The sequence below is a fragment of the Diabrotica undecimpunctata genome, chromosome 7, assembly GCF_040954645.1.
Source record: "Diabrotica undecimpunctata isolate CICGRU chromosome 7, icDiaUnde3, whole genome shotgun sequence".
Lineage (NCBI taxonomy): Eukaryota > Metazoa > Arthropoda > Insecta > Coleoptera > Chrysomelidae > Diabrotica > Diabrotica undecimpunctata.
The window spans coordinates 46,779,384-46,918,835 of NC_092809.1; the positions used below are offsets into that span (position 1 = coordinate 46,779,384).

At 33.3% G+C, this 139,452-nt stretch overlaps 3 protein-coding genes and 1 long non-coding RNA gene across 5 annotated transcripts in view; 2 read left to right on the forward strand and 2 right to left on the reverse strand.

The window, feature by feature from the left end:
• LOC140446706 (UMP-CMP kinase 2, mitochondrial-like) overlaps positions 1-10,176 on the forward strand; it is an 18,450-nt gene extending 8,274 nt beyond the window's left edge. The window contains exons 4-6 of the mRNA XM_072539304.1: positions 2,243-2,441; positions 8,624-8,914; positions 10,023-10,176. Coding sequence (XP_072395405.1) covers positions 2,243-2,441; positions 8,624-8,914; positions 10,023-10,143 — 611 coding nt within the window. The 3' untranslated portion in view covers positions 10,144-10,176. The remainder of the gene's footprint in view (positions 1-2,242; positions 2,442-8,623; positions 8,915-10,022) is intronic.
• A 10,790-nt stretch (positions 10,177-20,966) lies between these two features.
• Positions 20,967-66,494, reverse strand: LOC140446710 (D-2-hydroxyglutarate dehydrogenase, mitochondrial-like). The gene is made up of 8 exons (XM_072539307.1): positions 66,334-66,494; positions 55,938-56,085; positions 49,181-49,378; positions 47,162-47,355; positions 43,936-44,104; positions 38,156-38,442; positions 33,515-33,683; positions 20,967-21,247 (listed from the first exon to the last, which is right to left on the reverse strand). The coding sequence occupies exons 1-8, from the start codon at positions 66,415-66,417 to the stop codon at positions 20,994-20,996; spliced, it is 1,503 nt and encodes a 500-aa protein (XP_072395408.1). The 5' UTR covers positions 66,418-66,494; the 3' UTR covers positions 20,967-20,993.
• On the forward strand, positions 34,086-34,867 carry LOC140446709 (uncharacterized). Its single transcript, XR_011951484.1, has 3 exons — positions 34,086-34,215; positions 34,351-34,469; positions 34,648-34,867. It is a non-coding gene; the product is annotated as an uncharacterized lncRNA (long non-coding RNA).
• A 9,977-nt stretch (positions 66,495-76,471) lies between the features above and the next one.
• LOC140446711 (D-2-hydroxyglutarate dehydrogenase, mitochondrial-like) lies at positions 76,472-117,940 on the reverse strand. Of its 2 annotated transcripts, XM_072539309.1 has the most exons (8): positions 117,766-117,940; positions 108,393-108,540; positions 107,110-107,307; positions 101,661-101,854; positions 101,365-101,533; positions 95,469-95,755; positions 94,643-94,808; positions 76,472-76,745 (listed from the first exon to the last, which is right to left on the reverse strand). In XM_072539309.1, the coding sequence occupies exons 1-8, from the start codon at positions 117,868-117,870 to the stop codon at positions 76,486-76,488; spliced, it is 1,527 nt and encodes a 508-aa protein (XP_072395410.1). In that variant the 5' UTR covers positions 117,871-117,940; the 3' UTR covers positions 76,472-76,485. The 2 variants fall into 2 exon arrangements, with proteins under 2 accessions (XP_072395410.1, XP_072395409.1); XM_072539308.1 differs by lacking the exons at positions 108,393-108,540; positions 117,766-117,940 and adding an exon at positions 108,161-108,298.
• Positions 117,941-139,452: the final 21,512 nt, after the last annotated feature.

Sequence of the window (139,452 nt, forward strand, 5' to 3'; positions counted from 1 at the left end):
GTTTATGCTCAAAAGGCTATTTCTTAGAAGAGATCTTAGGCATAGAAACAAGAAAAAAACGTAAAGATTCCAGTTCCACCAAATGTATGGACGAAGCCGATAAGGATTTGATACGTCGAAAAGTCTATACCATGTACGAAGAGCAACGCATACCTACATTAAGAGCTCTGAAGCAACGGCGCAATGTTGACGAAACCCAAATAAGCTGTAGCTTCACCAGCTTATAGAAAATTTTGAAAAGCATGGGCTTTCGATATCGTTTAATTGACAAAAGACAAGTAATTATGGAATCTCATAGATTACAAAAATGGCGTTATGAGTATATAACTTCGAAAAGAAAATTCCGTTCTGAAAATCGTCCGATAATTTACCTCGACGATACATGGTTTGACGCACATTCAACGCGACCTAAAGTATTTGCCGATTCCTCCGGTAAATGAAAGACAAAAGCTCGGTTAAATAAAGGGAAAATAATAACTGGATCCAAATTTCTGCTGGATCAGAAAATGGTTGGGTTCCAAATGCCCTGTGGCTTTCTGCAAAGGATATTAAAGACTTCTGCGTCGAATACCATGAAGATACAACGGCAGAACTTTTTGAAGAATAGTTCAAAAATAATCTTATGCCAAACATTTCTCAGAATAGCGTGATAGTAATGGACAATGCAAGCTATCACAGTGCCAATGCCAACTAAGTAAGGCTCCAAACTCGAATAATACTAAATTGGAAATTCAAAATTACATGGAGACGAATGATATGTATTTTGAAGAATGTTACACCAAACAAGAGCTTTTAGAAGTTTTAAAGGCATTTTCTATAAAAAAAAAGTATAATTTTGTGATACATTGGCAGAGGAAATGGGACATATAGTGCTGAGGCTTCCACCCTATTATTGTATGTTTAATCCCATAGAACATATGTGGCACAAATTGAAGTCTAACGTGAGGTCACAAAATATTTCTCCAACGTTAAGTAGTATTGTTGTAGAGTTAATAAGAAAATGTTACAATGATATTCTTTCAAGTAGTTGGAGAAATTCAGTCCGACAAGTAATAAGTAAAGAAAATTCATAATTATGTTCATGTAGATCATAATATAATTGAACCGATCATAATTAATTTAGATGAGAATAGCGATAGCGAAACCGTGTGGAGTGATACTGTCATCAAATCTACAAATGTTACGATTTAAAAAAACGGTTCTTTTCAGAACCACAAATTATTATTAATGTTTGTTTTTCTATAGTCTTAGCAATTAAAATAGATTTAATTTAAAACATTAATTTCCGGTATATAAGGCAAAGCAATATATTTTACATCCGTTTTTTGTTTTTGTCGTCGTAATTATTGTAAATTTTGTGGATCCTTTGCTTTATTATAGGAGTGCCATCTAGTCAGTGTTAATTTTCAAAAGACCAACTCTGTCTACCTCGTTTGCTTATCGCTCCGGACCGGTCTTAACAATGGGCCAAGTCGGATAAATTTAATAATATTTATGACCGCACTAATTGAAGTCAACCGTTTTCTGCTAAACAAACTTTACTTCCATATATCGGCAGTGGAATAAAGTCACGTTTGATGCAGAATATAGCCAAACTAGAAGGCTTAAAATTTTGGTAATTGAGTTAATAAAAGAATAAATGGTATTCAGAGCCTCGACGTCAGGTTTACACTCATATATTCAGTCTGCAGTTGCCAAATACGGCATATCCAAATATCTAGTAGCTTTAAGTAACGCTGTAGACAAAATGACGTAAAATTCGCCTTCTTGTAGCAAAATATAACCATATGCACTCATTATCACAACAGTCGCAGCCGCTGCAATTTCCATGTAGGACATGTTGATGTTGGCTCTAGAGGGAACAGACTGATATCGCTGCAATACTCAACCCAATATGTGGATGCCTCACCAAACCTGGGAACATAGTTGACCCAACGTTGGCTCCAACTTTGGATCCCATGTGTGGAGCTGGCCTTACACGATCAAAACTTGGTTTGGTTTTGTTGTTTATCTACTAAACTTATCCTCTAACTTATTTTTTCTGGCAAAATTATATATGTAAGTTTCAGGGTAGTATTTAATAAATTGATACCTCTGCAGTTTTCTGGATGTTCTTGATCGCGTTGTCCATCTTTACCTACAGCTTTTCTATTCTTCAGTTTTTCAAGTATTTTTTGAGCTTTGTGCGTGTTTATATTAATTTTTCGGTTTATGGATATTTTTTAGTGTAAGTGTGTTTTAGGAAAATCAACTCTTGTGAGTGGTTTATCGAAGAAGATCAATGGTGTACAATCTCATTCACCTTCAAGCACAGTAGAAACGTTAAAAGATAAATTTGTTAATAATCCACTACTAGACAATATATACCATCGTTTTGCTCACTATATAACTGCAATGGAGGTTTATATATTGCTGAAGGATTCACCGGTGGTCTTGGATAGGTGAGGTTTACTATTTGACTTTAAAAGATTTAATATTATTTTTCTAGTGCAGTTGATCCACCTTAAAATATAATATATACAGAGTCACCACTAACGGGACGGAAGATTACAGCGAAATGGTAAAAGATTTAAAAAAGTTTTCACATTAATAGTTTGTAAGTTGATAAAAGCTTCTTCTCTTCTAAATGTGCCTATCTTCTTGAGATATTATTTTGAAATGTACAGGATGTCTCAATAAATTGTGACGTAACAAAGTTATATTTTTTTCTTATGGGACACTCTGTATTTTATTGCATTTCTAATTGTTCGCAAAAAATAAGGTATAGTTTCATAAGAGTTCCGTATACCTAAGTGCAGAGTGTTCTGAGTTATGAGTTATGAGTATGATACGGATGATAGTGGTTTGTCTTGAGTATTCTACATACACTCGTTTGACTGATTTCTAATTCTCCAGAAATTTTTCTAGTAGTATACTAGTAGTATTACTAGTGTAATTAGTTCCCACTTTTTTCCATTGCGTATACCCATCAAAATAGGCATTAAGGAAGATTTTTTGAAATAATATTGGAAAATTTTGTAAGCGAAGGCAGAAATAATAGAGGCAAACAACTGTTAACTTTCCTTTTGGAAAACAATCTCTATCAAATGAACAGCTTTTTTAAAAAAGAAAAACCACAGAAGGTTGACATGGAGAAACCTCTGATGGAAATACAAGGAACGAAATCGACTATTTCTTAACAAACAAAAAATAATTATTTAAAAACGTAAATGTGTTAAACCAGTTTAGTACAAGCAGTGATCATAAGAGCGAAAATAACGATATCGTTCGAAAAAGAAAGACCGAAAAATGATAAATAAGAAACAACCAAAGAAATGGACAAACCATCTAATATTCAGGAGTTCGAAAAATATATTAATAATTCATTAAAAGACACAACAGCAACAGGCATCAATATATTTTTTTTAACATCCAATACTGGTTCTTCTATTTTATATGACATCATTAGAAAGAAAAACTATTTGGAGTTGGATTTATTGGAAGATTTGGAGATCACCAAAGAAACAAATGGAACTCTCATTGTCTTAATACTCAAATTAATTTAAATTGTACTAAGTTTAAACCTATTTTTAAAACTTTATTGCAGGTTCACCTCGTAGTGGACCCAGCTCGGCTGTTTAGACTTCCTGCACTGAGTATACCCATTAAGAATTTATTAATTTCACACTTTGATCAACATTACTATTGTATTCTTCAACAATTTACAAAACTAGCTTGCTTAGGTTCAATTGATCTATAGTTGGCGTTAATTACACTCTCCATACCTCTGAGTAATTTAGATATACCAATACCAATTCCACAGTTGTATATTTCAACATCTCCCACTGTTGGTCAGTTGTTCTTTAGTAACGCTTTTACATATTAGTTTTATAGTTCTCCCATTGCCTGGGGGTTTAACTAAACTACTTGAATTATACCACATTTATACACTGCTTTCAATTTTGTTAAAATTTTTAGTATTTCAATTTCAGTCAGATTTCTTCTTTTTACAGTATTGATAGTGCCTGGTAGACCATTTTATTGTAGTCAACCACCCACTGTCAAATAGATTATTCAGTCTATTTCTTTCATTCACACTTTATGTCCACTTCATTTGCTTTCAAACTAACAACCCTATTATTATGTAAGTGTAAGATCTGGATTATGCAATCTAGTTTAATTAAAATATTCTATAAGTCATATTTCATAAGCTGATTTTCTATAGTAGTGTTAGTAGGATCTTTGGTCAATGCCAGCTTACTTAGACAGAAGCAGATCACATTTCCATGATTGTGACTGCCCATCAAAGACAACAAAGAACAAACAAACTGGACCTGGAAAAACTAAAGATTCAGAAATGTAAAGAGAAGTACGAAGAAGAAGTCGCAAATAATTTAAGAACGCTACAACTGCACTCCGTAGAGGGCAAATGGGATAGTATCAAAACAGCAGTAATAACAGCGGCAGCGTCCACCCTGTAAAACAAAAATAACGAGAAGGGGAGCATGGTTCGGTGACGAGTGTAGACAAGCAGTAAAGAAAAGAAATAAAGCACAAAAAATGTATACAATCAAGAAGAACACGAGAAAGACGAACATCATTTGAAGTCGCAAGATGGAAAGCAGACAAGATATGTAGAAATAAAAAAAGTGCCCATGAAAATGGACAAATAGAAAAAATGGAAGAAAATTTCAAAAACAACGAAATTAGAGGGGCTTACGAATACCTAAAAAAGTTAAAAAGTGGGTATAAACCTCAAACAAGTCTATGTAAGGATGAACGTGGACAAATTATCAGTGACCAACAAAAAGTCACAGAAACCTGGAAGCATTATTTTCAGACCCTACTTGGTACACAAGTAGACATGGAAGATGAAATGGGTACGAACTACGTAGAAGAGAATAAAGTAGAGAATGAAGTAGAAGCTCCAACCATAGAGGAAGTTCTCGAAGCTATTAAGGCCCAGAAAAACAATAAAGCCCCGGGAGTTGATGAAATACCAGCAGAATTGTATAAGGTGAGTGGCGACCACCTAGCAAGTCACATCCACGCGCTCATCAAAGACATATGGCAAGAAGAGAAAATACCCGACGACTGGAAGAAAAGTATAGTATGCCCGATCTATAAAAAGGAGACAAACTCCAGTCAAAAACTACCGTGAAATTTCTTTACTATGTACAGCATATAAAGTCCTCACGTATATTATAAAATGTTGATGTTAAAGAAATTAACTTCCAGTTTCAACAGATGTTATCAGGTGATCTGGTATCTTTTAAATCAATTGACAGTATTGTTAATGAAGACAAAGCCGTATATTATCCAAAAGAATTTTTAAATTATCTGGATATACCGGGGATGCCATCACGGATCTCATACTATTTACTTCTTCTTCTTCTTTTTATGTAGACATGACGCTCTGTTTTTTAATGTGCTTCCAGTAAGTTGTCATAACCGTCTTGCCGTCTTTACTATTCTATTTGTTATCATTCGTCTTATATGACCGTTCCATTCTACTCTTCTATTTTTTACCCAGTTCTTGATGTTCTCTACCTTGGATCTACGTCGTATATCTGTACTTCTAGCTCTGTCCCATAGTGTCTTACCATCAATTTTTCTCTCTGCTTTGTGTGATAAGTGTTTTTATTTCTGCTATTTCTAACATCCTTTGTGTCCTCTCTGTGTCAGGTCGTGTTTCTGCCGCGTATGTCATTATTGGTCTGATGACTGTTTTGTAAATTCTGCCTTTCATTTCTTTACCAATATTTTTATTTCTAAATATTGTTTAGATATTTAAACTCCATCACTTGTTCTATTATCTGACCTTCCAGTTCCAATTTACATCTTAGTAAATTTGCTGTTGTAACCATGCTTTTTGTCTTTTTTGGGGAAATTAACATGCTAAATTTTCTTGCGGTTATATTAAATTGGTCCAACATACGTTGTAAGTCGTCTTCACTGTGAGAGTTTTTCTCTCATTTGATATCATTTTTTAGTTCCTACTTTTTTATTATTTCATCCATAATCTGTCTTATCCCATTGCCAGCTTAAATAGGGTCGGTTAGTTCTTCTTCCACTTTTACTTTTATTGTGTTGTTTTGGTAGATATTTTCGATCGTTTTGATTATTCCTAGAGGTATCTCTCTTGCGTACAATAAGTGTATCTTCTTCTTCTCCAGATGCAATTTCACTAATGGATGTTAGCGATCACATTTTCCATTAATTCTCTATTTCTTGCAATATGTATCAGAGATTGTATGTCGTTCAATTTTATCCTCGATTATAAGTTGGAGGAACTGGTATTTTTCATTTCGCATGATGTGACCTAGATACGCCGTTTTCCTTTTCTTGATGGTTTCGAAAAGTTGGCGTTCTTGGTTTATTCTTTTAAGGACATCTATATTTGTGATTTTCGCTGTACATGGTATTTATATTTATATAAGTGTATAAAGACCTTTAATTTGTCTTCTTCTTCTTCTTTTGGCATCATAACCCTGGATGGGTCTTTGCCTGTCTGGCTATGTCCTTCCATTCAGATCTCTCTTGTGCCCTTCTTCTCCATTGTCTTATGTTCATTGTTTTCAGGTCGTCTTCCACGTCATCCAACCATCTCGTTCTAGGCCTTCCTTTTTTTCGCCTTTCTATGGGCTTCCATTGTAACATTTTCTTTGCTGTTTTTGCATCGTTTTGTCTCTGCACATGTCCCAGCCATGACAGTCTTTGACTTTTCACAAATCTTACAATGTCATAACCTTCATTTAACTCATTAACCTCGTTGTTTCTCCTGATTCTCCATGTGCCATCTTCCTCTTGTACCGGGCCATATATTTTCCTCAGTATTTTTCTCTCGAATGTCCTGAGTTGGGCTTCATCTTTTTTCGTCATTACCCAAGTTTCACATCCATAGGTTACTACGGGTCTAATCAGTGTTCTGTAGATAGTCATTTTGGTTCTTTTGTCTAATAATTTCGATGTCATCAATCTTTTATTAGCATAGTATGTACGATTCCCGCTGAAAATACGTGCATTAATTTCGCTACTTACGGAGTTCTTCTGATTGATTTCTGTGCCGAGATATGTAAAGGCATCCACTCGTTCGATAGTATAGTTGTCTATTGTGATATTATTTTTATTGTCAGTTATTCTTTTGACTGTCATATACTTCGTTTTTGCTTCGTTTATTTTGAGACCTCTTTTTCTTGCTTCAGGATCAATTTGTTTGAACACTTCCATTAGTCGTGGCTTATTCCTACTAATGATGGCTACATCGTCTGCATATGCAGTAATTTGTACTGATTTGGTGTTTATATGGCCGGTTATATTGGTTTTTCTGATGACTGCCTCAAGAACTAGGTTGAATAGCATGGTTGATAGGGCATCTCCCTGTCTTACTCCCATGTTGATGTTAAACAGGGGAGTCAGTTCTCCATCTACTTTGACTGCGGCTTTTGAACCCTGCAACGTCATTTTTATGAGGCTGATGTATTTCTTAGGTATACCTAGATTACAAAGGTCTTTAACTTGACACGGTTAAATGTCTTCTTGAGGTCCACGAAACAGATATGCCGGTTGGTTGTATTATAATGATTTCTCTTGCACTTTCATTCCGACCTAAAACCTTGTAGTTTTTCTGCTAGTGTTATAATTTCATTCAGTTTATTTGTTATCACTTTGGTTGTTAATTTTAGTCTTGTTTAATAAATTAATTCCTCTGTAATTTTCCGAGTCCGATTTGTCGCCCTTTTTGATAAGAGGTATTAGGATGCTTGATCTCAATTCTTGAGTGATTGTGTTTTGTTCTATTATTTTTTGGACTAGTTTTAATAGTTGTTTGGTCAGATCTGGTCTTCCGTACTTTAGGAGTTCGTTCGGTATTCTGTCCTCTCCTGGTAATTTTCTATTTTTTAATTTCCTTAATGCTTCCTTTACCTCTTCCTCCTCAATATTTATTTCTTCGTTTGTTGTCACCTCTGGTGTTGGTGGTCCATTATCGTCACCTTTAGCAAATAGGGATCGAAAGTAGTCTACCCATGTTTCCTTCTGAATGTGTCTCATTTTTATTAGTTCGTTCATCTCTTTTCTACGTCCTCTGATCATTCTGCATATTTCTTTTTGTGTTCCGTAGAAGTCGTGTTTCATCTGTTTTGAGAAGTTTTGCCAGTGTTCCCTTTTTATTTGTCTAACTAAAGTATTCGTTTCATTTCTGATTCGTTTATAGTGGTTGTATGCCTGTTGTGTTTGTTGTGTTCTGTATTGTAAAAAGGCTTTCTTCTTGTCTTCACATTTTGTGTTGTGATGTAACATGTGATATGTTAGTATTTGTTACTTTCCTCTCTTCAAATGATTCTGTTGCCGCGTTAATTATGTTACTTTTGAGTTTCTCTTAACTTTCCTCGTGATCTAATATTTCGTTCCCAGCGATCTTCTCTGATATTCTTTTTCTGTATAAGTATTCCGTGGATTCCGTATTTAGTCTTTCGACTTTGATTTTTGTTTGTGTTGACGCAGCTCTCTTGGGTGTGAAGTATTTCAGGAAAGATATTTACTTAACTGTGTTAAATAAATTAAACATAATATTAGTCGTATAATAACCAAGTCACAGCAAAGCGTGGCCGGGTAAGCTAGTTAATATATAATTATGTTTCAGATATTGGCATTCATCAGCAACTTATTCCATAGCTCGTGCTGTCTATAACACAAACGGCAAATATATACTGCCTCCAAAAGGTGATAAAGTGTACAATTGGCCTGACGATTTACTTAAACCCGATGTAGTGCTTTATCTTGAGGTTGATGAAGACGTTCGGGAAAAAAGGTTATACAAAAGAGGTAAACAAAATGACGACACAGCTTTAAATGCTGAGGAAAGAGAGAAAATCGAGAAGAAATTCGGAAAAAACGAGAAATTGTTACAGAGATGTCCAGAATATAGAAATAAGTAAGTATTCTTACATTCTGCTCCCCTTTGCATCTAATCTACTCTGCTCCATTATAAACTACATCTAATCGCTGCATTTTTCCTTCTCTTTTTCTGCCACTGTAGTTTTCTTTCTCTTTCATCACCCTAGAAATCATACCATTTCATACTCTCCTTAACAATATACACATACGTCAACCTCGTCATTGCCAATCAGTTTGATATATTAGTTAAAATAACTATGCCCCGAAAGCACCTGAATCAGATAATAGTATTTATTTTAGATATTGGGTTCAGTGCTATGTTAAAAACTTGCTCAACGTGCACGGTAATATTGGGGATACGCTGTAAATTCAACCTCAACTAACACACACTCACATTGAACTCAACTTATAACCTCTCTACATTGAACTTTAACTCCCAGTTTTCGTGAGCCTATAAACAAACCTCCTATTTTTTGTGTCGGGCCAGATCTAGTTTCTTTTAATTCAATCACACTGTAATCTGCTCAATTACTTTATTCTACTTTCCTTTAAATTTCTAATCCATTCTGGCCATAGCCATAACTGCCAGATCGTCGGCGTAGCCAAAAAGCGAAACATCTGGCAGTATCTACAGTCTCAACATCTCGTGTAGTACGTTCCACAAGAGATGCCCAGAAACTTCATCTCGCAATTAACTCCTCAGCCTTCTCCATTAGCATTATAATTGCCTCTACCTGGTGATCCGCAGTTTCTTAACTTGACACTCCAACAACATTCTTGATAGATATTCTTATCTGATCATCTATACCAGTCCACACCTTCTCCATAGTTTTAAGTTTGAAAGGCAAAATTATTTCGGTTTTTGTGTTAAATAAAACAATAGGCTAAAAAAGCGGTTGTGTAACATTTGTCTGCCTTTTAAAATATTGGTAAAAATGGCACATCTCAGAAAGATGACTCAGTAAAATATGAACTTTCTACTACTACGACATCTATCTATAAGATAATTGCCAAAATTAGACGCCAGAAATCTAATAAAATCAAAATCTATTAAATTTTATTTGGCCACTTTTTCTATCCTCCTCATCAACTACATATAAAATTATTTCGGTTTTTTTGTTAAATAATCTGTGTTTTTCTTTTAGCATGATACTGGCATATAAAAACATGGCCAATCCTGAAGTGACAATGCTTAATGCTAATTTATCGATAGACGAAGTATTAAATGAAGCGTACCAAAAAGTTGCCCCTCTATTGAAACAATAGATTTTTTTAATAAAGCAATTTTTGACTACAGAACGCTTTGTTTTACTAAACTGAAATGAGTCCTTTGGTTTTTCTACTCCTCTGGAAGCAGTGTTGTATATGTCGATGGTACCGCAGCCAGTTGGCTACGAGACTTCGGCAGATCTGCCCTATATAAGTTTCCATCAAGATCCGATTGATCTTATTGTGCTGAATATATGTCCATGGGACTCTGATTGGGATTATTGAAACCTGTTTGGGACTGAGAAAAATACGCGAATGGAGTTACCCATTTTTAAGTGGGCCATTACCTTTTGTCTAGTGCTTATTTTACCCTGGTGAGTTGAGACAAAGTCTGTCGAAATATTGTCGGGCATACGAGAGCCTGTGTGCCCATACCATAGAATAATAAAACAATCAGAATGCCCACTCTGCTTATCAAGATAAGTACGCGCATCTCGTTCGCGCAGACGGAATCAGCCATGTTTTAAACGGAACCAGTGTTGTTCAGTGAAATTTTACCTGGTGTGCATTAAGAAGTTCAGTGGTAGCGTGTGTTAGGGTATTCACTGTTTACCCGAATATACAACTTTAATAAAGGTGGAAAATTTTGACAAGGCTGTATAACAAATTTTTTTAAACATCTGTATAAAATTATTAACATTATTTTGCAATATAATTTATTCGAAATTTGCTTGAAAACTAAATTCTAAAGAAGATATGAAAATTCAAAATTATTGTTTTGCATCCTTTCTTTCTTTGCCATATATATCCAAGGTTCATAGGCTTAAAAAAAAACAATAGAGAGATTCATCATCTAAATCTTTATAGTTTTTTGAATCATTGTCATAACCGCAAATATATTTTATTGCAATATTTCATTTGATCAGTATCCATTACAGTAAATTCATTCGATGCTCTGCAAGTATGTGCTGGTGTGGACTCAAATACTTCACTTCGTTTAGAAAAATCTGAAATTTTTAATAATATGGCATCTACAATACCTTCACAGTTTTCAGTAACAGAATTTAACAAATTTAAACATAATATGGGGAAATACTAGGATTAAGTGAGATAAAAAGAAAAGATGAAGCCTGTATGAAGTTGGAATCCGGGAACGTACTATACTATAAAGGAACTGAAGAAGAATCATTAGCTGGTGCCGGTTTTCTTATTTCTAATCATCATGTCCATAAGATTAGACAATATATTGAAATTTCAGAAAGGATCGCGGCTCTAATAATGGACATAAATAAAAATATAAGTTTAAAGATCATACAAATTTACGCCCCTACATCATCACATACGGATGAAGAACTGGAGATATTCTACGAATCATTGACACAAACAGTGAACAAATACAAAAGTACCTACACAATCATTATAGGCGCCTTCAATGCCAAATTAGGGAGAAAACTAGAAGAATCAGAAAATAAAATCGGCAACTTTGGATATGGAACACGAAACGAAAGAGGAGAAACATTGATGAACTATATGGAAACGAACGGTCTATATGCGATGAATACCTTTTTCAATAAAAAACCACAGAGAAAATGGACGTGGATCGCACCCAATGGTTCAACAAAAAATGAGATTGATTACATCCTATCCAAAGAAAAGAACATAGTACAAGACGTTACAGTCATAAACATGGTTTCCGTAGGAAATGATCACAGAATTGTTAGAGCTAAAATCAAAATTAACGCCACAACAGACAGACAAAAATTTAAACCATCTAAAAAAGAGATAGATACAAAACTTCTTAAAGAACGCAAAGAGCAATACATAAACCAGCTAAAAGAAGTGACATATCACAGCTAAAGGGTTTGCAACTAGACGAATTAAACGATAAAATAACAACAGAACTACTAGAAGCAGTCCTGAAGATTGCTAATAAACAAAAGCGAAAACAACAAAAAATTAGCACTAAATCACAAGATATGCTAAAAAAACGACGACAACTCCTGAATGACAACAAAAGAAATACAGTGGAGTTTACCGAACTCAACAAAACCATCAGAAAACAGATAAAGGAAGATTTAAAGAAATACCAAGAAGATCGCATTAAGAAAATCATAGAGAAGAACAAAAGATTAAAAACAATGAAGACAAATATAGGAAAAAGAAAACTAATCATGCTTAAAGCTGAGAACAATGAAGAAAGAGATCTAGGAGAAATAGTAAAAATCACAGAAACATATTACACAGACCTATACAGTTCTAAAAATGACCCACCACTATCATCTAAACAGAATCTCTCAAAGAAAATACAAAATGTTGGCTAAGAGATATTACCAGAAATAACTGAAGATGAAATCGAAAAATCCATAAACGACATGAAAAGAAATAAAGCGGCCGGTGAGGACAAAATACTGGCGGAACTGCTAAAAAAAGGAGGAGACACGATAAAAAAAATGCTAAAAATACTATTCAACAAATGTCTGTTTGAAGGTAAAATACCTAAACAATGGAGAAATGCCAACACAATCTTAATACATAAGAAAGGAGACTGAACAGACCTAAACAACTACCGTCCTATTTCCCTTTTGTCACAACTATATAAAACCTTCACAGGAATAATAAATAACCGACTAACCTATAAACTTGATAACTACCAACCAGTGGAACAGGCCGGATTCAGGAAAAGATACAGCACAATCGGCCATCTACATGCGCTTAAAATCTTAATTGAGAAAACCAATTAATACAACCTTCCGCTGTACTTAGCATTCGTAGATTATGAAAAGGCTTTCGACAGAATTGAACACTGGTCGGTGGAAGAAGCTCTGGTCAATAGTAGCATAGATTCAAGATACCGACAATTGATACATGATATTTACCAAAACGCAACCATGACCGTAATTCTGGACGACAAATTAATAACGGATAATATAAAAGTTAAACGAGGAGTCCGACAAGGCGATATAATTTCACCTAAACTGTTTACCTTGACCCTCGAAGATATAATAAAATCAACAGATTGGGAAAACAGAGGAATATGTATTAACAGAAAGTACCTAAATCACCTTAGATATGCGGATGATATACTCCTGATCTCCTCGGAACGACAAGAACTAGAATTAATGCTGAATGAACTTCATGAAAAATCACTGCAAAAAGGTCTAAAAATTAACTTCAACAAAACAAAAGTAATGACAAACACGGAAGACCAAGAGGCAATAAAAATACAAACAGAAAAAATAGAACAGGTAAATGAGTATATCTATCTAGGACAAGCAATCAGAGCTAACAGAGAAAATCAAACAGCCGAAATATCGAGACGAGTAAGAATGGGATGGGCAGCGTTCGGCAAACTTTCTTACGTTCTAAAAAATCAAACAATCCCTCTATACTTACGAAGCAAGGTATATAACTCCTGTATAATACTGGTGCTCACCTACGGAGCACAGACATGGACATTTACACAGGCCAATTTGGATAGGATAAGGAAGGCACAAAGAGCGATGGAGAGACAAATGTTGGGTATATCACTTAAAGATAGAAAACGTAACCAGTGGATCAGATCCAGAACAAATACAGTAGACGCGATAGAACAAGCAGCAAAACTGAAATGGAAATGGGCTGGACGCAATGAACGTCTCCAAGACGGACGATGGAACAATGCCATCGGAAAGTGGCGTCCATACAATGAAAAGAGATCAAGAGGCAGACCACAGATGAGGTGGAAAGATGACATCAGGAAACAAGGAGGTCCCACATGGCAGAGAACAGCTCAAGATAGGGAAAGATGGAGAGAACTGGGTGAGACCTACATCCAACAATGGAAGGAAAGAGAATAGGTTCAAAAAAAAACATAATAATTACTTAAATCTCATTTGAAATTAAATGATAGTTGGGTTGATACAATTATCGTGTTGTCTCATTTTTCCACAAAAAACCAAACCATCTTGATTCAATCTTGTAGAAAGAAGATACTGAAATCCAGAAGCTTTTAGTACATCCCACAATTTCATTACGCGATGAATTGTTATTCTCCAACGCTTAAAAAACTTTAACGGGTTTGTAACATTAATGTGTGTCTGAAAAACTTTAAGGGTTTTAAGAGAAGTGTCACAGTCTCTAGATGGTCAAAATCTGAAAGTAGTTTGCTTATACTTTTTAAGTGAAATATTTGAACGAACTTCTTTTCTCATTATTACCACTTGATCTTCTAGTTCACAAACTTGAAGCTTTAAGCGGTAGTTCTCATTTCTCAGATGTTTGATATTATTTCGAAGACGCTAGTTTCTTGGAAATCGGTGAGACAGTATTGGTGAAGTTTGCGTAATCTGTGTTGGGGATCAGGAATTAAGATATGTTGGAGTGGCTGCAGCTGCGGAAAATTGTAATCTGAAAAATGGAAGTATAGACTTTTAACATCCAAAGCTAACAAATTATTCTTTGAAAGCCAGTCATTTTACTTTTTTGCCATAACTTTTATTCAATACTGTATTTTAACTTAGCAAATGGAAAAAATCAACAGAATATAAAACAAGCTGGTTGCGAAGCATTTGGTGTAATAAAAGTGTCAAAATACATATACAACAATACTTTCTTTGTTTGGTCTGAGTGTGTTAATGCAAAGATGTTTGGATGTAAACCAAGACCTCTACGTAGATTTCATAGATTTTGAGAAGGCCTTCGATAAAGTCAGACACCAAAAGCTGTATGAAATCCTCAGAAGCAAAAACATCGACAGTCGCGACATTAACATCATATCCAGGTTGTACTGGGGACAAACAGCAAAAATCAAAGTTGATAATGAATTAACCAAAGAAATTGAGATTCGTCGAGGTGTGCGTCAGGGTTGTGTGCTTTCTCCACTATTATTCAATATATATAGCGAAACAATAGGTCAGGAAGCGCTCCTAGAGCAAAACATTGGTATGAACATTAACGGAGAGTTAATTAACAATATACGATACGCTGATGACACGCTAATAGTAACAGATAACCTAGCAAATTTACAGTTTTTTATGGAAAACATAAACACCCATACCAAAAAGTATGGTCTAAAACTATATCAAATCTCTATATCAAAAAGACTAAATTCATGATTGTAACAAAGAAGCTATACACCGATGTAAATTTAACCATAAATAATCAGCCAGTTGAAAGAGTTACATCCTACAAATATTTAGGGGTTTGCTTCACTGATACTAATGACCAGACAAGAGAAATCAAGAGGCGAATAGAGATAGCGAGACAATCGTTTGTCAAAATGAAAAAGTTCCTATGCAGCCGGGACATAAATATAAACTTAAGAACGAGAATGTTAAGGTGCTATGTTTTCTCCGTTCTGCTGTACGGCATGGAAGCCTGGACACTGAAAAAGATAAACATCAAAAACATTGAGGCATTCGAGATGTGGTGTTACAGGAGAATGTGGAAAATACCATGGACAGAAAGAGTAACAAATCAAGATGTTCTGCTGAAGATGGGGAAGGAATGCGAAGTCATAAAAACCATACAAACGAAAAAACTGGAATATCTGGGCCACATAATGAGAGGAGAAAAGTACTTTGTGCTTAGACTCATAATCCAAGGAAAAATCTCGGGAAAGAGAAATGTGGGATGTAGGAGGATTTCCTGGTTGCGAAATTTAAGGGAGTGGTATGGGTGCAGTTCAATACAGTTGTTCAGAGCTGCAGCCAACAAAGTAAAGATTGCTGTGATGGTAGCCAACCTCCGATAGGAGACGGTACTGCAAGAAGAAGAACATATACAAATCAATAAAATTGTACCCATAAGAAAAGTATAAAGGGAAAAAAACATACCTTACACATAAAATCCACCAGCATGATACGCTGGGTGAATTGAGCATTGACTGAACATTCCTGATATCGATACCGATTCCGGAGAAAAGAAAGTAGACCTTAAGTTAAGTTAGCTCCCTTGCTAAGGAAAACAGTTCAGACTCAGATAACCGAAGATATTGTCTCAGAAATCGAACGGATCCCTATCCAATAAATAGAACAAGAGTATGAAAAACACTACAAATATCTCACGAATATTCTATTTGAATATTACGTTACGAAAATGAATATAGGAAAATGGATATAGTTACGATAATGGTAGCAGCTCTAAATAATGATTTAGTCGATTTTCCGTACACTGGTCTTAGATTTTTCAGCCATGATGTTCTTTTTTTACCAGAACCACGTTTATCTTAGATCTTTCCCTGAATGATCAGATCCAAAAGTTTATATGTTTCAGGATATCTCATGTGACCGAAGTATTCCAGCTGGCTCTGGTTTATCTTTTTCAGTAGAAATTAGATATATTTCAAAATTCTGATAAAACTTTCTGAAATTTTCTGATAAATCTCTTTCGCATTTTATTGATTATGGTAATTTTTCCTCCATGTTTTTTCACTAATTTTTTACTGACTATGCTATGTAATAATATCCACTTTATGTTTAATAACAATTTTATTAACTTTCTAATTTTACAGCGACGTGGTATTCCACTCTTCTATAAATGTTCTAACCTAACAACTGTCATTTTTCAGGTCAAGTCACATTAAGTTCTCTTCATTTTAAAATTAGTGACTGTTACTACAGAAGATATCTTCAAGTGGTCTCTTTTGTTTTAATTTAACATTCTATTTTTTTATCTTGTCTAAACTCTCCTTCTACAATGGTTATCAACTTCTCCTTGTATATGTTTTTTAAAATATTCTACCCATCTTTGAAATTGTCTGATAATCTGAATGAAGTGTCTGATAATTTTGTATAACAGAATCTTTTTGTTTTCTACTTTTTCAGCTCTACCTGTCAAATGTTCTACATGAAATCGTTTATCGTTTTGAACACTCATTTTTATTTCTTTGTCTTTCACTTTTATACCTTTTCCAGACTTTTCTGCTTTTCTCTATTGTTTGTTGTCATTAATGTTAGTTGTATCTTCTTGTTTCATGAAATTATCATGATTGTTGTATTTGCCAGTCACGGTTGATCTTTTTTCTTTTTACGTCTTTTATTTGCTCAGCTGTATTTGTAATTTCTGCCTTTAGCGGATTCCTTATTTTTTCTAAGCTATACTGTATCAATTACAATGAAATGCCTATTTCATTTTTCAAGGTAATTCTGCTTCCTCCTGCTTTTCTTAATCGGAAATGTTTTGTGATTTGCCCTTTTTTCTTTCTTTGTTTTTTTTTTAGGGGAGAGTGGTACACAATGACACATTTTTTAGGAAATGTGCTCTAACATCGGAATGCTATCTTCGAAAAAATCTCCATTTAGAGTTTTGTTATCTGGGTACATTTGTGTATCAAATTTGATAGTTATTATAAGCAAAATATAAATAGTAACTTAGAAATTTTCATAAATATGAAATACTGAATTTGTTTCAATGTGTACCACCGGTGGTACAGTTTGAAACATAAGGTAGTACACAATGAAACGTATTAAAAACAACTATTAAATACAAAAAAATGTTTAATATTTCTTCAAGTTACCGTACAATAAAATTGTTAAACTCCAAACCAAATCTATAATAGCAAGATAGTCGTTTGTTTTTTGTATATATGGGTGCTGGCAATAACATAACAAAATCAGATTTCAAACCCATATGAATGTCAGGAACATCTGGAAAGTAAAATGAATTGGAAACTTTCGTGCTTCTTCTCAAATATGAAATTTTAAATTCATAAGAGTTCACAATTTCCAAAATTTTGGCGACATAATGGATGTTCTTCTTAAATTTCACTAACACGAAAAAGTCTTTTAAAATTTCAGTATTTTCAGCAATTGCGTAAGATTCTATGTCATCATTTTGTTCCTGCATTATAGGAGAACTTAATTCATCATCTGAAGAGTCGGCCAACTTTAAACTTCCGGAGTCTGTTTCTGAATCACTTTCACCTGACTTGGTCTTTTTTCTGAGAGAGTCTTTTTTACAGGCTTTTGTGCTTAAAGCTTTACTGATATTTCGTTTCACTTTATTAACTGCTCCTGTTGTCGGAGTTTTCTTACCTTCCGTTTTATAAGAAAGGTCTTTCATTTCTGGTGTACTAGTTAAAATGACACTTTTCCTTGATTTCCGTCTACGATATGAATTTTTTCTGGGTGCGGCCTTAGGAAAACCCCGTATGTCGAATGGGGTAATAAAATAACTTTTTGATGTCGAAGGTATTTCAAGAGTTGAGTTCGGTTCAGTTTCTTGGGTTGTATTAGATGAAGTTGAAGCTGTATTAACTGAAGATGAAGATACAAATGCATTTTCTTCGTGATTGGTAGAATCTCTTAGTACAACCATAGCTTTTTGTCCGTCATACTTTTCAAAATCATTAATCGGTCTGTCAGTAACTGACGATAATAGAAAATCAGTTTCACTAAAAATATGTCTATTAAAAGGGTAGATACCTGTACATTTGAAGCCGTTCATAACATTTTCAGGTGTCATTGATTTTGAGTGGGCAATACCAGCACATTCTGCTATTTGGTACAGTGTCATAGGAACGCCGGGGTGGTTAAGAAGCCATGAATCAATCGCACTATTGTAATAGTTTTTGAAGGAAAAATAAACTGATTTGTCCAAAGGCTGTATCTTATTGCTTGTATGTGGGGGCAAGGTTAAAACTATTATGCCATTAGCTTTTGCTTTTTCTGCTATTTCCAGAGACATATGGGATTCGTGATTGTCATATATTAATAAACACGGGTTTTCTTTTCTAGCACCAGTATGCTTAATAAAATGATCTAGTACTTGTGTGAATAGTTCGGCGGTCATCCATCCACTTGGATTAGCTAGTCCTAATGTTCCTGGTGGAGCACCATTTAGCATAATCGTATTAAACTTTTTACGAGGAAAAACAATGACCGGAGGTAGAAATGTTTCATTTGCTCGAATTATTGCACAAGTAGTAGCGAGTAATCCTCTTTCGGCGCTTGTGCACTGGTTCAGCTATTTAACACCTTTTTGTGCCACAACTTTATGTGGTCGTTGGACAGTCGTAGTAGCAGTTTCGTCTAAATTGTAGATGCTAATATCTTCAACAATTAATGGATATTTTACGTATATTTGCTCCAAATTTACGAAAAACCGGTCAACATTGGGTTTTGTAAATGAAGTAAGCCTTGACAGTGAACATCCTTCTGGCTTTCTGAGGCTTAATGATGAATTTCTTTTTATAAATGCCCTTAACCAATCTTTGCTTGCACATTTGTTGGCCTTCCAAGAGTCTGGCATAGTGATATTGTTTTTAGCAGCCATGTCATACGCCAATTCTCTAACTTTTAGATTATTCAACCCAAAAGCCATTTTGCTACAGTTCTTAATATAATCACACATCGACGTCTCATGCTCTGTGTTAAATACTAATCTAACAGCATAATTTGGCTCCATTTTTGCATTTGGATCATTTTTTCTTTTAGAACGTATCGCCCTAATGTGCTAAAATTTACGCCAAACATATCTGCCGCAACGCGAAGTGCAGTTCCATTTTTTTAACCTCTGTGACTGCTGCCGCCATTTGTTCACTTGTAAATTTGGCTCTGGATCTTTCTTTCTTCCTCCTTACCATGGTACACCTGCAATAAAATGCCATTGTTATAGAATGATTCAGTATGGTACACAATGAAACATGTGTCATTGTGTACCACCACTATATGTTTCAATGTGTACTACCACAGGTTTAAAGTTTCAGTTGGATGTAAACAGAAAACCCGGCAATTATTGGCAACGATATTTATAGGTTAAAAGGCATTCATCACAAGTATTGTAACGACATATATACGAAAATGAAAACTATTTATTTATAGGCAACATACCTTTTTATAAACGCTTCAGTTTTTAAATCTCAGGCACACAAAACAATAAAACACGTCGTATAATGTTTACTACTCCGACTATTTCACTCATCTTAAAATTTTCACATAATCTGACCAATCACAAACCAAAGACAGCTTGTGTTATCGCGAAAACACCAACTGTCTTTCAATTCTGATTGGTCTATCAGCTTCGTATTTTCAACGACGTAACCATGGATACCGATCTCAAAGCAAAGTTTGACGTTTGCCAAAAAAATTATTGTAGCTGTATACGTCAAAATGGGTCGTTTCGGTGGTACTTCAAACGAAGTTATAAACCAAAACATTGAAGAAAATATACCGAGTAACACAAGAAAATCTAAATCTTATATATGGAGACAATTTATGATGTTCTGTGTGGATCGCAACTACAAATTAGATGCAGAAAATAACAACGAAAGACTAACTAAATTCCTTCCTCTCATTCTACTGAATTTTTGACCTATCACTTTGTTCATGAGATAGTCTAATAAAATACCACTCGTGATTTAATTTAGCTTATAAGTCTGTCTTTTATTTCTAAACTCAACTGAGTTTCTTAAAGAAAACACCACGAGTCCGTAGGACGAGTGGTGTTTTCAAGCAACTCAGTTTCGTTTAGAAGTAAATCGACAGACTTATCGCGAAAATTGAATCACTAGTGGTATTACTATTGAATATCAAAGCGAACTACTGTCGGCAGACGCAATGCATTATGGAGTATCCGTTGAAGCGCTAGTAGCAATGTGGCGGCAAATTTGATTTAGTTAATAACAGTGCTTCATTGTGTACTATGTGTCAATGTGTACTACTCTCCCCTATTACCCGTTTAATTTGCTCCTAAACTAATCTTCAGTATGGTTCTTAAAATGTCATGGTCCTAGTTTACATCCGGTAATTTACATAATGTCCGGTTACTAGGTAATTAATGTCATTTATCAACATCATGATGTCCCTTTCATATTCTCTTTTCAGATTGACTACTGCTTGGACTTGTTTATAAAATAGTTCTTCTGCTTCATCTTTATGCCCAATATACAATTAAAAAAAAACAAATGGAAATACAATATATTTAAAAAATTACACTATCACTTTATATGGATTCAGTATTTTGTTTGGATCTAGTAAACTTTTCAAATCTTTCATTAGATTCAATGTGTTAACAGTTTTAAGTCTATCCATATATTTCTGTTTTATAACACCTATACCGTGTTCGGCACTAATACTCCCTCCATAACTCAATATCTTGTCAAAAACAAAAGGATCAATGCGCTTCTTTATTTCGTCGGTTAGATCATCTTTCAACTGAATTTGAAGATGTATGTTTCCGTCACCTGAAAAAAAAAACATTTATTATTCTAGTAATACAAACCTTAAAGAAATATAGGATGAAGTGGGGTATTTATGGACCTGCATTACGTTGCATTGAAAACTTGTACTGGCATCAAACGGCACAGTTAAAAATAGACAATTCTATATCCAAACCCATACATATAAGAAGGGGCGTTCGACAGGGATGTGTACTTTCCCCTCTTTTATTTAACATTTATTCGGAAGCCATATTTCAAGAGTCTTTGGAGGATGCAAAGATGGGAATCAAAGTGAATGGAGTATTGATCAACAACATACGATATGCTGATGATGGTGTCTTAATTTGTGACAACATAGTCGATCTTCAACAACTTGTTACTATAATCGGAGAATACAGTAAGCGAATGGGATTAGAGATTAATACCAAAAAAACCAAATTTATGATCATCTCCAGAAACTTGGATGCACTTGAAAACTCCACCATAACACTGAATACTAAGTCCATTGAAAGAGTGAGTAAATTTAAATACCTGGGATCGTGGCTTTTTGAAGACTGGGCATCGGACAGGGAAGTAAAATGTCGCATTGAGCAAGCTCGACAAGCTTTCGTAAAATTCAAGAAGGTACTGACTTGTTCAGAGTTCGATCTTCAACTGAGACTAAGGTTTACTAAGTGCTACGTGTGGTCAGTGCTGCTATATGACGTAGAGGGCTGGACACTCAAAACGAGGGATATAAACAGATTAGAAGCTTTCGAAATGTGGCTCTATCGCCGTATCCTAAAAATACCATGGACAGCGAAAATCACAAATATAGATGTCCTTAAAAGAATAAACCAAGAACGCCAACTTTTCGAAATCATCAAGAAAAGGAAAACGGCGTATCTAGGTCACATCATGCGAAATGAAAAATACCAGTTCCTCCAACTTATAATCGAGGGTAAAATTGAAGGCAAGAGAGGAATGGGACGCAAGAAAATGTCCTGGCTCCGAAACATAAGGCAATGGACAGGGATTAACGACATACAATATCTGATACATATTGCAAGAAATAGAGAATTAATGGAAAAAGTGATCGCTAACATCCATTAGTGGATTTGCATCCGAAGAAGTTTACTGTTTCACATGTAGGGTTCCAAAATTACTCTTACCTCAAATTAGTGTAACTGTGGACCTTAACCGGAAAACGTGTTGTGCTTGGAAACTGCACTGCACAGGTGTTATAATGAGCGGTTAAACTGTGTTAAAAAACAAAACAAGACTAGAAATGCAGAAACAAAAAAAATTATTATCATGAAACAGAACACACAGATAAACAATATTTTTGAATTTCCTCAAATCTACACAAAAAGTATTTTGCTTTTGGGGCATCTGCTTATCACGACTCTATTGTATTTTTCTGTAATATAAAGCCAATGAAATGAGCTTGTTTGTTCGTACAACGATGAATCATCACTTTTGTCCTGTAGAATTCTTTCGTTCATCGCTTTTTTAATGCCATCGTTAGTCCTTAAACTAATAGAAAAAGACTCGATTCACATTTTAGTTGAACTTTTCAATAGCATTTATACATCAGGAAAAATACCACAAGAATGGCTTTTATCCACCTTTGTTATTATACCAAAAAAGATAAATGCCAAACAATGTAGTGATTACCGTACAATCAGTCTGATGAGCCATGTACTGAAAATATTCCTGAAAATTATACACTCTAGAGTAGACAGAAAACTGGAAATGGACATCAATAATACCCAGTTTGGATTCCGAAATGGACTTGGAACAAGAGAGGCGTTGTTTGCACTGAACGTTATGTCTCAAAGATGTCTTGACATAAATCAAGATGTATTCATGTGTTTCATGGATTACAACAAGCCTTTGATAAAGTGCGGCATGATCACCTAATCAGACTCCTGACAGAAAAGAATTTAGATAAACGAGACATCCGACTAATAGCAAATATGTACTACAATCAGAAAGCAGTAGTGAGAGTAGAGAATAATACCACTGAAGAAATTGTTTAATCTCTATTCCGAAGACGTAATGAATAGAACACTCTCTGAGCAATCCGTAGGTATTAAAATAAATGGTGTTAGATTAAACAATCTGAGATTTGCCGACGACACCGTTCTGATCGCAGAAACACTTGAAGAGCTACAGACATTGGTGAATAAGATAGCAGACTGCAGCGAAGAATATGGACTATCTTTGAACATAAAGAAAACTAAATTTATGGTAATATCGAAATCAACACAAAATGTCCAAAATTTATATTTACACAATGAAATTATCGATCGAGTTAGCAAATACAAATATTTAGGCACTTTTATAAATGAAGACAACGATAGCTCAGCAGAAATCAAAATAAGAATAGAAAAAGCCAGATCCATATTCACTAAAATGAAGAAGAGTGTTCTGCGGAAGAGATTTGAGCCTTGAAATGAAACTTCGCCTGATGAGATGTTACGTACTTTCTGTGCTGTTCTACGGAATGGAGTCATGGACGTTGAAAAAGATTGATACCAAAAAATTAGAGGCATTTGAACTGTGGATGTATCGCAGAATCCTGAGAATATCATGGACCGAGAGAGTCACAAATGTCGAGGTCTTGAGAATAATGAATAAAGAAAAGGAAGTCATATTTACGATAAAAAAACGAAAACTGCAATACTTGGGAGACATTACAAGAGGCGAAAGATATGAACTGCTTCGAATAAATATGCAAGGGAAAATAGCAGGAAAAAGGTCCATAGGAAGAAGACGAAACTCCTGGCTAAAGAATCTACGGGAATGGTATAGATGTAGCAACAACGAATTGTTTCGGTCAGCAGTTTCGAAAATACGTATAGCCCTGATGATCGCCAACCTTCGGAACGAAGATGGCACTTGAAGAAGAAGAAGTCTTTTTGTAATATTTTTTCGACATTTTTGTATTGCAATAAATAATAATAAGGTAACGCACCCAGTTATTGGCACTTTAAGGAAATGTGCCAGGAAAAATATTTCCGAGTTCCACAAGAAAAAAAAACACAATTTCGGGAACTTTTATTCTGGGTTTTGTGATGTCCTACCTTTCTTATTACGAATAAGAATAAACGAAATTAATTTAAATTAAAAAAAAACAGAGAAAGTAATAGATACCTATTGGCACGTTGTCTACAGTTATTGGCATTCACATGGCTGTAGTCATTGGCACCTACCTGCAGTAATTGTCACACGTCTTGCTGCAGTTAATGGCATCACTTTCATAGTAATCGAATGAAACAATAAGAGCTCAAATCAGTTTAAATAAATGTTTACATTTATTAAGTAAAAAAACTGTAACTTAACTGAAATATTTTGAAATAAAAACCTTAACTGAATGAACAAAATTTCATAAAACTTAAAATAAAAATCATTATCATATGAACAAAAAAGGTAAGTAACTACGCATTTCTTTGGCACACTTTGCAAAAATAATGAGGCATTTGTAATGGTACATTTTTATACAGTTCTGGCACTTAATTCCAAAATTTGCTACTGTTGCATGTTTCGTACATATAAAACACAATCCCTATTATGAATGTTATTATCCTTAGGAAGGCACATTGGGATTGTGCTCATTCCCTCGTTGCTTAGATTACTTGAACTTGGAGAACTTCGCTGGGTGGATATAATGGATTTTTTGGTCATCGGAGATGTTTTCCGTCAAAAATGCTGTTAAGTTGCTGACGTGTTTTGGTTTTTCTGGCCTCTTTGTTACTTTGGTCATTTTGTTCATTTCATGCTTTTTCCTATTTTCTTCTTTCTTCGTCTCTTTCTGTAGCTAAGTTTCTTCGTTTTCTTCATAAATTTTTTTTTCATCCATTAAATGTTATTGCGTATGGTATTTTTTCCGTTGTACGCCGAGACTTTCGCTCAGGTGTCAGTTGCAATAGCAAAGTGTCGCGAAAATCCGTGATCAACAGCTTCCACGATAGAAACACAATTGTTTGGCGTGTTACATTGAATATAGCACTCTCTTTCTTAACTTTTTTTGCCTCCTACATACGGTAGTTCTTGATCAATATTTTCTTGATTTACTATGTTTTGATGAAATTCTAAGTTTTCTAGAATCGTACTAAGTTGGTTGTCTTCGGAATTTGGTTACGTTATAGTTTGGCTTATAATTTCAGATTACTCTTGGATAAGTACACTATCTCCGAAAACTATTTCCATAACTTCAATACTTCCTTGGGTGAAATACGGTACAGGCAGATTACACTTTTCAAAACGCCCCTCTTCATTTTGATGTGACTCACACTCTTCACTATCAAACAGCACAGTAATAAGGGAATCATCTGCACTAGAACTGCATGATTCAGCAGCTTCACCTTTTGTAAATCTTAAAAATATTGTTACACGCAACTGAAAATCTTTACTTTCATGACCTTTCCCCCAGTTTTCCCGGTAGTGTCTAAGTTGGTTTAATTTTTCTTGTCCAACAATGGAAATAAAGTCATCATATGTCATGTCGCAACTGTCCTTTTCATTCCCATTTACAACAGCTATATCTGGTCCTGTTGTCTTCTTTCCAATACATTTTAAAAAGTCAATGGAATCGACATTCCAGGGATACAATCCGCAAGCTTTAAAACCGTTACAAATTGAAGAACTCTTAAGTGACCTTAAGGAATCTTCTAATATTGGTGCAAAATAAGTTTTGGTCAAGCCAATGAAGGGATTATTTCTTCGCCATTTCAGAACTGAACGTTTCCAGGCATTTTTCAGAGGTTTAAAGCAGCTAACATCTGCTGGTTGAAGGATTCTGGTAGCATTTGAATATAATGCCACGAGTATTATTTGAAGCCTCGTACAAAGGGTACTTAGTTTATAGCTCATATGAGTTTTGTGACCATCCACAAAAAGAATGACGAGAAACTGTATTTCGTTTTTGCAAAGATGGAGATGGAGTATATTTGAAATATAGTCTACAAATAATTCAGATTTCATCCAGCCATTGTCGCTTGTTCCTATTCCTCACGCATCAGGAACATTTTTACCGACAGCAGCAGGAAGCCTCTTATAGGAGTAAATGATCATCGGAGGCGTTACTGAGCCAGCAGCTAAGAAGGTGAACATCACAGTAATATTGGTCTTTGCTGTTCCTTGATCCATCTGGTAAACATTTTTAGCACCGCGAGAAGCAACAACTTTATCCTCCTTAGGACAAAAGAGGAAACAAGTTTCGTCCCCATTGAACACTCTTTTTGGATCTTGGTGTTGGAAAACCAGTTTTTTATGTCCTCAAAAACGCAGCTGCTTGCTTTAGTTACTGCTTCTGCAGTTCTCAGGGTCAAGTTTGGATGGCGCTTAAAGAAGGCTTCATACCACTGTCTTTCAGGTTGATTGTCCTTGAATGGAGTCTTACGTGGATCGGTGTCCAAGAAAGTTTTCACTGAAGACTGAATATCGTCCCTTCTTCTGGGGAAACAATTTCCTGTGACAGTCAGTAATCCACCCCTCCAACACATCTTCCTCATATTTTGTTAAGCACGTTGCAGGCCCGTGGCCAATTTTTTTGAATTTGTCACTCTATGTTGAAGGGTTTGTCTGGGAATTCTGGAGGATTTCCTCGGTATATCCTTTCTGATATTTAGTATCGCTTTTGACTTTTCGCATTGTAAACAATCTGAAAAAAAAACAGTGGAATGTTCACTTTACAAAAAAAAAATATTTTTTCATATCTAAAAAAGTCAATTAATATTGCTCATGCCTATAACTACATCTTACCAGTAATTCCGGAGTTTCAGTTATTGGCATAAGTGTCAATAATAGCTCACGGTACTTCCCCAAGACCTAGTAACCGGCACTTTTTTATTTTTAACCACTTAAAGATTACGCAAAAATAAACGCAAAATTTCAATAAAATAGCATTCTTAAAAGTGGCATTACTGAACACTTATAATGGACAGCGGCTAATAAAGGCAAATCACAAACCTACTGCATTCTTAAGAAAATTGTTAAGAAACTTACCTTGTACGACGGTGTCAACAATCGCAAGCCAACGTCTGCAGTCATATGGAAATACAAAACCAATACCTACATTCCCACAAACAAGAATGCGCCATCTATCAAATAGCGTACTGATTAGTATTTACGGATGCCACCTTTTCTTATAAAACAGCAAAATATTCGAGGTGACAATAACTGGGCCCGTGCCGACTACTAGGGCACTTACCCTATTGATAAACAAACCAATTTAGAAACACTTGGAAGTATAGTGCATCTGTATACCATCTTACCACCCATAGTTGCTCCGATTACGTCTAATGTCAGGGTAGACCTGTTCTCAATAAGAAAACTATGATTTTTATATTTCGGTTACTGAGCGCTAGGTGATGTCTCAAATTCACTTACAGAAATGTATATTGGAAATTAGCGTGCTTTTGTACTGAACCAAGTTTTTGAAATTTTACTTAACTATGATAAAATTTATGCTCATTTATGTATTTTTGAGAATTTAACCTTTAGTGATAAAAAGATTCAATTATTTCAGAAATAGACATCTTTTACAAGCAATAATTAGTTATGTTGAAAGTGATTGGCCCTCTGATACCTAAAGGTAAAGTTCCTTTTAATTTGCAATTTTATTTTTCTATTCAAGATGAACTTTTTGTAGTTAATGGTTTACTTTTTAAGAATTCTTGTGTGGTAGTTCCAAAATGCTTGAGGAAATCAGTGTTATAGTTGATTCATCTTAACCACATGGGCATTGAAAAATCAAATAATATGGCTAGACATGTTTTATTTTAGTCTTTATGGGCAAAAAATAGAAGATCTTGTAAGAAATTGTGAAACATGTTTAAAATTTAAAAAAAACTAATAGTTCTGAACCTTTATTACTAAGTGATGTTCGAGATGGTCATTGGAAAGTAGCTGGAACTGATATTTTCTATTTTAAAGGTAAACCTTACTTGTTACTTATTGATTATTACAGTAAATTTATTGAAACCCAGGAACTTAATCAGGAAGATACTCATCATGTGATAGCAGCTCTAAAATCACAAGATGCTCGTTATGTCATACCAAATATTTTATATTGTGACACAGGTACCCAATATAGAAATTATAAATTTACAGAATTTGCTAAAAAATGGCAATTTGATTGTAAAATGTCAAGTCCATATTATCACCAATCAAATGGTATGTCCGAAAGATATGTTCAAACATTTAAAAAACTGCTTAAAAAATGTGAACATAGTAGTAGAGACCCTTATGAAGCTATAATAGAGTATCGTAATACTCCAATTGATAGTATTTGTAACAAAACACCTTCAGAATTATTGTATGGGAGAAACATAAATAATTTTTACCAACCAAAGATATTTTCAATGGACTTCTGGAGAAAGCATGTCCAAATAAAATTATAAGTAAGTCTCCTGATATGCAATCACATTTAAATGATAGTCAGTTGAAATACAAACATAATCATGATTTGAGACATAAACAATTTTCAAAAGATTATGAAAAAGGCGAGATTGTATAAGTTAAACATGAAAAACAAGATATGACACCGGCAAGGGTGGAAAGTACAGGTGATATACCTAGGTCATATTTGGTTAAACTCCAACAGGAAATGTGGTTAAAGAAACAGATTTAATTTATATAAATCACAAACAAATGCTAAATTTCAAATTGATTAAATATGATTCAGTTAGTCAGGAAAATTATACTAATGAAGCTTTGATGGATTTTTTCTGTGGATCAGAGGAAGTTATTGTTAGGGATAAGTTTAATGAAAATATAAAGTCAAATCCTGTTTCTATGTTAACCAAACCAACAAAAAGATTTTCATTATTTCTTCTATTAGCAGAATGGCGATAATACTTGCACGCTGTGCATTGTTTTCTATAAGCTGGACATATATTTGGTATATGAAATTTCCACATTTATTACAACATGATTGCTGTTGATTATGCTGTATGTCTTCATGTGGTTTGTTTTCAAATTTAGTACTGCTAGGTCTTTCATTATACTTTTTTACTATTCACAGCTTGTATCATGGCCTCTGGTTCGTTACGGAATTATTTGGCTTGCATTTCTGTTAATTCTGTAACTTGACATATTTCTTGACAAATATTTAGCGTCAGCTTACGTTCTCTTAGTAGTTTTTCCCGCAATTTCGAGTTTTGCACTCCACAAACAATTCTAATAATACTATCTTTTAAAGTACTAAAATTGCAATATGTTGCTAGCTTTTTTAAATCTGTAACAAACCGAACAATAGTTTTATCTTGTTTTTGAACTCTGTAGCTAAATATGTGTCTCAGAACAATTTAATTTGACTTCTTCTTCTTCTTCAGATGCAAATCCATTAATGGATGTTAGCGATCACATTTTCCATTAATTCTCTATTTCTTGCAATATGTATCAGAGATTGTATGTCGTTAATCCCTGTCCATTGCCTTATGTTTCGGAGCCAGGACATTTTCTTGCGTCCCATTCCTCTCTTGCCTTCAATTTTACCCTCGATTATAAGTTGGAGGAACTGGTATTTTTCATTTCGCATGATGGGACCTAGATACGCCGTTTTCCTTTTCTTGATGGTTTCGAAAAGTTGGCGTTCTTGGTTTATTCTTTTAAGGACATCTATATTTGTGATTTTCGCTGTCCATGGTATTTTTAGGATACGACGATAGAGCCACATTTCGAAAGCTTCTAATCTGTTTATATCCCTCGTTTTGAGTGTCCAGCCCTCTACGCCATATAGCGGCACTGGCCACACGTAGCACTTAGTAAACCTTAGTCTCAGTTGAAGATCGAACTCTGAACAAGTCAGTACCTTCTTGAATTTTACGAAAGCTTGTCGAGCTTGCTCAATGCGACATTTTACTTCCCTGTCCGATGCCCAGTCTTCAAAAAGCCACGATCCCAGGTATTTAAATTTACTCACTCTTTCAATGGACTTAGTATTCAGTGTTATGGTGGAGTTTTCAAGTGATTCCAAGTTTCTGGAGATGATCATAAATTTGGTTTTATTTGGTATTAATCTCTTATCCCATTTGCTTACTGTATTCTCCGATTATAGTGACAAGTTGTTGAAGATCGACTATGTTGTCACAAATTAAGACACCATCATCAGCATATCGTATGTTATGCATATGGCTTCCGAATAAATGTTAAATAAAAGAGGGGAAAGCACATATCCCTGTCGGACGCCCCTTCTTATATGTATGGGTTTGGATATAGAATTGTCTATTTTTAACTGTGCCGTTTAATGCCAGTTCAAGTTTTCAATGCATCTTATGTCTTTTTGGTCTATATCAACTTTCTTGAGGATCTGCATTAACTTGTGGTGTTGGACACGATCAAACGCTTTTTGGTAATCTAAAAAGCATAGGAACACATCCTTCTTCCGATCGTAACAATTTTGGACCAGCACCTGTTTTGCTACTATTGCTTCTCGTATTCCTAAACCTTGCCTAAACCCGAACTGGGAGTCACTGATGTCCCATTCACATTTTTTGTATAATCTTTGATGTAGTATTTTTAAGAATATCTTTAAAGTGTGACTCATCAGGCTAATGAGTCTGTGATCCTCACATCTTTTTGCATTGATTTTCTTAAGCAGGGGAATAAAGGTAGAGCGTAACCACTGTTGAGGATAGCAGCCAGTTTCATAAATTAAGTTAAATATTTTGTGTAGTGCTGAAATTCCCCTTTCATCCAGTAATTTGAGTATTTCTGACGGGATTTCATCTGGTCCAGGTGCCTTATTGTTTTTTGAATTTAATATTGCCTTTTCTATCTCCTCTTTGGTGATTGAGGGGCCAGTCAGCTGGTCGTCTGTATAAACTTCACTCATGGGTCTTTCGTCATGGAAGAGCTCTTGAATATATTTTTCCGATATATTAATTTTCTCCTTTTCACCCAGCACTATCTGGTTATCCTGATTAACTATGGTAGTTGGTCTTCGTTTTCTGTATATTCCAGCAGTCTCCTTAAGCTTTTTATGTAAATTACGGTCGTCGTGCTGTCGTTGTAAATGTTCTAGATCGATACGTTGTTGCTTAAGCCATTCATTTTTTGCTATGCTTATTTTTACTTTTATTTGCCTGTTAATGTTTTCATACATATTGCTGCCATCTTGGTTATTCTTGTGTCTTCGTCGTTCTTCCATTAATTTGACTGGGGTATAAAATACTGTTCAAACAAATCAAGCAATTTAGTATATTTGTTTTATCATCTACTTCTACACAAGGTATTGTAAATCTCCAAAACATCTGGCCCTATTGTATATAACAATATAGCAACCTTACTTTCAGCTGACATTTTATAATTTTCTTTTATACTTGAAGCTAGTATATATATATATATATATATATATATATATATATATATATATATATATATATATATATATATATATATATATATATATATATATATATATATATATATATATATATATTATACAGGGATGAGTGCCTTAAGAACCGGCAAAATAACGCAAAAGATAGAAAACATAATACGTTGTGAAATAAAAAGAGATGAAAGTAGTAGAGGTGAGAAATTATCGACATAAACCTATAATTTACTTTACACTACATTAGATCTATCGAAAGTTTCCCACCTTCAGACGTTAGCTTATGAGCTGGTTGACTTCCGTCATAGTAATACGTATCACGTAATGTAAGTAAAAACAGTTTAAGTGTATTTTTTTATCCAAAATTAAAGTATTGATCAATAATAATAATAAACTGTGATTTGAGACGTCGCATACACTCTTTTTGATACAGAATTATGATAGTTTGTTATTCTGTATTCGTCAACACAGAATTAATTATCAAATTAATACTAATTAAACTGTTTACTTACATTTGCTTTATTGCCTTCAATCAGTTTTTACTTCATGCGAAATTTAAAAAATGTTAATGTTCGACGTCATACTTGTAATAATATTATGACTGAAGTCAACTAATAGCTCATAAGCTAACGTCTAAAGGTGGGAAACTATCGATAGTCGTAATGGAATGTAATGTAATGTAAATTAGAGGTTTCTGTCGATAATTTCCCACCTCTACTACTTTCATCTCTTTTTATTTCACAACGTATTATGTTTTCTATCTTTTGCGTTATTTTGCCGGTTCTTAAGGCACTCATCACTGTATATTTACCTGCGACATTCAGTAAGCTATAATGTTACCTAAAGTCAAAATTAAATTTAACTGATAATACATTGTTGGAAGTGCATCTCATGATCTTTCTTATTCTTTACACATCAATTTTAATGTTTTTCACTTAAGTTTTTTACAACAATTTTTTATATACATGTATTATTATCACATGTTTTTTTGCTGTTGAAAGTTTGTTAATTTGTAAACTGTACCTAGTTTCAATTAATTGTTTATACAACTTTATCTCTGAATGTTCCATTATCGGAAGCTTTTTTACAAATTTAATATCATTGACTGCTACATGTCTTTTTGAGGTAACACACATGTTTTAACTTCTCTATGGATGTTTGGTTTTTTTATATTGTTCTTTTTAGATGAACTGATGATGCTTTCTAAGCAGAAAGCGAAACGCCTTCAATAAATAGATGAAGTAGCCACCTTCTTTGTCTTTTATTTCTTCACTTTGACCGAAAAACCCACCACTCTTCGAGTGTATCTTAGTTTATTTTGGATTGACGGTCGTACTCCTTTTCATATATATATATATATATATATATATATATATATATATATATATATATATATATATATATATGAAATATATATATATATATATATATATGAAATATATATATATATATATATATATATATATATATTAAAATTTTGTTTCCATCTAATAAAATTTTCTCTCAGGTTATCGTTTAAGCTCAAAACTTATGGGGATTTCAGATTGCTGGCCATTTTTTTTCTCACAAAATATTTATTTCTTTCTTCAAATTTCTTTATTTTCGCAGCGCCGTGTGAAGTTGTTGTTTTAAACTTAATGGATGTAAATAAAATATTTATTCGCCTCATAATCCCCATTCCATTACAATAATGATCTTCTCACTCCTCAACTCTCAGTTGTCACTCATGACACCTAGTAATACTGAAGCTCAGATTTTTAGTTGTTAATTAAATTTCTGTTTTGATAGTTAAAACACTGGTCTCTAGATAGTGACAAAATAATTTGTCACTATCTAGAGACCAGTCATGTACCTACTTTAAACTTTATATCATACCCCATTTCCCCGTATTTAAGTGTGTATTTACTGTATACAAAAAATGTAGGGTTAGTTTACATATGCAAGATAATTATAGTAATATACTTTACCCAGATGACCGAATCCAAATACTCGTTCACTTAAGTCCTTCGTGAATTCAGTGACATCATTAACTATAGAATAATAATTTGAGAGAGGCAGTGAAACGTCATAATACATCATTTTTGTTGAGCAAATCTTAAATCCATTTGGAATATTTTCCCGTATTGACCACAGAGCCTAAAGAATAATAGAAATATTTTATTCAAATTAAATATAAGATAAAATTATTATAGTCGACTCAGTGAGCTTCGGAATATTTGACAGAGTCATTGCTAGACACATTTTTTTTTACAACTAAGAACTTAACGTTAAGTAAAATTGTTTGTCTTTAAATGTCAGAGATACAGTTGAATCCATGGTTCTTTAGCCGTGCGTCATCAATAACTGGCGAGATAAAACAAACTTTTTATCTGGCGTCATGAAACTAAAGACAAACCAGCTACCGCCTGTTATTAAGTAAAGACACATATTATTTTTATGAACGCTCTAGACCCAGTACATTGAAAAGAGATAGGTACAAACAAGACGCTTGGGGGCGTTTTCATATTTTAAATACAATGTGAATGTGTGACGTTTCTGGTTTGTTTACGTGTGGCTGTCAGTTTGTTGGATTTTTTGCTGTTTTTTGTCCTGATTTTGCATTTAGAAGTTATTTATATTACACAAACAGTTGTTTTCACAACTAATTTTATATTGGAGAAATTTTATGGTAAGTCTATTTTATTTTGCCATTAATTTACATACAAAGTTAACCTCATTCACACAGTTAAGGAATGGTTTTGTTTAAGTTTTCCCAAAAGTGAAAGAAATGACAAAAAGAAAATATGTTATTGAATTTTTTTAGATTATGCCTGGAAAACCTCTTATCTAACAAGCACAAGAACTCGTTTTAAATTTAATCGAGTACTTTAAATTAGAAAAAGGAATGGGGGACCATTGGAACCTTTGTCATCTGTTCAAGAGGTAAAAAAAGCATAATTTTCAAATGATCATTATTATAAAGCTTTAATGATAAGCATAAATATATATTATTAATATTTTTTATTTGACAATTTTATTACACGACACAATATTTTTAATTAGGAACTTTATATTTTTGGTTTCTTTAATTTCATAACTTAAGTTAATCACTTTGTTTTAGAGGTTAACAGCTGCACTTAAATTGGCGAGAAGAAAAACAGTATACAATATACGAAAAAGAAAAGAAAAAATCATGTTTTATCTTCTCTGGGAAAAAGCATACCTTGTTTAAAAACGAAAACTACTGATTTACCTGAGGGCAATAAAATGGCAATTCGAAATACAATATATAATATGTACCAGGATAGTCACTAAACCAACTTTCTGTTAAGAATTACGAGTAGGACGTAACATGTTATAGTAATATATTAAAATAAATAACTTTTTAGAGAAACATGTAACACGTGAATCCTTGGTCAATGAGCTGCATGCTAAAGAAATTATTGTTTCTACAAGTGTACATATCCACGAGAAGTATGTTTGGACGAAACGTGGATTTTTTCTAGGGGAAATAAACTGATGTCATGGCAGAATGACAATAGTAAAAGTGTACGTAAACCAGTAGGTTATGATGGAAAAATATTTATTGTGGTTCGTGACGGTTCAGCAAAGGTTTTATTTCAGACGCTAGTTTGTTTGAATAAAAATCCACAAGGAAACCAAGTTCCTGTAGCTTACTGTATACTATATATGACAAAAAATTTATTTAAAAATTCTTTTATAAAAGGTATATATTAAAACACCCAATCGGGCTATATCACAAAACGTTTTCGGAATCTATATTCCATCATCAGTGTGTCTAGGTGTACATGTTTTGAGCCACTAAATATTTGGATAAAAACCCGTTAAATGTTATTAATTTAAATTTAGGTTACATTATTTGATCTTATATTTTAAGATGTTAAAGTTATCAGTGGAATTGATAACATGGTAACGTAAGACTCTACATAAGGTTGCTGGTCCTGAGACAAAGTGTCTACGAGGACTTGTTGATAGCAACTGTTGCTATTGCTCAATAACATTTAACGGTTTTAACCCAAATATTTAGTGGCTCAAAACATGTACACCTAGACACACTGATGATAGAATATACAAGGTGATCCAGAATTATGTACATTAATTTCTAGAGCTCATAGTACGTCTAAAAATAAGGGTACTTCTTTATGTACACTTTTTTATAAAACTGAATAATAAGGGAGATACAACCCTTTAAAGGGGTGAATTGAAATTCTTATTTTTTTAAATATCTTCCAAACGGTTTTGAATACGGAGTTCATATTTTGGGAGTGATTATAAGGCATCAGGATAATTAATTTCATGTCACCACCTACCACATCCTATATTAATACAGGGTAGTTTTGGAGGGTAAGTTGGGGTTATTGCGTCACATGTTTGTTAATTGTTACATATTTTAAAAAAATATTTTAAAAATTGTTTCCTTAGACTTTTCTACGCAAAAAAGGTGCTCGTGTAATATTTCGATAGATATCACCGTTTTCGATTTATTTAAACTTGAAGGTATACGTGTATTTTATTGTAATCGTTACATTTCTTAATATTCATCAAGTATTCTTTGGAATTGACACTTGTGTTAGCAATAATATTACAAATTAATGGAAAACTTAATTAATACTTAACATTTAATTAATGGCGAAAATAATATTTCACAACAACTGTTCAAAATGTCCTCCATTTTGTTGAATACATAATCTAATTCTTTTATTTAGCGAACGCATTAATCCATTTAATGTTACTGGATCGTTTTGTAAATCGGTAAATACTTGTTTAATTTTGTCTCTTAACTCATTTACTGTATTAATTGGAGTGTTATACACTTTTGATTTCAAATAACTCCATACTGTAAAGTCCATTGGATTAAGATCACAACTACGAGCAGGTATGAATGCCAATGAATCGGTGCATCCGCACCCCGGCCTATCCACCTATCAGGGAAATGTTCATGTAACCACCTTCTACAAATTCTTGTGTAATGTGGTGTAGCACCATCATGCATGAAAAACATGTTTCTTCGTATTTGTAATGGAATATCTTCCAAAATATCATGTAAAATATTGTCTAGAAAATTGTAATACATGTTACCATTTAAATTTCCGGGAAAGATGTGGTATCCTATGAAACTATTTCCTAAAGTAGCTGCCCAAACCTTTATCTTGAACGTGTGTTGGAAGTGAGTTTCCATTGTAGCCCTTGGATTTTCTTCAACACAGAAGTGCATATTTCTAGAATTGAACATACCTTGTCTTGTAAATGTGGCCTGGTCTGTAAACAGAATGTTGCTTACAAAATTTGGTGCAGTTTGTCGATAGTGGTAAGGATGTAATTGCTCTTCATGCAGGACTCTTAAAACACTTTGATGGGAAATATTCGTTCTTAATCCTAACCTGCGTGTACTTATTGTGGGGTCATTTATTACAGCATCCAATATTTGCTGTTCAACGCGAACATTTCTTGCTTCACTACGACGACCAGCATCTGTATTCCTTCTTTGAAGACAACCGATTTCTCTCAGTCGTCGTTCAGTACTTACAAAAGTCCTGGCATTGGGAATATTTCTGTTCGGATACTTTTCTCTGAAGCGTCTTACAGCGGCAGCAGCATTTCCCGAACATTCCCCTAATACTAAAAGTATGTCTGTCATCTCAGAATTTGAATAGTGTGCCATATTGCGGGCAAACAAATTTAAAAATATAGCAAAAGAGACGTGTTAAACAAATTTCACTGTAAAAGTGTAGATAAAATAATTTAATTGTTATTAAACGTCATTGACAATTCATAGACTACTTGAGATTAAAGTGTTGTTGTTAACACAAGTGTCAATTCCAAAGCATACTTGATGAATATTAAGAAATGTAACGATTACAATAAAATACATGTATACCTTCGAGTTTAAATAAATCGAAAACGGTGATATCTATCGAAATATTACAAGATCACCTTTTTTGCGTAGAAAAGTCTAAGGAAACAATTTTTAAAATATTTTTTTAAAATATGTAAAAATTAAAAAACATGTGACGCAATAACCCCCACTTACCCTCCAAAACTACCCTGTATTAATATAGGATGTGGTAGGTGGTGACATGAAATTAATTATCCTAATGTCTTATAATCACTCCCAAAATATGAACTCCGTATTCAAAACCGTTTGGAAGATATTTGAAAAAATAAGAATTTCAATTCACCCCTTTAAAGGGTTGTATCTCCCTTATTATTCAGTTTTATAAAAAAGTGTACATAAAGAAGTACCCTTATTTTTGGACGTACTATGAGCTCTAGAAATTAATGTACATAATTCTGGACCACCTTTAGATTCCGAAAACGTTTTGTGATATAGCCCGATTGGGTGTTTTAATTATATACCTTTTATAAAGGATTTTAAATAAATTTTTTGTTATAATAAAGTTTAAATAACATTAAAAATGGCTTCTATAGACTCGGGAAATATCCGTTCAGTGGATCATCCTCCCGTGGAGTTAACTTCGTATATTTATTGTAAGGTTAAATTCATTGTTGTAATTTCTTTTATTTTATAATGGGGACATCCCGTAAATAAATAAAATAAATTATATATTGCGTTTAGAAGATTAAAAATATAAATACAAAAATTTTACCTCAATTTTTCCAGGTTCGCTAGCAACGGTGCCGTTCAATACTAAAGCTTTGTTTAGAGCTGCTTCAAAAAATTTATTGAGTTTTTCTTCATCGTGTTGTTCATTGCTGCCCGATGTTTCGATAAGTAAGTAAAATGGATAATCACCGATTGGAGAGTTTTGACCGACGACTTCATTGATAAAATCCATCGTAGGAGTATCGATAACTTCTACAGCCGATATAATTTCTCCGAGTTCTGCCTTAAGAAATTTAAAAGTTTTCAGGACTTTATCAAAGTTTTGTAAACCTATAAAAAATATTTCTAGATAAAATATTATATATATATATATATATATATATATATATATATATATATATATATATATATATACATACAGTGAACGGCTAAATTATGGAATATTATCATTATTTCGAGAACCGTCGAGTTTTGAGGGAAATCCCGAAACAGGTCGATTTTTGTTATAAAATACCCATCTTATAACATACATGGAGTAGGGATGATGTCACCGGTGTAGGTGTAGTGACATAATTGTTAATTTTTTTAAATAGAAATCGGTATATTGCGACACCTCTTTTAAACGAGAATTTAATTCTCTATTTAACGACATTACATTTTTAACTAAAATATTTTTTAAGGGTACGAAAACAATTTTTTTTTAATTTAAATTCAACTAAATTACAACTAATGATAATGTACTTTAAAGTAACTAAGTTATGCATAATAATTTTTTTAAATTAAATGTTCGAAATGTTCATCAAGTACATTGCGGATGACTTCTGGAGTAATTAGACTCATTTCATGCCTAATTCTATCTTTCAAGTCCTGTAAGTTTTGGGGTCTATTGACATAAACTTTTGATTTTATGTAACCCCACAGGAAAAAGTCTAGAGGTGTTAGATCTGGCGACCTTGCTGGGAAAAGCACCTCCTAGGAAAGCAATGATTTAAAAATTGACGTACTTCACGTGCGTAGTGCGAAGGGGCTCCATCTTGTTGAAACCAGATATTTGCACTAGGTAAATTTGGATTATTGGCATTTGGATACATGTTAGCAAGGACAGGTATAAGTTGATTTCTCAAAAAAGTTAAATAACGTTCTCCTGTTAGATTTTCTTCAAAGAAAAAGGGCCAATGATTCTGTCATTAATGATCCCTGCCCATACATTTACTTTCTGAGGATATTGCGTGTGTGACTCAGTCATCCAATGTGGATTTTCTTGACTCCGATATCTGCAGTTTTGACGATTCACGGTACCATGTATAAAAAATGTGGCTTCATCGGAATGGATTTGATTGATGAAATGTGGATTGCGGATACATAAATCGTGCATAATTTCAGAAAATTGAAGCCGGCGATCGGGATCGTCGTCGTTTAATTCCTGATGTAGTTGAATTTGATAGGGATGGTATTTTTCTTTTTTTAAAATACGTAATACCGATTGTTGGGCAACTCTAGCATATTCACCCATTTGTGTTGAACTACTGTGAGGATGGTCATGTACATTTAATAAAATATTAAGTTTCACATTGTCTTCAGTTTTAGGACGCCTAGCGTTTGGAATATGTTTAACGTGTCCAGTTTCTCCAAATTTTCGGACTATTTTACTTACTGTTGATTGGCTGATGGGTCTGTCTGGATATTTTGCGTTGAATGAATTGCATACCTCGTTCTGTGTTCTTTTTTTATCTCCGCATTAGCTAAGAATTAATATTCCTATGCGTTGTGTTTCATTTAGGTGAGCCATAATTTAGTATTCAAAAGTAAAAATTATAATTGACAACTGATGACAAGTCACAAAACCAAAACATTTACGTCAATCAATATTACAGTAACTATGCCACTATCACTTGCTTGAATTAACATTTGACAAAAAGTTTTAGTGTTTATGAGATAACTTTTTGTGTCCATTATTATTTTTACTTATTTTTGCTTTTTTAAGTATTTACTTCATAAAGTCATGGCATGAACCGATGGATGGCATTTCGAACATTTAATTTAAAATAATTGTTATGCATAATTTGGTTACTTTAAAGTACATTATGAATTAAATCATTAGTTGTAATTTAGTTGAATTTAAATTAAAAAAAAAATTTTTGTACCCTTAAAAAAATATTTTAGTTAAAAATGTAATGTCGTTAGATAGAGGATTAAATTCTCCTTCAAATGAGGTGTCGCATTATACCAATTTCTATTAAAAAAAAAAAAATTAACGGTTATGTCACTACACCCACACCGGTGACATCATTCCTACTCCATGTACGTTATAAGATAGGTATTTTATACTGTTTTGTATAACTGTTTTGGATGGGTTGGAGTCAATAAAAGGGCTATTGGTTAACTATTTTTTTAATCTCGAGCTTTCAACTGTGTTTACATTTACAAATATTATCAAGAGCTAAAAAAGACAAAATATCTTACAAGGTTGAACTAAAAAGAAAAAACAATTTTTGTTAACTTACCAAATAAAAATTAGTTTAGTAAGTAAAAATTACTGCTAATACATCTTCAAAATAATTAATATAAAAATGCTTTAATCCAATAAATGTTTCTCTGAAAATTGTTATAATTTTGAAAAAATTTTTTTTATAATACAAGAATAATTGAATTTATAAATAAGTTAAAATAGCAACCAATTACAAATAAGCCTCAATGTCATAAACGCCAACATAAAATTTTTATTTTTGACAATTATATTGCCAAAAGTAAAATTTCGTTTAAACATTCTTTTTTGTTTAGTAACAAAAAAGAAGAAAATTTATTCACCGTTGACAGATGTCTGAAAAAATGTAACATATATATATATATATATATATATATATATATATATATATATATATATATATATATATATATATATATATATATATATATATATATATATATATGTATAAATATATATGCAGGGTGAGTTTTTAGTGCGACATCGGTCAATTCCATTGTGGTACAAGATATCAAAAAACCTTATTTGGAAAAAATGTAGGCAATTATAATCTCCATACTTGGAAAATATGTTTAATTCTACAGGGTGATTAATAACTACGTGGTATAGCAAACATATAATTTTTTAAATGGGACACCCTATGTATTTTTTGATATTTATATTCCTCTCAGAAATCTTGTTGTTATAGTATTTGCATTACTATATAAACAGTTAGTCCTTCTGTGCCTATGCACCTCTCAAGAAATTTATTATTTAGATGATTGTGAATAGAAGCAATGTGGTGAACTGGAGCACCGTCGTGTAAAAAACACATTCGTTGTCAAATATTAAGCGAAACATTTTGCAGTAGTATTCAGTTCTCGATGGAGGTGGAAACTGATGTATCCTTACCATTTCTCGACGTTATCATAAAGAAAAACCAATCTAAAGGTTTTCATCACTCTGTTTATCGAAAACCCACCCATACCAATCGTTACTTGCATGCCAACTCTCATCTTCTCTCTTCATAAATTAATTCAGATATTAATACGCTTGCCTCCAGAATAATACGCCTTTGCGATAATGCAAGTAGACCCGCTGAACTCTCTAGTTTAAAACAAGCCCTCATCCAAAACGGTTAAGGCGAAAAACACATCAATAGGAGTATCCACAGATATCACTCTCCCACTCAATCTCAACCCAAAGGCTCAGACCCTCATCATACAGAAGCTTTTCTTCCTTACATCAAAATTGTCACTGACAAAATCGACAAAGTTCTAAAATCAAGAGGAATAAAGACAATATTTACCCCCCAACAAAAACTTTCATTTCTTGTCTGATCAATCAAAGACAACATTCCATCATGAAATTCCTTGTGCAGACTACCCTGATCCAAACAAATCGTAGAATCCAAAATAGGATTTATGAACATTCCATTTCTGTTCGCAATTCCAACTCAATTTCAGCTCTAGGTCAACACCATCTTTATACAGGTCACACAATTGATTTTGAAAACTCCAGAACCATAGCCCCCATCCGCTTCTATAAACCAATAATTATCCAAGAAGCTATAGAAATTGAAAAAGGCCAAAAAAGGCAAAATTGTCTCAACAAAAGAGATGACGGCATACGGTTACCTTCGACTTGGAGACCTCTTATACAGAAACTACCGTCCACTCCGCCCGTCAATTAAATCCTACTACGCCAACCTCCACCTAAGCCACGCCACCATCGGGTATAAATGACCCGTCTTCTATTCCCAGCACCAGTAATGCTTTGATTAGTGATTAGTGTATTTAGGGGTGATTCGATACTACTAAATACTCATATAATATCGATACCTTCATTCGATACTGAGTACTCGGTATCGATGAAACCGTATTCGATACCGAGTACTATAAATAAATATATATATAATAATTATAGTATCGAATGAAAATACTAGTATCGAAACACTATACAAACTGGTTTGTATATTGTTTTGTTAATAAAATTATTTTTCTTCTTTTTATCCTTTATATACTGTTACTATGATCATTATGTATAATTAAAATAAAGTTGATTCTAATGGACTGCCGGAGTGATGACGTAGATTTTATTGACATCTGTCAGTTTCACTTTCCAAACAAACCTTGTGTAGTGTGGATAATTTTTATTTTTCGTTGTTTTTTCATTTTTTTTACAGAATCTTTCCGCTTTTTGCAATATCTAAGTATTCTAATAGTTACTACAACAAGTTTACAAGGTTGTGTAAATAATAAAGCATGTTGTTTTATAAAAATGGCAATAAAATGCATGTATCAATAAAGTGAGGTTAGAATTTCTTTAATTTAAACTTTTAAACTATATTTCATAGAAATAGAACACTGAATTATGATGGTATTATCGTAAAAAACACTATACTTAAAAGGAAAAGCTGCAGAGGAAGCAAAATGTTAACTTTATAGAAATTAAAAAGTCTTGAGATTGGGCATTTCAACTTTTGTTTGGAAAGTAATAATAACAATATGGCCGCCGTGGCGTCACTCCGGCTGTCCATTCCACAAATTTCATTGTTTATTTTTCCGTCATCTGTCACTCTGTCCTGTTACCTGTACTTGTGAGTGCTGTTACGTCATACAAGTGGTATTCTGTGGTTATATTACGTCACGTCACATATGAGTAACGAGCACTTATAAGTATCGATACCAGAACCCGGTATCGAATGAGGTATCGATGCCTTGATTCGATACCGACCTAAGTACTTGGTATCGAATGCCGAGTGGTATCGATTCATCCCTAAGTGTAGTAGTGTCTGGGGGCTCGGGAGACTGGGACCTTGGAAGCCTTGAAGAAGACATCGAAGAGGATGTCAAAAGCTCGGCGCAATAATAATCGACGCGGTTCAACCCAGAAGACTGTTGAGTTTAATAATAATTCCTGTAATAGTATTAATCTTAGCTCTAGGTTTAATTGTACTAACCTCGAAAACCTTTCAGAACATATTAAATATTATTGTCGACAATTAACAATTTTTGGTGTACCACCTTGTACACACTTTGCTGTTAATTTTTGCTCACCCTTTATTTTTCTAGTATTTACCTCAACTCACAGTTCTTTAAAAAATTTATATTAAGTTGGATAGGTGCCTTATCATCAACAGTGAATATTACATTTTTTTTTTACTTTTTCGATTAAGTTTGTTTTTTTGTTTCGTAAAATTTATTTTACTATTATTCTACTCATAAACTTATTAATATTATTGTTATGGGTACTTGTTATTCATTACCACTTTAATCATTCTAGAGTATCTATAAAGGTCAAAGATCTATGTTATATTGAGTTAAATAAAAATTGTTCTTTATGGTAACAATACTTACCTAAAAATGCAACGTTTTTAAATTTTGGCCGCGGAGGACAGTGCAAAGAAACTTTGGTAACGAATCCCAGTGTTCCTTCAGAACCTATAAAAAGGTGCTTGAGATGGTATCCAGTGTTGTCCTTCTTTAGAGTACTCATGCAATCAACTACTTCGCCATTTGCTTTTACCTGCAAATTTAACTTGTCTTTATATAAGGCAAAATATCAGATTCTTCATAAGTTTTTTATTTACAATAATTAGAGAAAATTGAATAGATACTAAAATGACAATCAAGATGCACTAGAAATAAACAAACTAAGACACTTAAATGTTACGAAGAACACTCCCGAATCATGATTTACAATGTATAAACTTTGTAAATCATGATTTGAGATTTATACAATGTATATACATTGTAAATCATTATTTGAGAGTGTTCCTTGTAACATTTAACGTGTTTTGGTTTGTTTATTTCTAGTGCATCTTGATTGTGATTTTAGTATAGGAAATGAAACTCCATCAATGACAATAATATCTCAAGAGTTTTGTATTATTGTGGAGGCGCCCCACGTATCTCCCAGGAATCGAGACAAAGGACTTTTAAATAATTCCCTTATTAAAACTGCAATATCGTAGAACGCGTATCATAATATGTATTCATATAATATTTATATTTATACAGTGTGTCAATTTTAAAACTTACAATGGGCTATATCTCACGAATAAAAGCTGATATCAAAAAATGCTTGAAACCGTTTCTAGGATAGTAACGGAGAACTAAAATGAAATAAAAGAGAACTCACCCCCATCTGCCCGCTAGCCCCACCCACCACAACCAAAAAAGTTTAAATTGCAAACCCCTACTTGTGACACATCATTGAAAAGACTATAAAAAATTCTATCCAATGGTATAAATAATAATTATACAGGGTGAAGCAATAATTGTGAAACTTTGTATTAAATGGAAAATTTAATGAGGTTTTTGTCGATTCTCTTGATGACCCTGTATAATTATTGTTTAATAATTATATAATTATATATAAATAATATCAGCCGGCTTACTATGACTTTTGTATTTGTAATGCTATTTCCCGGACTATTATTTTTAATGATGTGCACTTCTCCCGAAGTGCCCGTCGGAATTGTTTTTTTGTTAAATAAAAACTTAATAAGACGTTTTTCAAAACAAGTTGAAAACATCTGTTTTTGGGTTCTGTCAGATTCAATAATTTTTGGTTTATTTAAGAATTTTAAATGTCATTAGTTTTCATCATTTGTACGATCGGTACTGTCACATTCAGCTGTAGTTGTCACGATGGTTTACAGTATACCTGAACGCGTGGAAATCATTTCCATACTTGCCACCAAGAACCAGTGTTATTTACGAACAGTTCAAATATTTCATGAAAGGCTTTCGGATAAAAATGTAAATCACGTGTACGTCTGCAATTTAGTTGAAAAGTTTAGAGAAACGGGTTCAGTGCAAAATAAAAAAAGGTACGCCCCAAGATTACTGAATGGAGCATCCCAAATTGAGGTCTTTGGAAATTTTGCAATAGAGCCTACTGCATCAACATGTCAAATATCTGCAACGTCAGGACTTTCACTTGAGTCGGTTAGAAAGGTTTGAAATTACATAAGTTTCACCCGTACAAAACACAAATTCTTCAAGAACTAGGCGATGATTATCCACACCGACGAATTGAGTTTTGTGAACTCATGACTGAAAGAATTCGCGTTGAACCGAGAATCTTAAAAAATATTTGTTTCACTGATGAATGTACTTTTATGTTGAATGGTAATGTAAATAAACAAAACTTTTGGTACTGGAGTTATGCGAACCTGCATCGATTCAGAGAAGGTTACACTCAATGTCCTGGTAATTTAAGTGGCGACATTTATCTCGATATGCTGGAAAATACTATGTAACCATTAAGTACTTGTTCTCTCTCTGCTCTCTCTCTCTCTCTCTCTCTCTCTCTCTCTCTCTCTCTCTCCCTCTCTCTCTCTCTCTCTCTCTCTCTCTCTCTCTCTCTCTCTCTCTCTCTCTCTCTCTCTCTCTCTCTGTCATAGGAGATGGACCGAGAATGCCCACTGTAATTCGTTCAAAAGGCTCTCCGGAAAGATATTGTGCCATTTTACCACAACTTCTTGTTCTAGGGCCTTTTCTACCGTTACATAAATCACATTTTTTACACCAATCTTCTACATCTCGGCGACAATTGATCCTCGAACAGCCCAGTACGCCCTTATAGTTTCACTATATTTGGTTATTTCCTGCCAAATAAGTTTTACCCCATTTTTAAGCCATTCTCGTATGACTTTTAAATCATTATCTTTCTTTTGGCTGAATGGTTTTCAGGTAACAAATGGACTGAAGCAAGGTTGTTGTTTATCTCCCATACTATTCAATATAATATAAATCGACGAAGCACTCAGGCACTGGAAAAAGAAGTGTAAAGGGATGGGGCTGTCTATTGGGGATGAAACGTTATACACGTTGCACTATGCAGATTACCAGGTAGTTATTGCCCAAGGCAAGGAATACCTGGAGTATATGGCTAGAAAACTAATGGAAGAGTACAAAAAATGGGGCCTCGAAGTAAATTTATAAAAAACGCAATATCTTTGCATAGGAGGAGAAAATACTGCAGATGACTTCGACTTAGAAGACGGGAAAATTAAGAAATGCGATCAATGTATATATTTGGGGGTAAAACTAACAAAGACAGGAAGAACGGAATAAGCCATAAAAGACAGAATAACCAAAGGGAAACGAGTTTTAGGTGCATGGAATTCAGTACTATGGTAGAAAAATATAAGACCGGAAACGAAAAAAAAAATATAATACCATATTGAAACCAGTAATCGTCTATGGCTCAGAAGTATGGCAGTTATCACAAAAACTTAAAGGTAACCTACTGGCAGTTGAAATTGATTTTTGGAGGAGAGCAGCGGGAAAGTCTAGATTAGAAAATATGAGAAATGAGGACATAAGGAATCAAATGAATGTACAAAGATCAATTATAGAAGACATCGATCTGATCCAACGAATATGGATTCCCAGCTCTACCAACGAGGAGGTTTGTACTAGGATAATTGTGTTGCTGATAATTGTGTTGAGTTCGTACCTTTACAACAATATAAATTTCCTTTTTTTTGCTGCCTTAATTTATTAACCAGCTAATTTTATATTACCTACCTAAACATACTTTATAACATTTTTATATAAATCTTATACTTACGACTTCCAGTCCTAATACATTTCCATGTAAATTTCCAAACCTCACCATCCTTAGACCGCCAGCATTGGTTGAAACGTTTCCACCAATTTGACAAGAACCCTTAGCGCCTATATCTAACGGCACAATTAAATTTTTTTCGGCTACATATTTGTCAATATTTTCGAGAATACATCCCGCTTGGCAGATTATTACACCTGGAACACAAAACTAGTAAGATATCAGAAATACCAAAGATGAGAATTTAGTTCAACACAGATACAAAACGGATTTGATATGTATACGTATATTACAGATATTATACGGCTGTCGCCGCTTCCTCGTCAGTATTTTTCATTTTCTGTTATATCTTCTTTCTTAGAAAAAGAAAACCTATGAACAAAAAAACAAAAACAGAGAATATAAAGAAAATATAAACAACAAACTAGAAAACAAACTCAAACATGAAAACATAAATGAGGAGTGCAGAAACATCATAAAATAAGCAGCTGAAGAAGTACTAGGCATGAAAGGTAAACAAAGAAGAACAAGAACAAACGACTGCTTTGACGAAGAATGTCAGATTATAATGGAAAAAGAAAAAACAGAGCATATTTACTGGTGCAACAGGGCATAGAACCCGACAAGCAGAGGAGGAATATAAACAGCTACGTAAAGAATAAAAGAAAATCCACCGAAGAAAAAAGAAAAAAAATATGAACAAAGAACTTGAAGAACCACAAGAACTAAGAAATATGAAAAACATCGAGTTAGATTCTAACTCGATGATGAAAAATTATAATTTTCCATATATCTGTTACATTTTTTCAGACATCTATCAATGGTGAATAAATCTTCTTCTTTTTTGTTACTAAACAAAAAAGAATTTTTTAAACAAAATTTTATTTTTGGCAATATAATTGTCAAAAATAAAAATTTTAAGTTGGCATTTATGACATTGAGGCCTATTTGTAATTCGTCGCTACTTTAAACTATTTATAAATTCAATTATTTTCAAAATTAATTTAAAATTTCAGGGAAGAATTTATTAGATAAGGGCATTTTAGTATTAATTCTTTTTGAAATGTATTTGCAGCAATTTTATTAACCAAACTAATTTTATTTGGTGAGTTAAAAAATTTTTTTCTTTCTAGTTCAACTTTGTAAGATATTTTGTCTTTTTTAGCAGCTCTTGATAAGAATTGTAAACACAATTGAAAGCTCGAGATAATAAATAGTTAAACAATAGCCCCTTTTATTGACTCCAACCCATCCAAAACATTTATATATAGATATATATATATATATATATATATATATATATATATATATATATATATATATATATATATATTATATAAGTATATGTATATATATATAAATATATATATATATATATATACGTATATATATATATATATATATATATATATATATATATATATATATATATATATATATTGTTTATTTCTTGTTTGAATCCAAGACCGAAAAATTCCTTACTTTTCTTATGAACAAACAATAAACATGCCATAAAAGCGATGTAACGGTTACAAAATATTAGATAAATAATTAAAATGATAAATTTTGGCAAGTTACGTGCTAATAATTAGTTATTATTGAAATTTACATGTCTATTTGCTTTGTTAAATACTTTGTCACTAACTTTATTGTCATGCACAGGTGTTCATATTGTAACGAAATAGCCCATCTCCGATGCGGGGTATGTGTCACAATTCTGAGAAGGATGAATCTCGAATATACAATCGATGGCATTTTCAATAGCGCCTGCCTTCGAGGCGCTTCCAACGGGAAGTCTAGAGATGGACTACTCCAGATGATTATAGAATAATACTTTTGGTATATATGTATATGAACGCTGTTATGAGTTGAGTTTAGTTGATAAGATATTTTCGTGCTGTAAACTTATAAATAAATATATTTATATAAATTAAGAACCGCTCGTTTTATTTAAATACGCTACAATATCTCGCATAAAAATCTAGTAGGTAATAATAATTTCAATTCCGTTTTGGTACTTACCCGAATTTTCATCCAAACTAATAATCTCATTCATCAGCTCAGTGGATACAACAACTTCATCAAAAACGGGATTGGATCCTCCCGCCATACCAGTATTACCTGCATGTGGGCAAATCGCTATTCTATTTTTATTACAATATGATAAAATTTTGGACACTTCTTCTGTCGTTTTCGGTTTAAGAACCACATTACTTGTACCTAGTAAATATCCGGCCGATACATAGTTTCCGTATTTTAAATAAAACAAAAATTAATACAGAAAAAATGATAACACAAAAACTAAAGGACAGAAGAATGGAAAAAATTAAAAAGAGAGCAAGAAGGATGGAAAAAAAATAGTTAGAAAAGGAAAAGAACCAATGTAATACTTAACAAAGATCTACAGAGTGGACCAAAAGTCTGAAAACGCTTAATTATCTCTTAAATACATGGTCCGAATTGTACAAAAACCGGGATACGCATATTCTGCAATATGGAGATTTCACATGTGGTGCTTGAGATATTGCCAAATTTACAATTTTTCAGATATATATATATATATATATATATATATATATATATATATATATATATATATATATATATATATATATATATATATATATATGATACGAGTTCAACCATATGTAACACTTGGTATCATATTTGTCACGAAGATCTTAAATAAATAAAACTTCTCAGTGCCAAATAGTTTTGAAATAATTCAGTAAATATAGAATGCTGTAATTTTGACATTACGTCATAAAAACCTCAAAAACTTCAAACCATCCTCGAAAACGCGACGTTTAGGTAGAATTTTTTCCACTCAGAACTTTCGTAAATTTCAAAATGTATGTTAGACTTCTGCGTGGCACTTTCCTTATGTGGACTTGGACTATAACTTCAGTGATTTTTTAGATAGGCTTGTCTGTTTTTTCAATAAGGCATTTCCTTTAATTACAATTAAATTAAAACATCACAAACTCTGGACCAATGTCTGGATATGTCACTGAATATATCACCAAGTACAGAGAAACTAAATCTAAAAGTTATCAATACAGCTAAAAAAATGTACAATCAAGATCTATGATCAAGATCGTCTATGAAGCTCTAAAAATGTTCCAAAAAAAAACTAGGTCCATAATAAACGATCTTCGAAATAAAACTAAAACAACTTAAACATTCTTTCTTTCAAACCCTGAAAATCTAAATGAATACTTCGGTAATGTGAGTAAAAATATAACATCAACTATTTTGCTACAACAAGATCCCATTTCCTACCTACCGACCTACCAAGCGAATTTAAAAAAGGTCTCGAATTCATTCTTTATAAGACCAGTTGATAAATCTGAACTGATCCAAACAATTAATAGTATCAAAACTAAATCTTCCTGTAGTACTGATAGCCTATCTATAAAATTTTCCTTAAATCTTCCAAAAAATGTGTTGGAAGTCCTGGTCTCACTAATTAATGATTCCTTTTAAAAAAGCTATATTTCCAGTGTCTAAACACAGTCATTATTATTCCTCTTCATAAGGGTGGTTGGGAAATACAAAACAACTAGTTTGAGCAAATAATACTGACTCTTAGTCACAAAAGCATTGTATGCGGAGTATCACAAGGTTCAGTATTGAGCCCTTTACCTTTTCTTATCTTTATAAATGGCATCACTAACTTAAAAATCGATGGAAACATTTTTCTTTTTGCTGATGATACCAGTATCACTTGGAGGAACTCTAATATTGCAACTCTTCATGCAACTATAACTTCTGAACTACTTAGAATAAAAACCTGGTCCGACTCTAATTAACTCTCTTTTAACGTCGATAAGGCAGTAGCATTATCCTAGGAGGAGGAGTTCTTCAACCCTTGCTTCTTATAAACAGCCAGATCAATATCATTGATTCTGTAAAATTCCTTGGTATTTTTATAGACAGAAACCTTAAATGTCCCTTTGTATCGATTTGTTAAGTAAGAATCTAGCCTCCGCCTGCTATGCGATAAGATCTGTTTCGAAGGAAATCAATTTAGCACCTTCCAAAACAACATGTTTTACTTTGTTCGAGTCTCATCTTCGATATGGTCTTTCTTTTGGGGTTCTAGTACAGCTGCTCAATGTGATGTTATTTTTAAATTACAAAAAAGAGCAATACGGTATCTTTTTGGCCTCAGTATTGCAGTAACTACTTCAAACATCACGGGATTTTAACGCCTCCCTCTTTATATATTTTAGAAACTTTTTTCTTAATTCGTAAACACTTACATGTTTTTCCAGCCAGACCTAATCATGACTACTCGACCAGAAATTCAACCTTTGATGTATATTTACCGATCCCGTCCACTGAGTTAGTAAAAAAATCTATAAAATATTCGAAAAAAAATCAACTTAAATCTGCAACATCTTTCCTTAAGTTCGGTAAAATGACAAAAGCTTATCTATCTGAAAGACCATATTATTCAGTAAAAGAGTTTTTTAACTAATAACTAAGAAATTGCAATACCTTTATGTAAAAGTAGGTAACTAAAGTATTTTTAAATATATTTGGGTATCCCATGCAGCAACTTAAACTTATGAGCTCCTAAGTTTTTATTTAAATTTTGCAATGGTTTCTTTATTCTAATTTTTTATTTTGTGCTATCGATGATTTTTGTAATTTTGTAAGCTTTGTCCATAAAACTGTACAATTTTCGATGATAATAAAGCATATTTCTATTCTATTCTTCTATCCTATTCTATTCTATTTTATTCTATTATATTCTAATAACTAAAGATGACAGTTGTTTTATGTGGTTTTAAAATCTCTACAGTAAAGATGGTTTTTAAGAAAAAGAGCGAATTACTATTATTAAAAAACTTGTTCAACTATAGTTTCCCAAACCATTCACATATCCATAAGGAGACGGTACAAAAAAATTTAAACCGTTTTGAGGAAACTAATTGTATCACAATAAAACTAGATTTAATGCAGGGTTCCGTTGAAGATACACATACATCCTCGCGCATTTAATTCTTTAGTCTTGCGTGTATTACAAAAGAATTCATTTAAACCCTACAAATAATAGTTAATAATAACAATAGCGAATAATTTCATTCCGTTTATAACAACATCCTAGTGATTTTTTCATCAAACATGTAATTTAAAATGAATTTAACTATATTAGTGGCTTCAAACGTAAATCTGGTGAGTATTAAACCACATTTTTGTTATAACCTTATTCAAAATTTTAATTTTCACATTTGCTTTAATTAAAGTGGTAATACTTATTCCATGAAAGCAATGATGATGGAATAGTCATTCCGAAAACGTGTAATATAGGGTTTTTCATTTACAGAGGATTTTTTGTGATTCATATTGTACAGCCATCTACAGGAATTCATTTACCTTGTGGAAACATCAATACAACACAAATCAATAAAACATAGGTGTATCACTGTTTTTTTAGAATTCGGACCATCCAATAAGAGAAAATTAGGCGTTTCCAAACTTTTGGTCCAATTTGTATACGTTATTTAGAAAAACTACAATTACACAATTTGTAAGAAAGTTTTGATAATGATATTATATTATTCGCCTGGAAATAAAAGGCATTATTCTTAACACAGTTAAAAATATTTTAATAAAGACTTAAAGGTAAGAAATAAAGAAGAAGTAAAAGAAGAAATGGAAATTAAGGGAATGAAAGAAAAAAAGGTAAAGAATGAATGAAACATGTCAAATATAACGATCTTTTAGAGAGCACTAATAAAACTAGGATTATAGAAGCTATTAGGAAAGATTTTATAATGCTATTACAAGGTTTCCATATCTAATATTATCTTCAATAGCCAAATACATTGCGGTAGCCCAGATAAAATAGACTTTTGTATAGGTCTTAAATATGTCACTACAAATGATTTGTCAAAAGTCCCCATCGATCCTGCTTGTGTGCTGTTTTAATCTGACGTGAAAATGAAAATTTTCGTTTTTTGCATGTAGCTTGGAAAAATTGATAAGAGAAAGAGTATAAATATATGCGTCTAAAGAAGTCGATAACAATGGCCGACTACTATTTCTGGAATATCAGTGGTGAATGAAAACAATTCTTTTGGCAAATATATATGTACAATAATTATTAATACTCCAGTCGTCAGAGACGAAAATGCCACTGAACCTCTAAAAATTATACGAAGAAGCTGAATTTTGCAGAGAATATTAATTTTGGGACCCCTAAAAAAAATTTCAAAAAGTTTACCACTTTTATCTCCGGGCTTCCCCCTAAAACCCCTCCTGGCAGGGGGGTAAAAACGCAAAAAAATCGATTTACCAAGAATCTGTACATCGTATAAAAAAATATTTCAAATAAAAAATGTAGCTGAGATAATTTTAAACAAAAATGCCTATAAGCATTTTTTGTGTAGAATAAACCGTTCTCTTAGAAACAACGCTTGAAGCGACCGTCGATATTTTGCATGTCAGTTACGCCCGCGAAATCAATGTTCAATAAAATTTGTATCAGCTCGACGTTAAAAATTCGATATCTTTTGATTCAAGTAACCTGTCGACAAAAATCAAGATGTGTTTTAAAGGTAAAGAGTTCAGCTTTCGTATTTTTTTTATTTTGCCGCAAATAAACTCAGATTATATACAGGTGTTAAATAAATAAATGTGGCGAGATCTTTGTCATTTTTTATGATGCTCACGAGATCAATACAATCTATCCCTTTCATTGACTAGCCACTATGAAGTTTCGATTAATAGAGCCTAATCTTTAAAACCTATAGCACGAAATTTTAGTTTTGAGCCTAGGCAACAAATGTGAGGCATTTGAAATATGCTTAAAAAACGGTGGATTTAAACTTTCAAACAACAACCGGTCTAAAACATTTAAACATTTTTTTTTTCAATTGCACTGGTGTTTTTCAAAAGAACTAAACCTATGCAATAAACTATAATACACCCAATAACTATTATACACCCAAAACCGTCTTCTTAAATGCATTTCACGTGACGTGTTTGTTACCTTAACTCAAAATTGAAATTTCGTGTCATCGAGTTTATTTGCGGCAAAATACAAAAACTGCATACGAAAGCTGAACTCTTTGCCTTTTATTGAAACTTGATTTTGCGCGCGTAACTGACATGCAAAATCGACGGCCGCTTCAAGCGTTGTTTCTAAGAGAACGGTTCATTCTACACAAAAAATGCTTATAAACATAAAAAATTAAACATATATTAAAACATTTTTTCTACGGTGGGCAGATTCTTGATAAATCGATTTTTTTGTGTTTTTACCCCTTCGCGAGGGGGGTTTTAGGGGGAAGCCCGGGGGTAAAAGTGGTAAACTTTTTTGTAATTTTTTGGCGTCCCAAAATTAATATTCTCTGCAAAATTTAGCTTGTTCGTATGTTTTTTAGGGGTCAACTCTCTGACGACTGGACTATAATTTTTCTTGTTATTTACATTTGAATCTAAGATGTAATGATGTGTTACATTGTAAAATTAAAAAATTAGTATTTTTATAACATGAAAACATATACAACATATATATTTTACAGGTACGTAGTTGCGCATAGCACGCCACTGACGCGACTAAATGAAAAATATTAAAAAGTTAACGAATTTATTGATTCACCAAAAAGAATACGTTAAATTATTGACTTAACACATAATGTCGCCTGTTTAACATTCAAATATCTGGGATAACTATGTTCACATTAATCACCTGTCAAATTCACATCGGACATTGTAGTCGATAATGTGACGTCAGTTCCGTCCGTGATCAGCTACATGTAAAAATATCAACATATTTCATCCTCAGTATATTATATGGATGATCCAAACCGAACTACCCTAAAACACTTCGTCTTTGTTCTCAAAAGTAGCACGCTAGTCAAACTTCATCTTTGGCTTCTCAACTAAAAGTTGACTATTAATAAATACACATATTTTATTATATTTTTTTCCCTTTGTCTATGCTATGCCGATACCTACTAACTTTATTTTGCTATTAACTTTTGGCATTTTTTTTTTCGTGTGGCATTTAGATTAGCTTCCTCCGTGGATGTGTTTATTGTTGCTCTGGAATCCTAAGAGTCTTCTAACATTATTGCCACAAATTGGTCGCATTGCTCCTGTAGTTTGAAGTTAATATGCTCCTTTTTAACCTGCACCGTACTGAAGACGACCAATAGTCATAAATACGTATATACGGTTGCCTTCCATCTTATACAGATATTTTATTATATATTTTTTCCTTTGTTGCGAGGTATACCGATACCTAATAACCCAAGAAATACTGATTTTATAATATATTTTAAATATTTACATATGCGCATATTTGGTCTATTTTCTGTTGCATATATTTTGGTCCCTACTTATGATGCATACCTATTGGCCACATCTGAGTGCATATTCGTATATTCTAGGTTTGATTTTGCGATAACTCGAGAACGGGGCTTCATAGGATAAAAAAAGTAAAGATACCTTTTGTACAGAATTTTGCGATCTGCGAACTTTTTAATCGAATTTTCCTGTATCTCCTTCTGTTTAAGATATATATATGTATATATATATATATATATATATATATATATATATATATATATATATATATATATATATATATATATATATGGATACCTTGGATAAAATCCCACGGACAAGCGGGACCTATGGATACTTTTGAGGTAGCTTTTGTAATGACGTATTTAAGACCTGTAGAAAAATTCATCTGATTGGGAATTAATGCAAATTTGGCATAGTTTTTCATCTATTTTATTTAGATTAACAATTTTACCTCTGACTTGGAAAAACCAGTCCACGTTATATTTGTGCAAGTCTTCGGAACTGGTAAGTACCCTATTAACTCCAAGCACGTTTTGAAAATGTTTTATATCTTCATCTCTAAGGTAATTGTAGTTGCCTCTAGTAACTTTAAAAGTGTTCTGAAAACAAGAAATCATGGTGAGTGGTATAAAACTCGAGATAGTTTATTGTATAACAAATATATAACTGCAAAAATGTGTATAACAATTCTTATAAGCGTGTTATTTATGAAGGTTATCAATACGAATATAATAAACTTCCGCACTAGTAGGGGAGCAAATGCCGATTCTGATCACTATCTGGTCAAAAGTAGGAAAAAGACCAGATTTTCAAACATCAAAAAGGAAAGAGGTTCTAATCATGAACGATATAGTGTAGAAGGACTCAAAAATACGAACAAAAATAGAGAATATAGACAAATGTAAACATCAAACTAGAAAACAGATGAAAACATGAACATATAAATGAGGAGTGGGAAGGGTGCAAAAACATCATAAAAGAAGCACCTGAAGAAGTACTAGACATGGAAGGTAAATAAAGAAGAACAAAAATGAACGACTAGTTTGACGAACAATTTCAGATTATAACAGAAAAAAAAATAACAGAACATATTTACTAATGCAATAGGGGCACAGAGCTCAATAAGCAGAGGAGGAATATAAACAGTTACGTAAAGAAAAAAAGAAAATCCACCGAAGAAAAAAGAGAGAAAATATGAACAAAAACCTTCAAGAGCTAAAAGAACTAAGTAAGCCAACAGAGCTAAGAAACTTTTACCAGCAACTAACTAAAAACAGAAAAAAATGTGTATAGATAAAGTGGGTAATATATTGTAATAACAGCAAGAAATACTAAGAAGATAAGATACTAAGAAGATAGGGAGGTGACGCATTACTACAAACAATACATGAGCCAATAAGAAGAAAGATATGATTGAATAAGCAGTTACCAGCGGAGTGGAGTAGCAATATTATTGTACCATTACATAAAAAAGAAGACTACTGGAATGTGGAAACTACTGTGGAGTCACTCTGTTGAACGCAGCATACAAAATAATGTCCAAACCAGATATTTTTTCTACGGAAGATCCTGTAAAAACATATCTCTTTATAGACTTCGAAAGCGCATTACAATATAAATCGAGAATTCCTAATACAAATAATGAAAAAATTTAATATACCAACAGAACTAAGTATTGATAAAAGAAACTTTAAGAGTTAAAACAAAAATCCTTGATACAAAACGAATTATTCATAACAATAGATGTGACAAAGGATCTGCGTCAGAGAGACGCCTATCATGCATCTTATTCAATATCATGATCGAAAAAATAATAAGAGACGCAACAGGTCAATGCTCGATAAATAATATGTTATAAAAGTGTTGACAGAATCGCAAGGCCAAGAGGAGAAATGATAAAGGCATTCAACCAAATAGAACGAGGTGCACAAAATAGTGACCTTAAGATCAATCAGGACAAAACAAAATATATCCATGCAAGCAAAAACGCAGAAATAAGGCAGCTACAGAATCTAACAATGGGAGAATACAATATTAAGGAGGAAGTGAAGAAGCAAATATGTAAATATAATATAATAGGCGAATATAAATACTACCATCGCTTAATTAGGCAACTAAGATCAAATAACGTCGCAAGAAAAACAAAATGCCAAATCCACAAAACCTTAATAAGACCAATACTCACATATGTTTCAGAAACCTGGACACTCTCTAAACGTGAGGAAAGATTATTAGACACCTTTAAAAAAATCTTGCGACACATATACAAAGGCAAAAAAAAAATTGGCGAAGAAGATACAATTTCGAATTATATCAGGATCCGAATATTGTAACATTCATTAAAATAGGATAGCTGTGTTAGATGGGACATGTAGAAAGAATGGAAGAAGGAGAAATACCAAACAAAATAGGCAAACAAGTGCTAGTAGGAAAAAACAACAAAAAGAAGAAGACCGAAGCTGAGATAAATAGAAGGAATAGAAAATGATTGAACAACCTTAAAAATAAAAAAAATGGAGAAAAAAAGCTCGAAACAGATTAAAATGGAGAAGAATCATGGAACAGACCAAGACCCCAAATGGGTTGTCGAGCAAGTGATGATGATGACTTTATCGTTTGGGGTGTATATGAACTGGTTCCCGCTCTCAGGTAATAAGCACTCTACGGATAAAGATGTTTGCGCGAATTGGTTACCGATGAACTTCTCGGAAATTTAGGTCATTAGGCATGGATTTTATTGGAGTGGCCAGTTAGAAACTAGATTTTCCCATAATTCTTTAAATTCGTATATCCCTGCGCCGCAAGCTTATTTCAAATTAGTTTGCTGATAGTTTTGCGTCTTGCTTGTACTTGATCATATCGTCCAAAGAGATGCAATCTACAGAAATGTTATGCGATCGGTGTAAACCCATGTTAGTGGTGAACAGTTTTGAATATAATTTCCACAAGTTATTGTCGAGAGATTGAAGCGATGGCAGTGTGCACGCCGTGGATGTAAGTCGTATGTGAAAATAAAACCTCCCCCACCGTACCAGACCTCGACTTTGGTGGTGAGCACAACCATGAGAGCATCAGACTGGAAACGCTAATGCAAATGGCCGTGCCAAATAAAGTCCATGAAACTTCTTCACAAAGAAGTGAACAATTTTAATAAGGATAAGAAACTGCATTCCGACGCCAATTTCGTGGTATTTTCTTGAGAGACAAATTTAATTTTGTGCAGTTTAAATACTATTTATGTGGGCGGAACCTTGAAATACTACACGAAGTATTTTTTTCAACTGTTTACTGTCCACTGGTTCATGAACGAAAACTACGTACCTCTTCTATATGGTTGCTTCCCAACAAGGAACCCGTTTCCTACGTAAGTGTGTTCCAATTCTTGAAAGAGGAGTGTACGAGTAGAAGCATAATCTTTGACCCGGCCGTTCTATGTGGATTTTAAAATACCAATTCACCAAGCAGTTCGCCAAGTTTTTCCAAATTCTGATATGCACGATACTGTTTTAACCTTGGATAGACTTGGTAAGTTTATTAAACGATTCTTAGTCTATATGAATTTAACTTTAATTATATGAAATAGGTGGCAACGAAATGAAATGAAATAGTGGGTAAGATTCAGAAACTGCGCTTGGCAACGGAATATTCGAAAGAATCATTTCTTGTTACTTAAAATACATGTTTGGTCTCTCTTTGTGTTTGGCTGAAGACGCCAAATTTCCATCTACCGTGTGGGCTGAGAATCAGTAAGTCGTTACAAATATCGATAAATAAAGTTGCCATCCGAACATTTTAAAACGTATAACTTCTTTTGAGTTTGTAAAAAAATGAGGGCATCAACCTGTATAGTCTGTAAGTTGCAGTTTCTTTAGGGCAGACCGGGGCAAGTTGACTAAAGAGGTTAGTTGACCAATTGTCTTTAGTTTCTCTAATGTGTAACAGATGTCGCCTGTACACATAATATCTGAACTGCCCACTTTTGCATCTCCATTTTACAATATCGCCGTTATGGTCGCTTGTGTTTTGTGTCGTTGAGAACAAGACATCTAGAATCATCCTTGGTAAGTAATTACTTTGGCTCTCAACATTTTCGTATTATTATCTATAAAATAGTTTGTCACAAATTTCACTAAATATTTTTAAGAAGTAACATACATTGACTATAATTTGGCGTAATTTAATCGTATCTACATTAACGCTTGTCTATCCTACGGCCCTCGGAATGACAGGGTGACCCATGGAGCTTGTCGACCAAACCCTATCATGTACTTAAATTTCTGAATTTGTGAACTAAGTTGGCATTTTACAACGGATTAATAAATTGACAGTAATATCGAAGCATTTGGAAAGTATTAGAAACTGTTATATTGCATGTGTCTCTCCAAATGTAAATCTATCTAAGGCGTTAATGGTCTTTATTTTTATTACAGCAGAACTATGAAAACCTACAAGAGGAAAAGTGATAAGGGCAAAACAGTACCCGATACCAATCAACGGGCAGTTGCGACAGTTTTAAATGAGGGCAGAAGTGTCAATAGTGTCGCCAAAAGACTTATCAATACCACAAAAACACTTCAGCGTTATGTAGTTAAAGCCAGATCACATGGTGGGAATGTAAAGCTAGAATTGTTTAAGTTATTTCAATGTGCAAAATATTTTTTCTAAGGAACAAGTGACACTTCTAGCTAATTACCCGAAACAAGCTTCGTATATTTATTACGGTTTAACCTCGAAGCAGCTCAGAAAATTCGTCTTCCAATATGCCAGTGCAAACCATCTAAGAGTTTCAGATAGCTGAACAATCAATAAAATGGCAAGTCCAGATTTGTATATATCTTATATCAAGAGGAATAGAATACTATCCTTGAGGACACCACAAGCCACCAGTTTGTGAGAAGTCACTTCATTCAACAAATCAAATGTATACATGTTTTTCAACAATTTGAAAACGGTATATAAGAGTCTGAATTTGCAAGCATTGGATATTTGGAACGTACACGAGACGGGTATCACAACTATTTAAAAGCCGGATAGAATAGTGGTACGATAGCGACGTGGCTTCTAGCAAATAGGCAAACTCACGCCCGCTGAAAGAAGAACTCTTGTAACTCTCACTGTTGCAGTTTCAGCAAGTAGTAATTCTGTTCCTCCGTTCTTCATTTTTCCGAGGGTAAAGTACAGCGACCATTTTATTGGAGTTGCAACTGTCGGAAGCCTAGGAGATGCAAATCCATCAGGATGGATGAAAAAACATTTTGTGAAATTTGTCAAGCAATTTGTGTTTCACATAAGATGTTCTAAAGAGCGCCCTATACTTTTGCTGCTCGACAGCCATGAATCCCATCTTTCTATCGACGCGTTAAATATTTGTAAAAACGGAGCAATAGTTTTATCTTTCACGGCAACAGATAGGAGTGTTTACAAACCCCAAAAAAATACTGCAATTCACCTGGATGGTGATCAATCTAGGTAAGACATTCTCCATTTTCCATGTTTCTGGCATTGTAAAATTGAGCTCTAGCTGCTACGCCAACCAATATAATGGCTGGGTTCAGTAAAACAGAGATATGTCCTCTGAATGAGCATATCTTCACAGAAAATGACTTCTTGTCATCATATGTGACAGACATGCCTACACCAGAAAATGAAGAAGGAATTGCTACCGAAAAGAACAGAAATATTTCAACAGTGGATCAAGTTAAAATCATGGAGAATCCACCGAAAATTCTAAAACATTTCCCAGATGTCAACGACAATTTGTCTGCAAACATAGTCGCGTCGACAAAAATAGAACCAACAAATCCGATATGAAGAAGTAAGGCCATTTTCAAAAGCATTTCTTCGACAAAATCCGAGAAAAGAAGAGACAAATTACTATTTTAACCGATACTTCGATAAAAGACGCTCTTGTGGAAGAAAGACATAATGCGAAAAAAAAAAAAGAAAAGTCCACATAAAATAAAAACATGCAACCAAAAGAAAGATCAAAATTCAATCAAAAACACGAAAATTAGAGACGGTCGAAGATTTCTTTTCCGGGAATAAAGCCCGATTCCATCTACGCCTGCAGCTCATCATGACCCTACATCCTCGGAATATGAGTAGAGTAGAGTAGAGTAGAGTATTTATTTAACTACATAACAATACAAATATTGTTTGTAGCAAGTCAAAAAGAACATACATAGTATTAAAAAAAAAAAAACGAATATAAAACGTAACTTAAATAATATATACAAACAAGAACATATAATGAACAGAAAAACATTTATGGCAAAGTTACGGTAAGCAGTTCATTCGATGTTCTGCAATGAGTCATATATTCTTCTGAGCAGTAAAAACAATGTTTTAGTAGATATTTTTTTATAACTTTATCGAAACTATTACAGCTTAGCTGTTTTATACTTTTTGGTAAAATATTGTAATAATTATAATTAAGACTATTTTTTTCTGAAAGACTTAATCTACAGCGATTTGTTCGTAGGTAGTGACAGTTTCGCGTATTGTGAACATGGACATCAGACTGCTTTATTAAATGAGCACGTTTTCTGTGAATTTCAGTTAAAACTTGAAATATCAACAGAGTAGGTAGCGGCATAATTTTGAATTTTATAAAGAAAGGTCGGCAGTGTTCTAGATAACTAACCCCTGCTAACATTCTGATAGCTTTCTTTTGCATTCTAAAAATTTGAAGTGCATTTGTTGAATTGCCCCATATAATTACACCATAGTTTAGATGAGAGTGAAATAAGGAAAAATATGTCATTTTTAATGTTTCAAAGTTGACAACCCTTGCTAGTTGGCGAATAACAAATAATGAACTTGATAGTTTTTTCTTAAGTTGTGAAATATGAGCCGACCAGTTAAGTCGATTATCTATGGTTATTCCCAATAGTTTAACAGTCTCTTTGTTTACTAGATCATTGTGTAAATTACTTGCAGATATAACCAAATTTTGCGTTTTATCAGAGTTAAGTTTTAGTTTGTTTGCAGCAAACCATGAGCTAGATTTAGTAGAAACTTCCTCATGAGACATTTTTAAATCATCATTATTTTTTCCTGATATAACGTATGTCGTATCATCTGCGAATTGTATGGTTTTGTACGGAGATATGAATTTAGGCAGATCGTTGACATAAATAATAAACAAAAGAGGTCCTAAGACCGAACCTTGTGGGACTCCATGTTTTACTGATAGAAAATCGGAGAGATGACCTTTTGACACTACCGCCTGGTGTCTGCCACATAGATAAGAAGTTATAAGCTTAAGAGGGATACCTCTGATTCCATAGTAATTTAATTTGTGAAGCAAAATGTCGTGTGAAACGCAATCAAAAGCCTTCGACAAGTCGCAAAGAGAAATTGCTATGCGATTGCCGCGTTCAAGCCCCTCAATCACCTCGCTCACAACATTAAATACCGCGTTCGTAGTAGAACGAGCACTTCTGAATCCATATTGTGAGTTGCTAAAGTAATTATTTGACTCAAAATAGGAATAAAATTGTTGTTTGATAACTTTTTCAATCACTTTCCCAAAGGTAGAAACAATGCTTATGGGTCTGTAATTGTCAGTTTTTGAGGAATCACCTTTTTTGTAGATTGGTAGTACTTTTGAGTATTTTAGTATTTCTGGAAATACTCCAGTTGATAGAATTAAATTAATAAGATGAGTGAAAGGTGTTAAAATTATTTGGTAAGTTTCTTTTAAAATTTTGCTATTAATTTCGTGAACGTCCCTACAATTAGAATTACTAAGAGACTTTATTATTTGAGAGACCTCTTCTTCCAGAACGGGACGAAAAAAAAAGGACTTGCTCGGAGAAGGATAATTTCTGTAATTGACGAGGACATCGACGTTAATACTGGGAAGAGATGTAATTATATTCTCTGCAATTGTAGTAAAAAATTGATTCATTTCGTCTGGAGGTAGATCAGGTTGTACCGAACTGGATCTTGTGTAGTTTCTTTCAAAATTTACTATTTTCCAGCAGTCTCTAGGTTTATTATTGGAATTAGTAATAAAATTACAGTAAGCTGACTTTTTAGCAATTTTCAATTGCCGATTATATTCAACTTTTTGTTTTTTATATACTTTGAACAAATCGGGATCCTTAGTGGCATCTGCAATGTGTTTAACAAGAGAAAGATTGGATCTGTAGACCTTAATTCATTATTAAACCATTGCACAGGTGTTTTTTCAGCCATTTGTCGTACTTTTTTTAGTGGAAAATGTTTTAATATTAAATTGTTATAAGTTTCGGTAAGAAAGACTGTTAAAAAATCAGGATCATTATTAATATCATAGAAAAAGTCCATATTTGTACTAGCTAGCGCACGTTTAAGCTTCTGTAAACCAGAAGAAGTAATAAACCGCTGAAATGTTTGATAAGTGTCAACAACTTTATGCTCAGAGTCAATAAATAAAAACTGAGCTCGATGGTCAGAAAAACAAGGTTCAAATACGCCCACTCTGTAGATAGTTTCAGAAAATTTGTCATAATGTTGTCGATGCAACTACTGGACTGGGATGTGATTCTAGTATAATCGTTTATAGTTGTTTTTAAACCAAAAGATGTTAATAGATTTTGAATATCAAAAAAAGGTTCTGATTCAAGTTTAAAATTTATATTAAAATCACCAAGTATGATAAGTTTGTCTGCTTTACTAAGCAAGGATGTTATGACATTTTCAAAATTCACCAAAAATAAGTCAAAGTCACCCTTACCCGATCTGTATACAGTTAAAATATTGGTTTTTATTGAAGGTACATAAATTGCACAAAACTCAGAACTTTGCTCTACATTATATTCATTTAGATTAAGAGAGGAATACATAAGATTTTCTTTTACATAAATTGCAACTCCGCCTTGTTTCTTTTTTACCCTACAAAAGAAATTAGCTAATGAAAAGCCGGATATGTTAATTAATTTTAAATTTTCTTCACTTTGCCAGTGCTCGGAAAAACATATGACGTCATATAATTTTTGATCCGCAAGAAAAGCATTTATCATATCGACTTTATTTGAAATACACTGCAAATTAACATGAAACATGCTTATCGTACCTTTTTGAATTAGTTTATTTTGATAAAATTTTGTAGAAGCTTCTAGGTTTCTTCCTCCATCTTCTTTGTGTGCTGAAAATTTCTGTTGAAGTTAAATCTCCTAACGGCAGCTCCTTTGGGCCAAATATTAGGACTGTAGACTTCGTCAATTTTATCGAAAGGGAAAGATACCTTATATGTGGAGTATTTGTCAGTTCTATGCCATTCAACGCAGTTAAAAGTAATATTGGGTACCGTCTCACCCAGAAATTTTAGAAGATCATCGGCTTTCATATCAACACCAATGCGGGACACATGTACATGACCTTGTCTAGGAATGGTGTTTACAGTAGACGTTTCATTGCTTCCAATAATCGGTTTGTATTTATTTTCTTTTTTCGGTTGGGTATTCCAAGATGAGTGTCCTGTTTTTAGATTGTTTTTATTTTCTTTTTGTTTATCACTCATGTATGAATGAGGTAGACTTGTGTTTTTGTTTAATGACATTTTAATGGGTTCTTGACTGGTAGAACCTGAGTTGGTCGGGCCTGCTTTATTTACAGTTTTTTCACTAGATGACGTTGGAACGGGCATGGCTGAATTTTTATTACATTTATCTTTTAATAAAGAAATTAAATCTTGTTGCTCTTCCGTACGTTTTTCTAGATGGAATGATAGTTTACTTACTGCTGCAAGTTCACTTTTTATATTAGTAAGTTCCTTGTTGGTCTTTATACACTGTTCACACACAATAACGTCTAGGTTATGTTCGATATTGAATGCTTTTAATACCTTTTTGCACTGTTTGTGTTAATTTATTAACATAATCTGATAACTGTGGATTAGAACCGGAAAGTGGCAACTTTAAATTCACTAATATGTCAATTAATTCCTGCTTTTTTAGCTTATTTAGTTCCGCTGTTAAAACTGCGACTTGATTATCGGACGCCATCTTGAATCATCAATCCAAGGGTTCAACCAATCACCATGAGGGTGAAACTGAGTGCTTAGTATGTGAAGAACCGTATGGAAATAGCACTAGAGGTGATGACTGGGTGCAATGCACCCATTGCAGCAGATTGGCTCACATCAAATGCACGAACAAAAGTAATATCACTTTTTTCATATACATCAATTGTGATTCAGATGGTGATTTGTGAGTGTCGTTTTAAATTGGTAGATTTTCTTGGTAGTTTTTTCTCTACATTTGTTTTTGGATTGTGTCACTATTATTACCCTTATAATATCACTAAGAAAATATTGAGTCAACTAAACCCAGGCCGTTAGTCAACTAGTAAACACTCACCCGATGCTAGTTGACTTGCTTTGCAAGGCAGTCAAAATTTGCTTAAAACTTTTTTCTAAGGAAAATTCGAATAAATTGAAAATGTATGTACAATACCTAAATGAGTATAGAACCAGCTGACATACTTGAATTTAACGGTATGCAAAAAATTAAACAGTAAAAATTATTTATTGAAAAAATAAGTCAACAAACCCTGGTCTCCTAAACAAATAAATTGTTTACGATTACATTTCTAATTTCTAGTGTATATTTATACCTGTTTTACCAAAATCCAAGTACTAGAAGAAGATTTAAATTTCTGAGAATTTTGTAATGAATAGGAGCCGGTTCATGTATGGGGTTGGGAGGCAATTTGCGTATGATTAAAGTGGATTTATAGAGCTCGGGAGCCAGTTAAGGTGCGCCGAAGGTTTGACGTTAGTTTATCTTTATTGTCGTTTATAATCGTAGGTAATGGTCGCTATATATGTCATTACAAAATTTTAAATAATTTTTACTTACTTTTGTCAATTCGGGTAAATTTTGAGAGTATTTTCTTAAACCTGGTTTAGGAAGAAATATTACACGTTTTAAAAAGACTGACATTTTCACCTTAAGATCTACAAATAATGAATACAAATAATATAATATATTCTTAACAATGCTACAAGACTGAAATGTTTTGATATCATTGATAAGGATAATTATTAACCATATTTTTACAAAGGTCAAATACGGGGGGACAATGATATTTCACGAACTATAAATAGATATAATAGATAATTTTAAATTTATGTTTTTTTATTTAAACACAAAAAAACATCAACCGCGCAGGTTTACTAGTGGATATAACAAACACATGAAATATTACATTCAATATAAGAAATGAAAATAATATTCAAAAATTCAAAAATAAATTAAAAGCATGCTTGATCCAATTATGCGTTTACAACCTAAATGATTATTTTGACTTAATAAAAGACTACAGGGAATATTACAGGCGCTTAAAGAATGCAGGCTAGATTATAGATATACTAAATTATTATACAAAATATACCTGCAGGCAACAACCACTGTCAGATTACATACTAACAGTAATCGCATAAAAATAGAACGGGGGGTTAGACAAGGAGACCCAATGTCACCTAAACTTTTTAATACGGTGCTAGAACATGCTTTTAAGAATTTGGATTGGATGACAAAGGGAATAAAAATAGTTGGAGAATATCTAAACTACTTACGTTTCGCCGATGATATACTTATAATAGCTGAAGATCTAGGTATGGCAAGAGAGATGGTACAGGAACTCGTTGTGGCTACAGAAAGTGTAGGTTTAAATATAAATATCTCGAAAACAAAAATCATGACCAATTTGGTACCCAACCAGAACATCAGTATTGGTGGAAAAGAAATAGAACTCGTAGATAGATATAAATACCTGGGACATGAAATTATGATTGGCAGGGATAACCAGACTCATGAACTGAAGAGAAGAATCGGCCTTGGGTGGGCAGCATTTGGAAAACTGAGAGAAACTTTTAAAAGTGAGCTGCCCACATGCCTAAAGAGAAAGGTATTTGATCAGTGCGTCCTCCCAGTCTTGACGTACGGAGCAGAAACACTTACCTTAACAAAAGCAGCAGCTACCAAACTGAGAGTCACGCAGAGAAGAATGGAGCGGTCCATGTTAGGAATAACTCTGCGAGACAGAATAACCAACGAAGACATCAGGAGAAGAACCGGAGTGACTGACATCATCGAGAAGATAGCCAGACTAAAATGGAGATGGGCAGGACACATAGCCAGAATGACAGATGGGCGATGGACAAAGAGGTTATTGGAATGGAGGCCAAGGGAAGACAAGAGAAGCGTCGGTCGACCACCTACAAGATGGACTGACGATTTAAGAAGACTCGATAAAAACTGGATGAGAGCGGCGCAAGATAGACGGGGTTGGAAACATGAGGAAGAGGCCTATGTTCAGCAGTGGACTCTTGAGGCTAGATGATGATGACAGGGAATGAGGACCGACGGGTTCAGAGACGCTCTATATTGCATTTCTTTTTTTTTATATTAATCTATGTTTTATTGATTTTGTTTTATGTAATTGTCCTATATAACTTGTTGAGTGACTGACATCATCGAGAAGATAGCCAGACTAAAATGGAGATGGGCAGGACACATAGCCAGAATGACAGATGGGCGATGGACAAAGAGGTTATTGGAATGGAGGCCAAGGGAAGACAAGAGAAGCGTCGGTCGACCACCTACAAGATGGACTGACGATTTAAGAAGACTCGATAAAAACTGGATGAGAGCGGCGCAAGATAGACGGGGTTGGAAACATGAGGAAGAGGCCTATGTTCAGCAGTGGACTCTTGAGGCTAGATGATGATGACAGGGAATGAGGACCGACGGGTTCAGAGACGCTCTATATTGCATTTCTTTTTTTTTATATTAATCTATGTTTTATTGATTTTGTTTTATGTAATTGTCCTATATAACTTGTTGATCATGCTTTATGTACTATATGACTTGTTCTATATCACAATGTGATCTGATGGGATTAATAAAGAATATTCTATTCTATTCTATTCTATTCATTAAACAGAATTATTGTATAACTTGTTGTCTATTAAATTGGTTAACACTGTTAAAAATTTACGGATTTAAAGAATGATGGAAAAATCCAATTTTTAACTGGCTATCCAGCCCAATAAAATTTTATTGGGCATCGCATACCTACCTAAATTTCCAAGAATTTCATCGGGAGCCAATTCACGCAAAAACCTTTTATCGATGGATATCTTATTACCTACAAGCGGGAGCCAATTCATGTGCACCCCTGAAAATAATACTATCGCAGTGATAAACCGCAGAATTTGCACGGCCAATAGATGCTATTTTAGGCACAATCTCCTCCTTAAATCCACAATTATATCGAGAAATACAAAAATAAAACTCTACAAAACAATAATACGCCCAGTCCTAATATATTGTAACGTGTTTCAATAAAACGAGTGGTTGTAATTTATATAGATATATTTATTTATAAGTTTAGATCATGATAATATCTAATCAACTGAAGCGCTGCTTATACATACAAGTTATTATGTAGTAGTGTAATCTGCAATAGTCCATTCCTGTGGACTATTCTCGGTTTGATGAGCGACTTGATCGTGTCAGCCGGTCGATAAATCAGGAGCATTCTGGAACACACAGATCATCATCTCGAGATGCAACCGTTACATGGGGTACGTCGAAATAAGCATGGTTCAGAGACCTCGACTCTAACAAAAAAGAATGAAAACATGTTATAATATTTCGAAAGAAAAGTACTAAGGCGAATCTATAGAGCAGTGAATGACAATGGAATGTGGAGAAGTCGATACAACTTCGAACTTTATATAATATACCAGGAACCTCATATAGTAAAATATATTAAGATAGGACGTCTGAGGTGGATAGGACATGTAATGCGGATGGAACAAAATGAAATTGATAGACCCATTGGTCAAAGAAGAGGAAGATCCAGAACAAGGTTCCTTGATAACATCGATGAAGATATGAGAAATATGGGAATACGTACTTGGCGGAGAAAGGCGATGGATAGAGACGACTGGAGAGGAATTCATGAGGGGCTAGGCCCTACGCAGGGTTGTAAAGCCAGAATGTGTGTAGGAGTCGATATCATATATTTTCTTTACAGTAGTAGGCAGTATCTTGACCATTGACAATTTTAGAGGTGTCGGTAAAGATTGGCTAATAGTTGGGATAGTGGTCTAGAATTACCATGAACAGATGTTTAGTTGTTGTAAAATTTGTAGTTGATCTTTGTAAGTGTTAAGGAAATAATTAAATAGTTAATAGGTGGCATGTCCGTGGAGGAAAGTTTACAATTATATTTAGCGATACATTGAGTTGATTCCCATCGGAAGTCTTGAGCTTTATTTTATGAGGGGTGTAGGGTTTTTAGTCTTTTTGTTAGGAGGAAGACCAGGGTTGCAGATGTGGAAGAATACAGGATACTATAGGCATTATATAGCCCAAACAAATCGTAGAATCTAAAATACGTTTGAACATTCCATTTCTGATTTTAATTTAAGCTCCAGATCAACAACATCTTCATCGAGGTCACAAAATTGATTTTGAAAACTCCAGAACCATAGCCCATATCCGCTTCTATAATCCAAGAATTATCCGAGAAGCCATAGAGATTGAAAAAAGGCCAAATTGTCTCAATAAAAGAGATGTCGGCATCCGGTTACCTTCGACATGGAAACCTCTCATAAAGAAAATATCGTTTGCTCTATCTTCTAATCAAAATTCCGCCATCAGAAATTGCCGCCAACCCGCACCCAAACCATGTCAATATCGACGGTATAAATAACCTGTCCTCTGTCCACAGTTGCGGTAGTGCAGTGATTAGTGCAATTATAAAAAAACGTATTCATATCTAATATCATCATCATCAATGGCGCTACAACTCTTCGTGAGTCTTTGCCGCGTTTACTATTGCCTTCCATGTTTGTCCGTCCTGTTCCAGTAATTCCCATTGTCGCCCTCCCATTTTCTCTAGATCTTCTTTGACTGCATCTTTCCACCTTGTACTAGGCGGCCCTACAGACCTTCTTTCCTCTGGCCTTTCCCAGAACATCATATCTAATATAGATTTTCAAAAGCATTTGACATAGTTCAACCTGGTAAGCTCATACATGCATTAAAACACATACACCTAGATACCAAGGATATTAATTTAATAAAAAATCTACTAAAATCAAACAGCGGTCATGCGGGTGGAAAATAATGAAACAAATCAAGTAGAAATTCAAAAAGGAGTCAGACAGAGATGTGTGCTGTCACCACAATTATTTAATGTGTACTCCCAACTAATATTTTAGGAGTCACTATAGGAAAGAATTGAAGATGTAAGGAATGGATCGAGCATCATTAATAACATAAAATTTGCAGACGATACCAGAATTATGACAGAAAATATAGACGACTTACAAATTCTTATAGAAATCATTAACAGATAAATCAAAAAGATAGGACTAGCAACGAATATAGATAAAACCAAATACATAGTGATCTTGAAAACCCCTGTTGACAACATACATCTGACATTGGAGATTAAACCGTTAGAGAGGTTCGACAAGTATAAATACCTCGGAGCAATTATAAACTTAAAGAGGAGATAAAGGTCAAAATTGAAATACCTCGAAATGGACTTATAAAATAAAAGTCAATGTTTACAAATAAGAAATTGAGTATGGTTATTAGATTGAGATGGTCGAATGTTATGTATGGTCGAAACTGCTTTATGGGGTAGAAGCTTGGACTCTGAAAGCCCAATCTGTAAAAAAATTGAAGGCATTCGAAATGTGGCTATATAGGCGTATTCTTAAAATTCCTTGGACTGTAAAAATCTCAAAGGAAGAAGTCTTTTCTTTTGCTGATGAGCGGCCAAACTATCTCCTCAGGACTTTCTGTATATGCATATTTCAAAGGCAACTATTCTTTTTTCTGTTTCATAGTCAATTGTCCAACTTTCACAGCCAAAGAGCAAAACAGAGAAAACATGTTTTGTTGGAAACCATTTTTTATACGATTTACAAATTCTTGGTAAATCGATTTTTTTGCGTTTTTACCCCCCTGCCAGGAGAGGTTTTAGGGGGAAGCCCGGGGATAAAAGTGGTAAACTTTTTTTTACTTGTAAATACTACCACCAATTATTTGTAATGACTTACCTGTCTATGTGTGCTCATGGTGTACTCTGGTTCTCTTACGGGGGCAAGATGAAAATTTTTTAATCTAAATAAATTTTAGAAATAAAAAATGTTGTTTATTTCAAAAATGCATTGATTTCTTTGTATGGTTTCTCCTTAATTCGAGACCCAAATTCCTGCGCTCCAATGTCAACCTAATATTACCACGTCAGGACTATTTTAATCTTCCTCTTTTATGTCTTCCTGGGGGATTCCATCTAAATACTATACTGGGTCATCTTTGACCTGGGTTTCTTTGATTCGTCGGAAATATCCAAACCACTTAAAACGTCCTTTCTATTGTATCAGTTAACGTGTATGTGGCATTTAATCTATCTCTAATGGCTTCATTGGTAATTCTGTCGCGCAATGACATTATATTTAACTTTTTCTTTGGTTTAACATTTAAAGTCCACATTTTACTTCCATCCTTACGACAGAGTCCACAAGTGGTATTTTAATCCTAATCTTTGTTTTTTCTGTTATACATTGGTCCCATCATACTGAATTAAGACTTCCAAATACTTTCTTTCCCTTTTCTATTCGGTGTATAATTTCCTCTTAAATAAAATAAAAAAGATTCTAACAGCGCAACCCGTAGGAATGAGAAGACGGGGTAGACCAAAGCTAAGGTGGATGGACGGGGTAACACAAGATGCCGAGAAGATCGGAGTCGGCAACTGGAAAATGCAAGCGAGGGACAGAATAGAATGGCGTAGAAAGCTTGAGAAGGTCGAGGCCCTCTAAGGGCTGTAGCACCAAGATGATGATGATGATGATGTATAATTCCTCTTATACTAGCTCGGCTGTTGTCAAAAATGCTCGTAGATATTTAAACGACTTTAAATACCTCGAAGTCGAAATACCACAGGTAAAATCGTGTTGTCTTGTAAATATTCCTACTTTCTATCAATAGCTTTCATAATATGAGATTTCCAATCTTGAATCGGAATAACGTTGGTTCTCTGGTCTGTGCGTTTGGTTTTCATCTTTCTTAATGATCTCCACACTTTAGTGATCTCCTATTCTGATTTTAATATTAATGCAGTGCTATTCCCACATTAAATGTTTATCTTCTCTGACCTTCTGTTATCTTCTTTCTAATACTTTATATTCATTCCATGTTGCTTCTGTTTTAGGTTTAACCACTCTTTTTAGGTCTTTTCTATTTTTCGTTCTTTTTTCTTATAATTTATTTTATTTCCCTGATCATTCATTATGGATTGCTTTTTTACCCTTTTTTTCATACCAATTGCTTTTTTAATAGCTTGATGTGTATAGCTTCTGTTATTGTTTTGTGCTCTTCTTCGATATCCGTACTAAATGTTCTCTTATATACAGTGTGTCCGTAAAGTATGGAATAAATTCGATATTTCCTAAATGAAAAGTATTTTTAAAAAAATCTAAAACACGTCGATTTTTAAATGTAATGTTCTAATTTTACAATAAAATTTTATTATACAAGGTGATACACATTACAGTAATGACGTCATCGTCTCTTTTTTTAAATATAACACCCTGAATTTATTACATTTTTAGATCGATAAAAATGAGTTGATTTCAAAAAAGTATAATACTCGTGTCTAATGGATATATTTTGAAAGATATGCGCTTAGAAAATAAATTATTTATTATCAATTGCAAAAAAGTAGCCTACTTCTAATTATTTTTAAGTAATTACCTATTTCTGTAATAATCTTCTGTGATTATTTTTAGTAACGTTCAATAACAATTAAGTCGTACAATAATTGTAATAATTCGTGAATGTTCTGTATTATTGCTTAGAATTAATTTTAAGTAGAAATTAGTTTGAGTGTAAAGCAAAGAATTGAAATACTCATGATGATTGGGTATGGAGACAAATCGCGAACTCAGATGGAAGTGTGTAATTTATTTAATGATAAATATCCAGAAATACTCATCACGCAGTCAACAGTAAGTAAGATTGAAAAGAAATATCGAGAAACTGGTACGGTTGAAAATGCAGGCAAACCAGGTGTAACCAGGCAAACCCTCTGTAAATTATGTTACAACATTAGATGTTCTACTTGCTTTTGAAGAAGATGCGCACACTTCTGTTCGTAAGGTTAGTAGTGATCTCGATGTTTGCAAAACAACGGTACACAAAGTCCGTAAAAGTAAGTAAAGTAAGTAAAATGCACAGTTGTACAGGAATTAAACGAGGATGATCCAGATAAAAGAATACAATTTTGGGAAATAATGATGGATAACAGCCACCAAAACCCTCTCTTGGTTCAAAATATTATTTTTTCTGATGAGGCTATATTCAAATTAAATGGCGAGGTCAACCGTCAGAATTGTAGATACTGGGCAAAAGAAAACTCCAACTGGATGCGGGAACATCATACACAATACCCGCAAAAGGTAAACGTATGGACTGGCATTGTAAGAAATAAAATCATTGGACCCTACTATTTCGAAGGTAATTTAAACGGGCCAGCATTTCCCAGTACAATTAATCTTGGAGGTTTTGATAAAAGTTTATGGTTTCAACAGGATGGTGCGCCTCCGCATTATGCTTTAGATGTTCGAAGGTACCTAAACGAAATTTTTCCGAACAGGTGGATTGGAAGACGTGGACATATTGAATGGCCAGCGAGGTCGCCAGACCTCAATCCATTGGATTATTTTATGTGGGGTCATTTAAAGAATGTTGTTTATAAAACGAAACCTGCAAATATTGGAAACTTAAAAACAAGAATTCGTAAACATAAACAAGGTTCTACAAGAATGTGTACAACGTTTGGGTTACTTTCAAATACAACAAGGGCTACAATTCGAACATTTACGATTAATTCATGTATTAATTACTGGATTACTTTTAAGTTATTTATTATAATTTATTTATAATTTATTAATATTATAAATCAATAAAAATTAATTTTCTAAACGCATATCTTTCAAATTATATCCGTTAGACACCCAATATTATACTTTTTTGGAATCAGCTCATTTTTATCCATCTAAAAATGTCCTAAAATACAGGGTGTTACATTTAAAAAAAGAGCCGATAACGTCATCACTGTAATGTGTATATCACCTTGTATAATAAAAGTTTATTGTAAAATTTAGAATATTAAATTTAAAAATCGACGTGTTTTAGATTTTTTTAAAAAGCTTTTCATTTAGAAAATATCGAATTTATTCCATACTTTACGGACACACTGTATACATATATATATATATATATATATATATATATATATATATATATATATATATATATATATATATATTATATATATATATATATATATATATATTTCAATAGCAGTATCTCTAATGGCACTGACCATCTTCCTCCAAATTATGTTAGGAATTCTGTTCGTACATTTTTTCCTTGAATATACCTTATACGTAACATTTAAAATTTCTTTATCAACCAAATTTCACTGAAATTATTCTATGACTAATTCTTACAACTTCTACTGCGTTATCTTTCATTTTCGTATCAGCTAGTATACTTAGTATCTGAATGTTACTTTAACCTGCATACCACAAATTGTATTCATCATCTAGTTATTTCGCTTTTTGTCCTTTCCAACTAGTCTCTTGAATACAAGAAATTTTTAATCTCTTTCTTTTAAGCACATGTAATAACTCCACACGTTTGCCTGTAAAACTTCCATGATTCCAAGAACTTGCCCTAATTTTTTTTAACCTGTAATGATGTTCCCACTGATATAATCCTTACTGGGAAATCCGATTGGAGAAAGATCTTTTTATTTTTATAGCCTGAAAAGATTTTGGACATTTAATGCCTGAATGCCTTTTCTATGAGCATGATGTTCTGCACTATTTGGCCAAAACCCAACCAATGAAACCAAAGTGTACCCGCTTGCATTTTTCAGTATGGATCAGGATCCCTGCTGTAAAGGCTACATTATAAGCCAATATATTGTTGCCCATATCTCTCCACTAGGAAGCACCTAATTTACTCAGGATACATGACTCAAGGTAAGAAGATATGTAAAAAAATACAAGATGGATGCGATACAGGAATATTGGACAACATACAAACTTAAATCTTCTTCTAAAAAATGCAGAGGGCACTGTCATTTTCTATTCCACTGTTTTATAAATATAAGGTTATTGATAGGATTTTATTTCAGGACTTTTTCGCAACTCTAGTTCTCACCCTACAAAATTGTTCCATAAGCCTTATTGAGCTATCAACAATATAAAATTTTTGTTTCAGGCTACTCTTGTTGGAGTAGTAAAACTATTGTTCATCGCTATACTTTGTCTAATGATCTTCTTCACACCTTCTACTCAAAGCTTGTCTGAACATCAATGCCAGTGCGACGATGAAAAACCGTCTGCAGATTGCACAGACGGCGAATTGAATGTTGTACCAATAACACTAAACGTATAAATCAAATCCTCATTTTGAGAAACTATAATATTAGTTTGATCGAATTCTTATTCCAATGTTATCAAGACCTTCAAATACTGCACATATGTAAATAACATTAACTGAAAAAAAATCCTAAGAGAACTACCAAGAGAAGCATTATTTATTCGAGCTTCAAAACTTGAACATCTTCAAATTGTGTATGTGTGTGTGTGAGAGAGCCTTTCTATTTATTTCGATTTTCTTTATAATCTACTTCCTGTTCAGTTAGTACGATTTTTTTACTTTCTTTTGACTTGGTTTTAAATAAACCACTTCAGTATACCAGTCTAGATATTTTGAGTCACATCCCAACGTTCGCCGTTGTATCCTCGAAAACGTTGAATTTATAATCATGTGGGCAACATCGAATTGTATTCGTATTTCTACTGGTCATACAAAATGACATGTATAATAATTTATTAAACAGATAGTGAACAAACGGAACGTACTATAAAAAAACAGAAAAACCATCAAAAACAACAAAATTGATCATTTTATTTCAGGAATTACTTTATATGGATTCAGTATCATATGAGGATCGAGTATTGTTTTCAGATCTTTCATTAAGTTAACGTTGTTTCCAGATTTTACCATGTTTAAATATTTAGCTTTCATAAATCCCAGTCCGTGTTCGGCACTTATGCTTCCATTGAGAGCGAGAACTTGTTCGAAAATATGTGGTTCTGCAAGGTTCTTCAGTTTGTCACTGTATTCATCCATTACGATAGATATGTGGATATTACCGTCACCTTGAAAAAAAGAAAATTTTAAATACGTACAAAAATCTTCAATCATAATATTTTACTTTTAGATTTAATTAGATTGTACAACTGTATTTAATCTACAATAAAGCTTTTAACGGTGCTGGTGTTATATTTAAGAGACAAGTTAAAATGCAAATGTATCAATTATTTGAATTGTGTGTTGTGTGTGTGTGCGTCTGTGTGTGTGTGTGTGTGTGTGTGTGTGTGTGTGTGTGTGTGTGTGTGTGTGTGTGTGAGTGTGTGTGTGTGTGTGTGTGTGTGTGTGTGTGTGTGTTACGCTACTTTTGTGTGGTAGTCTGCATCTTTTCTCTCTCCGATGTACAGGACTGTAGAATTTTGTGGTTTTTCTTCTTACACTCGGGTGGCGGGTTATCTACAAAAAACTGAAGTGTTACTCTTACTTTGGTTATACGAATACTGCTTGTGGCTGTGCACAAGCCGAATAGATTCCTTATAAGTATCTCGTTAAGTATTAGTTACGTAACGTAAAGATATCCTGCTCCTTATTCCTTGAGCCCTTATCGGGGCGTGGTGACAATGTAAATATTATTAGCTTGCTGTCTCCATTGGCTGCAATCCCGAGCCATATGGACGGCTTCATGTAGGGATTTTTCCATCAGAGTCTTCATTTGGTCTGCCCATCGTGTTGGAGATCTTCCTCTTGGTCTTCGGTATTCTACCTTTCTTTCCACTACCAATAATTCCATGGTCTCCATCCCTCTAGTTATGTGCTAGTTAGAAACATAAACGTAAAGATATGCACACACGTTGATTAAACTAAATACAGCAGAAAACCAAATCGTGACAAATTTAATTTTATTACTGATTATACTATAACAATTTTCAATTGGAGGTGACTCATCTCCAAATTGAACTGAAACCTAACGGGAACAATGTTAAATGTCAGAAGTGAATTTTTACCGGCACTTACCGGGGTCATTTCTATTGTGAATGCTTCGCCATGTGGAAGTGAAAAGTAACATGGTTCCATAAAATTGTCCCCGTAACAATAAATCTTTATCATACCGGTGCGATTTACGAGCTAATAGTTGAATAAGTTCATTGAATACTTTAAAACATCGGTAAACTTATCAACACTTCACTGCTCTATATATTTACGTCCTTGGAAAAAGTGGGAATAAGAGAAATAGTTTATTCGTTCTGTTTCTTCATCATCAAGCGTCAATATCTGCATAGGCGTTGTGTGTTCTGTCAACAAGCAGACATGCAGAGTTGGTTAGGACAAAAAGGAATTCCATTTTCCGGGGACATGGTAAATACTGAGCTTATTAGTGTCATTTGACAGCATCGTGACAGATATCGCCAGTATGTTGTAGATATAATTACTCATGCTAAAAGCATCACCATTTTAAGACTTCCTCCTTACCATTGAGAGTTAAACCTGATAGAATTAATCTGGGCTCAAGTAAAGGGTTACGTAGGTCGTGAAAACGTGACGTAAAATTCCTGATATCTAACGTTTGTTAGAACTCGCAATGGAACAGACACGAAAAGAAGATTGGACTAATGCCGTAATTGCCAATCCCTCTTCCGACGAGTCGCTAGATTCCAAAACTTCATAAGCATAACTTAGGTAATTATTTCTTTGCTTTGTAGTTCTTCTTCTATTTAATTGGAATATAATAATTATTTTGCAAAGTACTGTATTAGGCACTCTATAATAACAATAAATTTTACTTTATTTTGTTGGACAACTATAAGATACCTATGGGTTTAATTAAGTAATAAATAAGTAAAATATTATTTTGGTACGCCCCTGCAAAGGTGATAGAATATGAGTTGGCCGCTTTAAGTGCAATGTTGCCAATTAATCACCTTCAATTGAAAATTGTTATATAGTATAGGTAGTTTATCTGACAGAGAATATTTATTGGTTGGTGGATTCCTTTTTAAACTGCTGAAAGGAAGAAGCAATTTCCCTAAAAATATACTCCCCTTGAAGATTAAGTTTTCTCAATAAATTTAATTTTTATTAGCCGGAGTGTCGAGTTTTAGTAGAACATTGATTATTATCCTACAAAACTATTGAAGAGTAAAGTTTTTTTAACGTAACAGAGGTCAGGATCCCTACTGTAAGCGCTGCCTTGACAGCCAATGTATTGTTGCTCGTATTCCACCAAAAGGAATAATTTCAAATTGAATGGGAAAAACATGAACACAATTAACAAAAAATAAATAAACAGTTTTCATCTTTTGATGCTAAGTTTAGAAACATTGCATTTTAGAAGTAATCGCAACATTATCTTAAACAAAAATATAAACAGATAGATTAAATCAGTGGTTTTCTAATTGCAGGAGCTACGTTTTTAGCGTAAAATTTTCGAAATGGACGTGTGCAGGTAAAATTATAGAGAAGTATATTGAAGAAGAACTAGAATTATTTTATTTATGTTTTATCTTCTTCTTCTCCACGAACCATAACGGAATTACCCGACATTAGCGATCACCATTGCAAAGGCTTCTCGATCTTTTGCAACATGGAATAATTCTCCTGCATTTGATATCTGGGTCCATTCACAAATATTTTTTAACCAAGTAACCTGCTTTCTTCCTACGCCCGTAAGGTCTTCTATTTTACCTTTAAGGGCCAGTTGTAGTATTCTATATCGATTTTCCTTTACTATATGTTCCAAATAAGACATTTTTCGGTATTTAACAGTGTTTAGAAATTCTCTATCTTTGTTGACCCTCCTTACTCTACCCTAATTTCTCATTAGTTTTTATTGCTGTCCAAGGTATTTTTAGCATACGTCTATGAATCCATATTTCCAATGCTTCAATTCTGTTCATGCTTGATACTTTTAGTGTCCATACTTCTGCTTTATACAAAAGTACAGACCAAATATAGCACTTTACCATTCTTTGTCTTAATTCTAAACTAAGACGATTATTGTCCAGAAATGTCTTCATTTCCAAAAAAGTAGTTTTAGTCATTGCTATTCTGCGTTTTATTTATATGTCTAGTTGGTTTATTATGACAGTTTCCAAATATTTAATTTATGTAACTTTTTCAACTTAGACTTTATTTAATTGAAGCTCTGTTTCTGGCTGTGGGTTACGATTAAAGACTAAAAATTTGGATTTGTTTGAGTTTATTATAATGCCCATTTCCTCTCTTACTTCGTGAATACGATCAAGCAGAATTTGGAGACCTTTAATATTATCTGACACAATTACTGTATCGTCTGCGTATCTATTCACATTAAGTAGTTCCCCGTTGATTTTTATTCCATATTGCTGTTTCTCAAGTGCCTTTCTAATAATTGGTATCCTAGTAATCCGAGTAAACCATCCGAGTAAACAATCCGAACATTGTTCGGATCAAAATGCAACCTTCTCTGACTCCTCGTTGTATTGAGATTTTGTCGGTGTATATATATATATATATGTTCGGAAAGATTTCCGCGATTAGTACAATTAAACTTAGAGCTAAGATTAATATTATTATAAAAATTAATATTAAACTCACCAGTCTTCCGGGTTGAACCGCGTCGATATCCATTTTGCCGAGCTTTCGACATCCTCTATGATGTCTTCTTCAGGGCTTCCGAGGTCTCAGTCTCCCGAGCCCCCAGACACTACTACACTCACTAGTCACTTCTAGTTCACTCACTAGTTCACTACTACGACTGGGACCAGGGGACAGTTCATTTATACCGTCGATGGTGACGTGGCCTAGGTGAGGGTTAGGGTTGGGATTGGCGCGAGAGTTGGCGCGAACATTTCCGACAGTGGGATTTTGATTCGAAGATGGACGGGGCGATATTTTGTTTATGAGAGGTCTCCATGTAGAAGGTAACCGTATGGCGTCATCTCTTTTATTAAGGCAATTTGGTCTTTTTTCTATTTCTATGGCTTCTCGGATAATTCTTGGTTTATAAAAGCGGATGGGGGCTGGGGGGCTGTTATGGGACAGTTTCGACCGTATCAATACACAATCAGCCCTAAACACTTTCGAATCTAAGAGTGAGACTCAGAAGCGCAAATTATTGCATCTCATTTCCGAACAAATTCCAAAAACCTCAACGCTGGAACCCACTACAGTGGTCCATAACTTTTCTGATACCCCTATTTCTGCCATTGCCACTCAAGCTTTAGCAAAAGGTTTCAATTACTCTGTTACCCCAAGTCACATTCCAATTGAGACAATCATGTGTCAAACTGAAGAAGCCATCTTCAGTTTATCTTCCGAAGATGCTGAAATAACCAGACAAGACATCTCTAGAGTTCTTAGAAACTCAAAGCCTCCTGCTCAGAACATTAGCCAATCCGAGAAAAAAGCCCTGAAAGAACTTCGGTCAAATCCAGATCTAGTCATTATTCCCACCGATAAAAGAAACGCCACCGTCATCCTAAACACTTCTTCTTACATCAATAAACTTTCAAATCTCGTTAACACTCCAGACTACAAACCAATTCCTAATAATCCAACAACCTATCTGGAGAAAACAACAAAAGCCATTATCAATAAAACCTCTCTTCCTGTTGACATAAAAAAAAATCTCTAATTCCTCGTGAAAAGTCTTCAAGAACATCTCGAATATATGGCCTCCTCAAAATTCACAAAACCAATATTCCTCTACGTCCCATTGTCAGTGCATACAACTGCCCTACACAATCATTGGCCAAGTATTTGGCCAAAACTCTACAACCTTTGGCCGAAAATGCTTCATCCTTCGTCAAAAACTCTTTTCATTTCATCGAACTTCTTAAACAATACCCTATATCACCGTCAGATATTCTAGTAAGTTTCGATATTGTCTCACTTTTTACAAACATTCCTATAGATGAAACTCTAAACATTCTGAAAACTAAGTACAGTATCCAACAAGACCACTTATCTCTCATTAAACATTGTATGTCCAACACCTATTTCATCTTCCAAAATCAATTCTACAGACAAATAAATGGTGCCCCAATGGGCTCCCCTCTATCTCCAGTGATTGCCAATATCTTTATGGAAGACTTCGAGACCCGAGCACTATCCACATCAATGCTCAAACCCACATGTTGGCTACGATATGTTGACGATACATTCGTCATTTGGCCCCATGGCAGGGATGCTTTGGTGTCTTTCCGAACCCATCTGAATGGTATACATCCTAGTATCCAGTTCACGATGGAGGTGGAAACTGATTCATCCCTACCGTTTCTCGATGTTTTCATAAAGAACCACCAATCCCAAGGTTTTCATTACTCTGTCTATCGAAAACCCACACATACCAATCGTTACTTGCATGCCAACTCTCACCACCCACCTTCACAAATTAATTCAGTCATTAATACCCTTGTATACAGATCAATACGCCTTTCCGATGATGCAAGTAGATCCGCTGAGCTTTCTTGTTTAAAACAAGCCCTCATCCAAAACGGCTACCGCGAAAATCACATCAATAGGAGCATCCACAGACATCAATCTCCCGCTCACTCTCAATCCAAAGACTCAGACCCTTATCATACGAAAGCGTTTCTTCCTTATATCAAAGGTGTCACTGACAAAATCGACAAAATTCTTAAACCAAGAGGAATAAAAACAATATTTACCCCCCAACAAAAACTTTTATCTCTTGTCCGATCAATCAAAGACAATATTCCAAATGAACAGCACGGAGTTTATGAAATTCCTTGTGCAGACTGTCCTCGATTCTATATAGGCCAAACAAATCGTAGAATTCAAAATAGGATTTATGAACATTCCATTTCTGTTCGCAATTCCGATTCAATTTCAGCTCTCGGTCAACACCATCTTCATACAGGTCACAAAATTGATTTCGAAAACCATCCTTTCCAGCCCCCATCCGCTTTTATAAACCAAGAATTATCCGAGAAGCCATAGAAATAGAAAAAAGACCAAATTGCTTAATAAAAGAGATGACGCCATACGGTTACCTTCTACATGGAGACCTCTCATAAACAAAATATCGCCCCCTCCATCTTCGAATTAAAATCCCACTGTCGGAAATGTTCGCGCCAACTCTCGCGCCAATCCCAACCCTAACCCCCACCTATGCCACGTCACCATCGACGGTATAAATGAACCGTCCCCTGGTCCCAGTCGTAGTAGTGAACTAGTGAGTGAACTAGAAGTGACTAGTGAGTGTAGTAGTGTCTGGGGGCTCGGGAGACTGAGACCTCGGAAGCCCTGAAGAAGACATCAGAGAGGATGTCGAAAGCTCGGCAAAATGGATATCGACGTGGTTCAACCCGGAAGACTGGTGAGTTTAATAATAATTTTTATAATAATATTAATCTTAGCTCTAAGTTTAATATATATATATATATATATATATATATATATATATATATATATATATATATATATATATATATAATGGTATAAACGTCACATGTTTGTTAGTTTTCTTTTAATAATTTTAATTCTATTTTAATTTCTTTCGATTGTATTTATTTATTAACTTCGCTCTTTCATTTTAGTATTTTTATTCTAAAAATAGTTGGCGCTCAACTTTTCATTAAACTTTTTATTTACTCAATATTCTGTCATAATTTGAATTTCAATTTGCATTTTCACTTAATATTGTAATTCCTGTATTCAGACCCCATTATGTTCTATGAGATAGAACATATTTCTATGCCACACTTTAATCGAAAAAGTATATCTGTCAGTGGCAACTCTGCTCTGTCATCTCACTTCGATTCTGTAGAGGTGGATCATATTTTTTATAATGTATTTTGCTTATTTAAGCAGGATTTTCAAAGTATCATTTCAATTTTATAATAAATATGATTAATTAATATCTTGGTTTATTTGTCCTAGCCAAACTTATTTTTCAGATTTACCTCGAAGCTAAGACGTTCTCACACCTGAGAGACCGAGCTACACGAGGCCTAACAATTGGCTCCAAAAAAAAAGTTGTGTGTTTATTGTTCTTTATTGTTCTACATTGACTCCCAACTTTCAGAGGTAGTTGTATTGTTACCCATTGGCACCTACCATTTATGATGGGTCGCTAGATGGTTACACATTGGCTCCCAACGCCTAAAACTTGATCTTGATGGTTACAAGTTCTCTACTAAAAACTACTACTATGTTTTTTAGCATCTGCATTAATTTTACATGCTGTACTTTATCGAATGCCTTTTCAAAGTCCACGAAGTATGCAAATTTATTTTTTGTTTGATCACGGGATTTTTATAATAGGATTATTAGCGAAAAAAAGTGCCTTCCTACTTCACCCAGCATTATTAAAACCAAATTGGATACCTTCGAAATCTTCTTCGTATTTGCGTCTCATTCTGCTGTGGAGTATTCTTAGGAAAATTTTAAGAGTGTGGCTATTATTCGATATTCTGAGCATTTTCTAGTATTATATTTTTTAGGTATTGCGACAAAGATGGACTTGAGCCCAGTCTACGGGAATCAATCCAGTGTTGGTGTATCATCTGGACCACAAGTTTTAGTACAATTTAGTACAATTTTGTATGGTTCGATAATAGAGAAGATATGGGAATTTCAAATAAAAGATGGCGGCCAGTTGAATGGCTGGTATGTGGCGTTGAGGCCGTAGAAGTAGCCTCTGGAGATGTGGGGGGTGATGTACAAGAAATATAAGTATGAAAGAAGTACACCCTGTCGTGATATGGTTGAAAAGAGGGTGAGAAGTAGAAAATACGTGTTTGTTGCAATGAAACATTTGCTGGCAGAGTTGGTTAGGTGGCGTTGGGGCCTGTGTACAAGAAAGCTTCCCCTGACGCCAGAGGGTGTGTGTGTGTGTGTGTTAGAAATGGTAAATCAGAAGAAGAAGCGGTGAAAAGATGAGTAAAAGAAATTGTATGGTGTTATGTAGATATTTAGTAACAAAATATGATAAATGGGGAAATTAGGCAATGCAGATACATCATATATATATGTATATATATATATATATATATATATATATATATATATATATATATATATATATATATATATATATATATAGAGAAAAGGAGTACGACCGTCAATCCAATATAAACTAAGGTACACTCGAAGAGTGGTGGGTTTTTCGGTCAAAGTGGAGAAATAAAAGACAAAGACGATGGCTACTTCATCTATTTATTGAAGACGTTTCGCTTTCTGCTCAGAAAGCATCATCAGTTCATCTAAAAAGAACAATATGAAACCAAACATCCATAGAGAAGTTATAACCAAAGTGTGTTACCTTACAAAGACATGTAGCAGTCAGTGATGTTAAAAATATGAAAAAGCTTACAAAGCTGGACATTCAGAGTTAACGTTGTATATAACAATTAATTGAAACTAGGTAAAGTTTGCAATTTGACAAAATTAGCACAGCAAAAGAACATGTGATAAAAATACATGTATATATAAAAAAAATTTTATAAAAACTTAGTAAAAAACATTAAGGTTTATTTTAGAGTGTAAAGAACTAGAAAGATCATTAGATTGCACTTCCAACAAATTTATTTAAGAATTATATTTTAATTTTAACTTTAGGTAACATTATAAGTTATTAAAGATTAATAGTAATAAAGAAAAAAATGAAGTTACCAGTCTTTAGCTTACTGAGGCTCGTTGGTAAATGAATTTAAAAGTTTGACACCCACGCACAACAACGTGAGTAGAAGTGGCCTTGAAGTCACAATGACATAAACAGCAAGGCAAGCTACCAACCTCTATGTATTAAGGCGGTATATTCAAAGAATGTGATAAATTTGGTTGACAACTTGTCGTTAAAAAACCAAGCAGTGAAAGGAAAAGGTGGTTAAGATCACCATTTAACCCTACAGTGATTGATCTGTCAACAAAGAACAAAGCAAGAGAAGTCAATCCAATATATCATATATTATAATATTGTGACGTCACTAGTTAGCCAGCTAACAGGTGAAGATTAATAAAAATTTCCACAGTCCAAAGGTTCAAACATTAAGGACCGTAATGAAAAGGATTCTATGAATCAGATTCAATTTAAAGTTTTATCAAACAAGTTCATCAAAAAGAACAATTACTTAATTATGTAAAAGTGATATTGACAAATATTAATAAAAAGTAAGTTGATAAATCTTAATTAAAGAAGGAATAATTTATTTATATTTTATTTTTATTTTTATTTAAATTTATTATAAGAAAATGTGATAAAGAAAACCCCAAAATGGGACAAAATTTAAGTAAACAACATATCAAGCCTAATTCTGTAAAATTAATGCATGATAAATTTGGCTCAAATTACTAATGTCCGTTCTCTTATTAAGAGTATTAGGATGTTTTAATATTGCACACATTTCTAAAAACTGTCTTTTAACGAGATTGCGTTCAGTGCCAAGAATTTTAACTTCATTAAAGTTTACTTCATGCTTAGTGTTAATGGCATGTTGGGCGAGAGCACAAGTATGCTTAGATAAATTGATGTCACTGCGGTGTGTCGTAAGACGCCCTCTCAGTGATCTCCCAGTCTGACCGATGTAACATGAGTCACACTCAGCACAAGGTATATGATATATTACATTCACTTGTTCCAGAAGGGACAGAGGTGTTTTAGTTTTAGAGAACAAATTCCTGACAGTCTTAGCATTCTTAATAGCAATTTTAACAGGTACGTTATTATGTTTGTACAGTTTAACGAGTTTCTCAGTAACTTGAGGAAAATAAGGTAAAGAGGAGTAATGGGTAGTTGGATTCCCAAGTACAGTATTAGGCAGAACAGTGTTATTAATTGAATTATTTGATATCATTCTAAGTTGGTCACCATTGGGTATATCATTTAAAGAAGAACCATAGCTTTGAGCGAAAAGGTATTTATTAATAAGAGAGGATGGATAGGAATTCTCAATCAAAATATTTTTAAGTAATTGAAAGGATTCCCTTCGATTAATCGGATGTATCAGTCTATTTAGCCTGCAGCTTAAAGCTTTAATAAGGTTTAATTTATATTTAAAGGGATGACAAGAATGGTAGTTGAGAAACCTATTAGAGGCCATTGGTTTCCTGTACCAACTTGTAGTAAGGGTGTTATCTCCCATTCTAATGACACGCATGTCTAAGAAGGGAATACTATTTGTGTTGGAGTCCTCAAGTTCAACAGTGAACTGTAAATGAGGATCAAACTCATTGAATAAAGACAAGGTGGCCTGAATCTTGTCTGGAGGTAAGGCTAGTAATAAGTAATCAACATACCGTTTAATAAAAGGGATTTGGAAATCTAAAAGACCCAGACGGTCAGATACTAAATCATCCAGTACATAATTAACTAGGATGGGAGAGATTGAGGAACCCATAGGTGTCCCAAAAATTTGAAGGTAATATTTGTCGTTGAAGACCAAAAAATTAATGTCAAATGTTAATTGTAAAAGTTCTGCAAAAACATCCCAGGATACAGGACAGTTTGGTTGGATGGAGTTCCAGTGATTTCTTAGGGAGGTAATAACGCTCGAAAGAGGTAAATTAGTGAAAAGAGATACCACATCAAAACTCAATAAAATGTAGCCTTGTGGAAGTTCAAAATTATTAATAAATTCACTAAAGTGAAAAGAATCAACAATATTAAAGTTGTTATTATAGTTATAAGATTTAGATAAGATGTCAGTTAAAAATTTTGCAATATTAGTATTTGGTGAATTAATGGAGGAAACAATTGGCCTCATGCTCAATGTGGGCTTATGTATTTTAGGTAGACAATAAAATCTGGGAGCATATCCATCATAATTATGTAAAAATTTTGCAAGTGGTTGATCTATGATCTTAATATTTTTTAAGTGTGTAATGAATTTATTTATTTTATTTGTAAATTTAGAGCAAGGGTTGGTAGAGAGAGGTTGATAGTATCTATCATCATCTAACAACGATTGGCTAAGATTAAGATATTGATCTCTATCCATGAGGACAGTAGCATTCCCTTTATCACTAGTAAGGACGAGAAGATTAGGGTGAGTTTTTAAAAACGATACCGTCTCCCTGTAAATCTTATCCTACTCCGATATGGGTTGTCTAGGGCGATTAGAAAAGTTCAACAGAATATTATTGGAAGAAGACCCAAGAGATAAAAGGTCAGAATTGTCAGCATGTGACAAAATATTTTCCACATCTGCTAAAATTCTACTAACAGAATAATCTCTGAAAGTTGGCTGTAAGCCAAATTTGGGGCCCAAGGATAACAATTTGAGAATGTCCTGAGGAACCTCAGTACTAGATAGATTTTTAATCCACTTAGGATTAAATGGAATTTTTTTAAACTGGGGAGTGTCTAAGTTATTAAGCTTCTTACGAAGGTGTGCCATGGATTTATGATATACAAAATTAAATTTCTTATGTAAAGATGACTCAAAAATGTCCAACAAATTGTCAGGAAGGTGATTATCCAGAAAAGAAGTTACATTATTGATTTGAGAAATAATAAATTTAATATCAGTGTGAACCTTAGAAATATGGAAATTAAGTAATCGTGCCCTCACCTGTCTGTTTAACGCTTGGCTTCTGCGGTAAAGGGTGTCATTGGTGGAGCCTGATGTTGAAGTGAGTATGTTGGAAGTGGTGTCTATGATAAATCTTGGGATCTTCTTAGTTCTCCTACACTCCAAAAGGAAAGTTCTTCTAGCTTCTGCTGTGGCTAGTTTCTCTGTTAGGTTCGTCCATCTCTTCAGCTTCATCACTACTGGTTCTCCATGGATGCGCCTGGTGGTGGCATAAAACCCCTCTGTAACAGAAAACATCGAGAAAAGGAGTACGACCGTCAATCCAATATAAACTAAGGTACACTCGAAGAGTGGTGGGTTTTTCGGTCAAAGTGGAGAAATAAAAGACAAAGACGATGGCTACTTCATCTATTTATTGAAGACGTTTCGCTTACATGTCTTTGTAAGATAACACACTTTGGTTATAACTTCTCTATGGATGTTTGGTTTCATATTGTTCTTTTTAGATGAACTGATGATGCTTTCTGAGCAGAGCTTCTTTTCTGGATAATCACCTTCCTGACAATTTGTTGGACATTTTTGAGTCATCTTTACATAAGAAATTTAATTTTGTATATCATAAATCCATGGCACACCTTCGTAAGAAGCTTAATAACTTAGACACTCCCCAGTTTAAAAAAATTCCATTTAATCCTAAGTGGATTAAAAATCTATCTAGTACTGAGGTTCCTCAGGACATTCTCAAATTGTTATCCTTGGGCCCCAAATTTGGCTTACAGCCAACTTTCAGAGATTATTCTGTTAGTAGAATTTTAGCAGATGTGGAAAATATTTTGTCACATGCTGACAATTCTGACCTTTTATCTCTTGGGTCTTCTTCCAATAATATTCTGTTGAACTTTTCTAATCGCCCTAGACAACCCATATCGGAGTAGGATAAGATTTACAGGGAGACGGTATCGTTTTTAAAAACTCACCCTAATCTTCTCGTCCTTACTAGTGATAAAGGGAATGCTACTGTCCTCATGGATAGAGATCAATATCTTAATCTTAGCCAATCGTTGTTAGATGATGATAGATACTATCAACCTCTCTCTACCAACCCTTGCTCTAAATTTACAAATAAAATAAATAAATTCATTACACACTTAAAAAATATTAAGATCATAGATCAACCACTTGCAAAATTTTTACATAATTATGATGGATATGCTCCCAGATTTTATTGTCTACCTAAAATACATAAGCCCACATTGAGCATGAGGCCAATTGTTTCCTCCATTAATTCACCAAATACTAATATTGCAAAATTTTTAACTGACATCTTATCTAAATCTTATAACTATAATAACAACTTTAATATTGTTGATTCTTTTCACTTTAGTGAATTTATTAATAATTTTGAACTTCCACAAGGCTACATTTTATTGAGTTTTGATGTGGTATCTCTTTTCACTAATTTACCTCTTTCGAGCGTTATTACCTCCCTAAGAAATCACTGAAACTCCATCCAACCAAACTGTCCTGTATCCTGGGATGTTTTTGCAGAACTTTTACAATTAACATTTGACACTAATTTTTTGGTCTTCAACGACAAATATTACCTTCAAATTTTTGGGACACCTATGGGTTCCTCAATCTCTCCCATCCTAGTTAATTATGTACTGGATGATTTAGTATCTGACCGTCTGGGTCTTTTAGATTTCCAAATCCCTTTTATTAAACGGTATGTTGATGACTTATTACTAGCCTTACCTCCAGACAAGATTCAGGCCACCTTGTCTTTATTCAATGAGTTTGATCCTCATTTACAGTTCACTGTTGAACTTGAGGACTCCAACACAAATAGTATTCCCTTCTTAGACATGCGTGTCATTAGAATGGGAGATAACACCCTTACTACAAGTTGGTACAGGAAACCAATGGCCTCTAATAGGTTTCTCAACTACCATTCTTGTCATCCCTTTAAATATAAATTAAACCTTATTAAAGCTTTAAGCTGCAGGCTAAATAGACTGATACATCCGATTAATCGAAGGGAATCCTTTCAATTACTTAAAAATATTTTGATTGAGAATTCCTATCCATCCTCTCTTATTAATAAATACCTTTTCGCTCAAAGCTATGGTTCTTCTTTAAATGATATACCCAATGGTGACCAACTTAGAATGATATCAAATAATTCAATTAATAACACTGTTCTGCCTAATACTGTACTTGGGAATCCAACTACCCATTACTCCTCTTTACCTTATTTTCCTCAAGTTACTGAGAAACTCGTTAAACTGTACAAACATAATAACGTACCTGTTAAAATTGCTATTAAGAATGCTAAGACTGTCAGGAATTTGTTCTCTAAAACTAAAACACCTCTGTCCCTTCTGGAACAAGTGAATGTAATATATCATATACCTTGTGCTGAGTGTGACTCATGTTACATCGGTCAGACTGGGAGATCACTGAGAGGGCGTCTTACGACACACCGCAGTGACATCAATTTATCTAAGCATACTTGTGCTCTCGCCCAACATGCCATTAACACTAAGCATGAAGTAAACTTTAATGAAGTTAAAATTCTTGGCACTGAACGCAATCTCGTTAAAAGACAGTTTTTAGAAATGTGTGCAATATTAAAACATCCTAATACTCTTAATAAGAGAACGGACATTAGTAATTTGAGCCAAATTTATCATGCATTAATTTTACAGAATTAGGCTTGATATGTTGTTTACTTAAATTTTGTCCCATTTTGGGGTTTTCTTTATCACATTTTCTTATAATAAATTTAAATAAAAATAAAAATAAAATATAAATAAATTATTCCTTCTTTAATTAAGATTTATCAACTTACTTTTTATTAATATTTGTCAATATCACTTTTACATAATTAAGTAATTGTTCTTTTTGATGAACTTGTTTGATAAAACTTTAAATTGAATCTGATTCATAGAATCCTTTTCATTACGGTCCTTAATGTTTGAACCTTTGGACTGTGGAAATTTTTATTAATCTTCACCTGTTAGCTGGCTAACTAGTGACGTCACAATATTATAATATATGATATATTGGATTGACTTCTCTTGCTTTGTTCTTTGTTGACAGATCAATCACTGTAGGGTTAAATGGTGATCTTAACCACCTTTTCCTTTCACTGCTTGGTTTTTTAACGACAAGTTGTCAACCAAATTTATCACATTCTTTGAATATACCGCCTTAATACATAGAGGTTGGTAGCTTGCCTTGCTGTTTATGTCATTGTGACTTCAAGGCCACTTCTACTCACGTTGTTGTGCGTGGGTGTCAAACTTTTAAATTCATTTACCAATAAAAGACAAAGAAGGTGGCTACTTCATCTATTTATTGAAGACGTTTCGCTTTCTGCTCAGAAAGCATCATCAGTTCATCTAAAAAGAACAATATGAAACCAAACATCCATAGAGAAGTTACAACAAAAGTGTGTTACCTTACAAAGACATGTAGCAGTCAATGATGTTAAAAATATGAAAAAGCTTACGAAACTGGACATTCAGAGTTAACGTTGTATAAAACAATTGTTTTATAGCAACAAATAGTTGTTAGCTAAAAAGCAACGATTATATTATTAATTATACAATAAACGCAATCATTTTCTCCGCATTCTAAAACTGTATATGCATTAACGCATCATTGTAATGTGAGTGTATGCGGTTGATGGTTTAAATTGCAAAACATTCGTTTCTTTATATGAATAAAATGAAATTTTATTTAATCCTAGTTGCTTTTTGGCTTGCTAATAACCGATATATACGACGTATCTGTATTGCCTAATTTCCCCATTTATCATATTTTGTTACTAAATATCTACATAACACCATACAATTTCCTCCAATTTCCACCAATCATATTTTCACTTCTTCTTCTTCTTATTTACCATTTCGAACTCACACACACACACCCTCTGGCGTCAGGGGAGGCTTTCTTGTACATCTACACAGGCCCCAACGCCACCTAACCAACTCTGCCAGCAAAATTATTTATTGCAACAAACACGTATTTTTTACTTCCCACCCTCTTTTCAACCCTATCACGACAGGGTGTACTTCTTTCATACTTATATTTCTTGTAGATCACCCCCCACATCCCCTGGCCGCCATCTTTTATTTGAAATTCCCATATTTCCTCTACTTTCGATAATATTATTTCTGTCATCTTCAAATATCTCTGATATATACAGTTGCCCATCTCTTCTTATTTTGTTGTAATTTACAATAATTTTGTTGTTGTCAACTAGTACAGAGGGAACTAAATATATTGCTTATTTCTTTTACTTATTTGTGCACATTAAATAAATCGTGCCTAGATATCACATCCCCCAGTTCGTCGCACCTTTCTCTCATCCATTTTTCTTTGGCTAATCTATCTCCTCCCTTTTGATTCTCCTCTGTAGATGTCTATTCAATTCAAATCAATTTCAAGATGTCTTCTGTCATCCATTTATTTTTCTTGATTAAATTACTTCCATAATCATTGTTTGTACATATTTTTAAGGTCAGGACGTCTTTGTGAGCAGGCCAAGATCCACAACGGATTGTCGAGCCACTTATGATGATGATGAATCATTGTTTGTGGAGATTTCGGTAACTTGGTTTTTAAATTTATTCCGTAGTTCCTTTGGATCTTCCAGCTATTTTTCTTCTTCTTCTTCTTATGTAGACATGACTCTGTCTGTTTTTCAATGTGCCTCCAGTAAGTTGTCGTTCCATAGTTTTCGTGATCATCATCCTATTGGGGAACCGTCTCTTGCTATTTTTACTACTCTATTTGTTGTCATTCGGCTTATATGATCATTCCATTCTACTCTTCTATTTCTTACCTAGCCCTTAATGTTCTCAACCTTGTATCTAAGTCGTATATCTGTACTTCTAACTCTGTCCCATAGTGTTTTATCATCAATTTTTCTATGTTTGTACCTCTGCTTTTATAACATTCTTTTTGTCATTTCTGTGTCAGGTCGTGTTTCTGCCGCGTACGTCATTATTGGTCTGATGACTATTGCTTTCCGATGTTCTTTATTCTATTGTTAAATCTTATTGTTATCTTTTATGCTTATATGGTCAATTAATTAAGTATATCGATTTTTGGTTTTTGTCGTTGGATTAGCTTAAACCTTAGTTTCATATCAGCCACAAAATTGGAGATCACATCCAGTGTATGCTCCTGGAAATGTAGTGACTTTTGACGGGATTTCGGAAGCGCTCACTTCTTCTTCTTATTATGCTGTCGTTTAACGAAAGTTGGCAATCACTTCTTTAAACTCTTTCCTATTTTTTGCAACGTGAAATATCTGTTTAACATTGAGGTTAGTCCAATCTTGGATATTCTTCAGCCAAGATTTCGTCTTTCTTCCCAAGTCTTTTCTTCTCTCTACTCTTCTTTTAACGATGACGTGTAGCAGACAGTATTTATCGTTTCGAAATATGTTGCCCAGATACGATTCTTATTTTTAATTGTGTTCATAATTTTTTTGACCTGTCCAATTCATTTTAATACTTCTTCGTTTGAAACTTTTGCAGTCCAAGAAATTTTAAGAATATAGCTGTATACCAACATTTCTAATGCCTCTATTTTTTTACGGATTGAGCTTTTAGAGTCCAAGCTTCTACTCCATATAGTATTTGCGACCATACATAGCATTCGACAAACTTCAATCTGATAGCCATACTCAATTTCTTATTTTTAAACATTGACTTGTATTTTATAAATCCTTTTCAATTCTGACCTTTATCTCCTCATCTTGATCTAACTGTGAGTTTATAATTATTGCTGCGAAGTATTTATACTTGTCAACCCCCTTTTTAACGGTTTACTCTCCAATTTCAGATGTATGTTCTCAACAGGGGTTTTCGAGATCACCATGTATTTGGTTTCATCTATATTCATTGTTAGTCCCATCTTTTTGTGTTCTCTATTAATAATTTCTACAAGAATTTGTAAATCGTGTATATTTTCTGCCATAATTGCGGTGCTTACGAACGCTCACTTACAAGTAGATAATCAATTTGATTTCTTAAAGACTCAGGGTTGCTGCCATCATTAAATGGGATTTTCCAAGTATATAGTCATCACTTGGATAGTTTATACCAGGTGTTTACAATGTCGTTATCTTTACAAAATTCATACAATCTCTGTCTTCGATCGTTAGGCTGTCCAAGACCTATTATTTTATGTATGTTTTGTATTCTTTTTGATTCCTTAAGGTATAAACAAACTACCACTCCGATCTCTTTATGTTCATGGATCGACATCATTTCCTTCAGTTCGTATTCGCGTTGCAGTTTCTATCGTCCGAAATATTCAAAATGTTTAAATTTATCAATGTCAGTGCAGGTTGGCACGGGAAGCAGAGTAAGGATACTAATGTAAATAGGTTTTTTGTTTATCTTGTAAAAATATTTTACGCGATCGAGTGAATATCGAGAACAGACTGATAGAGTGTTTAGACCCTTACCTACCTAAATGACCGTATCCAAACACTTTTTCGCATTTACTGCCCATCCTTTTCTTCATAATATCTACGATGGTGTAGTAATGTTGTAAGGGCAACGAAATATCGTAATAAAAGACAGAACCACAATGCTGGTATCCAGTGGAGACGTTATCTCTTATTGACCATATATCCTAAGAAATACCAAACAATTATTTTTTTAAATTACTAAATTAAACATATCAAAATAATAAACATTTCACTAAACTCAAATAATTCGACCAGCTTGATTGGACAGAAAATAATTAAAAGGGTAGAGATTGGTGTACATGAAGAGAAATATAATGGAAACACTAAAGGTGAAGAAATAAAGTTCCCACTGAGGAAAAATTGGAAGAACTTAACTATTCTTGGTGGAAAATGGAAAAAAATGGATGAATAATTGTTCTTCTTCTTTAGAAGAGTATTCTTCTTCTTTTAGTAGCCTGTCCGATTATCGAACGTTGGTGATCATATTGGCCATATGTACGTTCAAGCTACATAAAAAAGTTAAAGCTGCCTGAGGTTTCTATATGCTTAAGAAAACTGAATGCATAATAGACAATTAAGGAAAGCCAGTAATACTATAAAAGAAAATTCACACCTGGGGGGAAAAACGAATTAAACTACTTTGAATTTATATATTATGAGACATGATGGGAGATGTGGTTTACTTAAGTTAGATATTAAAGTTAAAGTGTTTGATAAGAGAGGCCCGGAAAGATGACATATCTCGTGGCTCCATTGATCCACAAAAAATGGGCAACACAAGAAGAAAGAATACAATGAATAGCATATGTTAAGTAAATACTTACTTCCGCTTGTTTAGCGTCACTAGCCACAACTCCGTTCAAAACTAATCCCTTTGTCAAAATCTTCTCGAAAAACATGTTAAGCTTATGCTGATCGTGTTCTTCGTTACTACCGGAAGTTTCGACCATAAGATAAAACGGATATTCTCCAATTGGAGATGTTTGTTGATTTTTTTCAGATATAAATTGCATAGTTGTTGAATCCATGACTTCAATCGCCGATAGTATTTCCCCTAAAGATTCTTTAAGTAGTTTGTAGGTTTTTAAAACTTTTGAAAAATTTTGTAGACCTGAAATTACACATTTTATTATTAAGATTATTAATTAAAAACATTAAGATAAAAAGAAAACATGAGATCATAGAATCAATAGAAATAAAAAAAAATTCTAAGAATCTGAGCCAAAGAGATGCTGCTCAAACAACATGGAAAAGGGTATTAAAGAAAAAACAAAAATAAATCAGGCAACAAGACCGCCGAGTACGACCCATCCTACCTATAATCGCACAGGGACAATTACAAGAAGAGTTGCCAAAACCTTTCGAGAGAAGAGAGAAGAAGAGAAGAACGCCAATATCGACTATATAAGTAACCATGGTACAATGAACACAAGGTATGATATTGCGCATGACATTTGACATCTGAACCAGACGTGTGACGTAGCAAAGATCCCTTGGACCCATTATTTGTAATGATAGATTAACGACTTTTTTTGACATTGTAGCAGTTTACAGCATAAGTTAAAGCATTATGGTATCTTGAAAAGTATATGTGGTGTTTAGTTACTGTTTAGTTTATTATAGTGTACACTAGTTTTTTTTTTGTAAAACTTGTAAATCTTACCTCTGCCATGTTGTGATATTTTTGAATGTTTGTTATTTGTTAAAAATAGGTGCTTTCAAAAACATTTGGATAAACTGAGTGATGTGCATAGTTATGCAACTAGAAATAACTCCAATATAAATATATATATATATATATATATATATATATATATATATATATTTTATTTTGTAGTTTAACGAAGACCTAGAACTCGACCTAGATCAAGATATAAGTTTAAAGTTTTATAACATGTTACTGTAAAATTTCTTGGTATTCTTATCGACAGCAAACTGAAATGGTCCCTTCATATCGATTTGTTAAGTAAGAAACTAGCCTCAGCCTGCTATGCAATAAGATCTGCTTCGAAAAAAGTCGATTTAGCATCTTCCAAAATAACATATTTTTCTTTGTTTAAGTCTCATCTTCGATATGATTTTCCTTTTTTGGGGTTCTAGTACAGCTGCTTAATCTGATGTTATTTTTAAATTAAAGAGATTAATTCAGAGAATATCACTTTCTGCTTCAAACATACAAAACAATGGAGTAAAATAACATACGAAACAGACATACAAAACAATGGAGTAAAATAACAGTAAGTGAAATGTACTATAGCTTTGTCAATTTTGATGGCGCAAGTAAAATAACTACGGCTGGTAGACTATTGGTCTAAAGATTCTTTGTTGTCGACACCGATATTTTCACAAATTTTTACGCGAGACCGTTATTTATTGATTCAACGAAATTTGCATTTTGTCGACAATAACGACGATACTAAGAAAAACGATAAACTACATAAAATAAGATTAGTTGTATATCATCTTCTGAAAGCATACAAAGACGTGTTTTACCCATTCGAAAATTTATGCATTGATGAAAGTTTGATGTTGTTCAAAGGAAGACTAAGCTTCAAACAATACATACCTTCGAAAAGACATAGATTTGGAGTAAAATTTTTTGTTTTATGTGACTGTGAGATTGGATACATATTAAATTTTTATATATATATTGTGGGGCTGGAAGTAATATACCAGAAGAGGCTAATAATGTCGGTAAATCCGGAAATGTTGTTCTTGCTTTCATGAAAGATTACCTAAATGCTGGCCATACTCTATATACTGATAACTGGTATACCAGTCCAAATTTATATAACTTACTATGGTCAAAAAGACAAATGCATGTGGCACTGTAAAGAGTAATAGAAAAAACATGCCTTTTATGACACAAAAACTAATTCGGGGCGAGATAGAAGCCTTTACATCAAAAAATTTACTTGCGCTCAAATGGCAAGACAACCGCGAAGTTCGTATGTTGAGTACATTTCATAAACCAAATATTGTTGCTACGGAAAAAAAGGATCATGCTGACAATATTATATCAAAACCTCAGGTAGTAGTTGACTATAATAGTAACATGGGTGCTGTAGATCGTACAGACATGTTACTAAGTTCGATCGAGTCTGGACGAAAAACCATTAAGTGGTACAAAAAAGTATTTTTTCGACTTCTTGATATGTCTATTCTAAATGCGCACGCTGTTTACAAAATGAAAACGTTATCTAAATATCATTGGCAGATTTTCACCTTACATTGACACGAGAAATTCTAGAAAAATTTCATATACCCAAGCCAAGGCAATCCACTAAAACTAAGGACCATCAAGATTCTCCTTTGCGACTCATTGAGAGGCACTTCCCATCACGCTTGGAAACGACTAATCAAAATAAGCAAACCAGAAGAAGATGGCTCGTTTGCAGTAAAAAAAAGTACGCAAATAAACAATCTATTGTTGCCAACAGTATAAGGTTCCTCTTTGTGTGGTACCTTGTTTTAAAAACTACCATAATAAAAATATATACTGGGTCTAAACTTCTGCTATTCTAATATAGAATTATATGTTTTAGTTTTTTTGAATATTTTCTTTGATTTATATGCATTTTTATAAATAATTCATAACACATTTATCTACTGTACTTGTTTTTTCAATTTTACACTTACGAATTTGTTTACCACAAAAGTCGGGAAACGCATATATGCGCGCAAGTGTTAAACGGGAAGCGCATTGAAGCGCAATGCACAAAAACTCCCGTATCTGAGGCACGGCACGTTGAAAAACTGCCGTCGTGAAAGGGTTAAATTGCTCCATAGTAGTCATACCAATATTTAGGTTCTTCAGCTATTCGGCAATGAAGTTTGAAAAGGACGAAAACCTTTGACCTTGTTTAGGGTTAAGTATTAAATGTGAACATATAGAATAGTGCTTAAAATTGTGCGTGTTAGTGAAAAAACGTATTGGTTTAAAGTCTAAACGAAGGCCATTTTGGAATAAATGCCTGTTAGTTATTTACTTTTAGTTATTTATTACACATTTAGTTAAAAACAAAACGTTCATGCTCATGCGAAAATTTTAATATGTTTGTGAGATCTAAATGTTTCTCAAACTGTCAAAAAAAATTGATTTCATCTCTGGTTTACATAATATACACGACTTCTTGGTTAATTCGCGAACCGAATAAATTTTGAAACACTCGCTCTCTGCTTTAATAGAATTATATCTACTATATACGAATAAACTAAGACCACAGTAAAAAAACCAACAGCACGTGTATCTACTATACAGAGTGGCCCAAAAGTCTGGAAACGGCCAATTATCTCGTAAATTTCTAGTCATAATTGTACAAAATTTGAGGTACACCTATTTTGGGATACGGAGATTACATATTTGATATTTGCAATGGTGCCAGATTTGCCGTTGCTCTTATATTATTATTAACTTTGGTTTTTCAAATTCATCAGCCAGTATATTCAGTCATTATTGGAATCTCCTATTCAATACGACTTCAACCTTATGTAACCCTTATGATTTTATGTAGTCTGGAAGGTCTTAATACATAAAACAGAAGTCTGGCAACGCCTTATTGACTCAATAAATTTTTTAATACTAACTATTTTAAATGACATTAAAACGTAACAATTGATAGATAACAATATTTTTTAACATAATGGTAACTTTATCAAGTGTTTAAAATGTGTCCGAATGCGTCTACAACATTTCTCCATGATTGTCTAGAAATTATTCGAGATTCATCGATAATTCGTTGCCTTAGCTCTGCAAGACTTGCTGGTTTAGTTTTGTAAACTGAATTTTTCAAGTATCCCCAATAAAAATAATCTTTAGGAATGAAATCGGGTGACTGTGGAGGCCATTCAATTCTACCTCGTCTACCAACCCATCGTCCGGTAAATATCTCATCTAAATAACACCGAACATTTACACCAATGAGTTGCAGCTCCATCTTGCTGAAACCATATCGGATTAAAATTGGCCCCAAACAAGTTTCTCAGTATAGGTACAATTTCATTTCCAAGTAATATTTCTTAACTATCTGACGTTAAATTTCCTTCAATAAAAAATCGCCCAATTAACTGAGTACCTGCTATACCTGACCCTACATTTAATTTTTGTGGTCTTTGAAATCTGTGAAATGGTCTGTGAAAAACATATTCTGTTAACGAAATTTTCATCATTTTCAATTTTATTCATCATTACCTCAGTAAACTATAATCTAAGATCGAAGTCATCTTCACTTAATTCTTGCAATAAGTTAATTTTGTATGGTTTAAATTTATTCTTACGTAATACAATTAAGACAAGAACGACCTACATCATATACTTGTGCAACCCTGCGTGAGGATGTATGTGGATCTTCTACAAAACTGCATTATAGGTATCTAAAGTTTTGTTATCTTTCATAACTCTTTTCGGTCTACATAATCGGTATCTATCTTTTACTTCTCCATATTCGTCAAATCGCTTTACAGTTTTTTGTACCGTCGCCTTATGAATAGGAGAACGGTTTGGGAAGGTATCATTGAAGTTGGCTACTTCATAATAAGATCTTTTTCTGTCACCGTACCCTCTCATCATTAGAATAGTAATTCGTTCTTTTTCGTTAAGAGCCATTTTAGAGAAGCAATTTATCTTGCAGAACTTTTCGAAACACAACTACTGTCAGTTTTAGTTAATAATGTGAACAAATGTCAAAATCACAGCATGCTACATTTAAATATTTAAATTTAATAAAATCTACATAATTTGCACTGTTTTGTGTATTTAAGACCTACCAGACTACATAAAATCTTAAGTGTTACATATGGTTGAACTCGTATTGAATAGGAGATTCTAATAATGACTGATTATACAGGGTGATGAATTTGAAAAACCAAAGTTACTAATAATATAAGAGAAACGGTAAATCTAGCAACATTCCAAATATTAAATATGGAATCTCCGTATCCCAAATTAGGTGTACCTCAAATTTTGTACAAGTATGATTAGCAATTTACGAGATAATTGGCCGTTTTTAGACTTTTGGGCCACTTTGTATATTTTTATACAATTATTCTTACCTATATATTGGTGCATATACATTTGAAAGAGTACACCGTTTCAAATACCTGGGAGTGATGGCGAATGACAGAAATGATAGAACGATTGAAATAAATGAACGCATCCTACTGGGTAATAAAACCTACTGGAACTACCAAAAATTCCTGAAAAAAAAGCACATTAGTAAGAAAACCAAATAAAACATTTACAAGACTGCAATCAGGCCAGTGGTCACCTATGGTGCAGAAACGATGTGCCTAACACAAAAAGATGAAATGAGGTTGGAAATCTTAAAGAGAACGATAATTCGACGAACAATGGGACAATGAAGACGCAAAGGCTCAGGTGGCTGAGACACACAGAAAGAGCTAACCCAGACTCTACGCTAAAGCGAATAACTGGATGGAGACCAACAACAAAGAGACCAAAGGGGAGACACAAAACAAAATGGAGAGATCAAGTCTTAGGAGACAAAAAGAAGCTGAGAATCTACAATTGGAAGGAGCGCTGTAAGGACCAGAAAGAATGGAGGAAAATTGTAGACAGGGCCAAGTCACACACGCTGCTATAATAATAAAAAAAAAACAACAGCGGACTGATTCTCCGCAATAAATGAATCAGAGAGCCCAAAAGGGCGGCAAACACTCCGCCAGGAGTGAATAAGCCATGATGATGATGATGATTCTTACCTAAAAACGCTACATTTCTATATTTTGGTCTCGGTGGACACTGCAAAGCTACTTTGGTAACGAGTCCAAGTGTGCCTTCAGATCCAATAAATAAATGTTTCAAATGATAGCCTGTATTATCTTTCTTAAGGGTACTTAGGCAATCTATAATTTCACCATTGGCTTTTACCTAAAATGTTACGTTAAATTGCTAAACTATTACACACATTAATATTGTCGTTCCCATTTATATTATGAAAGGACGGGTTAAATGTTTATTGAGATAAATATATGCAGAAAAACCAGGTAGTCCTTACCACTTCTAGTCCCAAAATATTACCGTGCATATTTCCATATTTGAGCAATCTCATCCCACCTGCGTTTGTCGAGACGTTGCCACCAATATGGCAGGTCCCCTTAGCTCCAAGATCTAAAGGTATTATTAATCCCTTTTCGGCAACAAAGTTGTCGAGATTTTGCAGTATGCATCCTGATTGACACACTAACACTCCTAAAATGGAAATACAAACAAAAATACAAAGTGTTTTATTGTTTTTATAGGGCGTGTATTGTTGAAATTTATTTTCCTTATTACACATCTTACAAATATAATTCTAAACGAAAAAAATTGGCGCTTATGGAAACCTGAAGCATAACGATAATAAGTGCATTTTTTAAAATGCAAAATAGAATAAACTCATTAAGCAAATATTCACAGCACATTTTTATATAAATCAAAGTAAAATCGTTGATTGATATATTGAATATTCCCCTAGAATATTTCAATCAACGGTTAAATGTATAAAGAAGATGACAACAGGTCGTCAGAAACCAAACGGAATGTCGACGAATCTTAGAGCAGAGAATCTACAGAGAATTGTCGATCCAAATATGATGATGAAAATGCATAGCAACGCAAAAGCAATGACTTTATTTGGATACAATTCATTTAAATGTTCTTGGTATCTTACAATAGAAAAAATCCATTTAATAACGGAGAAATACCCAAATTATGCTTTTGTACATGAAACACTCAATAAATTACACAAACCGCAAAGTCGGCTTTTAGAAAGTCTTGCTTTAGTGAAAACATTTATTTCTTCATGTGAAATCGTTAAGGATTAATTGGAGCACAAATTTTATGAAAATTAAATAATACCATTAGTAAAAATATAGGATTTGCCACGGTTCTTCAAGTGACAAATATTTTCCGGAAAAAATTTTCGGAGGAAATCAATGTGGACCAATGCCTCTTAGCCAACCTAAAATATGCTCCTATCACATCAGTTAATGTCGAAACAAGTTTTTCTATTTATCAGTGGCGGCTGGTGTAGTAAAATTTTGGGTAGGCCAAGCCAGCAAATTACATATATCTATGTGTAATCAGTGACGGATCCAAAGGGAGGGGTCACGGGGTCATGACCCCCCCCCTAACTAATTTTTTAATGATTTCTCTGTTCATTTTAACTTCTGCATTGTATCTAATTTTTGCGATTTTAGATTTTTCATCTAACAAATTGCGAACAGAAAACGCCCTCTTCTGTACATCCTTAAAGGTCAGGAAATTACTTAAATGTTCCTTGCAACTGGAATGTTTTTTAAGGAGGCAGACATATTTTTTAAATCAAAGTATCCTTCACAAGTCCATATACATTTCTTATTAGAAAATAACAAACACGGACAACAATATAGTCTGTTTTTCGTAATACTTCCAGACAACCATTTGTAGACATCATATCAAGAGCAATTAAAAGTGTGCACTTTTTCCCATATTTTTGGTCAATACGCAATGTTAGAGTAGGCCTTTCATTCATAATAATTTTTTTTCTATCAATTTTAGTTCTTTTAGATAATGGCGATTCCAATAATGAAACAACAATGTCCAAACACTCACTATCAACATTACTATTACTGCAACCTGGTAAAGCGTCATAAAAACTCATTTTTATGTATGAGTTATAAAACAATCTCACATATATAAGTTGCATACAATCAGGCGATATAGAAATCATGCAAATGGGATTTTTTTCTGCGAATTTTACGAATTTTTTTAAATTTATTTGGGCAACCGTGCACTTGTTTGCAATTGTGTTGTTTGTTTAAAAATATTTTACAATTATAGATTATGTTACATATTTTTTTATCATAATTTAAAAGAAAATTTATATTACAATTCGATAATTACATTACAAGTGACAACGATGGTCGACGTAGGCCCGATCGTTTGTGCCTAATAAGCAAGCATAAACAGGACAATATAAATCGTTGTCCGGCAAGCTGCTTAACTTCAAACGCTTTTTGTACGGGGATCTTATCTGAGCTGGGTCGGCCAGTTCCGATCGGGCCTATAAAAATCGATTTACCAGGTATCAGGAGGCCGCAGAAAAAGATATTTCAAAAAATCGGTTGCCTGTAAAGTCGGTTTTACGGGCGAAGATTTTACGTGACAACGTCTTTTTCTCGGTAGAATATTTATTGATATGAATATTATTAAATTGCACAATAGGAACAAGGAATTGAATGAAAATAAGAATTGCACAAATTTTAACTAGAGAAATATATTTTAAATGTTTGACTAGCAATACGCGCTGTTTCTTCTCAATCGACTGAATTACGATTGATTGCAGAGTGATTTAAACTAATAATTTACTTACCACTATCAACATTTGTCAATAGTATGACATAACCTATAAACTCAGTTTCTCAACTTTTGTGTCAATCTAACAATTAATCAATCAATCATAGTTTACGATAATGAAATATTAGTGTACAATTATTTACCTTTATTGTTGTAGTTGTTGTAAATGACGAATCTAAGCACTCCACATTTTCACTACAGACACAGCTGACGATACTTTAACCACACGTGTGAACTTGTATTATGACGCTTTCTCGGTTTTCCAACGCCAAGAACGCTCGAGAAAGACAGAGACACAAGCACACGCACCGATTCAACGCGCCTAATTCTCTAGTGCTGCGCGCGCAGCGGACCGATCATGTTTGAGTGGGAGAGAGACGCAAGGCATTCGCCGGTCCGGCGGGCCTCTCTCTCGTTCGGTGACTCATCGTAACAGACGTGAGCGGGCGTTACACTTTTTCATGAGTGACTCCGAGCCACAACCTAATTTAAGACGTTGTCACGTCAATAAAAAATTTAGCTGACATAATTTTAAACAAAAATGTTTATTAGAATTTTCGTGTAGAATGAACCGTTTTCTTAGAAACAACGCTTGAAGCGACCGGCGATATTGAATGTCAGTTACTCGCGTAAGCTCAAAGTTAAATAAAATTTGTTTCAACTCGCCGGTAAAAATTTGATATCTTTTGAACGAAGTGTTCTATCGAGAAAAATTAAAATTCGTTTCAAAGGTGAAGAGTGTAGCTTTCGTATGCATTTTTTGTATTTTGCTACAAATGAAGTCAGTTTCTACAAATCTGTTCAATAAGTAAACGTTGATTTTTGCCATTTTTTATGAATCTCATGAGATCAATAAAATGTATCACTTTCATTGGCCGTTCTTAGTGAAATTTCCATTGTTAGAGACCATCTTTAAAACCTATAACATGAAATTTCGATTTTAAGTTTTAGCAACAAATATGGGACATTTTAAGAAGACCTAATAACAGCTGAACATTTTAAACACCTAAGTGATAATGCTGTCAGGAAATTAACATCCCTCTACAAAATTATATATGAACATGGTGTAATACCGCATGACTGGCTGACATCCACATATATAGCTCTTCCTAAAAAACAAAAAGCAAGGAAATGTGAAGACCATCGGACTGTATCCCTAATGAGCCATGCCGCTAAGATTTTTATGCGAATAATTTATAACCGACCTGAGTCGTTCTCAATATGGCTTTAGAAAGGGTACAGGCACTAGAGAAGCAATTATGGGATTGACACTGATGGCAGAAAGGTATCTTGAGGTTCAAAAGCGGCTGTATGTGTGCTTTGTCGATTATAGAAAGGCCTTTGACCGCATCAAACACGGAAAATTGATCGAGGTGCTAAAAGAAGTAGGGTTGGACGGACACGACATAGCTATCATAAGTAATACATTCTGGAACCACACAGGATGCGTTCGAACAGGGAACGGAAACACCAAGTACATCAACATAGAACGAGAAGTGCGTCAAGGGTGCATTTTATCCCCCCTATTATTTAATTGACCAACTAAAACTATTGATGAACATATTATCAGAAGAAAGTCCCAGGCTGGGCTTGAACATTAACTTTTCCAAAACCAAAATTCTGGTATTCCACAAAAACCCCCATGAACAAGTTACACCTAACATACAAATAAATGGTATCTGGTTTCATGAATATGCGTAAAATGCTCTGTAACCCCAAGCTATCAGTCTCAATAAGATTGGGAACACTAAAGTGTTATGTGTGGTCTCTATTACTATATGGTTGTGAGACCTGGACATTAAAACAGTATGACATCAACAAATTAAATTCATTTGAAATGTGGATGTACCGCCGAATGCTAAGAATAAGCTGGACCCGCAGAACTAAGAATGGAGAAGTACTGAGAGCAATGAACACACCCCCTCATCTGGTCAATACTATCAAAATTAGAAAGACGTCATATCTAGGACACATAATGCGCCATAGGGAATTTGAGCAGCTTCAGGTAATATTAGAAGGCAAGATTGAAGGTAAAAGGGACATAGGACGAAAGAAAAAATCTTGGCTACGAAACATCAGATTGGACCCACACAAAAGGAAATGAATTAATTCCCAGCCCAGAACAGAGAGAAATTTGCCATATTGATCGCCAACCTCAACAGAGAAGGCACTTAGGAGGAGGATGAGACATTTGAAATATGACTAAAAAACGCAGAATTTAAACTTTTACATTACAAACGATCGCACGTCACAGGAAATGCCTTCAAGAAGATGGTTTTAAGTGTAATTTGTAGCAGAAGTTATACTCTTTTAAAAAACGTACTAGTGTAATTGAAAATGATCAGTTTTAAACGTTTTTGATAATTTATAATGTGAAAGTTTAAATTCAGCGTTTTTTAAGCATATTTCAAATGATTCACATTTGTTGCCAAAACTCAAAACTAAAATTTCATGCTATAGGTTTTGAAGATGGAAACTCCATAAATTGTATTGATCTCATGAGAACCATAAAAAAAGGCAAAAATCGCGCCTCGTTTATTTATTTAACACTTTTATAAAAAAAAGTGAGTTAATTTTCGGCAACATACAAAAATTGCATACCAAAACTGCACTCTTTACCTTTGAAATGTATCTTGAGTTTTGTTCATAGGACAGTCTGATCAAGAGATATCACATTTTTACCGTCGAGCTGAAACAAATTTTAATGAACATTGATTTCGCGCGCGTAACCGACATTCAAAACAGCTGATCGCTTCAAGCGTTGTTTCTGAGAAACGGTTTATTCTACAGAAAAAGTTCTAATAAACGTATTTGTTCAAATTGATCTTAACTACATTTTTTATTCAAAACATTTTTTTACGGCGTACAGATTCTTGGTAAATCAATTTTTTCCGTTCTCCCCACTACCAGGAGGGTTTTAGGAGAAAGCCAGGGGTGAAAGTAGTAAAATTTTTTGCTTTTTTTTTACCGCGTTCTAAAATTGACATTATCTGCAAAATTCGGCTTCTTCGTACGATTTTAAGAGGCTCACTGACATTTTCGTCTTTGGCGACTGGAGGATTTATGTTTATTAATTTTTTTGACTGAGCTATTTCGTTTATATTTAGTAAAAACATTTAAAATATTACCTGAATTTTCATCTAAACTGATAATGTCATTCATGAGTTCCGTTGATATTATTATTTCATCAAAAACTGGAACGCATCCTCCAACAACTCCAGTGTTACCACCTTGTGTGCATAATGCAAGCTTTTGATTATTGCAAAATGAGAGTATCTGAGAGACTTCTTGAGTTGTTTTCGGTTTTAAAACAATACTACTGCAGCCTGAAAGAAAGACAACACTTTTTTTATAAACATTCGGAAGTTTTTCATTTTGACAAGGATAAGCCAAAAAATAAATATCGATCCGACACTATGTGTAGGAATGCCGTACTATATCTAATTGTCGAAAATGGGGTCACAATTTTCCGAAAATTGGAGATTGTGCCTGCTTCTAGTACCAATATTTATGTACGCCATTAGGTCGTAAGTCATTCTTTTTGTATTACCTACCTAAGTTATAAATGTACAAAAATGTTTGACTAAAATGCCCGCCCCTTCCCTTGAATGGTAAGTTTATCTTATGTGTGTAGCCACCTGTACCGATAAAAATTAACGGCATATTTTCTAAAGTTGTTATTATATACTTTAGAATTTATTTATATGTAATTCATGCCGTGTCAAATGACCCCTTAAAAATATTCCATTGGCTTGTAAAGTACATTCGTTTACCAAATTCCCATCAGTAAATACGAGCAAGAGGCTATTAAATATAATTAATTACCTTAAGTCAGACAGATTCTCATGTTACAGATCCAAACGTGCCAGTATTTTAAATTCAAATTGTATCGTGTTAATTTTTAAGTTAATATATTGTGTTATATTTATGTTATAGTTATTGTTAAGTTATTTACTGGTCGTGTTATTTTTTAGAGTTTAGTTTAATTGTGATATGATTAAATTTCAAGAAATTCTGACACTAACAGTTTCAAAAGTAAATATTTTTAAAAATCATATGATACATAGGTCGTATATCAGTACGACCCTGTTTGGCTTACACGTGGTTCTATTGACGATTGGGAATTTGTAAAATGAATACGGTTTAGTCTATTATTTTAGTAAACTATAAATAACAAACCTCTTACTTGAGTATACCAGTCCACATTGTACTTTTCTAAATCTGATAAGTCCATTATCACTCTTTTATATCCCAACAACGTCTGAAAGTAGTTAATATGGTCTTCACGTAAATAGTTATAATTTCAATCAGTACGACCCTGTTTGGCTTACACGTGGTTCTATTGACGATTGGGAATTTGTAAAATGAATACGGTTTAGTCTATTATTTTAGTAAACTATAAATAACAAACCTCTTACTTGAGTATACCAGTCCACATTGTACTTTTCTAAATCTGATAAGTCCATTATCACTCTTTTATATCCCAACAACGTCTGAAAGTAGTTAATATGGTCTTCACGTAAATAGTTATAATTTCCTCTTGTAACTTTGTACCTATTCTGTAAAAATAAGAATAAGGATTTGTTTAATATAAAATTAAAAGAAAACTAACTTAATGACAAGAGGAAAGAATATAATAGAGTAGGAATTGATTTATTTCTATAAAAGTTGTACTGTCATTTAGAATGGTCCTAATTTAGATATTATTGCACTATTTATAGCACAGAAATCGAAATTTGAAGTTACTTCGGAAGGCAGGCCTTAGCAATAAATAATTTCAATATTCAGTAGCGGTACAATTGAGAACAAGTTGGTCTCGCTCACGCAGGTCCTATTGTTTATCAAACTCTCAAAAATCTGGTGGATCTACAAAAACAACCGAATTTACATATGATGAAAAAAAAAACATGTTAATTCGACATTATGCACCACGTGTGTGAAATATATGAGAGGTTTGTATTTTATAACTGCCAACAAAAAGTTAATCAGTCGACTAGTGATTACATAATGGAACTTAAGAAGTTATCAAGCACATGTAATTTTTGACAATTTTTAGAGGATGCACTGAGGGATAGGGCTATTTGTGGCATTATGGATAAAAACATTCAGAAAAAGTTTCTTGCAGAAGTAGTTCTTATATGTGCTAATGCATGTCAAATAGGCCAAGCATCAGAAGTAGCCCAAAAACAAATTAGGAATTTAGCTGACACAAGCAGTAATGGCGTCAATACCCAAAATAAATCTGATTTTAACCATTTTCACCAGTCTATCAGAGATATAATAAAATGTTCTAAGTGTGGAAGGAAGCATGACAAAGGAGATTGTCCAGCTTCTAGATGGAAATGTTATAATTGTTCTAAGGTGTGACATGTTAAGAAATGATGTCAAAACAAGAACCGGAATTCATCTAGTATATGTAGGTGTTATAGAAGAAAGTGAAAATAACACTTCGTTTCAATGTAATGAAGTCAATGAAGACGTGGAAGTTAAATAATTTAAAAGGTGAATCTTCAGCATCACACAAATTAAAACTTTTATTAAATGGTGAGTTTTTATTGATTTCGAGGTAGATACTAGAGCATGTAAGTCATTAATATCTGATGATGGGTATAAAATAATGTTTGGTAATCAGGTACAATTAATTCCAGTAAATTATAAGTTAAATGCAGTTTCAGGAGAAGGCATTAAAGCTATTGGTGAATGTGAGGTCGAAGTTGAATTGGATAAAAACAATTTTATTTTGCCATTAACAGTCATAGAATCTCAAAAACAGTTTACCCCCTTATTGGGCAGAAATTGGCTCGATATCCCGTTTCCTGGGTGGCAACAGAAGTTTTCTTCTGGATCTGTGAATTCTATACTATAGAATATAGAAAAGGGTCGCCTTTGAATGAAGCAACTGGTATTAATAATTCAATTAATTCATTTAATTTGACAGAATATTTGCCTATTTCACATGAGGATGTAGCTAGAGTCTCATCAAAAGATAGTATTGTACCGAACTTGCGCATATAACGCGCTCGACGTAGCGCATATAACGGTTATACTTCCGTATTTATCGACCGGGATAGAATCGGAGCGTTAATGCAAGTGAATATAAAGTAGAAACCCTCAATTTAGAAGAGTGATATCATAGTTTAAACGCGGAATATCCTCAAATTTAAATGTACACAGCGGCCCTCGAAAACTGCCTGTTTTCTCGATTGCAATTTGCGTTTCCTTATAAGAAATTACAGAATATATAAAGTAGTATATTTATTTGTGCTTCTCTATAGTAGACTTGACCAGAAGTTGTCGTACAATGTAGCCAATTCTTGTTCACAAGTAGTAATTATGGTCATACAAAACCTGTATTCTTCCATGCAGCGATTATTACCGTCATAAAAATACAAAAAAACCTGATTTTTTCAATAGTAAAAATTAAGCACAAAATTATAATGAAATAAATTTTATTTATATGTTCCGTTTCGTTACATATTTAAATTTATAAAATAAAAATCGATATTTTAAAACAATATTTTTCAATCGTTTGGCAACTTTGGAATTAGCGACGGAATTCCGTTTCAATTCAGATCCACAGAAAGCCGTAAGACAAGTTTTTGTCGAGCGAGTGCCCATCAACAATAGGTTAGTTACATTGGCGTTTCTGAGGGTAGGGTATTTTATGCGATAAGTTTGTGTTATTGATAAAACGTGTTATTGATAATACGAGTGTTATAGTTTGTCGTTTTATAGTAAATTTTTAGTTATATTCTGTGATTATTTGATTTGAGTTTTATTGGAGTTGGACGAAAAACCGAGTTGTTCCAAGAGAAGACTGCAAAATTCTGATGTTGATTCCAAAAATGAAATGCCGCAAAGGAGACGGAAAATGTTAACGTCCGAAGAGAAGGTAATAATACGAAACGTTTATGAAGGAATTGTCGGCAGAAAAATGGAATTAAATGTTAGCCAAGCGGTCGACATTTGTAGCAGTTTAACAAAAGTATCCGTTAACTGTATTTATCGTGTACTTAAAAATACATCGGAAAATAAAAAGCAAGAAAAAGGTAAAACTAGAGGTAGGAAAAGCATTGTTTTGGATGACGAGACAAGGAATATTATACGTCGAAAAATTCATTCATTTTATTTTCGGAGTGAAATTCCAACACGTAAAAATATTTCTCAAGAGCTCGAAAACGATGACTCCTTACCCAAGATATCTGGTAGACTCTTAACCGAAGAAATACGCAAAATTCGCAGCACTGGACGCAAAATATGTTATTTGGATGAAACCTGGATTAACCAAGGTTGGAAAAGGTCATACAGTTGGAAAAATTTGGCAAGATTTAAATGTCAAAAGTAAACGCGAAGCATTTATAGAAGGCTGATATACAGGATTAAAAGCTCCATCAGGAAAGGGACGGCGTTTAATCGTCACCCATATAGGAAGTGATACAGGGTTTCTTGATGATGGTTTTCTTCAATTTGAGTCGAAAAAAACAGGTGATAATTAAAGAAATTGAAAGGCAGGATTCAACAATGGCTTACTTGAAGAATCAATGCTCAAAATTTAGCTCCTTGACATTGCACGGTAAAGGAAAATTGAATATCTTAAATATGCTGTAGATGAAACTGCAAAAGATTATGGTGTCAAAGTTCTGCGTCTACCACCTTATCATTGCGAACTTAATCCCATTGAACTTATCTGAGAGCAAGTAAAAGGAGAAGTAGCACGCAATAACAAAACGTTCAAATTAAACGAAATTAAGAAACTTTTGATTCAAGCAATCCTCCATGTAACTCCAGAGAAATGGGCTAAATGTATAGGCCACATAATTAAAGAAGAACATCGTATGTGGGAACTTGACACTTATATAAAAGTTTTACTAGAGCCAATTATAATTACACCAGGTGGTGAAGATAATGACAGCGATAGCAGCACTGCATCTTCAGGTTTAGACAGCGAATAATATTTTCTAATAGTTTAATAAGAACATCAGCATAAAAAAAACCAAAAACAAAAAAAAACGAGAAGAACATAGTAAGTGTGTATAGTGTTTGTGTTTAAACACATCAAACATTATTTTTATTTTGTTTTTATAGAATTTTATTTTGTTTTATAGGATTTTATTTTGTTTTGTTTTATACTGTTTAAGTGTTTTGTTCATTTTATTTAATAAGACAATATGGCTCTTGGCGAACACCCATTTAAAAAAAGTATCGCGCCACAAGACTCTGGGGTGGTGTGGAAACTGTCTTAAAATTTGTTTTAAAAAAATTTCATTGTGTAACTCTTTAAGGACGGGTCACGTCAAAAGACGTTTTAGCGTAACTTCCGCGACAGCCGGTTGGTATCAGTAAACTTTCTGCAAAATTACTTCTTTTTTATAGCTTTTTGTTTGTGGCATTCTGTATTTTTAGGGGAATGTAGGGAATGAGCCACAAAATATTTATTCATATGTTTATTTATTGACGTTTCGATCTCTATATCCAGAGACCGTTTTCAATTATACAAATGATAGTACTATTTATTTTCTATGGCTTTTCGCTTGTCGTTCTGTATTTTTAGAAATGATGTTGGGAATAAGCCACAATATATTTATTCAAATGTTTAATTTACGGACGTTTCGATCTCTATAAAGAGACCGTTTTCAAACATACAAATGACAGATATATTTATTTTTCTATAGCTGCTTGTTTGTGGAATTCTGTATTTTTAGGGAGAAGGTTGGACATAAGCCACAATATATCTATTTACATGTTTAATACATTGACGTTTCGATCTCTGTTCCGTTTTTAAAGATAGAAAAAAAAATAAACAATATAAGATTATAAAAATATATAATAATAAACAAATAAAATAAATATAACTATCATTTATATCTTTGAAAGCGGTCTTTGGATGTAGAGATCGAAACGTCAGTAAAAACTTGTAAATAAATATATTGTGGCCTATTTCGAACATTAATATTTGAAAAATAAAATATAATTAACGTTAAAATAAAAGTAAGTGTACGTCACTGGATTTCCAAACAGCTTTCCGCATTTCTGGGCCTTTAAACGATGACTCACTCTCTCAAATAGTGAAATTATACCATAGGTGAACTCTTCCAGAATATTCTAGTATATACAATATTCCAAGGTGATGGATATTGTAAAAACAGGTTAGCCAAATAAATGTAGAGATTGTGATTTTAAACCATATTTCTTGAAAAGAAACGAGCTTTCTATTGAAAACCAATGTTTGATGGTAGGTATAAGAGTGGTAATTCCCACTGTATTACGTGAAAGTATTTTGGACTTAATTCATGAGGGCACATAGGTATCGTTCGGTCTAAAATGTTGGTCAAATCCAGTAGTTTGGTTGCAGGATATAAAATATAGTATTTTGTTAAAGGTGATGGATATTGCGAAAACAGGTTGGCCAAATAAATGTAGAGATGGTGATTTTAAACCATATTTCTTGAAAAGAAACATGCTTTCTATTGAAATCCAATGTTTAATTATAGGTATAAGAGTGGTAATTTCCGCTGTATTACGTGGAACTATTTTGGAATTAATTTATGAGGGTCACATAGGTATCGTTCGGTCTACAATACTGGTCAAAGCCAGTAGTTTGGTTGCAGGATATAAAAGATGGTATTTTGTTAAAGGTGGTGGATATTGTAAAAACAGGTTGGCCAAATAAATCTAGAGATGGTAATTTTAAACCATATTTCTTGAAAAGAAACGAGCTTTTCATTGAAAGAAAATGTTTGATGGTAGGTATAAGAGTGGTAATTTCCACTGATTACGTGGAAGTATTTTGGAATTAATTCATGAGGGTCACATAGGTATATGTGACAGGATATTGACATCATGATCATTGACATTGACATCAATAGTTGTCAGGTATGCCAGTTAACGCAAAATAATTCTGAAAAAGCTTTAATGGCTTGGTCTAAAACTGAAAATGTACATGTTGATTTTTTTACAAAACCCATTGTACATTTTTAATTATTGTAGACTCTAAGTCAAAGTGGGTTGATATACATATTATAAAAGGGGTACTTCAGTATTTCACACCTTAGACAAATTGAAGGTAATTTTCGCTTTAATTGGTTTGCCAGTTATGCTAGTGAGTAATAATGGTCCACCTTTGCTACTAATGCTATTAAATTTACAAGATTTTGTCAAAACAATGGAATAACCATTCGAAAATGTCCACCATATCACCCTCAGTCAAATGGGAGTACAGAGCGACATGTTCAAACAGTCAAAGCTGCATTAAAAAAATTTCCATTCAAAAGTCTGAGCTCACTATGGGGCAGCAAGTGGTAAATTTCCTTTTAATTATAGAAATACACTAAGTGCTAGTACTGGGTTAAGCCCAAATGAAATTGTTTTCAAAATTAAACCTAAAACCATAATTGACCTTTTAAAACCCAGAAAGGAAGGGAAAGTTATATTCAACGAAAATGGCAACTGTGTAAAAACAGATGTCTTTACTAGTGAAAAAATTGAAATGGGGATACCTTAAATTTGGTTTAATGCACAAAAACAAGTAGCTAAATAATATGAAAAACTAAGGAAAATCCTTTTCAATTTAAAAGTTTTGTGGCATATATTAATTTGTCAATATTGCACTGAGAAATGTTGAAAAGCATTTGTTTAACTCTGTAATACGATAAGGTACACGACAACTAATAAATCCAATAAAATCATTTTATAATTAAATCATCTTTAAGCTTTAAGACCATAGTTTTGACGTATGTTTTGAATTGACTTTACTTATTAGTAACTGTCTTTCGTTCTCATCATTGGCAAGGATGCCTGTGTCATCAGCATATGGGATGTTATTCCGCAAGCTTCCGAAAATTCCACAAAAAAATGTAATTATCATAATATTAAACATAAACAGCGGCAACGTTGCGTTGAGCGATCTGCCCCTGACGCCGTCAAGCTAGAATCGGCTATTTATAGAACCGACCAGCCGGACTAGCGCGTTAGTGTTCGAGAACGATCTGGATTGCTTTGAACGGGATAAATACACACGGCGCGGCGACATTGCGCTTAGTTTAAAACTGAACGCGTAACCAACGTCCAGCGGTTAGGTTAGTAGAGAACAACAAAAATAATATTATGGCAAGCAGTTTTAAGAAGGTAAAGACATACCACTTTCATTCGGAATGGGAAGAACAATACTTTTTTACAGAAGTTAAATATAAAAATTTGTGTTTGTTATGTAATACTTCGGTCTCCGTTGCTAAAAAAGGAAATATTGAGAGACATCATAAAACTGTACATTCTAATTTTGAAAAATCATTCCCACTACATTCTGCCGCCAGAAAGGAGAAACTAAAACAGTTAAAAAAACAGTTAATTGGACAACAATCAATATTTTTAAGAACAGTCGACAAAAATAAGGCTGTAACTGAAGCATCGTACCGTGTGTCCCAGATAATTGCACAAAAAAAGAAACCTTATGAAGACGGAGAAATGATAAAACAGGCGTTTTTAGAAGCTGCTGATTCGTTATTTGCCAACTTTAGAAATAAAGACGAGATAGTTTCAGCTATAAAATCTATGCAACTTTCTGCTAATACAGTGATGATACGTGTAGAAGTAATGAGCAATGATATTTTTTACAGTTAAGAACTGACTTAGATAGCTGTATTTATTTTTCACTTCATCTGGATGAATCAACAGATGTCGTTGACACTGCCCTGATAGCCGTGTTCGTCAGGATGGTTTTTAGTGATTTTACGATTAAAGAAGATCTTTTGAAGTTCATTCCACTGAAAGGACACACTACTGGACAGGAGTTGTTTTCTCATTTAAAAAATATTATTTCTTCGGAGAAAATTCCAATATCGAAAATGGTAGGCTTGACAACCGATGGCGGTCCAGCTATGGTGGGTTGTGATAAGGGTCTGGTGGCGTTATGTCGTAAAGATGGAACTTTTCCGCAATTTCTCTGTTACCACTGCATTATCCATCAGCAAGCATTATGTGGAAATTTTCTGAAACTAAACAACGTTATGAAACTGGTGGTAAAAATGTTGAACAAGATTAGAGCTCAAGCGTTACAAAGAAGATTATTCAGAACCTTGGCCGATGATGTTGACTGTCAATAATAAGGGGACCTACTCCTTCACTCTGAAGTCCGATGGTTAAGTAGAGGACGGGTGCTGAAACGTTTTAATGATGTCCTATCTGGCATAGTTCAATTTTTCAAACAACGCGATGAACCGACTCCGTAACTAGATAATTCAATCTGGCTTAGAGATTTTGGTTTTCTCATGGACATTACAGAGAAATTAAACGAACTTAATTTGCAGCTTCAGGGGAGAGACAAAGAACTAGCGGAAATGATTTCTGATATAAAAGCATTTATCAAAAAGCTGGAGTTTTGGAAACAAAACCTAATTAACAGCGATTCCAAGGATTTTCCTATTCTTTCAAAAAAAATATCTCAAAATCGATTAGAACCCTATGACAACAAATATCATGTAGAAATAATTTCTACCCTGAAGAGTAACTTCAAAAATCGTTTTAAGGATTTCAATGAAATGGCTTTAGTAGCGCAGTTTGTTGTTTCACCCTTTATGGAAATTGATATCCAGCAGTTTGCAGCTTGTGTTATGCAGAACTTTGGCGAAGACATCGCTGCAACAGAAATGGAAGTCATTGAGTTTCAAAATGATTTAGCCTTAAAATCGTTAGTCTCAAGTACTGAATGTATCTGGCCTATTGTAAGTAAAGACAAATATTCAGTTCTATGCCGTGTTGCCTTGAAAGTGAAAGCATTATTCAGTTCAACCTATTTGTGTGAATCTTCTTTTTCCAATATGAAGTTTATTAAGAACAAATATCGCAATCGACTTACAAATGAACATTTGGATAATTGTATTCGAATGGCTGCATCAAATTATACTGCAAACATTAAAAAAATTATCGATGAGTCTGAGTGTCAGCCTTCTCATTGAATGTGATTTTTTATTTTTCAATGTTTATGTTTATGATAGTGCGTTACTTTTTTGTTGTTATTATTAACTATTTTTAAATCAATTGCTATTTAAATGGGAATAAGCCACAATTAAAGGTTAAAATACGTTTATTGACGTTTCAATTTCCACTTCGGAAATCGTTCTCAAAATACAAACATTAGTAAATTAAACAAATTTTGTTTTTTGTTACTTAGTGAAAAATTCTTCTAATAATTTAATTTTATCTGACTCATCTATATTTTTAAATCATACGTGACATGCCGTTGTGGCTGGATAAAAGTTTGTGTTTATTTTTCAAATACCTTCGTTTGATAGGTAGGAATGTAGCTATGAACAAGTACGTACTAGTAATATTAGTTATTTTGTTATTAGTTTATTATTAGTACCTATGTATTATGTATTACCAGTTAAACAGTAAAATAAATACATATAATGATAGATTAACTGCGGATTATTTCATTTACGTTGCGTTACGTGGCTTCCGTGTGGGTAGCTCGCTTTTTATTCCAAAATTAACAAAGTAGCTCAACACATTGAAGAGGTTGGTGACCACTGTTGTAGACACTATACACAAGATGTCATATTTCTGACTTTTATGCGAGGCGAAGAGTTCCAATACAAGTCTTTACCATGAAGAAACTGGACCACTTTTTCTAGCATTTCTTTAAAGTTTCTACAATTTTGAATACTGGCAACGCTGAAGTACAGTTCGAGCATAAAATTAATATGTGATAAACGACTATTATTATAATATAAACATTCTAATCATTTATTTACATCAATTATATAATATCTAGCACATAAGTACATTACCTTGGTAAAATCTGGTCGATTTCTAAGATTTCGTTTGTTAATACCCTTGAAACTGTTTGGTTTAAGAAAGTGCAGACACTCATTTTGAAATATTTTCAGAAACATGTTTCCCAAACAAATAAAACTAACTAACACCAACTTTGATATCGCAACCGGTATCAACTTGTTATGTAGATTTAAATTTAATTTAAATTTATGGCAGATAAGTTTTTATTTGATTTGTTTTATTTGTTTTTAAGACGATAATATATTATCAGGGTCAGGTTTATTTATAAATTACGTTTAAATCGCGTTGATATGTTTATATCTCTTTAGCGGTTATAAAATACCCGCGAAGCTGGAGGCGTGTACCAGTTTTAGGGAAGAGAAAATATTGCATCTAGATTTTTTTTCCATTTTTGACATGCTGACATTATATTTACCATTCTATCACTTTGTCTTTTATATCATCCATTTATTAAACTATAGTCCATAAGATATCCGTATTACGAATAATTTATCACATTTTTGTACATTTATTTTTCTCTTCAGTTTGTCTTTTCTTCAAAAAAACTATAAAGGAATCTTGAAACCCAGCATTGCTGTTGCTTGATAATCACAGCAGTAATTGTTTTATTTGCTTATGAATTTTGAAGTGAAAATGGGATCATTATGATATCATTTCCGTCCCACACATCCCATAAGCTACAGCCATTAGATGTGACATTTTTATGGCCGCTAAAATCTGCCTATTCAAATGAATGTTCACTCTATATGAGACGAAATGTTCACCAGAAAATAACACCAATTGATATATCTGAAATTTTTAATCGCGCATTCGTTCATGAAGTTACAATGGAAAAAGCTCAGAAGGGCTTTGAAATAAATGGTTTTGTTCCATATAGATCAAATATTTTTATGGATAAAGATTTTTTACCTTCCACCCTTTCTAATACTCCCGCTGACGAACTACAAACTCCTGAAGCTAATATTATGTATTCCCTATCAACCAATCCGCTGTAGAAAGAGTGACGCACTACAACTACCTCGGCACCATAATAAATAAAGAATGGAGCTTCAATCGGATGGGGGCCTTCTTCAAGAGTCTTCAAGAGCCTTTCTTGATACAAAAGTAAGAATGCTGCGATGCTACGTCTTCTCTTTCCTTTTTTATGGTGTTGAATCGTGGACCTTGAACGGAGATAAGTGCAGAAAACTGGAAGCATTTGAGATGTGGCTATATCGGAGAATGCTTAAGAACCCGTGGACTGACCGAGTCACAAATGAGGAGGTCCTCAGAAGAATGAATAAGAACTGAGAGGTACTGACCACCATCAAATCTCGAAAGTTAAAGTTCTTCGGACATATTATACGAAATGAATCCAGATATGCCATCCTGCCAGGAAATCCTGCCATATTCAAGCCATCCTGCAAGCAAAAATATTTGGAAAACGAGGTCCAGGAAGAAGAACATATTGGTTAAAGAACCTCAGAATTTGGTTCAATACAACATTTATGCAGCTTTTTCGCGCTGCTGCAGATAAGATAAAGATTGCCATGATGATCGCCAACATTCGTAACGGATAGGCACATCAAGAAGAAGAATACCTCAGAAACAAATCGAGTGCGTTCAAAAAATGCAGTCTTGGAAATAAATGAACCTGATGTTATTCCAACTACATCAAAAGCCAACGAAACTCAGGCAAATATCACTCTTTCGTCATTAACATCGAATATTACAAATCTAAATGAGACAATATATCTATTGAAAAAATGACACCGTTGTGCGTAGTGACTGAAGATAAATTAAAAAAGAAGGGTAGAAATTTCAAAATTTCAAAGATTTTAACGGCAATTCCAATAAAAATTGAACTGGAACAGAAAGAAAATAGAAAATTACAGAAGAAAGAAAAGCAATAACTCTAAAAAACGTCAGTAAGAAAGTAAAACGTGTCACGAGGAAAGTCAAGTTTGATGAAAATTCTTCAAGCGCTTCATCACACGATGAAATGATGATCCCAACAGCGACATAGAAGAAAAGTGTATGTTTTGTGGTAAATATGGTAAATCAGAAATGTGGTACACATGAGGAGTTTGCCATAGATGGGCGTATTAAGAATGTAATCGTTACGATAATCACAAAAGTTTTATATGCGATTATTGAGTGTAGTTTGAAATGTTTTTATATTAGTTTTTACTTTTATTAACTTTAAATACTTTACTAAAGTATTTTTGTGATGTTTGTATGTGGATATATTTTTTTATATAAAAAAATATATAAGTGTTGTTTGTGAGTATATAATTATTTTGTGTTTTATTTTCATATGTAATGTAATGTATTCATTTGGTTTTAGAAATGCTATGGGAACCAGGGAGGCACTTTTTGCGCTTAACATCCAATTACAAAAATGCCGTGACCAAAGAAAAGATGTATTTGAATGTTCTTCGAAAATGCATTTGATAAAGTACAGCATGTAAAATTAATGCAAATACTGAAAAATATCGGAATAATTGACAAGGATATTCGTGTCATTAAAAATTTGTACTGGAATCAAACTGCTATCGTAAAAATTGGAGATAACTACACCGATGAAATCTCCATACAACGAGGAGTTAGACAAGGTTGCATTTTGTCGCCTTGTTCAATGTTGTTGCATTGTTCAATGTTTATTCGGACCAGTTATTTAAAAAGGCACTTGAGAGACAACCACATGGAATAAAAATCAACGGGGAACTACTTAATGTGATGAGCTATGCAGACGATACAGTAATTCTGTCAGATATTATTGAAGGTCTTCAAATTCTGCTTGATCGTATTCACGAAGTAAGAAAGGAAATGGGCATTAAAATAAAATAAAATAAAATAAAATAAACTCAAACAAAACCAAATTTTTGCAAAGCTTCAAATAAACGGAGTCCAAGTTGAGAAAGTTCACAAAATGACATATTTGGGAACTGTGATAACGGACCAACTAGATCCAGACATAGAAATAAAACGTAGAATAGCAATAACTAAAACTACGTTTATGAAAATGGAGTCATTTCTTTGCAATAATCATCTCAGTTTAGAACTAAGACAAGGAATGGTTAAGTGCTATGTTTGGTCCGTACTTTTTTATGGTGAAGAAGTGTGGACGCTAAAAGTATCTATCATGAACAAAATTGAAGCATTGTTGATGTCGGTTCATAGATGAATGCTGAAGATACCTTGGATAGCAAGGAAAACTAATGAAGAAGTACTAAGGAGCGTCAACAAAGATGGAAAACTGCTAAAGACTGTTAAACATCGAAAAATGTCTTATCTGGGGCATATAGTAAGGGGAAGTCGATATAAAATATTACAACTGATCCTTAAAGTCAAAATAGAGGGTCGTAGAGGTGTAGGAAGAAAACAAGTTTTTTGGCTAAAAAACATTCGTGATTGGACTCGGATATCAAATACAGGACAATTATTCCATATTGCAGAAGATCGAGAAGCCTTCGCAATGGTGATCGCCAACGTCGGATAATTCTGATATGACACGCCTAGAAGAAGATAATGTAAACCCTGGGCGGTATTATACCATCACTGGGAGCAATTACCCGCATGGTCTGATAATTCCGTGAGTGTAAGTTTGTAAAAATAAATGTAAAGTTCGTGGCATATTATCATGCACGTTGCGTTTCCAGCCCGTAGCGTTTAGTTACCGAAAAATATAATTTAAATGGGTAAAAGAAACAAATTAGACTTACTCACAATCAATTTAATTTTACTACCCAAAACGACCGGTTTCGCTTTCTAAAATTTGCAAAGCATCTTCAGTTCAAATGGTACAAAGTAAATTAAATTCTGAAATTATAAAAAGCCCATATTAGGATGCTTTCTTATGAAGACATAGATCAAAAAAAGTTATAGTAATTATGCCAATATTACATGTCTGTGTTTATTAATATTCATAAAATTGATTTAGCAGGCAAAGTAAAAACCCACAAATTGGTAAGATATAATCTATTGAATTGTAATAAATTAGAAATAAATAAAATACTACTTACATGCCGCATGCCTGTACAAGAATTTTTATATAACGATTCGTGATACATAGTTCAAACTATCCTGTATTGCTGATAATGGGTAATCTTAGGTCAATGTTGTAACTGTCTGACAATTAAAGAGGAAGTTTCTTGAGGGGAGAGATGCTAACAGATGAATTAATGAAACAGATGAATTAATTGTCAGACAGTTACAACATTGACCGAAGATCACCCATTATCAGCAATACAGGATAGTTTTAACCCACCTGCACCAAACTGAAACGTTGTATGTATGAAAATGTGAACGCGCAGTCCGATTGCTGGACTGGAAACGCTACTTGCCGGAAACTATACGTGTATGATAATATGCCGCGACCTTTATACTTCGCAAAATAAAATAAATAAACTCTTTTAGGCTTAAATAATTAGAAGTCGATAACATGACCGTATTTTAACAGTTGACATTATGTTTTAAGATCTACAGTTTTTGTTTAATTCAATAAATTGCTTAAGTGGGAGACAATACCCTCACCTCCCCTACTAATCCTAATATTAAAAAGGTGGCAAAAAATAACGGGAAAACTATAAAGCATAGAGGAATCAGTATATTAAACCCAGCTATTAACTACTAAAGGCCGCTTTTTGGTCGCAGAAAACAAAAAATTTCTTCATGGGGAAATCGAAACGTTAAATACTTATAACGTGTTTTCAATTAAAACTGAGGTTCATTCTCATTACATGCGGTAGATACCAAGTATTATTTGTCTAATGATAATAAAGACATAAAGATTACGGGAAAATTATTTTGTGAATTCGCACAAAAACGACATTTCCAATATCCACAGCGCGGATCCAAGGGGGGGTCACGGGGGTCATGACTCCACCCAAACAAAATTAAATATCAACCAAAGAATAATAAAAAAAAATAATTTAAAACCCATCAACCCTATAAGCAGGAATTCAAGAGTTTAAATGATTCAAACTCATTTATTCTAGGAGTAAGTGTAGAATTATGCGGAAGCCCTTTTAAATTGCTCTTAAAAAAAATCAACAATTCTGAATACAGTAATACCTCGACTAAGACTTCCGCGAATTCAGAGTTACGCGATTTTCAAATTTTGTCAATTGGTCATTTAAGTGCCAGAGAATCGTTCGATTATCGATAGAATTACTGCCCTCACATTATTGCCCTATATTTTATAATTTATCTATAATAAATATCAAAATGAATATTGTTGTTGCATTAGCTCTGTCTGATACGTTAGTGAACACAAATAAAGAAACCTGGGGGCTGCTGTCCAAGGTATTTGTGAAACTCGTTGGGTTGAAATTCATGAAGGTCATCTTCAGTTTCAGGGCGAATCAATCATCAAAATATACAATGCTCTTGAAACAATTTATACGTGGAAGGACAGCAAAATGTCAGCTGATGCATTTTCATTAATGCAAACTATTAGGAGCCCAGAATTTCTCATTTCAGTAGTTTGTCTTAGTGATGTTTTAGGTACAACTGTATCACTTAGTCGTCTTCTTCAGTCACCAAAATTAGATTTGAAGTAGGCTACTGAGGCCATAGAGGACACTAAATACATTCTTCAAAATAAAGGATCAAATGCTGAATCTGTCTTTAGCAAACTTTTTTATGAAGTAAAGAAAATAGCTGAACAACTAGACATTGAATTGAAGATGCCTCGTATAGTTTCTCGTCAAACCTGTCGTCAAAACCAATCTGCTAACTCTTGCGAAGAATATTTCCGAAGATCTATTTATTTACCCATTTTAGACAATATCTTAACTGATTTAGAAGAAAGACTTTCACCAAAAGTTATGAATCTATTTAATCTTCGAGTTGTTTTACCTAAAACTGATAACACACCATAAGATAAAGTTGCATTAAAAAAATTGTTGACACCAGGACATTATTGGACCATCTACTTACTGCATATTCCACAGTAGAACAAACGTTTTCACTGTGGGTTCAAAAGTGGAAAAGAGTCGTGCAAAATAATGGAAAACTTACTGATTCTATTTTAGAAGTATTAGAAAACTGCGATATTCATATGTATCCAAATATCAGAATATTTCTGCAAATATTAATTAAACTGCTAGTCAGTCCAGTAACAGCAGAGCTCTTAAGCGTCTAAAGAGTTGGCTTAGAAATAGAACTTCGGAGGAAAGGTTAACTGGTTTAGCACTCATCAATATGCATTTTGAAATTTCTCTAGATGTTGATGCAATCAAAGAGCGATTTGCTAAATCGGATAGGCGAAAAGAATACACTTTATAAAATTATATAATATTTACTTATCTTATTTTCAATACTAAGTAAAAAAATATTTCACTCACTTGTACCCTTCCATTATGAGTCGTAGAAAGTTATATTTTTCTCCTCTGTAAATATGTCCTAGATCACTCGTTTTTCTGTTGTTTACAATATTTAGGAGTTCTCTCTCAGTTCTAATTCTTCTCAGCACATCGTTGTTGGTCACGTGCTATGTCCACGTGACCACCATGGACAGCATTGTTCAGTATTCTTCAAAAAACACACATTTTAAAGGCTTCTATACGCCTCATACTTGTAATTCCGAGAGTCCATGTCTCCACTCCGTATAGCAATAAGGAATAAATGAATGTTTTTACAAATTGATATCGGATATCCAACGATAATCTAGAGTTTATTAGGAATGTTTAATACATTCATTAATGTTTACACTTACATTGAGTTATTGAATTTAAATTACTTAACATTGGTTTATACTTATTTATCATTGGTTTGTTCTTGATTTTGTAGTCATAGGATAGGTAGGTTTAAATTAATTGTCTTTAAAATATCTAGTTTAAATTGACAGTCCTTAATTTTTCAGTATTTATATTTTAATAACTTTCCTTAGGTTTAATAGTCTTGTACAATTGATTTTACTGTCATAGAGCATGTGGGTTTAAATTATTTTTTTTGGTTTAAGTTTAAGACCCCTTAATGTTGTCCTCTTCTTTGCACCCATAGGGTATTTGGGTTTTAATAACTTCTCATTGGTTTAATATTTCGCTTAAAATAATTATTGAGAAAATGGTTCCCTTACATGACGCACAAATCATATCAATCGTAAAGGTGCAAAAATCTAAATCCTGTATCAAAATCACCCTCAAGACCCTGATCCTCCGACAAAAATTTCTGGATCCGCCACTGAATATCCAGTTAATTTAGTAACCAAGATGTAGTAAATAATGGTATAACAAGAAGAAAAATGGGAAATAGTACGCGAAGAAATCTCTAATTTTAACAACTAACACACGAAGAGTGCAAGAAAAGCTGAAAAAAAATTGCTAAGTGAACGATGACCTGAAAATATCTGTAGGATGGAAGCGTGTCGTCCCTAATAATTACTACCTACATTCGGGAACTTATTTTGATGGGAATTCCAATTTCGCTGAAGTTCATACAAAATACTTTCTCAACCCTAAAGTTCACCTCATTGTATCGATTATAACCGAGATTGAGTTAAATTTATTCTTCCCGTTATTAGCATATTTTCTTTCATTCGCATGGTTATTAATTTGTGTCTTCTCAAAAATGATATACACTGGCCTTTCGTAAGGTAATTATTATTATTATCTCGAAATAGGTACTTAGCTAATTCCACTTAACTGGGAGCTATTTCAAGCACAACGCCTTTTTCAATTAAATTTAAACAAATAAGTTGCTAATTCTGACGACGGAAGTTTATATAACACTATTCGGCATTATCTGTCGGCTGGGAGCGTGGCGTCTCCTGTAATTCAGCTACTTGAAAGCCGGGTTCAGCGGATGGTTTGAGGTCGGGAGCTCTGGTGTGGGATTTCCTACGTCGACCGGGTGCCCACACTAAGCATGGCGTCGATATGGGCATCCTGGAGGAATTCGGGATGGCCAGGTCAGCCAAGGAAGGGCGAACCGGGCCAGGGAGGAAACTCAGCAGCCAAAAGTCCTCGCGTCGTGCAGTAGTGGGATCGCGCCTGGGAGTGGGAGTCTTACGTCAGCCCGACCAATACAGTTAAACCTGGATCCTTTTTTGACTTTTTATTATGTTTAATTCTAATTTTAAATGATATTTTCAAATATACAAATGATGTGAAAATATGTGTGCCTTTTTATATTGGTAATCTTGAATAGTTATCGTACGTTTATGGTAGATGGCGCTGAATTGTATCCACCATTTTATATCCACAGAATTATTTTGATAAAATGTTCTTATCAAAGTAATACCATGGTAATACCATTGTTTAAATAGGACTAGTTAGACAATCCTTATGGAACAAACGTTTGACTTTTACTCTGCCGTCATATGGCGGCCTCTAGTCATAAATTTAAAAAACTATTAACAGAAACTTAATTCTCGGCAGGATTCTATTCGAGTATATTTTTACCTGTCTCATGACTAAGGCAAACCTGTACACGGATGCCAGATTGTGAAGAAAATATAAGACTTTAATAAAATGCTTATTGTTATTATCGTTGTATGCGTAGTGAAAGATAACTTGACTATTTCGAGAGAATATTTCAAATTGTTTTTATACTTTGAGACTTGCTAAATCTAAATCGGTTAGTAATCTATTTAAATAAAGTAGGTAAATGCTGACTTTTTTTAAATTTTTATTAGTTTATCAGATATTTATTTTGGTTATATGATTTGCTAGAAAAGGAATAAATATTTAATTGAAATACACTCGATTGCTATCGTCTTAGAACACTCATGCGGAGGTTTATTTTTTAGTCAAGATTTAAGTTTTATCATTGTTTAAAAAAGAAAATCTTTTTAAACAATGGTTTTATGTATGTTTTGAGAAAATTAAATTTTCAATCTTTTAATCTTTAAAATGACGTTTGAAAATATAGTAAATATAAAAAAAACACATCGATATGCCTCAACAAGAGGCAACACATATTTAGGGACAAATTAATCTATGTGTTGGGATAAAAGGAATAATAATTAACAACACTTTAATAAATAGTATCCTTTATTTTATTTATTTATGTATTTTATAATATAAACACCAGTTTTGTATTTCTGTTTATATGAATGAGAAGTTTAAATGAATGAACTGTTTATTAATGAAATAATTTTAAATTACAAAGTGATAGAGATACAATTAGTGATAAAAATTGATTGTAACATTGTTTTCATGAACTAAAATAAGCAATGTATGTAGTGCGAAACACTATTGGCACCGTGGATGTTTGTTTTGCTATCGAAAACGTATGAAAAACGCGTGGTGTCGTTAACAAACCTTCCTCTTCTACCTCACTATATTTTTTTGGTTTGCATTTAGATAGTTTTGGTCAAAATGCTTACTGCATAGAAATTTTTTTTTTAAATCGGGTAGCTCCAGACTTTCCAATGCAGCATTACCTACAACAATATTATTATTAACACAACTGAAAAAAAAGGCAATTTTCTGCACAATAAAGTAAAAAAACAATTTAAGTTCTGTATTCAAAATATAAATAACTTGGCAGTTATGCCAACATATTTTTAATTTTTTTGGTAGTATGGGTATGGGTATGGGATCTATTCTTTCACCCATTCTAAGTAGCTATATCAAGGATGATGTTATCAGTGATTGTATCAACAATTGCACTTTTTTCATTCCTTTTTTTAAAGATATGTAGATGATTTAGTTTTGGCACTTCCTAAACACAAAATTATTGAAATAGTCAACATTTTCAAGTATCATAATCAACATATACAATTTACAGTTGAGGAAGAGGTAGACAATTCTCTAGTTCCTTAGAGTAGGTTTCAAATCCAGTGCTTTATACAGGTTGGTGAATTGTTTGCAGTTGGTAAGTTTGGTATGGTTGATTCGTAGTTGTAATAGTCGATGCTTCTCTTCTAGTTATGAAGTCTAGGGAGAGATGACCAATAGAAGATTGAAGTTTATGAAAAGTTGTTTTGCTCTTTTGCTCTAAGTTGTGTCAAGTATCCTCTACCGACTTTTTAAAAACGAATTTCGAGATTCGTTAGCTAGTTGAATTGGAGTGACTTCAGTCACCCCATGGTTGGTAGCTTCTTTGGCAAAATGATCTGCTGTTTTATTACCAGTAATTCCGGTGTGAGAAGGCAGCCATATGAGAGAGACTGTTACATCGTAAGCAGAGAGATTTTGGTATGTCATGAATGTTTTGAACTAATAGGTGCTCAGTGAAAATTGTATTGACTAAATGGATATATGAAAGATAATCTGAACAAATGGCAATATGTCTGTTTTGATGTGAGATGCATTTAAAAGCCAACACAATACTATATAGTTCACCTGTGCAAACGTTGCATATTAAGGGTAACCGAGATGATCTTACAAGTTCATGTTTAGTGGTTACTGCACAACCAATACCAGTGGTAGTTTTAGAAGCATCTGTATAGAGAATTCAATTCTAAAAATGCTTTCTTTATAAGAAGGTTAGAAGATTCAAGTTTGTTAAAAATAGTGAGTGAGGTATATATTGAAGGGATGTCTTTAGCCCAGAGGGGAAGTAAAGGTAGAGGAAATAAACTAGTCAGAAAAAGGTCAATATTTTTAAGTAGTGGAAAAATTAATTGAGGTATAGGTTTTATGATAAGGTGTTGGTTATTGTTAGTGGAAGAAGACGGCATTGTGGCAATTAGGGAATGAACAAGATTACATAGATTTGCAGATATTGATGCAGCATACGAAAGTAGAAGTGATTATCGTCTTAGGGTAGGAGAAAGTTCATTAGATTCACGGTATACACTCTCAATCGGACTAAAGCGAAAAGCGCTCAGACCTAGAAGTAGTTTTATTGGCACCCCATTGAAGATGACTGAGGGTTTAAAAATGTTCAACCTTTTAAAACAATTGATTTTAAGTTCAGAGATTCGATTTTTTCAATTTAATCTGGAGTCAAACATAAAACCGAGAATTTTACAATAATTAACACCAGAAAGTAGAGAATTGTTAAATAAAATTTGGGGTAAGGGAGTGAAAATCCCTATGGAAAATTTTATTAATTTGGTTTTGCTCTCAGAGAGTGATAATCCTAGTTTGTTAAATCTATCTTGAAGTAGATTTACTACACTTTGTAAAAGTTTATATGAGGATGGGACATATTTAAGATGGCAGTAAATGATTAGGTCATCAGCGTATTGAACATATTTGATGGGAGGCAAATTTCGTTGATGGCAAGAATGAATAAAGTTAAACTTAATGCAGATTCTAAAGGGACACCTTAATTTTGAGGAAGAGATCGAAAAAGTTTACCCTTGGCAAGGACTTTAAAGATTCTTTCAATTAGATATTTTTTTACAAATGAGAAAATATTACCATTTAAATTATAGTGGGAGTTTTTGTCAATTATTGCTTTTCTGGAGATTGAATAAAATGCCCCTTCAACGTTAAATATAGTTGCTACGACATCTTGTTGATTATAGATTGCTTAAGAAATGTGTGTTTGAAAAATAAAAAAGTTATCAATAGTAGACCGATTACGTCGGAAGCCGGATTGAGCGTCGGGAATAATATTATACTGTTTAACGAACCACGTGAGTATTTCATTGATCATTGTTTCAAGAAGTTTGCAGATAATACAAGTAAGAGAAATCAGACGAAAGATATTGGAGTTATAGAGGGCTGGTCAGGTTTTTTAATTGGAATGATTATAGAATTGCGCCAAACATCTGGGAATTTTTGTGTGTTCTAGATAAGGTTATAAATTTCGAGAAGTTTGGAGAGAGATGTATTAGAGAGATTTTTTAAAAATATATAAGGGATATCATCGGGATCATCAGCAGATTTTGTAAATGAAAACAAGGTAAATTTTAGTTTATTTAGGGTAAACAAGCCGTTTATAAACTTGACATCGTGTGGAGTTGACGAGATGGTGGAGAAAGATTGAGCGCGTAAAGAACTGGGAGTAAAAGCTATATTACTTTTATTGAATCTGTCTTCAACCCCATTAGCGAGTGTGTCAGAAATGAATTGACTGTCAGAGATAACTGTGTTGTTGAAGAAGATGATAGGAGAAACAGGTAGGATATAGGAATGAAGGATGACTAAATTCATAGGATGAAGGTTAGTTTTATTGCCTTGGATTTGTTAAACAGTATTTTTTTTTTTATAAATGAGAGTGGAGTTATCATATCCACTGGTAACTTTAACATCCTAAATATAAAACTAAATAATGTAAACTAAATTGTAACATATAACTTTTATCGGGTTTTTACCCAGATATTTAGTGGCTCAAAAAATGTACACCTAGACACTGATGATGGAATATGGATTCCGAAAACAATTTGTCTTCATGACATAGCCCGTTTGGGTTTTTTAATTTATGTACCTTTTATAAAGGATTTTAACAAAATTTTTTTTTGTAATGATTTTTCTTTTATCTTAGTATAGATTAGGGCAAGATCTTTCATTAACGATTGTCAGCGGTATGTCAGTGGTAAATTTACTGGCTTCATTTAGAGGTTCGTTGGTGCCTAAGGAATTTTCTAGAAATTTTTCAAGATAATTCTAGAAAACCCTAATTTTTGTGTTTTTATAGGATTTGAGTGCAGCTTTTAGTTCGAAATAGTTTATAAGAGAGTTCGGATGATTGGTATCTTGTTGTGAAACTGAGGATGAATAATGAAAGGGCGAAGGAAGAAAAGAGTATATATAGTTAGGTCCAGATTTGTTGCAAAACTTTTATTTTAAATTTTCTGCCAGAATCTTGGCTGTCTCTTAATTGTCAAGGATAACCTTTCGATTAAAAAAGAGATTGGATATTTTAAGGTTATTTTTTGTTAACAATTTTTTTTCCAAACTGGACTTGGGCTAGTATTTGATGTACATAAAGTTTTCTTACTTAATTAAATATCGTGTCTAAATTTGGCAAAAGATGAAGTAAAAATATACAGAGAGCAGAAAAAATGAATAAATGCGAGAGAAAGAGAGAAATTATATTCATCATGTATGCTGTGATTAGATTTGACATCAGAAGATTTATCAGAGGATGCACTTATATATACTCTTGTAAGTCGGAGATAGGCTGTTCTTTTAACTTTTTTAAGATTCTAGTGATACGGTTTTTTAGTGATCTTTTCCTTGTACCTATGTAGAGCTGCAATAAGTCCTTTTGAATACCATTTATGTTGGAGGATTTTTAAGCTTCTTGTAGTGGGGTGATACATACAAAAGAGTTCTCAAGAAATGTAATAAGTTGCGTGGAATTGAGTGTAAAATTAGTCGGATTATCTTTGTAAATCATTTCTATAGCGGAAATATAATAAGGTTTCATCGAGTAATCCAATCAAAGATTAGATTTGGACATTTTTTGGCTGGTTTCGGTGGCATTGAAAATGTCGAAGGAGGAAAAGAACTTAATAGAGCAAGAATACGGGATGAAGATAGATGGTAGGAGTATCATGAGAACTGTCATTGAAGTGTCCCCTTTTTTGTCCTACTGCCAACATGGGCTTTGAATTAGTACAACGAGAGATGGATAAATCCATAATGGCAGCCAGGATGGGTATGTACGGAGATGGACTCAATTTCCGAAGATAGAAATTCTTTTGATGAAGTTAAGGATTCAGGATTAAGGACTCCTTAGAGTCAGCTGAAAATGAAGAAGAGGGAGGAGCATTAGCTGCAATGAGTGTCTGATCTGGTCAACTGGAGACTTTGCAATCAGACTCCACGGTACGACCCGTAAGCTTACAAAGAAAACACTATAGTCTGTCAGAGAATAAAAATATTTTAAAGGATGTATTTTCATGGTTAATTAACAGAGAAGATTGCACTTCGAAGTTTACCTTGTCAGCTATTTCAAATGTTACCCTAGGAAAACTCATGATATATGCCTATTGATCATCTGATGTTCCGTATTTTTTAGGGACTGCTCGATTAGGAATGCGGGATGAAAGGAGATACATTTGAAATAAGGATTCTTTTGGTCGCAGAAAGAAGCCTGCAGATAAAGATGACGGTGGAATTAATTATGACGTTCGGTGTATTAGTTGATCAACGAAATGCGAGATGTAAAAGTAATATTTTTTGGATAAACTATTTCACCAATTTCTTTAATATATTTAAATAAAACAGTGTTCAAAATGGAGTGCATGACAATAACTTGTTCCCTTTTAGAAAACGAACGGGAAGGAGGTCTAGAGACTGCGTCAACGACATATGATTTTGGGTTGGAATTGAAGTTGTTTTGTGTAAATGTAAATATTTAATTGCTGTTCATGATGTGTAGTCCTGATTACCCAGACCGTAACACAATACCTAAATGTGAGTACCTAATGGACCCTCTTCCAAACTGGAAAGAAAGAAAAAAAGGATCTCACCTATTTCTTGGGATTTTCACTGGTTTTCTTTAATTACACCATATAGCCGCAATTAGATTCGACTATTGAAATATAAAACCAAATTTGATACTCGTTTTCTTATCACATTGTGATTAAAGAACTTCGCTTCGTATTGTTAACTCGTCGATGAATTACTTTATCTGTTTAACACTGTTTAAATCTTTAAAATCCGTGAGGAACTTTAAAAAGGGTGTTTAACCTTTGACAGTTATTTGACGTTTTTTGAATCGATTATTTGAAGCTTTATTTATAAACTTCAACATTTTATTAAAAAAAAAAACAGTTTTAAAAAGTGCTTTTTAGCTTCTAAACATTTATACTACTTTTGATATTTTTCATGTCATACGGCTGTACGTAGGCTCAATGAAAAGCTGGTGTAAAAGCACTTTAAAAAAAAACAGAAATTTCCATAACCAATAACAAGAAACAAGCTGAGAAATTGCAGCGGACAGATCTCCCTTGCATTTTTCTGTGGCGATATTTTACGAGTACCATTATTTTAATGTTTCAAAACTAATTTACTTCTTCACTGTGTATGCCATTTATAAATCGAATTATAAAATTTAGATATTATTTTACAATGTGTTCAATTTTCAGCTCTTAATGTTAATAAAGAATGAAAATATTGGCAATTTCTTAAATAAGAAAAAAATGCTATTTGATTTCCTCTGGACCATAGAAGGTTTTGGTTTTTTTTTAAATGTTTTTTTTTTATTAGCTTTATATTGAGCCTACATACAAGTGTATGACATAAAAAAGTCAAAGTTATTAGAAATTTTTATATGCTAAAAATTTGTTATTCTTCAAACTGATTTTTAAAAACAAATTTAATATAATCTTGATGTTTTTTTTTAATAATTTAAAACGAAGCCATAAAAATCGATATCTATTTACAAAATAACCCTAGAGTGACTGTTTGGACAAGTACAGTTGTTTAAATAATCGGTCTCCTGGATAAACAAATTGAATAACTCATAAACTGTATGGTCGTTCTGTATGATATTTAGCACACTTTAAAAACTCATTAACTGCCATAATTTTAAATAGTTATTACATATCGTTATGCAGAAAAGAAAGTTATTTATATTTATATTATTTATATTTATATTAACATTTATAAATTTTACTTTAAAAATAAGGGTTTTTAAATTATCTCGGTCAATTCTTTATGTATTTTAATTATAAAAATATCAATATTAGAGAACATTTTATGATCTATAACTTTTATTTTAACCATATATCTCTAACATGAATAAGAAACGTTTTATGCGCATAAACTTTTTTCACTTTTTACGATTGTTTAATAAAAAAGCAAAGCAAAATTAGCTGAAGTCTTCACATAATTGTCATCAGCTACCCCTCATATACCTTTTAGAGACTTTAAATACCTGTTTAAGATTTTTTCAGCTTTTTTAGAGTTGTAGATCATAAAAAGTTATGTAATTTTTGAGAGTATCCAAATTAAAATACATGAAACTATTAACCGAAATAGTTGCAAAAAAAACCTTATTTTTGCAGTTATTTATAAATTATAATAACTCTTTTTTGGGCAAGGACATGTAACATAGCTCCTTGAAATTATGGAAATTAATAAGTTATTAAAGTGCGCTAAATATCAATCATAGCAAATAGTTTATAGGTTATTTAATCTGTTTATAAACATTTATAATAACGTTGATATCGTTTATGCCACAAACATTTAGAGGCTTATGAAAAAGTGGTGAAAAACACACTTTCTAAAAAAAACAGAATCTTCTATGACCATTACTAGGCAAGAGAGCATTTTATATTTAAAACCAAAGAATTTTATTCTTAAAGTCATACTTCCATTGTCTATTAACAGTAAGAGCTGAAAATTGAAGGCACCCTAAATGAAGATCTGAATTGTGCGTTCCAACTTACATAATGGTATATGCGGTAAAGAAGTAAAAATTTATAACCCGTTAAAATGATGGTATTCGTAAAATTCCGCTTCGGAAAAGTAGAATGGAGAACCATTTGAGCTCGGTTTTTTTTTAGATTTGAACTTTTTCAAAATGAAGCGCGATTGCAGAATTTGCAATATCTTGGCTTCTGTGGCACGTAAAACATAATTTTTTTTTAAACTGGGATAGGTCAACAAAAAGTTGTTTACATAATCGCTTTCTACGATAAACAAATCCTTACTATTTTTATTAGTTACATTACATACCATTATGCAAAAACAAAGTTATTAAAATTTATAAATTTCTGCAAAATCAAGGGTTTTTTGCAACTATTTTGGTGAATTCTTTATATATTTTAATTTAGAAACTCACAAATGGAAGAACTTTTTGAATCTACAATTTTTATTTTAACTATTTTTCTCTAACTGGATAAAAAACATTTATAGCCAAAATCACCTGTATGTCTTCACAGATTTATTATTAACTAACCCTCATATATCTTTTAGAACCTTCAAATATCTGTATAAAATTTTTACGTGAAACCAATAATTTTTTCCCAGATGGACCTTTGTATAAATTAGTTCTCCGATAAAGATGAACTTATTTCTACTTTTCAATACAATAACTAAAAATAGCTAAAGAAATACATATTTAAATATCTAATACTTTGTTTATGTTTATTAACTTGATATTTATTCACTAATTTGTTTTTCCGAAGTTTATTATATCATAATTATAATACCAACGAAAACGTAAAATTCAAATTAATGCATCTCGAATATGACGCGTGCACCTTGGCGATAATAAAAAATGATGAATGAAAAAAAAAATTAAACATTTTTTCAAGTTAATTACGTAACGGAAACGGTATAAAATAAAAGAATATAAAAAAAGTTTCTATTTCTTACCAGAGTGTAATATCCATCTTTGACAAGCCGAAGGATTTTTGTCGGAAATCTGAACATTCTTAATCCATGAATATTGTTTGGTGATAAACCACATTTGTAATAACAACAAATATTTCCGGCCATCTGTAAAAAACTATTTATTTATTATGGAAGTAACATTATTTTAATTTAAAATCACTTTTTTCAAATATTATCGAATGTATGTAGTATCCGGTAAAATTTATTTCTAAATACCTAATTTGTTTTCTCATACAATGTTTTTTTATGTTTTAAACACATAATTAAAATGTTTTACTTACCTCGGACCAAATTTTTGTAATACACTTCCAAATAAAATAAAATATCTAAATTCTTTAAACTTATTTAGATATAGGAAGATTTAGAAGCCACAGTACGTTTATGTACAATTTTAGTTGACACGATATTTACTAGTTGATAGTAATAACTCTAGTTTAAATGAATATCTTAAGTGATTCAAGGTCTGTTTTTTGTAACATTTGTAAGTAAACCTGTTGCTACTATGTCAGTGAAATATTGCAACGCTGGTGAATTTAATTCAGTGGATCAAAAATGGACGTTTAGTTTAGTCCTTAACTTTTTCACATAGCACCATCTAGTATAATGTATATCAAACAAACAATGGTATATTAAAATCTATTGAGACAGAAAGAGTGGTGACATCTAGTGACTGTCTCAATTAGAATCAAACAAATTTATACATTGCGTTGGCTAACTAGTCCTATTTAAACAATGGTAATACACTGCATAACTAATTGCATGGGATATTATTTAAAATAATAATAATAATTTACTCATAATGCTTTATTTTTTTCAGTACCTATTATTTTTATTATGTGTAGGTATCCTGAAAACACCAGATTGTTTCCATTTTTCTTATAGAGGTTAAAAAAGCTTTCCTTAAATAAAGTTACTATAAAGTTACTTTATGACTTACTTTACTTTATTTATTTTTACTCAATTATCAAAACACAAAAAGTAGAAAAGTGTCCCTCCATATAAAATATTTAGAAACATTTTAAGTGCCATCTAGTGTGACGGAATTGGAAATTGTCTCAGTTGACAGATAAAAAAAAATTATAAACATTTTGATAAAGTTTCATGTAATATAAATGTTAAGATTATATTAAATTGGGCATAAAGATATGAAAGAGTACTTATATCATAAAAAATAACTTTTTTAATATAATATAATATTATATTATTATGTATATTTCTACATCTAATGGCGGCAACACGTTTAGCGCCATCCAGTTTTATTGAAGTCTACACGTTTAGAAAACAGTTGACACTGTTATAGTTTCTAAATAATTATTATAATTAGAGTGTTCGCAGATTTATGAAAAATACATAAATATCAATTAAAATTGAAAATTAACACAGTAAAAATTAAAAAAAGGGTCCAGGTCTAGCTGTATTGGTCGGGCTGACACAGGACTCTCACTCCCAGGCGCGATCCCACTACTGCACGACGCGGGAACTTTTGGCTGCTGAGTTTCCTCCCTGGCCCGATTCGCTCCTCCTTAGCTGACCTGGCTATCCCGGACTCCTCCAGGATAGCCATATCGACGCCATGCTTAGTGTGGACACCCGGTCGACGTAAGAAATCCTACACCAGAGCTCCCGACCTCAAACCATCCACTAAACCCGGCCTTCAAGTAGCTGAATTACAGGAGACGCCACGCTCCCAGCCGACAAAAGTTGTCAAATATTGTTATATGTAATTCACACTTCGGTCGTCAGAATTAACAACAGGTCTCAATTTAAATTTAAAAGGGAAATTCACAGTGGTTGGCTGTATATCACGATTTAAAAAAACTTACACTGACTTAAAAAGAAAAACAAAGAAGTAAAAACTTCTTTTTTTGTAAAATGGTATAAAATTTTATTATTAAAATTTCTAAAAATTATTCAAAATGGATTTATAAATTTTCAGAACGTTTTCGATTCTATCAGATCGTGCTCAGTGAAAAAAGTCCATGATACTATGATTAAGAAGATAAGATATTGCGCATAAGTCGTGAAGTAATTGGAGAGTTGCACGTTCGTAATGTCAGTTTTTTGTATGTGTCAATAAATAATCTTTAATAAATAGTTTGGAGATATCCTTTTGTGTACGATTATTGTAATTATTAAACCTTTATTTAATATTAATATTTTGCTAATTGAATAATTTCATCACAGAATGCATAAAAATCCCATTTAACTTTAACAAGAATCCAAATTCTACTCTCCAATGACGGCATGCGCGAACACGACCGATCTTGGGCTACGGGAAGATCCTATCTTGTTAGTCATCAGTTAGTATCATGAGTTACATAATTTGAGTAGCTTGATATTAATTAAAGACACTAGCTCGATGATAAAAGATTACATTTTTTAAGGGAACGTACAATTTCCCAGCTCGAAAAAGGGAACCTTATGCCCTGAGAGGTAATCAGAGTTGGTTGATAGGGTTCTGATACTAGAAAGCGCGTCGTTATTTTTTTAGTAAGGTATAAGCTCAAGCCAGCTTTTAAAAGAATCACAATTTTAATATTGCGGTTTTGTCCTCCGCAACTGTCAGTGTCAGACCATAATATCAATTCAGTATTTGAGGTGTCAGTTATAAAGCCACAGCTGCCTTTTATCAAATGTTCGTTGGAATGCGTGGTTGAGGTAAGGTTTTCTCCAAATCAAAAGTCAGTACATCCAGATTTTCTTCATTACTAGCTTTTTGGAGATCTGTTCAGAAATTTGTTCTGTTTGTTGTTTTTGATCTTTGGGCATTTTTCGATGGGTAGCTGTATTTTCTTCTCTGTAATCTTTAATGACTTCTTTTTAACCGAAATTATTTAAATACCGGTCAATTTTTGCCAAGGATATTCTCAAAGTTTGAATAAACATTTTTGAACATACTACTTTACCAGATACGTAGTACCTATATTATTGTGTGGGTTGCTGTAGTCGATATTTTACCTTTTTCTTTTTATAGACACAATCATGACTGACGATGATACATAGAGTTATTTAGCTTGATAGTTATTAAGTTTCCAAAATCTGTCAAATTCTTGTTGTCTCTCTTCTAAACTTATTTTATCGTAACATTTGTCTTTACAGCGATAATCTCTAAACTGTCTAGCTTCTACTAATTTGCCCTTTTCACTTAAAAAAATATGGCTTATTGGTTTCACATAAAAGTTTTTGAGATTGTCGGGATTGATTTTCCACTCGCCTCTTGCTGCGACCCTTTATTGGTTTTCCTTTTCTACATTCCTCGAAGTTTTCTGTTTCTAATCTATTGGCATTATCTTTATTTTCAAGTTCCTCCAAATTCTCTTGCTCTCTAGCAGGTCCTGTATGACCTTTTCCATTAGATTCTTCTGAGCATTTTTCATTATTTTCGTGTGTTCAGTGTGTTGGTAAATTGTCTTTTTCTAGCCCAAAGGCTTCCTCATTTGTTACTTCCGCTGTTTCTTGCTCTTGTTGAAGACTCATGTTATTATAATCTTTACTACTTTTCACGTTTTGTTGTAAGTTGAACTTGAAATTTTCGGCTGTAGCTTGCTCGGATGATTGTTTTTGGTATTTTCCATATCAATACTCAAACTTCTGTCTACATGCAACACATCAAACGAATGCGGACTTATTAAATGTTTTGAGGCATACAGGCTCGAGGAGGGGATATTCACGTTAAAATAAGATATATCTAATAATACTGAGTCTTCAGGTAATTTCTCTTCTCCCATAGAACTTACTTCAAGTACGACCTGTCAATGGATGTAATAAATTTTGTATCGTAAAAAAGGCAGAAATTGCTCAACGTTTATTTATATAACAGATTTATAGAAACTGACTTAATTTGCTGCAAAATACAAACACTCTATTAGTACACTTCTCACCATTAAAACGCATTTTGATTTTTGTCAATAGGACACTCTGATCAAAAGATATCGAATTTTTACCGTTGAGTTAATACAATCTATTTAAAATTGATTTTTCACGGGTATCTGACATTGAAAATCACCGGTCGCTTCAAGCATTGTTTCTAAGAGGACGGTTCATTCTATAGAATGTTCTGTAGGACTTACATTATTATCAAAATTACCTCAGCTATATTTTTTATTAGAAATATTTTTTTCTACAGCGTACAGATTCTTGGTAAATCGATTTTTTTCGCTTTTCCCTCCGAGAGGGGTTTTTAGGGGGAAGCCTTGGGCTAAGTGGTAAACATTTTACATGATTTGACATTATCAGCAAAATTCAGTTTGTTCGTATAATTTTTAGAGGTCAAATCTCTGACGACTGGACTATTAATTCGATAAATCGACAAATATTAATGTGAGATTTTTCCTAATAAAATAACAAATGTCGCGTAATACAGGTTTTTAAAAACCACTTAATTTTTGTACTTTTTTACAAAAACCATATTTTTATACATAGATTGGCACCCTAGCTGCTAGATGGCACTATTATCTGGATTTTGAATTTTTAGCACTTAATCCGTTATTAAGTAAAGCGTTC

What these genes read in the sequence shown, in the direction of transcription:
- LOC140446710 (XM_072539307.1), bottom strand. Translation starts at nt 66,417, where the DNA reads ATGTCAGTCTTTTTAAAACGTGTAATATTTCTTCCTAAACCAGGTTTA. An exon ending in CTGGTTTTTCCAAGTCAGAG is followed by an intron (nt 49,379 to 55,937) that starts GTAAAATTGTTA and finishes GATATTTACTAG; the next exon opens with GTACAAGTAATGTGGTTCTT. An exon ending in ATTTGGATTCGGTCATCTGG is followed by an intron (nt 21,248 to 33,514) that starts GTAAAGTATATT and finishes TTTTTTTTTCAG; the next exon opens with GTGACGGAAACATACATCTT.
- LOC140446711 (XM_072539309.1), bottom strand. Translation starts at nt 117,870, where the DNA reads ATGTTTCTGAAAATATTTCAAAATGAGTGTCTGCACTTTCTTAAACCA. An exon ending in CTGGTATACTCAAGTAAGAG is followed by an intron (nt 107,308 to 108,392) that starts GTTTGTTATTTA and finishes TCTTTCTTTCAG; the next exon opens with GCTGCAGTAGTATTGTTTTA. An exon ending in GTTTGGATACGGTCATTTAG is followed by an intron (nt 76,746 to 94,642) that starts GTAGGTAAGGGT and finishes CTTTTTTTCAAG; the next exon opens with GTGACGGTAATATCCACATA.